This window comes from Daucus carota, chromosome 3 (assembly GCF_001625215.2).
Source record: "Daucus carota subsp. sativus chromosome 3, DH1 v3.0, whole genome shotgun sequence".
NCBI classification, from domain to species: domain Eukaryota; kingdom Viridiplantae; phylum Streptophyta; class Magnoliopsida; order Apiales; family Apiaceae; genus Daucus; species Daucus carota.
Window position 1 is genome coordinate 51716159 of NC_030383.2, and position 130997 is coordinate 51847155.

Sequence of the window (130997 nt, forward strand, 5' to 3'; positions counted from 1 at the left end):
ACAATTCTCTGACATGAGCTACAAAAATAAATCTAGATCTTTTTTAAAAACAGTTTCATAGCAGGAGGTGCATACAAAATACATCCATTGTTCTTTTTCTTGTCCAGCCTTTATGGTTATCTTCTTGACCACCTCATCCTTAGTCACAGAGTAATAAAATGTGCCATATATGTCTAAAACCTAATTACTTCTTGAATAAAAACCTAATTTATGTTTTAAATATTATTCGCAATCCAACTACAAGATAGACAGTGAAAGGTGGTTGAATACAATATATAAATTTTCAAAATATTTCTAATTTAAAATCTGAAAATAAAAACAGAGAATTAATAGAAAAATCTCTTCTAAAATCAGGTAGGATTGTTTTCAACCTAGGAGGTTTTTATGAATCGAAGAACTTCTATGTTGTTGAACATAACTGCAAACAACTGAAAGAATAAGATTTAGCCTCACAATTGCTAACAAATTCTCTTCTAAAAAAATACACATAATAAAAGTGATCTAATTCAGTTATATATCCTAAATTGATAATTCTTCTATACAAAGCATGTTCTATGTTACTAAATTTAGTAAGGACAACTACCATGTGCATTCCTTTGAGTTCTTCATCTTTCGAAATATTTGACTTGCGACTAATTACATTCTTGAACCTTCCAGATTTGCAAGAGTAGAAATAAAAAGCTTCGAGTTCTTCAAAATATTTCTAAGTCAAAAATTTGTCTTGGCTTTCAAGTTGTTCTATACACTTTTCTGATCAACCCATGTGATTCTTCTCAAATTTAACCGTGTTGTTGTCAACCGCTAAGCTTTAAAACAGCCGTTGATGAGTCATTTGAGTAGCCGATGATAGCTTATTCACAAATTCGCAGTTGATAGCTCAACTTTCACTAGTCGTTGATTTATCTTGATAGTAGTTGATGGATCATTGTTCTTCATCGATTGATAGCTTGAATTTATCCTTTGATATTCACTTCATTGAAGTAATTTACATGACTTCGAATATTTATAGTTTGTTATCCAAATTTCATATCTATTAATTGAACAGAAGCTGCATTCGTTGATCAATTATTCTATCAATTGTTAACATAAAAAGTACTAAACTTGTTACAAGATCCTCATCTGTTGATGAGTTACCTGATTAATAATTACTACATATATTATGTTATTCGTTGATTAATAACATTTACTTATACAAAATTATATTAAGTGTTTAACTAATAATCAAGAAACATCATATTCCTACTGTTATATTCTTTATATTTTACATCGATTAACCAATCATCTAATCATATTAAAAATAATTAAAAAATTAGATGTTCAAATTTATTTTATGTTATCACTAATATTAATCCATGTCAAGTCACATGTGATTTGTAATTTGGACGGACCTACAAGACTACAACAATTGCTAAAAAAATTTACAACACAAAGGTTATCTTCTCAAGAGCACAATGATTCCACATCAAAGAGAGAATATAGCATTAAGGTAAAATGTATCTAGGTTGCTTTTTTTTTTTTTTGAAACCAAACAAATTGCATTCAACTTAAACAATCAAAAGAGAGAGCCTCCAACAAACACGTAGGAGGAGACGTGAAAACAATATTGGAATTAGCTAAACACGAGATTCTAGCAATAACATGAGCTACCCTGTTAGCATCTTTCCGAATGAAACGAACAGAAACCGATGACAAGCTCTGGAGTTCCTGTTTACACTCTTCTACCACCTCACCCACCTCCAGTAGGTTCATCTTGTCTTCCAAGATAGCTTTGACACTAAGTAACGAGTCTGATTCCACCAACACCTGTGTACTACTGAATTGTCCTTCCTTAATCCATGACAGAGCCTCCCTAATCCCTACCATCTCAGCCTCAAAAACAGTCTCAACCATGGGAAAACACGCAACCTTACAAGCAACAAACGAGCCCAAATGGTCCCTCATTATCATTCATACAGAAAAGGTCTGAGCATTCGGAAAAACAGAGGCGTCTACGTTGACTTTATAGGCTCCTGGTTCTGGAATTTGCCATTTACTCTCAGTCATCTGCACTTCTAATCTACGCTGAGGGGGACTGAACACATGTTTTTTCTTGGCTTCCAACCATTCTGAGTACATCTTAAAGCTGCTATCCATCGCATAAGCAGGGGTAACAACTTTTCCCTCCCACACTTTCTTATTACGCCAAAACCACACCCCCCACAGAATAATACAAATCTTTGTTACTTCCTCCGCAGGTGCAGAGCTGATCTTCTCTAAGAGCCAATCATGAGCATTCTCGACTTCACTCCAATCATACCATAAGCCCACATGACGCCAACATTCAACAGCAAATTGACAATCAAAGAACAGATTGCTTTTAAAACCTAACATTTAGTTTGACTAGTTACATTCTAGGAAAGTTTACAGCCAATCGCATATGAGAATAGATGTTGTCACTTGAGTGTCTAAGCAATATCTCACACACTTGTAAGTGATCCATTAGTTCATACATTTATAATATCTTAAAAAAAATGCAGTTTAAAATTTATTTTTAATTAGTTATAGCATCTGAAACTATGAAAATTTAATTTTGATAAAATACTAATTCTTGATTGTTCTTTTATTTTCAATAAACTGCTATAGCATAAATCTTGTCGATTGTTGTTCTAACATAAGATTCAAGAGAAATAAGAGTCTCAATCAAAAGGTCGACCAACTAAGTTCAAAAAGAGAAGTCCCTCCATGATTGGTGGAAGTGAAGCTAAAAGAGATTATAGAATCGAAATGGTATAAAGATCCAAGATTAGATGCTTCAGCTACAATGAGCATGGGAACTTCGCAATCGAGTGTCATAAGCCAAAACATATGAGAAAATGTGAAGGTGTCTATGCATGATAGTGAACTGAAAGCCAAATATGATGCATTGTTGAAAAAGTAACATGGAAGAATATATGTTGCTAAAGTTATGTGTTTGGATGACTTTGACGATGAGGAAGACCAAAAGTATGTAAATTATCCTCCCATGTTCAATAACCACTCAGGAATAAGCAACCATTCTTAGATACCATCTCTCACTATAATTGAGATGCCATATTCTCAATATAAAAGAACTATTGAAGAGTAAAGTTCAAAAGTGTTTAATCTACATACCAACTTATTAGCTACAGTTGAGGAAACTGCTAAATTATTTAAGATCAATTCTAAACTATCTACAAAATTAATGCTTTATATTTACTTCGTCTCATGATACTTTAAAAAACAAACTGTGAAAAATTATTTTATCACCATATTACAGAATATTTTGAAAAAGAGTAATATTTTATTTTATTCCAATTTGATGAGTTTCCAAAATATATATTTAGCTATTTTCCAGGTCATTGGATATTGATAATCTTATTATTCGTCAACCTATGTGAATAACAAAATTATGTGCAACTTATGTAAAGTTAAATCAATTTTGCAAATAATTTCATTATATATGTCTGTATATATTTTTTAATTAAATTCATTCGAGTAATATTTTAGATTTTTGTTAAAATTACTATCTTAGTAGTCAAATCAAAACCCAAAACGTGTACAATACAAGTCTGTTATGGATCAAAAATCGAGGGGTGATTTAGGGCGCTTGGGGCGCCCAGATCGCGGCTGGGGCGCGGCTCGGGCGCACTTTGGGCGCTCTTAGGGCTACCTCGGGCGTTAGGTCTTATTAGCACCCACGTTCATGGTGGAGCACACCCAGGTCGATTTAGGGTGCCTTGGGCGCCCAGGTCGACCATGGTGAGATCCTCGAGCGCTCCTCGGGCGTTCTTTGCGCTCCTGGGGCGCTTATATGGCGCTCTTGGGCGTTGGGTGTTTTTAACACCCAAGTTGATGGTGGAGCTCACCCAGGTCGATTTAGGGCGTTTTGGGTGCCCAGGCCGACCACGGTGAGATCCCCGAGCGTTCCTCGGGGGTTCTTGGTGCTCCTAGAGCGCTCCCAGTGCGCTCCTCAGGCGCTCTCGGGCGTTGGATTTTTTTTTTAACACCCAAGTTGATGGTGGAGCTCACCTAGGTCGATTTAGGGCGTTTTGGGTGCCCAGGTCGACCATGGTGAGATCCTCGAGCGTTCCTCGGACGTTCTTGGCGTTCTTGGCGCTACTGGGGCGCTCATCGGGCGCTCTCGGGCGTTTTGAGTTAAACATAGGTTAAACATGGATTATGCAACCATTAAGTGTAATCATGCTTGATTATGACTTGTTAATGGTCTGAGATAAAGATTAGGCCTTAATCAAGGTTTTAGGGACCTTTTCTTGGCCAATACCTTGATTAGGGTTTTATTGAGTTTTATACATATATTATACATGTAAATATGAATAAATATTGTATTTTCATTTATTTTTAGGTTCTAGGAAAATCTAGATCCTTCTAAAACCTTCTAGATTATGGGCTTTATTTCTTGGGCTTGGGTTAGTTGACCTGTAGTAGCAGGTCACTTGGCCTGTTGACCTGTTAGATGACCTGTTGGCCATCCTATAAATAAGTGAGCATTCTCATTTCCCATTTCTCACTTCTCACTCTACAAGTTTACAAAATCTCTCTAGAATTCTCTCAAGCCTAGAGCTTTCACCACCAAGGTTTTTTCGAGCTTAAATGGCTGATTAGGAAGCATCACGCTTGGCCAAGATCTCCAAGGCCAAGGGCACCTCCTCCAAGTCCAAGAGAGGTACTCCTATAATTATAAACTCTTCATGTTCATCTTTACTTGATTTGATCAATGTTATGCGGGATGAATACCCCTCCCCAGCTGAGCTAGGTTCTTATAGCTATGCTGCCAATTGATCTCCTTCATTGGCCAAGGTCTATCATAGATTGCTTAACTTTCCCAAGGCTTATATCCTGGTCCGGGCCGAACCCAGGGATAGGACCTGTCATTGGGATCCTCAGCACTTGTTTATATACTAGCTGGACTTAGGTTTCCCATTCATCCCTTCGCCCTAAGCTCTTAGCTGATGTGGGACTCAATCCTTGCCAATTGACGCCCAATGCGTGGCGCATAATTCATTGCTTCATGGTTCAGTGCCTTTCTAAAGGCCTTTCCATGTCTGTCCCATTGTTTCGTAAAATTTTCCAATTCAAGAACTACCCGACGGGTTCTACGGGTTGGGTTCTTATTAGTCATCGGCCTGACCAGCCTCATATTTTCAACAATCCCTCCATTCCGGGTAACAACCCTCGTTGGAAGAAAGAATTCATCAAGCTACACTGGGAAGGGGGAGGTTGGGGAACTCTATTCAGATCCAAGTTTTGTAAGGTCGTTGATAGGAGTGTCGACTCCATCCACCTGTCGGATGTCGAGAAGGCAGAGTATGCTGAATTGGTCAAAGACAATGGCCAATACAAATGCTAGGAGATCCTTGATGAGTTCAATCTTAGAAAGCTCAGTTTTTCAAGGGTTAGTGATGAAGGTATAAACCTTTTTACACCTAGGACTTTTTCGGGTCTACCCCATTATTCATGACTTAACTTATTTCTTGTTTCCCTTTTGCAGCTGCCACATAAATCAATGAGCAGAATGCGCCCCTTCAAGAGGAGACGGGGCAGATGAAGCGGCATAGGTTGGCTAAGGACTCTCGGGTCCCTCGGGAGTTGCCCACCTTCCTTCAACCCCATTCGGCGGAGGGCGGATCATCTGGTCAGCCTCGGGCTTCCAAGTCTCAAGCCTTTAAACCGGATTGGGGTTTTCGAAGGACTGATACGGTGCTGGAATCGACTATTCATGCCTCTGATTGGTCCCTTCACTCTATTACCCCTGCCGACTACCATGATGTGGTGCTACAGTCGGAAATCGAGGGGATTGATGGCCTTGGCTCTCAAGCCCTTGCTAGTGTGAGTATCTTTACTTATTGTTTAGGTTTTTCGAGTCTTTCTTAATTCGTTTGTCTACTTGTCTCAGGCCAATACTCAATTCTAGGCTGCCCTCCATCAGGCTAAAGCTTGGAACAAACAAGCTGAGAGCAACAAGAAGGCTAAGGAATCCTTGGAAATAGGCATGGAGGCCCTTCGAATTAAGGATATGGAAAAGGACGAGATCGTGGCTAAGACTCAATCGGAGATGGTGGAAGCTCGAAGCGAGCTAGTCGAGGCTCGAAAGGGTTTGGAGGCCATCATTGACAACTATATGGACTCTGATAAGTTCAAGAAGCTGATGGAGAAGCACAATGAGATCACCTTTCCAGAGGATTATAGTATCGGGTATAATGATGCTGTTAAGAGCATTCATGAGGATCATTCGGACATGTTCGACCCTAGCGTGGAGTATATCTGTCCCATGAAAATTGTTCTTGACTCTCCAAGTGTTGTTGAAGAGGAAGTCGAACCTTTGGATGTTTTTGAAAAGAATTCGGATGAGGAGTCAGAGTCTACAGATAGTTCAGATGTTGAATCTGAGTCCGAGGTGTAGGATTTATTAACGACCATACGTGGTCTACTTATTTAGACTTATCTAGCCTTAACTTGTAGTATTGGACTTATTTAGCCTTAACTCGTAGTATCGGACTTATCAAGCCTTAGCTTGTAATTTTAACTCAATCAATGTTAATCGTAACTTATTTGCGTTTAAAATCATGTTTCGGGTTGATCCATTCATGATAGGCAAACAAAAACTCAAGGCAAACATTAAGAACATGAGATATGGAGCAATCCTCAAAAAATTTTATTGAAACTATAGAAGAAGAGATAAACAACTGAAATCAACTAAGTTGTAAACTAACTGGCAGTGGTCTATCAGACCTTATTCAACGGTCATCTACTTACTAAGATAATCAAATATAATAAATCTTCAAGTTGGTGGCATACCAACTCCTTGGAAACTCAACTCCATCCAGGGTCTGAAGCTTGTACGAGCCGCGACCAATGACATCTTTCACCTGATATGGACCTTCCCAGTTTGGGGCCATCTTTCCCTTGGGACCTACTCCTGAGGCCTCGGATTTCCTAAGGACTAAATCTCCTTCTCTAAAGAATCGCTCTTTGACTCGGAGATTATAGTAATAGGAAGCTCGTTTTTGGCTCTTAAGGATCCTGGCGTTAGCCTCATCTCGGACCTCATCGATCATGTCGAGTGCGAGGCTTTACCAGCAACTACAGATTTTAATGCCTTCTCCTCTTCTTCTTCCTTTTCAGCTACAAGAGCCACAATTTTCTCCTTTTTAGAATTCTTTTCTAGTTCTTCATCTTGCTGTATTTCAAGCTCAAAGGTTTTAAGAATACCATAAAGTTTGTCAAGTGAGTATTCATTAAAATTTTGAGCCTGTCTTAAAGCAAAAGTTATGGGCTTCCAATCTCTGGGCAAAGCTCTTAAAAATTTGAGATTTGAGTCCTTGACCATATAGATTCTCCCATACAGCTTTAATCCATTTAACAGTTTTTGAAATCTGTTAAATAGATCATTTAGAGATTCTTCAGATTTTGAGTGGAAGCTTTCATACGGTTGAACAAACAGCTGCATTTTGTTTTCCCTAACTTGATCAGTGCCTTCACACAGAGTCTGAATGGTGTCCCATACTTCTTTTGCAGTAGGACAGTTGATAACACTGTCAAACATGTCATCATCAATACCATTAAACAAAATGTTCATTGCCTTGTTGTCCTTGTGCACCTCTTTCTCATCTTCTTCAGTAAACTCAGAGGGATTTTTAGGCACTTCAACATCTTCAGCTTCACTTTCATCAAGTCTCAGGGCAGTGTTGATTTTGACTGGAACATGTGGTCCTTTCTCAATACAGTTGATATAGCTAGGATCTAAGGAAAGAAGATGCATCCTCATTTTCACTTTGCAGTGAAAGTAGTGTTCTTTGACCAGCATTGGAATCTTGACTCCGTCATCTCTTCTTCCCATTGTTGATTGTCTTTAGGATCTTGAACTTCTTGTATGTTAGAAGACCAGCTCTGATACTAATTGTTATTCAGACAATGCAAACAATAAGTTAGATCGTAGAAGGGGGGTTGAATACAATCTACAAAAATTTAAACAAACTTTTGCGTAATAGATCATATTCAAACTACAAGAGAATATTAAAACTAAAACAGAAATTTAAAGAACAAGGATCTTAAAAATTTCAGGTGGATTGTTTGATCCACCTGAGAGATTTTTATATTAAGAACCTTTCAAGTAAAAATACTTGGCTGCTTACAAAAGAATGAAGAACAGAAGCTTACATTTTCTTGCTCACTACGTCTAATGCTTTGCTCTTCAGCTCTTGGTGTTTGGATACATTGAAATGTAAATTACAAAGTGAATATATACTACTACAAACAAAACTAGCCTGTAAAAGTATTTTCCTACTCAATTTCTAGCTATTACAAATATAGAATTTCTTGGACTTGATACAGCATTTGGCAGCTTGAAATTCTTGTTGCTTTGCCAGAAATGGTAGGCTTCGAGGTTCTCAATATTTGACTAAACTGCTTTTGGTTTAGCTTCCAAAACTGGTGCAACATCTGTCAGATCAACCCATATGCTCTTTGTCTTTTACTTGACCTGTAGCTATTAATTGCTAACTGTCAATTGCTAATATTATCGATTGATAATATCCTTGAACTATCAATCGATATGCATTCTGAATTAGCGTTTGATAGCCTTCCTGGAATTATCGATTGATGGTGTTAATGTAGCGATTGATAAGCTCTCTCAATTAGCCGTTGATACTCCATGACTAGCGATCGATCTTCACTTCACTTGGATAGATTACATGACTTCACATTTTTACAATTATGTCACCCTATCTATACATCCATTGATAGATCAACTGCTAATCTAAAAGTATTCATAATAATACATCAATTGCTAAGATGCTCCAGCTTTGTTACAGTACCTCATCATCCGTTGATGGGTTAATCTGATCAACTGATACTGCCTTAGCATGCTATCAATTGATCAGCTACATGCAACTTTATTCCATGTAAGAATAAAGTACTTTGTATCATCAAGCATCACATATTCCTAACACCGATCTGTCAAAAAAATTTGTATATGTCGGCTACTTACATGCTGAAATTGATTATATCGGAGAAGGCTGGCATTAACACAGAGTATATGTATGGTAGCTTTAGGATATAGCAAGTTGGTTTCGGGTCCTAGTTAAAATTAGCGGTTATGATTGGTTGTTCGTATACGTTTCGAAAAATCGAATATATGTGTGTATATATATTATATGTATGTATTTATGTACATATCTTATCATTATAATAGATTATCAGATTGTCTCTTCAAAATGAATGCCTATTTGAGTTATACAAGTAAGGGATGTATTTGAAAGCAAAATTTATTCAACAATTGTAGTTCAGATGATAAAAGTTATAATTTGATCCGTTAAATATAAGTGCGTGTTCGTTTAATTTAAATTATATTTGCAGATGATGTGCCATATTTTATTATTGAATTATTCCATTTGAAAATAGTTAAGTTAAGCCAAGGTTTCGAGACGAATCGATTAATATTTGAGCATAACTTTATGTGACAATGAAATAGGAGACGTGTATGTCAAAGCTCATATACGAAGTAACTTGAAGAACCAACTTAGCAAGGAGAAAAAACGAGCGGATGAGAGAGTTAAAATAGCCAGAAGTCTGGGCTACACTCGTACCACTAGACGTATGCTAAAGCCACATTACTTTGGCGAAGGTGCATGGGAGAGCATCACTAAGCACTGGGATAGTGAAAAATTTGAAAAATCTTCGAAAAATGGGAAGGAAAATCGCCAAAAGTTGGACATGAAACATATAAGTGGAGCCACTCCTTTTTCTGTGAGACGAGCGGTATATCTTCATTTTTATCTTAATTTCTGCCTTTTATCCTATTTAGAATCTAACCATCTGCTGTATTGTGTTAGGGCTAGTATATGTATTTAATCTAGAAACATTTATTCAGAAAATTTAAGAAATGAATATTAGCATACAAAGTGTTCGTATTAAAGAATACTTTTTCTGTCCTATATATGCTGTTGAGAATTTAGAAAGCAGCATTTTTGCATCATGGCGATGCTGCTGTTGAGAATTTAGAAAGCAGTGGGTTTGCACCATGGTGATGCTGACCACAAACTTAACAAATTAATTCTTAAATGAGTATACGATAAAGCTTGTAGTGTTTCTGCTAATGTTGGACATGGTCTACCAAGTTGTTTGTTCCTGTTTTATGTCTTCTTTACTACTTATCCCTTTTTGTATCCTATGAAACAAACATAATTAAGGAATAGGCAAGTAACTTCTTGTATGCACCTCGAAAGAAATGTCCTCATCGTTCCATTTTTGTTTCTAATTAGTTTCTTATTCTCATTTTACGACTGTTTATATGTTTTACATTGGCTTGTGGAATTATTTATTGTTAGTATTTTGTGTTTGCATGGTGATAAATCGTTCCTTACACATCCATAAAAGTCTTCTTATCTACTATTGTCATGAGATTTCTATGGCTATGATAAACCAGTCACGTCCAAATTCAGTCAAATTATCCACAAATTCTTTTTGCCAAGTAGTCAAACTATCTGCAATTGCTATCTTGCAATTGTTATTATTATGATCACTTGCGGGATTCTTGCTTTCACTTTCTCTAGTGTTATTATGTCAGAGTAAATTTACTGCTTCTATTCAGCAATATAATATAATTAGGTCTAAGTCAGTTTGCAAGATTTAAACACAAGTTATGGCATGAATGTAAACAGAGATGAACTGTGTTATTTCACACTTCAATAACCTGTGTTCTAACAAGACTGTCTCTTGTAAACTGTAAACATAGTTTTGAAACATTTAATGTGACTAAGGTATGCTATTAACATTCTTTCTTTATCTTATATGAGTTGGATTCGAAATTGGAGACTTCTATCACTAATCTTGAATTCTTCAAGTATGTCTACAACATTGATGAGCCAACAGTGAAAAATATAATGGTATGTTGTAAATTCTTTGTTTTAGATCATTGTGAATTTGCAATAATTTAGGCACTTTATAACTGGATTATTTGTTACATATTATATAATGCAGCAATCTTCGGAGGATGTGAGCAACTCTCAACCATCTCCAGAGGCACCTCTCTCTCCAGCTAGTAAGAGGAAGCGAGAATTGCATCTCCTAATGCAAGAAAGAAAGCGAAAGAAAAATACAGTTGTGTTGTATCCTCGACAAACTGTATCAGGAGTATTAGGAAAGGATGAAGCAGCTCGGTTGAATGCTTCTCAGCCTATTCACTCTTCTACAACAAATATTTCAGAGGCTGCATACTCGATCATTGGTAAGGTTTTAGCCGAGGTGACATCAATGGCATGGATCCAGTTCCACGCTCCTGACTTAATGAGATGTTGGAAAATTAGCTAATGCGGCTTTTCCTGACCGGACTAATCCTATACAATAATCTTCATGGGATCAATATATGAGGATTGCGCATGAAGTCATTCGCCAGGTGCTGGAGAACTTTAAAAAAGTTATAGTGCAGGTAATAACTAAAAAGCTCTTCTATTCATTTAATTCAAAATTTATTGCAATCACTACTCTTCGCTTTTTGTTCCTTTTTGACCTGTTTTTGACTCTTTGTCATGTTCTGCTGGTTTTGACTCTTTGTTTTGCTCTATTTAGCTGATTTGTTCCTGATATCATTCCTTATAATCGTTTGTGATGGTCATAGACATAAGAACCCTACAAAATGAGTTAACAGTAGTCCATTTACTGAGTTAAAAAAATTATTTTTTAGGTGTACTAAAAATTTGGAAAGAAAAATATAACTTATAATATGAGATATAAGAAATAAGTTGATGTGATGATCAAAGTCATGCACCACTCTGAATTATCAGTGAGGATAAACATTTCATTTACCCATTTTTTGGATCTGAGCCCCCTTTTGATGTCTTATTTTTATCTGTTTTCGTGGAATTAATTCAAAGAAAAAAGAACCAGATGAAGGTGGTCTTTTTAGATCAAACCATGATGCGGACAATAAAAGCATTTTTCTTCTGGGGATAAAATTTGGTCTCTGATGATTCTTTTATCTTTTTTTTACCCGTATTTGCAACATTTACGATTTTTTATTGGGCAAAAACAGGGCACTGGATGTTATAAGAACACCCAATGATTTTTATTTAAATTTTACGCAACTTATTTTTATTCTGAGTTTATTTATTGTGTTCATGTTTTATCGTATGACCATGTTTGGCTTTAGTCACTTTACTTGAATGTAAACAGTGGTGTATTTTTTAAGTGTACTAGAAATTTGGAAATGGCAGATTATTGCATCTGTATACTTGTGTGTTTGTTAATTAGTTAATATGTGGTCTTGTTTGTGCACAAGTCAGTTGGTAATGGAATTGGACGTATATAGGAGTACATTTTTATAGAAAAGAATTATTCACCATTTATTCTGATCATGGTTCCTGACTATATGTTTGGTTTGCGCAGAATAACAATTCTAATATTCCGATGTATGAAACTGATTTCTTAGTGGCCGGGGATTTTGAGGCCGATGACGATGACAGGACTTTAAGTCACTGCCCCCTTTATCTTTAGTTAAATAGTTTATTATGATATAGTCTTTGGCAGCATGTGTAAGCTACTAGCATAATATTTTAGTACATGGTATGGTGTTGTAATTGGAACAAAGATCAGAACTTTATTAGATTATGTATTATCGTGAATTTTTAATGGATTTATGAAAGCTTCTAATTATGTTAATTCATTTGTATTTTGTTCACACCCCTCCCCTAGTAATTAGATGGTTGATTATTTGAATGGTTGAAAGGTCTATTGAGTTGTGCAATAAATAGGGGGTAGCAATATGATAGGTCCATTATTTTGCACATTTTCTCTCATGAGCCACCAACTTAGTCTAACTTAGTCTTTACCCTAGTTTTTACCTAGTTGTTAGTAGCCGCCTTTATCATTTTCTACATCTAGCATAGCTTTCTCTTTCAAATTGTAATCTCTCAAATATTTTAAACACTTTCTAGTTAATATGATTTCAAGTTTAGTTTCTTCATCTCCTACATCTTTACCTTGTTAAAATTTAAGGCTATGCCAACCTTCTTTCCAACAAGTGGATAAAGTGGCATTTATGCCAACCACTTGTGGGTTGAATAACCTTTTTTTTGTGTTTTGAGTTTACATTTTTAGTATTTAGATTGAGTCCCTTTAAATTCTTAATATTATTAGTGGATTCAATGATTTTGCATTTTTGATTTAGATTTTGGTTTGTTGTTTTGTGTTGAAGATTGATGGGGTTTTGTTTAAGATATGTTAAATAGGTTAGATTTAAAATTTTGTTTGATTTGGAGTTGGTTTGGTTTGATTTGGTGTTTTTCTTGTTCTTGATTTTGGTATTTTTAGGGACTTTTTAGTGTAAACTTTAGTTTATGATTTTGAATTGAGCTTAGTGGGTTTATGTTGGAAATATTATGTCTAGGCTAGGTTTGAAATTTGGTGTAGTTTAGAGTTGATATGGTTTAATCTGAGTCTTGTTTTGGTCAAAAATGGGTAGTTTAAGGGTTATTTAGTGTATAATTTGATGTTGAATGTGGTTTACAGGTTAGTGGGTTTTGATTTATTATAGTTGGAATAGCTAGATTTTCCGGTGAAATTAATTTTCCGGCGAGATCTAAGCTTTTCCAGGCACCTCCATGTATTCCGGCGAGTTAATTTTACATGTAGGCTCTATTTTGAATTCCTGGCGTGATCTGTTCTGTAATTTCTTTTGTCGCGCGCGTACACCACCTGATATGTTTTCATCTGCCTCTGCCCGCGCACGCTTTTCGTTATTTTTTTTTTAATTATTATCTTTTCGTTTAGTTCACTTGTTATTTAATAATTATTTAATAATTCGGTTAATGTAATTAGATTTTAGATGATAATAATTTATGTTTAATTGTTAATTAGATAAATCAAAACAATCTCGAAACTAATTTGTCTAATTCGCCTAAATTAGAAATTGAGGAATTTGTGAAAATAATTTTAGTCCTTGTGGTTCGAATCAAAATATATTAAAACGGGATCGTGCACTTGCGATTAATTTCAAATCAAATATTTTGGAATCAAAATTAATTTTCGCGCCTTAATTTTTAATTTTTCGGATTAGTTTTTTTTTTTATATTCTCTCACCTTTTTTGGTTGAATTTTAGGAAATTGAGAGAATATGAGCTAGCTTGGAATAAGTGGAGAATATTCTTGGAGTATTGGAAGCTTGCTTGGGTAACTTGTATCTCTCTCCTATTTCATTTTTTTTATTTAGAAAATCACAAAAAATATGAAAAATTGAAAAACACAAACAAATTGAAAAATTAATATCCAAAAATATTAGTTAGAACTACATAATTGTTGCATCATGCATTTTAATCACTTAGGGCACATCATCTAGATTTTAATTTTTGTTTTTAAATTTTCGTACCTTTAATTGTGGTGATCGTTGGAGGACCCTAAGGTGCGTTAATTTCTTCCTTTTTTTAGAGTAAAACACGTAGTTTAGAGCATCCATAAATGTTTATCGCTTTAAATATATCGTTGTGTGGTGCATCATTTTAAATAAATCTTAAGGGCAAAACCACTCATAAGATAAGGGGAGGGATTGCATCCCCCTATCCTTGGCCCACAACAGCTTAATTCTTCATTTGCATTTCCCTAGCCTTTAATAAAATTGAATTAGACGTCAGCCCCTAGGATTTCGCGCTCAATTAGGAAGGTACCTAAAGAACGAGATAATCTTTAATTATTCCGACTCTTCGGTGTCTAAGGCTAGCGAAAGCTTACCTGGCCGATTAAGGTTTGGTGTCTAAGCGCGAAGATTGGCCTCTTGGCAATGCCTGCTCTAAACTGGCCAAACCAGTCTGAATAATTTTTGATTTATCGAGTTTTTGGTGGTCCTTACGGTTAGGAGCAAGGTCTAGTTCATTTTATTAGGGAACCATAGAACTAGGTTTTTCTTTCTCTTTTACACCCTTTCTTTTGTGTGTTATAATTTTTCGCACTTATTTGCTACATGTTTATCGTTTATGCGAACTACTTGGGTTATGAACGAATCATCTAGACTAGTAATACCTATAATCGAGATTCCTTCTCCTTCGTCATCCTCATCGGATTCCGAAACCCTAGAAGTTGAAGAACCGATAGTTAGCATGGCCGTGTCTCTTAAAGACCGTTGTTACCCGTCCCGTTCTGCTCAACCTTCGTGCATCACCCTTCCTCCCGTTAATGGTTAAGGAACACCACATTAGCATGTTGCCTAAGTTTTTAGAGAGTGAAGGTGAGGATCCCTACCTTTTTATCCAAGAATGTGAGGAGGTTTATGGTTTACAAAAACTCCAACAATTGATTGAAGACTCCATTAGGCTTAGACTAATCAACTTTGCTTTAAAAGAAAATGCAAAAAAATGGTTGTATAGTCTTCCTGTCAATTCTATTTCCACTTGGGAGAGATTTGTGGTAATGTTTCTTAAAAAGTATTTTCCAAACCATAAGACTACTCGAATTACAAATGAAATAAACCAATTTCGTCAAAAGAAAAATGAGTCTTTTTGGAAATTCTTTGATTGTTTCAAAAATCTTCTATCACAATGCCCCCACCATGGAATAGAAAAATGGAGACTTTGAAAAATTGTTTACGAGGCCTTAGATAGTCAAACAACCGCTTTGTTAGAGTCTATGTGCCAAGGCAAATTCATGGATAAAGATGAGGACCAAGGGTGGGAATTTTTCGAGGACTTAGCCTAAAAAACAATGTTGTGGGAGTCAACTAGGGAGCCTAAAAAGTCAATTGAGTCATCTAGCTCTAGGGGTTTGCACTCGATAGGAAATAATGTGGCAACCGATGCCAAATTAGCTACCCTAACTAGGAGACTTGAAGCTTTAGAAACTAGTAAACCTCCCACACAAATGTCGACGTACCCTAATGACAATTTCCAAAATCCCGCAACTCAACCCTTGCACAATTTTGAGCAAGTAAATGATATGTTCCAAAATACTAGGAATGATCCGTTTGCACCCACGTACAATCTGGGTTGGAGAAATCACCTAAATTTTTCTTAGACCCAAGGTCAAAATTTTCAATCTCCACAACCCTCTGTCAAAATCAAGCAATGCTAACTCAAAACACAACAACTTTTCAAAACTCTCCACCAAATTATCAACAAAGGCCCAACCCAAGCTCTTACCAAAATCAAAGTTCGAATTCATTTCATAACCAAATTCAAACTCCTTTGAATCCTCTCGGTTTTAATGATTCGGATAAACGCCTTAATTCCTTCGAAAAGAGTTTGGAAGCCTTAGCGAGATCTCAAACTAATTTGACTCAAGCCCAACAAACTTTCATGCAAACCATAACTCAAGATAGGCAAGTTTCAAATTCAAATTCTCAAGCCATCTCGAAGTTAGAGTTTCAATTAAGTCAATTAGCCACCATCATTAGTGAAAAGGAGAAGAACAAGTTGCCAAGTCAACCCGAGGTCAATCCTAGGTTTCCTCTCAATCAAAGACCTCCCGAGAATGTTCATGCGATCATCTCTCTAAGGTCGGGAAATCAAGTAGATAACAAAGTTGGCGAGCACGTGAATGAAAATGCGGAGTCGATTCCTAAACCGAATCCTTCTTTGTCTAGCACTAATCATGACAAACCCGAATGTTCCAGAGTCCGTGAGTCTATGAGTGAACCTAGTCCTGGGCCTATTTCTCAAAAGCCCAACGAAGAAGTCTACAAGCCAAGGGTTCCTTACCCACAAAGACTCATTCGTCCTAAACAATCGGCCCAAATGGAACAAATTCTAGAAGTTTTTAAACAATTCAAGATAAACATTCCTCTTTTAGATGCCATTCAACAAGTTCCTTCTTATGCCAAGTGTCTAAAAGATTTATATACCCATAAGAAAACCACTCATGTTCCTAAGAAAGCCTTTTTGACCTCACAAGTTAGCTCGATTCTCTCAAATCAAATTCCCGTGAAATATAAGGACCCCCGGTTGTCCTACAATTTCTTGTGTCATAGGCAATACTTTTGTGGATAAGGCTTTACTTGATTTAGGAGCGAGTGTGAATTTTCTTCCTTTCTCGGTCTACCAAGCCCTAGGTTTAGGGGATCTCAAGACCACCAATATGACCCTTCAACTTGCCGATCGTTCTATTAAAATGCCAAAGGGAATTTTTGAGGACGTGTTGATAAAAATCTGTGATTTTATCTTTCCCGTTGACTTTGTTGTTCTCGAGACTCAACCTGTATCGAGACCTAAGAACCAAATTCCTATCATTTTAGGACGATCTTTTCTTGCTACATCCAATGCCCTAATTAATTATAGGAATGGTTCGATGAAACTCACCTTTGGAAACATGACCATTGATTTAAACATTTTCAACGTAGGAAAAGAACCTAATGAGCTTTACGAGCAACCTATAGGGGTCAATGTGGTCAACAAGTTTGTCACATGGTCTAGTTTTGAGGATAGTGAGATTGAGTCTCTTCTTAATAAGGATTTCAAAGTCAAATATGAGAATAATAGAGAATATCATGAGTCTTTGACGAAGTTGACCTCGGAGGAGTTGTTAGGAGAATTGAACGACATTTGTTCAAAATGGGAAACTCCATCCGAGATTGTTAGTGTGAGCCCTAGGCCTGATTTTGAGAGTCATGTAGGTGAACCACCGACATTTGACTCATTGTTCCATCATTCGCATGGTGCCTTAGGAAAAGATGACAACGTTTCATACGTCATTCCTAGTGATTCATACCATGACCAAAATTTCATTGTCTCTAATTTGCTTAAACAAAATAAAGAAGCATTAAGCTGGTTTATGGAGAACATAAGTGATACTTGTCATATAGGGGTAAACAATGGTGACGTCTTAGAGAAAGTCTTTGTGCCTAAAAATTTTCGCACACATTTTGACTCTTTCTCGAAGCTTCCTCCCATTTTTCCTTCCGGAATTGGTTGATTTGGTTCCTTCTTAGAACCTTCCCTCGTGAGATTCAGGTATGGGGAAGGAAATGTGTGCGTGCGTGGGTCGTGTATGTGTTTCAGTAGTTAACAAAAATCCCCTTCATCTCCTATTCAGGTATTTTTCCTCTTTACTCTCTTATTTCAATTCTCTCTTTTGCATACATTGAGGATAATGCATGATTTAGGTATGGGGAGGGCTTTAGTGTAATTCTTAAAAAATGAAAAATCCTAAAAAAATGAAAAATTAGAAAAATCCAAAAATAGAGATGTTTTAGCTAAGTTGTCTTTCCCTCACTTGAACTTTAGGAGTAGTTGGTGTTAGCATGTTTTAACAAAAGTATATATATGTAGTGTCTTTTAGATAATTTGAACATAGTTGAGTAAGGTTGTCTTTTTGAAGCTTGTGTCGACCGATTTGTACTCGTAATTCCAAGATGGCACACACGTTTGCACAAGACCTTTGATGGAGAGATTGTCTAGTGATGTTATTCGATACCTGAGAGAGAACCCACATGTTGAAATAATGTCGAATCGAACCTTTGCGAATAAAAAAAAGAAAAAAAAGAGCAAAAAAAAGAAAGATAGAATTAAAATAAAAGGAATAACTACTTTAATACCCATTGTTCTTTATTAGATAAAATCTTTAGATAAATGGGCAAAAGTAGATTGACTAGTCTCATTTTGTGACCTTTGTCACTCGAGCAATTAAGTCCGTAGGGGGATTTCAAAATCTAGTGCCCTAAGACCATCTGGTTTGGGAGTTACTGACCTAAAGCTCGGTACAAGGGTAACATAGAATGCTTAAGAAAACGGACAAAATAAAGTCAATGCAAAAAAAGAAAGAAAAAAGAAGAGGAAGAATAAGAGTTTGTGAAGTTTGGCTAGATATTTGTTTCGATAGAGATTGGGTCAGTTCAATATTGGTTGAAAAAGAGAAAATGTTCTTAGGCGATTAGGATCCACCAAAGGCCTTAAATTCATTACACTCCTTGGATTTCTAGTAAATTTTTGTGTCGATTCAAGTAGATTAGAGACAATTGTATCTTGATTATTAGTAGAAGAGTCTTTAACTCGTATTTTCTTTAAAAAAAGCTTTTTGTTAACACCAACGAAACTAGGTTAAAGTCGAGTAGGACGATTGCTAGAATGTCTCACGGATTTTATGGGTATATCTTCTGTAAACCCTTAGGAGACAAAACTCCTCTTGTAGAGATCGTCTACGAGTTTAACGGGTTGGTGAACCTAAAATCACCCGTCACGCCTACGAAAAGGAGCCTAGGAATTGCATCTAGTTTTCTTAGTTTATTTTCTTTTCTTTTGATTTTTACTCGAGGACGAGCAAAAGATAGGTATGAGGATGTTTGATAGGTCCATTATTTTGCACATTTTAACTACCTCTTTATTGCTTGTTTTCGTATTTTTATTAGTTAATTGTTTTGTTTTCAGGAATTTTTAGAGAAATCGAGAATTCAAGAGAAAAGGGAATAAAAAGGTGCAAGAAGGGAAAAAGAGGAAGAAAAAGAAAAGAAAAAGGTAAAAGAAGAAAGAAGGAAAAGAAAATCAAGACACAAAGACCCTTCTACCCCTAAAACCCTAATCTAAGCCTATATAAACATCCTTTTCTCTCATTAGCCACCAACTTAGTCTGACTTAGTCTTTACACTAGTTTTTACCCAGTTGTTAGTAGCCTCTTTTGTCATATTCAACATCTAGCATAGCTTTCTATTTCAAATTGTAATCTCTCAAATATTTTAAACACTTTCTAGTTAATATGATTTCAAGTTTAGTTTCTTCATCTCCTACATCTTTACCTTGTTGAAATTTAAGGCTATGACCAACCTTCTTTCCAACAAGTGGATAAAGTGGCATTTATGCCAACCACTTGTGGGTTGAAGAGCCTTTATTTTGTGTTTTGAGTTTACATTTTTAGTATTTAGATTGAGCCCCTTTTAATTCTTAATATTATTAGTGGGTTCAATGATTTAGTATTTTTGATTTAGATTTTGGTTTGTTTTGTGTTGAAGATTGATGGGGTTTTGTTTAAGATATGTTAAATAGGTTAGATTTGAAATTTTGTTTGATTTAGAGTTGGTTTGGTTTGATTTGGTGTTGTTCATGTTTTTGGTTTTGGTATCTTTAGGGGCTTTTTAGTTTAAATTTTAGTTTATGATTTTGAATTGAGCTTAGTGGGTTTATGTTGGAAATATTATGTTTAGGCTAGATTTTAAATTTGGTGTAGTTTAGAGTTGATATGGTTTAATTTGAGTCTTGTTTTGGTCACAAACGGGTAGTTTAAGGGCTATTTAGTGTATAATTTGGTGTTGAATTTGGTTTAGAGGTTAGTGGATTTTGATTTATTATAGTTGGAATAGCTAAATTTTCTGGTGAAATTATTTTTCCGACGAAATCTAAGCTTTTCCGGGCACCTCCATGAATTCCGGCGAGTTAGTTTTACAATTAGGCTCTATTTTGAATTCCTGGCGTGATCTGTTCTGTAATTTCTTTTGTCGCGCGCGTACACCACCTGATATGTTTTCATCTGCCTCTGCCCGCGCACGCTTTTCGTTATTTTTTTAAATTATTATCTTTTCGTTTAGTTAACTAGTTATTTAATAATTCCGTTAATGTAATTAGATTTTAGATGATAATAATTTAAGTTTAATTGTTAATTGGATAAATGAAAACAATCTCGAAACTAATTTGTCTAATTCCCCTAAATTAGAAATTGAGGAATTTATGAAAATAATTTTAGTCCTTGTGGTTCGAATCAAAATATATTAAAACGGGATCGTGCACTTGCGATTAATTTCAAATTAAATATTTTGGCATATCACAACAAAAAGATTCTGATTTTTTTTGAAAAATAGCCGTATAAAAGCGACCAAAGAGAATTATGGTCGCTTTTATAATTTCAACAACATTGGTGGCTTTTATTTTATAAGGGCGGGAAATACAAATTTTGGCCAAAAAATTGAAGTGGCATAAAGGAATTTAATTTTCAACAAAAGGGACCGTAAAAGAGATGGCTTTTATATAAAAGCGACCGGAATCAGTAAAAGCGACGCTCTTCAAAGCAACCAACTCTTTGCGGTCGCTTTTAATTAAAAGCGACCACATACGGTCGCTTTTAGATAAAAGCTACCAAATTTTCACTGTCGCTTTTAAGCCATTTTCTGAATGCATTTATGACTTTATTGTATATATAATGACCCCTTCATGCCATTAGTCAGACACACAAAAACTCATTCAGGCCAAACAATATCTTCACCCAAAACTCAAACATGTAGCATTCATCCTTCTCCTCCTCGACCTAATTCACCTCCACCATGAGACACACACATCCCATTTCCCCCACTTCCATTGAAAAAACTAGCCCCAATTCCTCATCATCCCCCACGATTAATGCAGCGCCCATAAATTATGAACACCCGATTATGACAGTCGAAAATAGCCGTTTTTCTTGTAGTGACATTACAAGTAAAACGACTATTTTCGACTGTCATAATCGGGTGTTCATAATTTATGGGCGCTGCATTAATCATGGGAGATGATGAGGAATTTAGGCTAGTTTTATCAATGGAAGTGGGGGGGGGGGGGGGGGGGGGGGGGATGGGATGTCTGTCTTTCATGGTGGAGGTGAATTAGGTCGAGGAGGGGAAGGATGAATGCTACATTTTTGAGTTTTGGGTGAAGATATTGTTTGGCCTGAATGAGTTTTTGTGTGTCTGACTAATGGCATGAAGGGGTCATTATATATACAATAAAGTCATAAATGCATTCACTACAAGAAAATGGGCTAAAAGCGACTGTCAAAATTTGGTAGCTTTTATCTAAAAGTGACCGTATGTGGTCGCTTTTAATTAAAAGCTACCGCAAAGAGTTGGTAGCTTTGAAGAGGGTCGCTTTTACTGATTTCGGTCGCTTTTAGATAAAAGCTACCAAATTTTCACGGTCGCTTTTAGCCCATTTTCTTGTAGTGAATGCATTTATGACTTTATTGTATATATAATGACCCCTTCATGCCATTAGTCAGACACACAAAAACTCATTCAGGCCAAACAATATCTTCACCCAAAACTCAAAAATGTAGCATTCATCCTTCTCCTCCTCGACCTAATTCACCTCCACCATGAAAGACACACATCCCATTTCCCCCACTTCCATTGATAAAACTAGCCCCAATTCCTCATCATCTCCCACGATTAATGCAGCACCCATAAATTATGAACACCCGATTAACGGCTATTTTCGACTGTCATATTTATGGGCGCTGCATTAATCATGGAAGATGATGAGGAATTGGGGCTAGTTTTATCAATGGAAGTGGAGGAAATGGGATGTGTGTCTTTCATGAAGTAGGTGAATTAGGTCGAGGAGTAGAAGGATGAATGCTACATTCTTGAGTTTTGGGTGAAGATATTGTTTGGCCTGAATGAGTTTTTGTGTGTCTGACTAATGGCATGAAGGGGTCATTATATATACAATAAAGTCATAAATGCATTCACTACAAGAAAATGGGCTAAAAGCGACTGTCAAAATTTGGTGGATTTTATCTAAAAGCGACCGTATGTGGTCGGTTTTAATTAAAAGCGACCGCAAAGAGTTGGTAGCTTTGAAGAGGGTCGCTTTTACTGATTTCGGTCGCTTTTAGATAAAAGCTACCAAATTTTCACGGTCGCTTTTAGCCCATTTTCTTGTAGTGAATGCATTTATGACTTTATTGTATATATAATGACCCCTTCATGCCATTAGTCAGACACACAAAAACTCATTCAGGCCAAACAATATCTTCACCCAAAACTCAAAAATGTAGCATTCATCCTTCTCCTCCTCGACCTAATTCACCTCCACCATGAAAGACACACATCCCATTTCCCCCATTCCCATTGATAAAACTAGCCCCAATTCCTCATCATCTCCCACGATTAATGCAGCACCCATAAATTATGAACACCCGATTAACGGCTATTTTCGACTGTCATATTTATGGGCGCTGCATTAATCATGGGAGATGATGAGGAATTGGGGCTAGTTTTATCAATGGAAGTGGAGGAAATGGGATGTGTGTCTTTCATGGAGGAGGTGAATTAGGTCGAGGAGTAGAAGGATGAATGCTACATATTTGAGTTTTGGGTGAAGATATTGTTTGGCCTGAATGAGTTTTTGTGTGTCTGACTAATGGCATGAAGGGGTCATTATATATACAATTAAGTCATAATTAAATGCATTAGGCGAGATATCATAAAAAGAATCTCAAACCGTTACTATTATGGCAATGAATGAGGGATAATATTGTATTTTATATAATAAAACGTCTATGTACATAAACTTTGACTATTACTTTTGAAATTATATATAAACAATTCTATACATATCAAATATATAATCGAATCTATTAAATTAATCCTAGAAATTATCAAATCAACCATTCAAATCATCGGTTGAGATATCTTATTATTCATTTTGAAACATCCTACATATAATATCTTAAATATATCAAAAGATATCTATTGAATGCGCCAAATTTTAGTTTGTTTTTGATAATTTTTGTCCACTGTGTATTCATTATTTCTCATCAGTAGTTTACTAAACTTTAAAAGCTATGTCCCACGGTGAAAAATCCTTAGCTAAAAGCTTCGTTGTCATACCAAATATAAGAATTATAGCCAACGCCTTAAAAAAGATACTTCAACCATACCCACCCTTATCTATACTATCTATACTATACTATAATAAGTCAACATGAGTATAATTTGTAATCCAAGTTTTTAGTTATATTTTTTGGTTTGGTACTCTCCCTCTCAAACTACAAGTCTTGAACATGTGGATGTCTATTACTCTTACATATTACTCTTACATTGTTAAATAGTTTTAAATACTAAAAACACTGATGGCAATAATTATCATATAATATCTTATAAAAAAATTATAATGATGTTAGAAATAAAATTAATTATAAATATCCAATTTTGAATATCTTTTTTTAACAAAACCCTCCTATAACTTTTTTTCCAACTCTAAAGTGTTCTATTTCAGTACAAACACTAATCATAACAAAAATAATATTTATAAATAGATAATAAATTGTAAAAGCTAAATTTTTGTGAGAACGTATAATCTGTTGGTTGATATAATTTAATTAAAGTAGAACTCATTAATACTAAAAAATTAAGGGAAATTAGCTAGCATACATACGTCTTTTTAAAGTAATAATTGCAAAACTACTGTCTCCATCATTTTATTGCAAGTTTACGGTTTTCTTAAAAAAATAATTAGAAACTTGCAAATATACGTTAACAGCCCAGCAACTCAGTTTCTCTCTCTAACATCTCAGTCTCTCTTTCCTTCCCGCATCTCCCTTATTCTTTATCTCTTTCTCTCTCTCGCTTCCTCCCTCTATTTATTTCTCTCCCCTGACTCTGTGCTTCCTCATTGCTCTGGTCTTTCTCTCTCTCCCTCCCTCTAATCAAATTTTTAGCCGAAGAGATGAATTGTTGATTAGGGTTTCAAAATTTGGAAAAATCAAAAGTTGAATCAGACTCGATTAAAGGTATATATAGGTGTATGTATATGATTTTGTGTATATGTTTGTATGTGTGATTGCGTTGTTAGCTGATTAAGAGTATTAATTGTTAGTTGTCGTGGTTGTTGAGTTTGATTTTGTAGTTGCTTTTGTGGTTGCTTTTCTAATATTATTATTGGCCCCGCAGGGGCACTTTCTGCAACTTATTATGCAACTTAACGTAATTTTAATAATTTTTTCAAAGTTACATTCTTAGTTGCAAATATGGTTGCTCGTAGTTGCAGAATTGGTTGCATATGCAAAATCGTATTTTTGCAAAAATAAATTCGACAATTCGTATTTTCGTAATTTTCTTTAAAACAAGATAGTATTTTTCGCACAAATCATTCGTGACATGGGTATTTATGAGAAAACCCCAAAAATTAATAAAATGATGATAAAATTAAATAATAAATTAAGAATTATATACCCGTCCGTACTTCGCACGGGTTAAAGGCTAATCTATAATTATAGTCAAACTTGTCAATATTTGTCGATCCATTACAGGCCGGCAGGAAATCTGAGAAAATATTACAGATAACTTATTATCATATTAAAGTGACAGATTCTATTTATAACCCTCTAAAATATTGATAAATACTATTTTTAAATTATAGCCAGCCAATAACGTCGAAGCAAAATGTCTTATAGCTTAGAACAAATTTTACATAATATCGTACATATTCAATTTAGCTAACCATTATAGCCAACCCATTGAAGATGTTTTAAATGAATTTTTATAAAACAATTATTAGTATTTTAATCACATGAATTACTTAAAGCTATGGAAAAATTATTCTAAAAAATAATATTAAATATTTTTCAATTTTTCATCTAAAAAAATGTTATAGTCAATATTCAGAAGATTTCTACATTTGTCACATGGTTTGTCTAGTGTGTACTCATTGCCACATGCTAATTGCCACATGCTAACGCTCGGTTTTAATACAGAAGTTTATCCACATGTGTCTGCATATTAGTTCTTTTTGTTTGCTCAACTGAATACCAGACAGATCTACAATACATTTCTTAAGCAAATAGAGACGGGCAAAATCTAACAGAGGTCAAAGTTAATCAATTTATTGTATTAATATAGTTTACACAGATGTGATTGCGGCCTTATTGTCTCACAAAGACTTATACACAAACCCTAGCTAATCGGCCATATAGCTGAAGCCTGAATGCAATAATATACACATGAGTTGAGGCCATATTTAGTTCTATAAATGGCTAGCCAACACAAACCTAAATTAGCCTATTTCCAGTTTTTGCGAGAAAATGAGAAAACTGGTTAAGTATGGTATGTAGATTCTCCTGCGAAGGAAATTCTTTTAACGAAACGGCCTTTTATTCTAGGCCTTTTCTCTGCATTTAGTTTTCGGACTTCATATCTGATCTTCTTTGAGAACAATCTTGTTCTTCTCTTCTCTCTGTACCTTGATACTCTTGCTTCTCTCCCACCATCACTCCCTCCCATGACTCCCTCCACGGAGCCTCCATATGCAACTTGACCCGAAGACGTGTCTCGGAACATATCAAGCCAGCAGTCATTAGGGTTGATCTCAGGCCGGATCCCGGAAGTCCATGGACAACCATGATTGTCCCAGGCAACAATGACTCCTTCATAGTTGAGCCTCAAAAGTAGTTGCTTCTTCTCACCGATTTCTTTCCCTTCCTCGGTTATCATCTCAGGCTCGTCCACCAGCTTCGTCTCCTCTAATTCGTCCTCATAGCTGAAGTTCCAGTCCAGGGTTTCTTTTGACATGTCCAACTCAGGATCGAAATGACAAGCTATGATGGCAGCTTGCACTTCTTCATCTTCAACTTTCACTCTGTTTTCTTGATAACAGTCCCCGTATTCGCTCTCTTCTTTACAATCTATGAACCCGAGTCCTTCTATTCCACAGGACTCCTCGTTGAATCCGGTGCCAAGTAATGTCTCAACATCAACCGCAAACTCAGCAAGCTCCATCTCAGATGGAAGAAGAACTGGAAGATTATTCAAGTCACAGACTTCATGACTTTCTCTCTCGGGAATGAAATTATCATCTCCATAATCCGCCATCATATTGTCAGATTCGTTTGATGCATTACAGAACTCAGCAGCAAAAGGATCAAAGACTGGAACACGATAAAGAAGCTGCGCCTCAGTCTCCTCGAACATATAATCCTCATTCCCCATCTCGGGGACTAGCGGAGAAGTACTTGTGTTACTCACTTTCTCCTTTTGCGTGCGCTTGGGGTGTCTTGGTGTCCGCGCCTTACGAGTAAAGCCGGACTGCCAAGCTGGAGCAGGATCAAGTACTTCTGGCGCTTTCATCTCGGATAAGGGCTTAGATGAAGCAGTTCCGAGTCTGACCCTTTCGTGCCTGCTAGCCAACTGGTTGGCAGAGTGCACCATCGAATCACAGCCTTGACAAAGAAAAGCATCATCTGCAGCACAATACCATCGTGCCCTTTTACGCACACAGCTATCGCAAGCTCTAGCCGTCTTGCCTCCGATAGCGTTTGCAATCTTTCGGTCAGCGTCCATCGAAGGAATATTGTTACAAGTATCAGTAGTCATAGTAAATATGAAATTGAAGAAAATTCAGAACCAAACTGTGAACAAGTCATAGAAAAGTGAGAGGGGAAAGTGGGTGCATATGAGAACCTAAAAGTAAGGGAGTCGTATATTTATGCACCCAACAAGTACAAATAGTTGAAGTTGCGACAAAGTATGGGGTCCATACACAAATCCTTTTACTCTTTCACCACCTTACCATACTGAGCGAGAATAGAAGACTTGAGCTCTGCACAGTGAGTGAGTAAGTTCTTTTGTATAGTCAGTATGGCCCAGGAGGCCTTATCTAAATGCTCATTGGTTAATCTTCTCAACTTGATCCATAAACATGCAATTTTATTGGCCAAGAGTCTAAACCATGGATTTCTTTGTAGGTCCAAGAAATTGTGGGCATGTACGCATGGGGCCATGAATGGGCCAGTGATCACTGTCTCTGTCGAAACTTAAGGAATTCATACTTGGTTGTTTGCGCAAGGAAGGCAATAATTTCTGCTTAAAGCTCAGCAGGTCCCTGTTGTTTGGCCCCATGCTGTTGCTTTCCGTCATTCTCTTTCATTTTCTCCGCGCTCTCTCTGTGTTGTGTGTCGTTATCAAGGTGAAATTCGAATTTTCAGGGTTTAAACTACTGAGTTATTCTTGTGGTTGCTGGAGATTGTCTTGAAAATTTTGCACCACTTGATGCATCTGTGGATGTGAGTGATGACAAAGATGGCCTCAGACTCAGCAATGAGGTTAATTTCTCACAAGACAAAGGGATGCTGAGCTAGATTAACTACTATATTATTCACTATCTCCCATTTACATGGCATGCTTATCGAAAATAAGATTCAAGATATCGTATCCATACATATCAACTCTATTGTATTGTTAATTTTAGCGTGGTCTGTTCTCTTGCATGCAACTTACTATGAGCAAGATCTTAAAGCAGTGAACACTGTTCTGGAGTGCAGTTGAGCCGAGCCGAGTTTGAAGTCCGAATTTTTTGAGTCAAGTTCGAGCCGATTTAAAAAAACTACTATGGCTTTCAATTGACTACACAGCTCGACTCATGTTCGAGTCAAGTATGAAAAAGCTCAACTCAAATTATGACCTAGCTAGTTGGCCAATTGCGAGAAAAGTAGTGTTAGGTGCACATAATTGTGTACAAAAAATTGTACATAATGGATAATGGCCAACAAAGTGTTGGTGCGATGATTGAGCTCTTGTACCCCTTTACGGGAGGTCAATAGTTCGACTCTCGGGATTAGAAAAAAAAAATTGTACATAATGATGTGGAAATTGATGTGAAATATTTTAATCGAGGGTGTTGATGTAAATACAGGAGACTCATTTCAATTAAAGTCCACCACATGTCATTTTGTTCAAAGGAGACTCATTTCAATTAAAATCCACCACATGTCATTTTGTTCACATTTTTGTACACAGCATAATTCAACATTTGAAATTGACGAGGCAGTTACTGTTAGGGCTGTTTAACGAACCGAGCTGTTCGCGAACAAGCTCGAGCTCGGCTCGTTAAGAGCTCGTTCGGCTCGGCTCGTTAAGTTAACGAGCTCGAGCTCGAACACAAAAAATTGTTCGTTAAGAAAACGAGCTCGAGCCGAGCTTTTAGTATGTTCGGCTCGAGCTCGGCTCGTTAAAGCTCGAAAAAAAGCAATATTTTCATAATAATTTCGTAATATATATATGTTATTAAACGCCAAATTCAACATATAATATATCAAATCGATCATGAGAATATCAACTATAATATGGTACCATCAAAACATGCTAAAAATTTTATTTGGCTTGCTATTTTAAGAGTAAAGTAGCGGTTTGGCCTTATTTTTCTCTGGCTCGGCTCGGCTCGACTCGACTCGGCTCGTATATGTTCGTGAACAAGCTCGTATTCGGCTCGTTAGTTATCGAGCTCGAGCTCGAACACACTTTTTTGTTCGATAAGAAGGCTCGGCTCGGCTCGGCTCGATAGGAAAAAATTTAAAGCTCGGCTCGACTCGGTCAAAACTCGGCTCGGCTCGGTTCGTGAACAGCCCTAGTTACTGTGCATGATTGATGATAAGTATATACAGTAACGAAGTTTGTCATACATGGCTTCCAAGTAGGGCTGTTCACGAACCGAGCCGAGCCAAGTTTTGACCGAACCGTGCCGAAGTTTAATTTTTTTTCTAGACAAGGCAAGCTGAGCCGAGCTTTTTAATCGAACAAAAATTATGTTCAAGCTTGAGCTCGTTAACTAACGAGCTGAACACGAGCTTGTTGGCGAACAGATACAAGCCGAGCCGAGTCGAGCCAGAAAAAAAATAAGGACAAACTGCTAGTTGATTCTTAAAATAGCTAACCAAATAATTTATTTATTTTTTTTGAAACTTTGGTTATTTCACCAGAATGTATATATGTTAACATCCATACGGTTAGATCGGTAGAAAATATTTTATAAAATATCGAAACACTAAATTAGGATTAAACACTAGTTAACGGTATTAGTCAAACTTCTATTTAACTGTTAAAATAGTAAACCAAATGAATGATTATTTCCCGAAATATCGGTGACATCACTAAAATCAATCAATCTATATATATATATATATATATATATATATATATATATATATATATATATATATATATATATATTATATGTTGAATTCTGAATTCAATAACATATATAAATTATTAAAAAAAACCTGAAAATATTACATGTTTTCCAGTTTTAACGAGCCGAACGAGCTCGAGCCGAACATACTAAAAGCTTGGCTCGAGCTCGTTTACTTAACGAACAATTTTTTGTGTTCGAGCTCGAGTTCGTTAACTTAACGAGCCAAACTGAACAAGCTCTTAACGAGCCAATCTCGAGTTTGTGCGCAAATAGCTCGGTTTGTTAAACAGCCCGACTTCCAAGAACATGAATAAACCAGCACTGGAATGATGGTCTGATAGTTTGAGTTAATAGCAGAACCCACTTGTCAGAATTGCATAGGGACTAGGGAGAGCTTGTTATTGGACGGCGTAAGCCTGTTACGTTATCCATTTGTCTGTTTTAGAGTCGGATTTCACAAGGAGACAAAATATATTTTTTCCCGGTGAAACTTGATGGACATCACTTGACATATATATATAAAAATTGCTTATAAAATAAGCTTATCGACTTAATTAATATGGAAAAGAAGTGTCATTTAAGAGGGTTCAGAACCGATGTGAAATGTGAGATCTAATCCTAACCACTCATTTAAAAATTCCATTTACATCCTGTTAGAAAATTAGTGTATAAAATATATTAATATTTAGTATATTAAAATATATAAACAAGAATAAAATAAAACAAAGTGATAAACAAAAATAAAATAAAACAGAACAATATATTTACTCTAAATGCAAATATGTTATAACCTTAATTACATTAAATTGATATGTAAAACAAAATTATAAGTAAACATAAGTATTAAACATATATACACACATAATATATCATGCAAATTATGTATTACAACAGAAAGAAAGAACATGTTTATGAAGTATGTCGTAGAAAATCCGATCCCATTTTTGCAAACTGTGTCCTTAAAAGCAACTATGCCTTCTCACCGGTGCTGCAGGGAAATATGGCAGTGGCTTCCCAGGATTGAGCGGATTGACGTTCTGAAAATTATAAGCACTACAAATTCTTAGACACCAACGAACTAAAAACTAAGAGATTTGTATGTATTGTGACTATTGCTTGTGTTTTCTGTATGTGTTTTCAACATGTCTTCAAGATGTGTCTAATATTTGTGGCCGTCAGATATATATATATACTACGAAAAAAAACTTGACACCCTTTCATATTCCAACAGACACCACTTTTCTATAGTCACAACCATTCAAGTTTATATTCACTTAAATTATAAGAATAATACTACTATTATTCTAACACATCCATCACCACTCATTAATTTTAGAGTTATTGACACTTTGCACCCCTTATGTTTAGGCGCTTTTTCGATTTGGTCTCAAACAATTTTTTTTGGCAGTATGCACCCTAAAGTTTGAAAAGCGTTGCGCTTTGCACACCTTTGACCACTCTCCGTTTATTAATTGATCGTTAAAGTTAACAGATGTGGGATTTTCACTTTGCACCCCACAATTTTAATTTTTTTTTCATGAGTATTTTTGAAGCTCAAGCCCAAGGCTTTGATTCTTCACCTGGACTGTGCTATTACAGACACTATCATCACCTAAATATCAGAAACCGCCAGTCCAGATGAAGAATCAAAGTCTTGGAAAACATAAACAAGTGTTAATTACAAAATATCGTTCTTGTCCTGTTCGAATCACTCTGTGTACTATTGATCTGCAGATTAAATACATAAAAATGGAAATTAGAAGCCATAGAAAATTATGTTACACAAATGTAAATCTTGGGAATAGAAGACAAAGGTGTTCAATGTTCATCATCTCCAAGAGGTAATACCGATACAGGCAATTAGTCCACCTCTCCATCATGTCCCCAATGTTAACTACAAAGGCCCTGCATAAACATTTACAGCCAGGGTGGGGTTCTAATTATACATTTTTACTGGTACGTACAAAATATAAATCAATAATATGTAATGACTAATGATAGATTGGGTCATTGGTTATATAATGCAAGGAAATAAACTTGTACATTATGTAAAAACAAAAATACCCCAACCCCCTTAAAAATTATGCACCCTTTGCATAAATCCAAATGACCTTTTCGCAACTGGCCCATACAAGTTCTAACTCAGATAAATTTTACTTGTGTATTAAACTTTTGATTTTCTTGCCTATTTTTGTCAATGTCTCGTCTTTTAAACCATAAAAATAATAATTTTTTAGAAGAGAAAAAAATGACTGATGTTCTCCAAATTACAAGAGTTTTGTGATTATGGACTTACCCGCTGATATGATGTACATCTTCCCAGACCTGTGGCTTCTTAGTTTTTTCCCTGCATACCTGTGAACTTCGAATGCTAAACCATATAGCAAAGATATGAATAAGGATAATAAAGCTTAGCAAAGTCCAGGAACCCCACCAGTCACTATAAGAGTCATCATTCTATAATCTGAATGAGCTAATGAACCTAAAACCTTCTCGTCAAAAACACCCCGTTCACCTGAAAATGAAAAGCTCAATAAACATTTTTTCTGAAGCATCCTCTTGATCTCATGTTCCAGCAAGCAAAATAATACAACAGAGCATAAGCTCATTCACGTGGGCACTCATGTTTTCTATGTAAGAGACCTCCCTATATGCCTAAAATTTTAGATAAATAAAGAGAAACAACAAAACCAGAAACATTTGAACAAAAGCCTTGGGCTTGAGCTTCAAAAATACTCATGAAAAAAAATATTTCAAAACACTCATGAAAAAAGTTTAAAATTGTGGGGTGCAAAGTGAAAACCCCACATGCGTTAACTTTAACGGTCAATTAAACGGAGAGTGGTCAAAGGGGTGCAGAGCGAAGCGCTTTTCAAACTTTAGGGTGCATACTGCCAAAAAAATTGTTTGAGACCAAATCGAAAAAGCGCATAAACATAAGTGGTGCAAAGTGTCAATCACTCTTAATTTTATTCACATCCTCATTACCTATCTTCATCTTCTTCATATTCCGGCCATCACCATTGTCCATAGAAAATCACCAGAAGCAAACTACCGAACCACCACGCTCACCACACTGCCAACCATCACCTAAAAATCACCATATCACTACTAGAAAAACAGGATTAGACATCACATATTAGACATCGGTTAGTATAACCACCGATGTCAAAACCCTCTTTTACATTGTATTTATAGAAACCGATGTCTATTAAAAATCTAGATATCACCTAAGACAAAAACCGATGTCTAAAACATTTTTTTTAAAAATTAAATGCGCTTCCCCGTTGCTTTTCCCCCCTTAGCCAATTTTTTGACAAACAAATATTCCCCACCCCAGAATATTCTCCCGTGTGCTGTCCAAAAAACATCAACACATTTCCAAACATACACATAAAAATAAAAGAAAACGACATAAAACTAAATAAATTAACAAAACTAAAATCACTTTTTGTCGAAAACATTCTCCCCGTTCTTCCCCCTTTCACGAGCAAGACAATCTCTAGCTTTCAATTCGTCCAATTCGAGTTACATTTGTGCGGGAAAAGGTTGCTTTGTCCTATTTAATTATATTTGTTCGGTTAAACACTAATTTGTTTCTATATTTCGCTTTTTCAACAGATCTCGGAGTCGAGTTCGAGTTTGGAGGTGTGGGTTTGGTGTGTGCTCTTGTTTGTGGGCTACTAGTCTGTGGTTTCTCAGAGCGAGTCTCTCTTCAAATTTTGAGGTTGAAGCTACTAGTCTGTGGTCTGGTAATTTCTTTTCTCTATTTGAGTTCGGGTTTGCATGTGATTGGAGTATATATGTATATATGTATTCGAGTTTGTGATTTATAGGTGTATGGTTGTGTAAGAGCAAGTCCAATGGTGATGCTAAAATGTGTATAGCTATTGCTATAATTTGAAACCAAAAAGTGGTTTTTGGAGTTAAAATAGAATTCATAGTCCAATGGGTAGTTTCAAAATAGAACCAATTAGATGTATATTTAACTAACCTTCAACCACCCTCCTATAAATACACATAACATCTAAATATAGCATCCAATCGGAGTTGCATTTTTTTCTTGGGTGCTATATTATATATAGCAATAGCAACATCTATACTTGGTTCTATATTTAGCACAAAGTATAGCATATTGTTATTTTGCATCTAAATATAGCATCCTATTGGAGTTGCATTTTTTCCATGGGTGCAATATTATGACCATAGCACCCACTTTAGCTCCCCCATTGGACTTGCTCTAATATGCTTAAAAATGTGTGTGTGTTCGGCTTGTGTTTATAAATTATAAAAAATGTATGTTTTCGAGTTTGTTTATGTTGTATGTTCACTAATTGAGTTTATATGAATTTTGGATTAGTATTTGTTAATGTTTATAAATTTTGAAAATGTATGTATTTTGGCTTGCTCTCCTCTGTTTTTATCTTTCCATTCTCTCATAAACATTAGTGAAATGATTGGATTGGTATTGGCATTTGCTAATGTTTTTGCTTTCTCTATTTTATATGCAATGACTACTAAGAAATAGTTAGTACATAAATGTTAGAGTAATTGCATTTAAAAATCTAAAAGAAACAGCCTATATAGATAGTTAAAAATTAAGTAGTGTGCAAAAATATTACCATGTTATTTGAAAATTAATTTGATAATTAGGTAGTTTTGGGATAACATGGACAAGTCATGGATTGCGAAAGATAGGGATTCACTAGAATATGAAACAAGGGTCGAGCAGTTTTTGATATTTGTCGAGGAAAACTCTTGTGACCCAAAAAAAAATTCTTTGTCCTTGTGCACGATGTGTCAACTTCAAAAAATATCCAATAAAGATTATCAGGGGTCATTTGTACGAAAATCGATTTAGTTTAGGGTATGTTTATTGAATTTGGCACATGGAAGAGTCTAGGACTAGGTCGGTAGTTGATAGTAATTGTCGAGGTCCTACCCCTGCCCCCGTTGCCCCAACTTCAGAAATAATTAATGCTTGTGATGCTGCATATATAATTCAAGGGACTATGATAATGAATCATGCGAGTTTAGGAGGTTCTTAGTTGATGCTGAACAACCTTTATTCGATGGTAGCGAATGTAACAAGCTAGAGTCGATGCTGAAGTTACATAATTGAAAATCTAGGTTTGGAATCAGTGATAGTGCTTTTACAGATTTGCTTTCCTTTATTGGATCAATCCTTCCCAAAGATAATGTTCTGCCACGTAATGCATACGTAGCAAAGAAAACCTTGTCTGGTTTAGGCCTAGAGTACGAAAAAATTCACTCTTGTCCAAACAACTACATACTATATCGGGGTGTATATTTAATTTTTTTGAGTGACCCAAGTGCCATGTATTTCGGTGGAAGGTAGGAAAACATGCTAAAAAAAGGTCAATATTCCGGCAAAAGTCATGTGATATTTTCCGATTATTCCTAAATTCAGACGGATGTTTGCATCTCCGACCACCTCCGAACCAATGACTTGGCACGCAAAGCATCGAATACAAGACGAAAAGATGCGGCATCCAGTTGACTCGCCTTCATGGAGAAAATATTGATTATAAGTGGCCAGAGCACTTGGCAAGGAAGCAAAAAACATTCGCTTGGCTTTGTCGGTAGATGGGATAAATCCGTATAATAATGGACTAACAAACAGATATAATTGTTGGCCGGTAGTTTTAGTAATATATAATCTTCCTTCCTGGTTAGCCATGAAGAGTAATTTTATGATGTTAACAATACTAGTTTCCAGTCCGCATGAGCCTGGTAATAACATCGACGTGTATTTATAGTCGTTAATTGATGATTTAAAGAAGTTTTGGGAAGATGACGAACCAAATGTGTATGATGCACATAGTAAATCATATTTTACATTGAGAGCAATTTTATTATGGATAATAAACAACTTTCCGGCCTATGGAAACTTGTCTGGTTGCGTTGATAAAGGTTATATGTGTTGTCCAATATGCGGGGATGATACCGTTGGTAAATATTTGAGCCATAGTAGGAAGATGTGTTTTCTAGGTCATCGACGTTATTTGCCTCAAAATCATCTTTATAGGAGGCAGAGGGCAGCATTTAATGGAGAACAGGAGTTGGGACAGGCACATCAACCTCTTTCTGGAGAAGAGGTCTTATCGCAGCAAGAACAAATTAAATTTGAATTTGGTAAGGAAGTAAGAAATTCAAAGAAGATGTACAGTCCATGGAAGGAAAAATTGATTTTTTTTAGATAGAATATTGGAAGTTTCACCATGTTCGTCACTGTCTTGATGTCATGCACGTCGAGAAGAACGTGTGTGATTGTCTGATTGGCACAAAACTGAATATGAAATTTAATTCTAAAAATAAGAAGGCTTATCGTCTTGACATGGTTGATATGGGGGTTAGGGCTGATTTAGCTCCCTAATTCGGAGTTAAAAAGACCTACTTGCCCCCTTCGGTTTTTAATTTGTCAAAGGCTGAAAAAAGGTAGTTTTTTCATCATTAATGCATATGAAGCTTCCCTATAGACATGTGTCGAACATAAAAAATTACGTTTTCATAGATGAATTGAAGATGTTTGCGATGAAGTCCCATAACTGTCACATCCTAATCCAACAATTACTTCATGTTGCAATCCGTTTGGTGCTTCCCAAAATTGTCAGGGTCACAATAATAAGACTATGTTTCTTTTTCAACGCTTTGTGCAGAAAAATTATAGACGTATCGAAACTAGATAAGTTACAAGTAGATGTCATAGTGACCTTGTGTGAGCTGAAAAAGATCTTTCCTGCATCTTTTTTTGATGTAATGATACATCTTATTGTCCACTAGAAACGAGAATTACGGTTATGTGGGCCGATGTTTTATAGGTGGATATATGCTTTTGAATGTTTTAATAAGGTATTGAAGAGTTACGTAGGAAACCGTTATTATCTCGAAGGTTGTATAGCAGAAAGCTACCTCGGAGAAGAGTCGGTAGAATTCCACCAAGAGTTTGTTAACCAAAGTTGCACCGCTGTCGGTTTTCGCAAAGATGTAGGAAAGCTATATGTCAAGGGTTATATGAAATATTTTTAATATAACATATTACTATACTCCCTCCGTCCCATTTAATTGTATACGTTTTTTTCCAATGCTCGACACGCTTTTTAAGGCTCTTATAGAACATAATTCTACAACTTATTTTTAAATTTTTTGTTGTATAAAAATACAAATGTTATACTTTTATAAAGAAAAAGAAAATCTTAAAAGTAACTTACAAAATTATACTTTATTGATGCATTAAAATTCGTGCCGCTCCCCAGTCCCCTAATGTATACTATTGGCTGGGACTAGGGCTGGCAATTTTGGACCCGACCCGATAACCCGACACGAATTCGACCCGCAGAATACGAATTAAGGTCAGGGTATTTCGGGTTCGGGTCGATTTCGGGTTGACCCTAAATTGACCCGAAAAAATCGGGTCATTTTCGGGTCGGGTTCGGGTAACCCGAAATCCACCCGCATATATATTTTATATTACTCCCTCTGTCCCTCTCATTTCTTTACAGTTACTATTTTAGGATGTCCCTCTCATTTCTTTACATTACCATAAATAGTAAGTTTTTTCAATCATTACACCCACTATCTTCCCTCACTATCTCATATTTAACAATAAAAACTACTATTACACCCACTACCTTCCTCCACTAACTCAAATCTATTATTAAATATTGATGGGTCCCACCATTTTACCCACTTTTCATCTAACTTTACTCATTTTTCATACATTGTCTTGGTCTCCGTGTCCCCCTCCAATGTAAACAATTGAGGGGGACGGAGGGAGTATATATTATATATTTAAATGTTTATACATTTATACTTAAAATATGAAAACCCTAAAGTATCACACTTCACACATTCACATTCGTTCTTTTCACTTTCCACGCCCCAACTTCGAACCTCGGCCGCCTCCACAGTCTCCACCTCGAACCCTAAATCTCCGCTCGCCCACACTTATAAATATATATATGTGAAAAATATATGAAATATTGGACAAATATATATACTACTAGTTAATTATAATTATTTTTTAATAAATAATATATACATATATATATATATATATATGTATATATTACTTGTCTGTATTCGTATTAAAAATTGTCAGATACACAAATGAATAATATCATTATTATTATTATTTCAAATACAAATAATATCTCATTTACTTGAAATACAAATACAAATATTTTTAAACCGATATAGAATTTTCCGAATTTTTTGACATTCCTGATTCTCAAGACAATTTCAGCCAAAGTCTTGTGGAACTCTCGATATATATGTTTTACTAATACGTTTGCCCGCTTGTCATGGACATATTTTTATTTTTTTCTAAATCAAGGATGCAAATAATAATCATAAATTTTCTATGTAATATATATTTTGTGTTTTTTAAATTAATTATTTCTTCCATCCTCCATTTATTTACTGTCTTTTTTCACTACTTGCCACATATTTTGAAATGAGGAATTGATTAATATTTAATACGTAAATAAGTACATGAAAGAAATCATGTTAATTTTTTTTATATAGAATTTTATACTATACAATAAATTTTTAAATGTAAAGTATTAACAGAGAAAGCTTAAAAAAAGCTTAGAATTATTTTGATTGGTTTTATTATACACTATTTGTAAAATATAATTAAATACTTGATATTTAATAATAATATATTTTAATAATCTTGATATTTGAAGATAATTTAAAATTTTCACATTCTCCGACCTACTCGTTTTAGTATTTTAAATATAGTTTGATTTATACCGTGTCAAACTCAAAAGACTACATAATTTCGAAACTTGAAGTTGGAATTGATTTATAAGAAAATAATTGTTTAATTAATAATTATAGTAGAATATAGTTCTAAAAAATATCAGAAGAGGTCATTATCTGACTACAATGGTCAAATGTATAACACACAACCTACACAGTATTAAACGAAATTAAGTTGAAAAAATACATAGGATGGAAATTCAAGATCTAGAAATTCTCTGACACACATCTTACCAAACACCCAATGAGACAAAATCAATAGGCATACATCATCAATCTTAGTAACCATAAATCTGAAAACACATAGTTACCCATGACAACTACATCATATATGAATACAACAACCATGACAAAAATGAGTAGGATCGTCACTAACGACGGTGGTTGTAAAATTAAGAGATTAACCTGATGATTTCATATATATATATATATATATATATATATATATATAGAGAGAGAGAGAGAGAAGGGGGTAAACATTGAGGAGGAGAAAACATAACAACAATGAATTAAAGAGATGACAATCACTGAATTCATATAAGCTATGGTAATCTCTTCTTTCTCGATGCTTCAGACGCGACATAGGCCTTAAAACTGTGATGGATACACCTAATTTCAAATTAAAGAAGTTGCAAAGGTGTAGAAATGTATGTAGAAAAGATAAGGGAGAGAAAGAAAGTGTGAAAGCGTGGTCAGGTTAGGAACACGTGGATTGCAGTAATACACGAAGTCATACCGTATACAGAGAGAAGTCAAGTGTTAGTATAAATAAAATTGTAAAAATGTTAAAGAGATATGAAGTCATACCGTATACATAGAGAAGTGAAGTGGTAGTATAAATAAAATAGTAGAAATGTTAGAGGGATAATATGTACTCTTTGTAGCGAAATAGGCAACATGACTTATAATATAAAGATATATATAGCAAGAGTGTTTTTGTTACGAAGGGTCATGCATTCTTTTGACGCTATATTGGGGCAGTTTGACTGGCCTTAAAAGAAGTGACTTATTGCTGAAAGTAAAGAAGTGGATTAGAAGTGAGAAGTTGATTTGGATTTATGAGTTATTAGAAATGTTTGGATATCGTGACTTGTAAGTTTTTTAGGTGTTTGGATAACTTAACTTATAAGTTGGTATAGCTTCATAGTTTTGTAATATAATTATTTGATATTTACGAAATAAATTGAGAAAACTTGATGAAAATATTAGATTAGAGTAATATTTATATTATATAAAAAAATGGTTTTCAGTTTGCTTTGTCTCACATTTAAGTGATCTATAAGTGTGTTAAAAAATTTATATAAATATTAATATATGATATTAATATATTTGATTATTTCATAAAATTGAAGACAAAAACTTAAAAAAAAATCCTTATATTAAATCATCTCATATTTTGATGGCGAAAACATGAAGTAGACAGCAAGAATAAATGATAAACAAAAGCAGCAAGTACCGAAGAGGAGGAAGTAGGGGCGAGCAGGAAAAACCGAAACCGCAAAAAAACCCTAAAAAAACCGAAAAACCACACCGAAAAAAACCAAACCGCAAATAAAACCGAAAATAACCGAGATAAAAAACCGAAATTAGTGGTGCGGTTTTATTTTCGGTTTTATGCTAAAACCGCACCGAAATTAACCGAACCGAAATATATATATATATATATATATATATATATATAATAGTAATAAAGCACCTTAGTCATTTTTAAACTTCACATCTAATTTTATATGGAGGTTCTTCTTCCATACTTGCATACTTGCTGAGTCACTTAAATAACCGGGCACCCAAATATTTGGAGAAGCGCTTGATCGAAAACTAGGCTATTGTGATTTGCCACAAAACAAAAATATTTCTGTTGTTAATCTGCTGATCAAATTTTATTATGAAACCTATTTTACTTTTTTTATTTATGTACTTTTTGAAAAAAATTTATTTGAGTTTCATGATTAGTTGATTTTGGTAATTTTTATTGACTTGACATCATCTAATTTCTTGTCAAAATATGTATGTTTTAGTTTTTATTGTGTATTAAGGTTTTTTAGATGAAAGTATGTAATGTTTCCTATATCCTCATATAGAAATAATAGTAAATAGTAACCGAACATATTGTACATGTTTATGAAAATTTTATATTTTTTTTAAAAAATCATTATGCACAAGAGTAGCAAATAATAGTGGAAAAACCGAAAAAAAACCAAAACCGACTAATGGTTAACCGCAACCGAAAAACCGTTTTAGTTGGTGCGGTTACAGTTAATGATGATTAACCGAACCGAACCGCATTCATTGGTTTGGTAACGATTAATGTCCGAAACCGCACCATGCACACCCCTAGGAGGAAGTGATAGGCTGATGGCTGAAAGAAGTTTAAGCGAAGGAAGTTTAAGGAGAGTCCAAGGAAAACCCTGTTTCGTAACTTCTTTTATGGACTTCTTTACTTTTTTTTTAACGCTTCACATCACTTGCCAAAACAAAAGGATGGAAAAGAAGAGGAAGTGGGCTTCTGGGCTTTTAAGCTCAGAAGTTGCACTCCGAAACACCCGCATTGTTTCAAACTAACCTCATATGAAAAAAGTTTGTTTATCTATAGAACACAATTACAAAATTTTGATATCGAAATAGCTCTTTGTTTGCAAAGCAAAATAGCAAACTGTGTGATGTGTGATCAAACCCCTCACTGAAGATGAATTTATTTTGGTATGCCCTCGAGTCGGGGGTACAGAGAACCTTGCCCCTATTAAAGCTCTTGGAACCTTAACCATCGACTGTTAAAGTTCTTTACACCTTAACCATCTAAACTTTGAGAAGAATAGGACTTCCAAGTAAGAACTGTTCGACACTCTAAACATAAAAAACACACTATGAATTCATTGCATCATGATACCTCAAGGTCGAGCCGAGCCGAGTCGAACACTGCCAAGCTCGGCTCGAGCTCTATTGAAAAGTTCAGGGCTCTTGCTAGGATGAGCATGAGGAACGGATTTATGTCAATTAAACAACAGGCAGATGATGTACCTTTTGTCGACAGAAGTTCTGGTCTGTTTCTCTTCAAGCAAGTTCTGGAAAAGAGAATAAATCTGGGAATGGACTTGGAATAGTTTGGAGGGAAATCGGGGAATCAGAACAAAGCAATGAATCTTCCAAGGTGAGATAAAAGAGGACCAAACAAAACCAAATATAGAGAAAGAGGTGCCAACAGAATAAGTTATCTTGATGAATCTCAATAATTTTGTAACGTCACAATTGTGGATATCCTTTTTACCTTTCTAACATCTTTATGAGTTCTTCATGATAATAAAAGGATTATGAAACAGACTTATCTGCACTCAATAATGGAAGAATCAGTTATACATGATGAGCAAAACAGAGCACAGATAGAAAAGACACAAACAGAGCACAAATAGAAAAAACACAAACAGAGCACAAATAGAAAAAACGCAAATAGATAAAAAGATGTCTCAACCGTTAACAAATGAACTATACAGAACTGGCCTCTGCAAAAGAACATGACTGGGTAATCTACAACCAGTCTACCACAGATATTATTCACTAAGGTATTGCAGGAATATTTATTCATATCTATAAATTAAACTAATTAAGAAAACAACTGGTAATGACAACACAACTGAATATGACGCCAATTCAACATTCAATATATTTCACAAAAATTATTTACACAAAACAACCAGATTAAATGACAATACAAAAATAGTATGTCTTCTTGATTATGTAAGTACTCATCATATGAGATCATCTAGCTGATTTCCCTTCCCTACTACTGTCACATGACGAGAGGCATAAAACTACAAAGAAAACTCCTGCAACTCTCTTGGCTTCCTTACAGATGCGACATGCTAATGCTTTTAACGACTCTATGGCTACAATGCCAAAAATGCCTTTAAATTAACAGGTTGATGCTCCAAATATTACTTATAAGTTACCATTTAGCCAATCAAATTCTTCTTTGCCCAACTCAGGGTCGAGCGGCAATTCCAGCTTCTGATCATCTGGATAATAAACAGGCTCCTCTGTTTGAATAAATTTGTCACCCAAAATGTGCACATGATCCAGCATATTTTCCCCAAAACTGCACTTTAAGTTGTCAGATATCGGTAATGAAGCAAATGGAATATCAAATATCTCTTTCACCGTAGGTTCTCTGAAGCCATCACGAGAATCCATATCGCAGCTGTGATCAGGAAATGGTGATAATACTGGATCTACCTCAAATTCATTGATGGGCAACTCATCTCTCAGAACAAGTTTTCTCATCAGACGCATTGATTCTTTAGTCGATTCTTGAACTCTATCAACTATCTGCAGTGATGTACCAGCAGTTTCTTTAACAACATCACCAGAAATATTAGCAGTTTGCAATGGATTCGACACATCAAGAACTGAGGAGGGTGATGGAAGAGAATATAATCCGGTAGTATCTTCTGAAGCACATGCGCTAGCAGCACTCAAATTGTTTTTATTCAACATAATCCTCTTCTCGAGCTCAACCTTTTTCGCCCTATAAACTTCATACGCTTCCTCTTCTGTTGGAAAAGTACCAAGCCATAATCTTTTCTTCTGAATAGGATCCCGAATTTCTGCAGCATATGTTCCCCATTTTCTTCTCCGAACTCCTGTAAACCTTTTTTCGTTTGTTGTCTTATTCTCGTCATCCTCAACCTTACAATCCTTTCCCCGAACCTTAGCTGATGATCGACATTTCTCACTTGAATCATACATCGGAATATAAACTTCCCTCACAACACGTTTCACCCTCTTCCCAAATTCATTAACACTATCACAACCACCACCAGCAATATCATCATCATCATCATCATCATCATCATCATCGCTACTAGAATCAGTGGCATCAGGATCATTGTAAAAAATCCGAACTCTTCTCATCACTACCTTACCATCGTCCTTACATTCCTTCTTCTTTCTCAACATCTTTTCCTTCTCAATTATCTTATTTAAACCCAAGACCTTCCTCCGAGGCCCCGCCATTTCCCACCTCAGAAACTCAAAGAACACAATATCACCAAAATCAAAAACCAAAACTTAAAGATTCTTAGTCAAGAATCATACAGAATCCTAAAACATTAACCAAAAACGTTTTATAGAAAAGAACCCAAAGTAATCCACTCCGAAACAACCCCTGCATAAAAAACAAAAACCCCATAAAACAAAATACAAAAAAAACCCCAGATCACAAAGAATTACAAACATGTATATGATCACATAAAAAAAACCCATTAAAATCAAAACACAAAATCAAGACTCGTACAGTACAAAACCCCATATATGATCAAAAACCCTAGAAAATTAAAAACCAAAAAACACCCAGATGGAAAAATCATCACACAATAAACAGAGCTTCGTATAAACAAAAAGATAAAGAAAAGGGGGAAAGAAGGTACCTTTTTGACAAAAGAATGAACCAAACAGAATGAGTTTGTGGTATGATTGTGTGAGAATAGCGACAGAGCTTGTTGGAAGACATGCAATCTTTGGAAAAGAAATATAGAGGGATGCAGAGATGGAAACTCAAACAAACTGCAAAACCCACAAGGAAACAACAAAACCCAATCAAAATCAATTTGGTAATCAAAATCAACAATTACAAGACTTACTTTAATGGGTTTTGTGTTTGAATCTTGGTAAGCGTTTAATTGCTTATTTCACTCTCCACTTTTGTCTCACTTGACTGCTTAGTACTATAAGTACATATCACACGGACTTTGTTCTTCACCTTTCACTAAAACTGTTCGATGCCGTTTTGTTGGCTACTTATATTAAAAGACTCCTCGCGTGCACTCTCTGGTCCTACTACGTTCCTATACTTGGGCACCAAGTATTTACTTAAATACTACTTGGACCGGTATTCGCCAACAATGAAACAAATCATATTCAAACCAAATTACACTTGATTTTGTTTTTATTTTTAGAATGTGTAACTATGTATTAATCAACTATATATTACTAATATTTAATAGTTATATTATTTTGGTTGAAAACTTTTTCATAATTATATTTAATAGTATGTATTATATAATTAAATAAATATATCTAAACTTTATATTTTTACTTTCAAAAAATAAGTCGCGTATTTCCCTAAAAATATGTAAAAAAAAATTGTCTAATTAATAAAAAATAAATACTGATTCTCGTCATTACAAAATTAAAAAATTGTATAATTTTTATTTTTCTTTACCAAAAAAGGGAAGCAATTTCATTAATCAGCGTAAAATACTGTAAAAACAAACCTCCAAATTGTAAAAATAAACTACTAATTAAAACCCACCAATCAGATTGAGTGGGCCTGCAAAAGAACCGCAGCAGATGAACAGCTTCACTCGGCCTCCCATCACCTGCTGACCTACCCCTTCCATGAGCATTGTCGCTGCCCGTACCCAGTCCCATGTCGAGCATCCACAACTCCAACCTAGTCCTCTGAAGAGAACCCATCTCAACGAGGTAACGAACCAAGGCATTCTGAGATATTTCCACAGGGCGAACCACAAGAGAGAGATTGGGATCGCTCTTCCTCTGGTTGAGCTGCTGGATGACATTCTCGTGGTTAGGTTCGTAGTACCACATCCATTCATCCTATTCCTTAATGGCTGCATGGTTATCAGGTTCCAACTCCACCTTGTCCTCATTCTCCACAAAAGTCATCTTGAGCCCCACCAAAAGAGCTCAGAGCTCATTGGCCCTCTCAGTTAAGTTCCTTATTGTTCCAGAGACCATGACGATGATGGTGACTTCGTGGTCTCTGACCATAATCCCTATGTCCGAGTCATTGCCGTTAGGGTAGGGTTCTGATAGAGTGAGTGCATGGACATTCACCTTAACATAACCCTTGGCAGGAAAGACCTAATACTTCTGCATGATGCTTAGAGAGAATAGAAGACGAGAAGTTTTGTGTAGAAGAGAGTTTATGAGAAAATATGCATGAATAAATAGTGAATAGCTGAGTTATATAGACTGAATGCATGGCGTTTGAGTTGCCCTAGAGTAATGATATAGTTGAACTGCCCAAGGCTATAGCCTCTCCTAACCACACTCCCCGCTACCCAAATTTAAGAGTCCCGATACAATCTTACACATTCTTTCACACGCCACCCCTGCAGCATTGCTAATTTGGCTGAAAAACAATGTGATTTTCCGAGTCATCAAAGGCTTTTAACTCTCATCAGGCTTAAAACCACAACTTAAAATCAGGCCCATATCAATTTTAACACTAGGCCTGGAACATTTTATTTCTCAGCCCACCATCTTTTGCCAAGCGATCTGCTCCAGTTAAGTACTCCCCAAAAATGAACTGGACCTTAAATTTCTTGTCTTTTACTAGCTCCTCCCAATCAGAATTGAACTCCAGCATCTCTTCCTCACTATATCCATCGCTGCCTTTAATGAATATTTCCTCTAACAATTTAGAGTCTGTGCATATAGTATAAATTCGACTCAGCTGAGAATTTTCTTTGATTTTTAAGAAAAGAAATAAAAGAGCTTCCATCTTAGCCTCCAGTGGGCTTCTAGCATGACCTTGTCCAAAGAAGATAAAAAGCAAGTTGCCTTTTAAGTCTGTTATACATCCTCCAATTCCACAACTTATACTTCCATCAGATTTCAATTTCCAAGCTCCATCTGAAAAGCCTATAAAAGTGGAGTTGCACCAAATATAATCCATTCTCTTGTAGTTTTTATTGAAAAGAAGGAAAGCTCCTCTTGGATTAACTTTCCATAACATTCCAACCCAATATAATTTTTGTTTACTGCTGACATCCACTTGAAAGCTCTGACTTTAACTAGCCATATCAGTTGATCCTCCTCCCACTTTGTGTTCCCATATATTTTCTCGTTTCTTGCCAACCAAATAGTCCAAAGCAAATTTATGAATGAAGTTGACCAAGTTACTCTGAGTTCAGATCCTTTTCATACTTGAGGGAATTCTTTCATTTAACAATTTTTTCAAAGGAAGAATGTTATGAAAATATTTCCATAGAAATATTGAGATTTTTGGAGGCACCTTAAAGCTCCAGATTTTCCTCCATTGATTAATGCTAGAAGCATCTAACCCCATTATAATATTATACCCTTGCTTTGAAGTGTAGGCTAGAGGATTAGCAGACCACTTAATGGCATCCCTCCTTTCTCCCAATGAGACCTGTTTTATAATAGAGAATATCTCGGCCAACTGTTCTTGCTCCCAATCCCTCAATGATCTCTACCAAATACAGGCCCCAAGATTTTTCCAGCTGCTAATTAAAAACCTCCTCTACTGTGTGGTTTGGGAACTGAGATAGCCTAAACATCCTAGGGAATAAGACTGCAAGAGGCTTCTCTAAACACCAAGTATCCTCCCAGAAATAAACCAGTTTATCATATCCAACTTGTCATGTAAATACCCGAAATAAGAGCTCCACCATAATTCCTGCTGTACAAAACATGTAGCTCTCATGAAAAAAGAGATATCACTCGTGTTTGCACAAGCTTTTAAACCTAGGTGAGGAAGGAGATTATACTTTTCTCTGATCACCTTCCACCACCAACAGTTTCTATCCTTATACCATCTCCACCACCACTTAAATATACTCACATATTTTCATAAATATATGAAATACTTATAAGAACCAGTGTTTATTTTCAAAAAATTGAAATATTACACACACTCTAAATATTTGATTCAGACAAATATCAAATAAATACAAAAACTTAAAATAAGTTTTAATTTGGTGCAATAAATTTAGCCAAATTAGCCAATTATTAAAATACATTTAATTAATTTAAAATATAATTTCAATAAAAACAATTATATAATAATTGATAAAATTTAAATAAATAGATCGCATTAAACCCATAAAATTTATGAACACGATGTTTTAACTACTCATTGGAATCACACAGAGGTTGGCATTAAAAATTGAATTGTTGCACAAATTACCTTTTACATCTCTGATTTTTTTATATGGTTTAACATATAATTTTTTAATTTAAAATATTTTTGATACACTTTTTGTAGATAATATATAATATTCTGAATTATTCATTTGAATTTAAGTATAATAACTTAATAATTTTGTTATGCATGTAATTTTATAATAAAATAAAATAAATTTAATCCCTTCTATATAAATAATATATAACTGATACAAAAGAAATTCTTATTTCTTAACAACATATCATATTCAGATTAAAGTATAAAAATATACACAATTGATATATTTGATACAGGATCCACTTATTTATACAGATATTGAATGATTATATAAATTATAAATTACTTAATTTTTTTAAAATATCATGAAATTTTGAATGTAATAATAAAAATTAGATATTAGCCCAAAATATAGTTAAATTTTAAACGGGTAAACATAAATTAAAAATTTTAATATATTAAAAATTATTAATTTATAATATTTTTATGAGTATTTATCACATATACCACATTTCATAAAGTTATTGCAATTATACGATACTTACTATTATTATTCATAATAAAATGTTAATACACTTAAAATTATAATTTAATTCAAGTTTTAAATGAGATTCTATACGCGATTCTAAAGTGTTCTTATTTGTTTTTCTTTTAAGGGTGTTCTTCTTTGAGCAATTCTCTATATGGGTTTCTTTTTTGAACAATGCCCGGTATATATATACAAAGGTGTGCATTCGGTTAACCGAAACATTTTCCGGTTAATCAAGATCGAAATTCATTAAAAAATTTTACCGAATCCGAACTGAATTAAATTCGATTTTATAACCGAACTGAAATTTAAATTTCGGTTATTTCCGAACTGAATTAAATTTGATTTTATAACCGAACTAAATAATTTTGGTATTTTTAATTTTAATTATTTTTTAATTTTTTATAAAATGTAAAGTGATAAATTTTAATAAAAAATAGAAATTAAATTTTTTATGATTTACCGATTTTTTGCCGACTTTTGACCAATTTTATCGATTTTGACATATTTTCACCAATTTATTTTAGAAACGATTTTTTATCCGATTAACAATTAATCAAGAGGTTTTCCGTACAAACAACGATTAATCCTAATTAATCGTCGACTTTTAGAATATTGGAAAAGAGAGTTTAATAATTGCAACCTGTTTAAGATAATTTTTGGATTTAAGAAGGCTCAATAGCTTTCACTACTATGATCTTAGCGGGAGGAAAAGTTGGAAAAATCACTATTTTAAGTCAAATGGGTTTCAATGTCTATCTTCCGGAAAAATGGTCCCAACGGTCACCTCAAAACACGACTTGAAATTGTTTTTTTATTTTTGTGAGGAAAAGACAAACTTAAATTGTGTATTGAGCTCAAAACACGAATTGGAGTTGCATTTTCAGTTGAAAACACGATTTGAAGTTGCGTTTTCAACAAAAAACACATTTAAGTTGCGTTTTTGTTAACAAAATATGAAGTTGCATTTTTAAGTGACAATCGGAGTCATTTTTTTAAAAAATGATGATAAAAACCCTTTGCTGCTAAATAGTGCCACTGGGCCAACATCCGCGGAACAGTTTAAACTAATTATAATATAGTTACCCACACGTAGTAATCTTCTACTCGTAAATTTGTTCCTGAGCTTTAAACAGAAGTTACAAAGAACATGATACAACATTCACGAACAACTATGTATAATTAGAAACAGAAACAAAGAGAAACATATATGACATGATATATAATTTTGAGAATAACTCTTCTCAGATTTTGAGATATAGTTCAATTTATTGTGTGACATGGCCGGCCTGTAGTTCTGGTAGAAATTATAGCAGTTTAATTATCGTCACAAGAAAGATTAAAGCACCTCTCCATGCAATTTAGTGTCTCCATTTCTGCCAATCAAGTAACAAACAAAAACAAATAAATTGCAGATAGTTTCATGAACTTGTACATAATGTGGCAATTGAGTCTAACCTGTTTCGGTACTGGCACACTCTCGGGCTGCACATTCGAAATTGCAAGACTTCAACTCTGCTAGTGAAGCCATAGGTAATGAAACAGGGGAGGTTGGGGGTGTTGCTGGTGGTTGAGGCGGCATCGGTGGTTTAGGTGGCATTGGAGGCATCGGAGAGGGTGAGGGTGAGGGCGACGGAGAGGGTGCTATGCAAGAAGTTAGACACTTGGTGAAACACTGTAAGGTTGGATTTTGCAGACAACCAGAAGCACATTTCATGAAGCATGTAATGTCGAAATTCAAATATTGATCTTTTGCGTGGCTAGGAGACACTAAGATGACCATTACAGCCATCATGATCATTATAAAGCTAGTAATATTGATCCCCCTCATCTTTGCCGAATGTAAGTTAATATGTATAACTTCAATCTGGTACTGACTATAAAGCTTGTGTGTCTTATATAGGACTATGAAGCATGAATTGCGTACTTGTTGGTTATATGAAGTATGATTTCGTATTAGATACTAACTTGACTCATGGGTTAGTTATGGGTGTAATTGGCAAATCCGTGTTAAACCTCTCCCTCATCGAAACAGAATGCAGAAATTATGATTACACGAAATTCGTATGAACTATATGCCTGTTGGTTAACAAATTCTGGACTCTAGCTTATTTCTAGCTATCTGCATTTTTATCGGAATCCCTTTGTGATATATCTTGACAATAACATTTCAGATTGTGATAGTGGAGCTTTGGGCAGGTCATATGTCTTTGCTGTTTTAGAAATAAGATGAGAAGAGAAGAATTTAATTGACTGATTAATTAGGATTAATATTCACTAATCATTTTTGCATTGTTTATGTTCATAGTCATACTAATTGTTCTTCATTAGTGCTTTTAATTTTGCCACTCCCTTGATCATAGTTTTAGGATATGAATCTTTTACCAGGTGCTGCGATTTTGGTAGTTTATGTTGTGTTTAGTTGGAGTGCATGAAAACGGAGGGAATGGAATGAAATTTGAACTATATTAGTTGAATGTTTAGTAATTTCATTAATTTCACCATTGCATTCCTGTTACCCTTAACTATAACTCAAACACTCTACTCTGTGAAAGAATGTTCCATTGTTGGTATACATATTTTCTATCCAAATCTCATCATACAAAATTTACATCGACTCAATTTTTATCAAGTCCTTCCTTCTATCCGTTATTAGTGAGGCACTATGGTGCCTGAGCCGGGGGATTAGTGAGGTCTGGCTCATATAAGTAACTTGATATGTATTATTCATGTGTAAAGGGACATATAACTCAAACTAAAAAAGAAAATTGTTGCCGTATTGTTCTTCACATGTTAGCCAGTTTATAAAGAGGTATACAAGGACTACTTGCTGGAACAATTTATTTCAGATGCATATAAAACTAACAGTAATCCTGAAAGTAATTTCAGCATAAAACTATGATGTAATTTAGGAATGTTCTTCGTCAATTGTTGTTCTCTTTGTCAAACCTTCGAAGTTCTCTGAGGAATTAGATTCAGTTGGAGGTCCAACTACTCCAGATTAGGCGCCTCTTCAGTAAGGTTGAATTCGAAGACACCAGTATTAGACTCATCAGGTTCTTCCGGTAATCTTGTGATTCAATAAATCCCTTGTACTTGAGATTTATTGTGCCTTTGTTGTATGTAGCTACTTCAGTAACACTCGAAATCAAGTTTAAAGAAAAAGAAAACATAGAAAATTATAAAGGTGAATTGTCCGAGTCATCAAAACTTAGCAAGTAGGAGCCAAGGGGGTCATGTCCAACTTTGATATACATATATGAGAACTCGAGAGCATACATTGTGCTAAGACATTTGGAATTGTGTTCTTCCAGACGGGACATCATTGGCTTTCTTTGACAGAAATGAATACTGAAGTTCTAGGATTAATGTCCAGTAGAACAAGTCCTGATAATCAATCTTGATACTGCAATGGAGCCAGAATAATATGAACTAGTAAAATAAATCTTTTTGCAGTCCTATACTGCAAGTTGAAGATCTTTAAGCACATAATTCCCATTCCTAAATACACATGCAACCTATATTCTGAGTGCCACACCAGAAGATGGCTTGAAGCGGGCAGCAACTGCATTTTGATAAGGTTCTGGTCAAAAAGATGGATGCTTGTGATCCACGCTCGACCCAAAAAAATGAACTTCTGGTGAGGAGGAATGTTAATATATGATATGATTCTTGATAGGGTATATATTTATATATATTTTAGATGATAATTATTCTTATATTAGCTATATTTTGCATTTAATTGGACATATATTAATTAGATTTTAATATTTTATTGCAGGGAGCAAGTAATTCTAAATTGGAAATGATTTGGAGCAAATTAGAAGAAAATTCGAATTTGTTGACTAATTGCATAAGGAATATTGTTTGGCCATATCTTGAGTTCTAGAAGTCGGATTTGGGTGAGTAATTTACTATATCATTCTAGATGGGTCCAGATGTCAAAAGCCTGCTGAAACAGCCTAGGAACAGATAAAAAAGTCAACTATGAATTTTGATTTCGGAAACCTATTCAGTTTCAGATTTTCCTTGTATAATCCTAGGAGAATAAAAAAACACTTTTGTATTAGGTTTTAGGAGAGAATTTTACATACGTGCTATTGAGGAGAGCCACGGAGAAGAAGAGAAAGGATCGGCACTTTCTACCGTATTCTATTCTTTTTATGATTCTTACGTGTTTTACTATGATTATGATTGGCTAAACCTCTATTGTTGGAAGGCTGTTTTGAAACCCTAAATCTTATGAAAGTTATGCAATATTTTTGATTCTTGAAAGTATGTTTTGATTGTACTTATATACGCGTCAATGCTTGTTAAGATACTTGAATTAACTAGGGTATGTGGTCATCTTTGCAAAGTCAATTAATCTTTCTATGCGGTCATGAGATTAATTGTGTTAGTGTGTAATTCGTTTTAATCTTTTTATGCGGTCATGGGGGAACTTGTTTCTATGCGGCCATAGCAAGCTTTCTGTAAGTAATTTTCAGAACATACCAATGAAATTTAGAGTTGTTTCATGGGTTTAGTGGTGGATTTTCATACTTTCCGCCATGTTTCTCTACTTGTTTACAAATAAAATTGCTTAGTTTAATTCTTAATTAATCATTAGTTTATTAAAACCCCCAATTATTATCTTTTAACAAAATATAAATTAAGTAAGCCCTTGATTCTTGGCTTACTTTCACTACATTATATACTGCACAAAAAAGTTTAAATTGGTTCACATCAATTCTTATAAGTTCTCATCTTCATTATCTTCATGTTCTAGGAAAATTGATTACTTAATAAAATCATCTTCATGAGAATCGATTACTTAACCAAAGTGGACCGGAACCGTACAAGATTGAAAATTATTGTAAAACTGATTCGCCTTCTACGGTAGATAATAACATAATTCTTCGTAAACATACAAAACATATACTCTCCACTCCATACAAAACATTCTATGCCAAAGTAAAATACAAGAGTGACCTCTACACTTGCAGAAAAATATCTAGCAGTCGAGTCCTCACAAGTCCATGCAAATCATTTTAGTCCCATTTCTGAACCATATTATGTTCCTCTGTAACTACTAACAACTATCCGGCGAAAAAGAAACCAAAGAGTTGGCAATATCATAGCTAACCCGAATCCCCTGCTGCTGAATATTCCCAATTATCGACAACGATCTCGGCGTCGCCGCAAACGCAAAACAATACTTACCCTTCCCGTCAACCGGCACCAAATAATTACTCGTTTTTAACCACAACGTCTTTCCTCCCGTAAACACAAACGACACCGTCGGGACTTCAACTTTCTTCAGCTTCCCCAAATCATAACACGTGTCGAATATATCAAACCCGCTCGAACTCGGCAACTGACTCGCCGCTTTCGCAAACGAGTCACGAACCGAGTCATAAACCTGAGTCGTGAGCCGAGTCACCGCGGTCCCCGAGTCGAGTATGATTCCACCGCGCCCCAACCTATCTATCTCGAAACAACCCTTCGGTATCGCCACTTCCTCGTCTCCCACGATGATTCCCGTCATTCCGATATAAAAATACGTCGGTAATTTATGATTCTTCAGCAACGGAGCTGTCACCGAGTCACTGGGGGACGCCGAGTTGAACTCGAGTGTCGACGAGTCAACCGAGTCACGGTTGACTAAACAATAGGATATGGTTTTCGCGTTTATCTGTGACGGTAGCGACAATGCGGCGCCGCCGAGTCCGATCAGCCCGGCGGCGCCGGAGAATAAACCGTGGTTCTCGTGACCGCACCCTATAGCGACATTGGGAACGGTGCCGGAACGGCCGAACGTCACCGTTTCGGTGGCTAAATTGCCAACTGTTGTTGAGCCGTCGCCGTAATCAACCTGGTAGAGACACGTGGCAGTTAAGAGTGTGCATGACGGTAGGTCCAGTGAGTTGCATTGCGGCGAGTTGCATGAAACAGTTTCGTAAGTTGATGAGTCAATTGGATTGAATATCGGGTCGGATTGTTGGTAACAGTTTGTGCATGGCTCACACTGGATCCAGATGACGTCACTGCCGGTATCGATGACCATGTAGTATTCTTTTGCCGGGGTTCCGATACCGATGCGTGTGAAGTACTCGCCGCTTCCTTGCCGGGTTCCGGCGGTGACGGGGGTTTGAAGATTTTTCTGAGCTGTGAGCGAGTTGGACGAGTTGACTCGGCCCGAGTCATGGTTGAGTTCGGAGGTGAGCGAGTTGACTCGGACCGAGTCATGAGCGAGTCGGGAGAGGGTGAGCTGGGTATAGTTTTTGTGGGTGGGTTTGTAGAGGGAGAGATGTGAGTGGAGGGGGAGGATGAGATGTGATAGGTTGGTTTGGAGAGAGTGAGTTGAATCGGACCGAGTTATTAACGAGTCAGGAAGTGAGTTTTGTGAGTTGGAGAAGAGGGTTTGGGTTTGATGAAGTGAAGATGACACATCAAAAGTGGTAGTTTTAATTGAGAAAATGGAGGGAGTGTTGAGGAGCAAAATGATATACACGGAAAAAATGAAGGCCATTTTTCTGGTTTATTTGTTTGAATATTGTTGCGTTTTTATAGGATTAATTATCAGGTAAGTTACTTTCGGAAATTTTTGATCTAATTTGAATCATTAAAATCATAAAAAATATCAAATGAATATTTCTAGTATCTTTTCGAGAAGTAAATTTTATTTTTCATTGAGTTCAATGAAAAATAAAATTTATTTTTGAAAAAATATTAGAAATATCTATTTGATATTTTTTTTTATGATTTTAGTTAGTCAACTGAGATTAAAATTTTTCGAATTATCCATTTGATATTTTCTAATGTAAAATGTGATGTAATTGATAATTAACCCGCTTATATATGGAGAGGGAAAGATTGTCAAATGATTGTCAAACGAATTCTATTCTATTTTGATACACCAGTATGTACACCAACAACAAGGAAAAAAAATAATAAATATTTAGAGTAAAGTTCTGTGGAGACCGCTATTTCATCAGAGACTTCGAAGACCACGTATGTTCTGCAATCAAAACACTATAAAATACATTATTTTGTAAAATATGTTCTACAAATATCATGTATTCATTAAAATTGTTGAAGATCATCTATGTTTAATAAGTTGATAATGTATGTTCTGCAAATTGAACAAATGTTCTGCAAACTAAACATATTTCATAGAACAAAACATTTTGTAATGTTCCACATGTAAAACTTATATGATATTCAAGATTTTAAGTGAAATAATGATTTCGTAGAACATGATTTGCAAAACTATACGTTTTGCAATGTTTTTATGAAATATTTTAACTGCAGAACATAGATGGTCTCCGGGTCTCCAAAAAAAAATGTGGAATTTATATTTAATAATTTGATATAGTGAAAACTTTTTTCTTTCCCTTTGAGGAATTTGTGTGTTTAACGAGTCAAATAATTCCAACTATCATAGGACCCATTTGTTCGGTATACGTAAACCAAGATCTTTACGATCACATTCAACACTACGGCTCTTAAAAGTGTTACATTTTATAAATTTTTTAGTAATTTACCAATGAATACATAATCTACCTTCATTTTCGGCTAGATGCCTAATTTTATTTTAATCATAATTTGTTATAAGAATAGTGCTAGTCATCCATATTTTTTTCTGGAATACATAACACTTGTTTTGATTCGTGAACGCATACACGGGTAGGGGTGGCAATATCAGACACGACCCGAAACCCGACACGAACCCGACCCAACCCGAAACCCGATTTACTGAGATGGAAACCCGAAAGTGACCCGAAAATCACCCGACAGACCCGAAATGGACCCGAAATGACCCGAAACTAGAATTTCATTTGTAATAACTTCAATTTTTGGTTTTATTCAATTTTAAGTGATTTTAGGTTGACCCGAAATCGACCTGATTGCTGACACGAACACGACCCGTTACCCGAAATTGCCACCCCTATACACGGGTGAGCAAAAGCCCAATTCAAAATCCCCGTAGAAGACAGGATAATCCACTTCAAAATTATACCCCATTTATGTCGATCTTATCAAATTCTTTACATTTCAAGATATACTAGGTATAGTAAATTTTTATAATATAAAAATCATATACCTCCACCACTTTTCTCTATTATACTTATTTTATATATTAAATATTAATCAGTCTCATCACTATACCCATTTTTCTTACTTTTTCAGTCTTATTTTATATATTTTCTTCATCTTCGTACCACATTCAAATATAAATATTTGGGTGGTAGGGAAAGTATATTTTAAATATGGAATTCTAGAAAATTTGTTTTCAAGATAAATCGGGTTAGAAAAAATTTAGGTATTAAGATTCTCATTTTTATCTTGATATATGATTATTTTTTTTTGTTATAGAAGAAAAGAAGAATTTGACAGAGTGATATTATTTCAGACCGGTGTGTGAATGTGTAATTCTATTTAATTATAAAAAAAATAATGAAAAGAGAAAAAGATACGAAAAACTATCAATAATAACTTGTGCGAGGCACGGGTAATAGAATGAATTATTATATGACCAAACTACACATTTACGAAACTGCTAAATAGATTATACAAATGATTTACAAATAAATTATATAATAGATATGAAATTGATATAGATAAAAAGATATTTATGTAAGTGGTTAATGAGTTTCAATATTTATATATCCTTAATTGCTCACAATACTTCGCAAAAGACTATTTATGTCCTTCCTAAAATTTCTGAAACCATACAAACAAGGATATTTATGTACTTTCGACACCATCCCGATTAATCTAACTATGCATATTATTCAACTTTATTCTAGTTATATCTTTTATTGCAACATGTGTATATTCATTTTCAATTGGTTAACATGATCGTCAGTTATTTGTCAGCTCTTATGATTTAATCGTGTAATTTGAATCTATCGTTCTTCAAATGCTTAAGATTAGTTTTTCCATCATTAATATCCGTCTGGGAAAACATCTCGTTGTCTATTTTCTTCTGTTTAAGAATAACCTGTAAGTTGTTACAGAAAAAGATATCGTTGAATGTTTTTGAGACGAATGAAACTGGTTTGTAAAAATTAACTTTCTTGAACTTTAGTCTATCAACATGGATGTCTTTGTCTTTTTTATAAAGTTTTGAGCAAGTCGTGATGTCCTACGAAGTCCGTTTTTACTTCTTCGAACAGAAATTGTAAGTTTTTTTTTAACATCATTACATCTCTATTTTGTATTTGTATCTTGTATGCATACTGTGTAGGGATGGGTATCGGGTCACTATGGGACCGGGTAGTGCTATCTCTGCTTTTGATCCGCGAATCTAATACCAATCCCTGAAACCGTCCCCATTCCTCTACGGGAATTCTTTTGCTCCTCAATCCATGTCCCAAACAAGGAATGGGGATCTCCGCGAGATTCATGGAATCTCGCGGAGATTAATCATAATATATAATATTACTCTATTTTTATATAATATTTTAAGTAACATTTTAAATTTATGCCTTAGTAGTAAGAAGTTTGTTGTATGTTATGATATCTTCGAGACCTGATATAGCTTTTGTAGTTGGGATTGTCAGTCTTTATCTAACAAATGATCACGTTATGAAGTATTGAAAAGCGGTTAAGTGGATTAATTATGTGATATTTTAGAGGTACTTCCAAACTGGGTCTTACATTTGAGAATGGTAAACTAGTGCTTATTGAATATATAGATTCTGACTTGACAGGAGATAACGATACATTGTAATCCACTTCTGGATATTTGACGACTTTTTGGGGGGAGCAATCTTATGACAATCTAGATTACAAAATGGTGTTTCACTTTCTACGGGAGAGGCAAAGTATATAGCAACAACTGAAGCTTGTATGGAGTTGTTGTTAAAGCGGTTGATGCAAGAGCTTGGCTTCCCACAACAACGCTGTGTGATTTTTTATGATAATTAAGAAGCTATTAATATAGTTGATCTTTCAATATTTCTTGCAAGGTATCATTGGATTAGAGTCGCTCTTGAGGAAGGGTTGTTTGAGGTGAAAAACGTACACACCAATGATAATGATTCTAATATGTTGATGAGGACTTTAGATAAAGGGAAGCTAAAGGTATGTTGTTCAATCTCCGGAATGGCGAACTCTTTTTTATAGTTAGAAAGTAGGAAATTTGTTGGATTTTGATTTCTTTCCATGAGATTAGAAGGCCAATTGGATTACCCTTATCTTGGCTTACAAGGAGATAAAAAAATAAAGAAAAACCTTTATACAAATAATAGGAGGATATATGTTAAAATAAGTAGAGTGAAAATAGACACAAGAGAGATATCGTGTGAAAATTCGTAGAAAAATATCCGGCTGCACTAGCTATCTTTTGCAATTCCCGAGGTTCCAACGGTCAGATCGTCCTGATTTTGGACGGCGTCTTCCTAACACTGATATTAGATCTTGAACGGTGGAGATTAGATTGGAGGTCCAGAAAGTCAGTTATTAAGGGGCTACTGGGCAGAAGTTTTTGGCACCACAGTGAAGATAAATCTACCCGAGTTTTTCTTAGTGTTGTCTTATTTGCTTGCATACTTTTTAACGAATTATTCCACAAGTGTGAAGGTGAGAAGAGTGTAAAGGTGATTGTATTTCTCTAAAGAAGAACTTCATGTATTACACATATAATTTATCATAATGAATTGTGTGGGTGGACTACGATTATGTGGTTTACTCCTTACGTTGAGGAGGTTTTCACGTATAACTTTTTTGGTGTCTTGTTTATTGTTATCGTTGTTTTATATATTTATTTCATCAAAGGTTCACATAAATATGGATAAGTATTATCTAACGAAATTTACTTCTTCCCGTGATATTACTTATTCTCAATGCAAAACAATCATATCCGAGGTTATAAATGTCAAATTGATGCGTTATCTCCCTCAAGATTATTGATAACTAAATTCTGTGAGAAATGAAAATAACATATAATCTCGTTGTATATAAGAGCAGGTGCAGCGCGGGCCTAACTCCGCTGACCCGCTTTTCATTTGATTGTGAATTAGTTAGCCAGGCCCGGGAAGGTGGGCTGACCAACTCTGCTCCTTTTATATTAATTTTTAATTTTATATGTTTTGGTTATCAGTTCACCTACTTGAATTTGCTTGAATGTAATGTTAATATTGATGTTATAAAAAGCAGTCTGAAATCGTAACGTTTGTAAATATAACGTTTAATTTTTTTACACTATAAATAGAATGATTTGCATTTTTTTTTACACACTCATCTTCTTGAAAAAATCAAGAGAGCACAAAAATGAATCCCCGTCAATATTCACATTCAAATCCAAAAAATTGCAGTGGCATTGCATAAATTACAAAAAGCTGATAAAGACTGGTGAGGACTTGTCTCACTATAAATCGGAAAAAAAATGCAGGACACAAAAAGTCATCGAATCTTGAAAAAGTGAGGAAGAAACTAATGAAATATCACATAAATGTATGGTGTGGATGTGTCTGGGACTATGTATTGCAGTACACTATCATTGAAAAATGCAATGAAATATTTGGGAATCTCAGGGACCAAAGCTAGGAAGCACCTGAGAGCAACATCTGGTGGGGGGTCTCTGAGGTGAATTATTATTAGAAGCACACTCGTATTGACAAAGAATGTGAATTCAGTGTGCGTGACACAGAAATACACTCCTATTACACAAAGCTAAATCTTGGAAAAGAAGTACATGATGTGTTGGAGGGAGGGGACATCCACGTAAAATACAAAAAACCAAATCTTGAAAAATTCAGAACAAAAGCATTTAAAATTCATATTATTAGGAGTCTACAATACTGACAAAGAAAATGAATCTTGTGTGTGCCTGTGTGGGAGGAAGGGAGTCCTTGAAATTTTGCAGATTCAGGCGGGTATGACACTAGAAAGAACCACAGAGAAGCATATAGGGGTGGTGGTGTAAAAGTCCACGATTTCTTCTTGTACAGTTCTTGTTTCTCTGCTACGAAACTAATACTAAGGAGCCTTTATACTTTGTGCTATCAAATCTGTTAAGTGACCAATTTTCCTAAAACCTCAAGGTGTTAGGAGGAGGGCTTACCAGGATCATATTCTAACAAAATCATATTTTAGACACACCAAGAAGTTCAGAAATCATATTACGCATCAAAATACACAACAAATATAGCAATCTGAGTAATATGTAAGATATAATTTGTATATCACATAGCTGCAACACTTAATTGATATTAACATAATGAACAAGAAATAGACTCTGTGGTTTAGCATGGTAAATTCACCAACTATCTGGTTTAACAGGCCATATCTGTGCTTTTCTCATTCATATATTTTTTCTTTCTAACCATAGCAAATAAGGTTCAAACAGTTGTGCTCCTATATACATATATATAACCATGATCCTAGCTTCTTAATTTTACATATAGATTATAACTAGCCACAGAATGCTGAAATGCAATTAACAGCCTCCACTTGCAGGTTCAATTGAGCTCTGAAGACCATTACCTCTAAGCTGCATGCAATGATCTTCAGCATCTACTTGATCACAGATGATTACAACTGCCAAGCCATTGTGATGTGCCTCCTGCATAACATTGACAGCAATGTCCACTGTCATTCCAGGGATAACCTTCATCAGCACTTGCACAACATACTCCCTCTTGTTGTAGTTGTCATTATGCAGCATCACCCGATATGGTGGAGCCATTTTCTTTGATTTCCTGATTACGATGAATATCATATTTGTTATATATGCAGCAAGAAAACGACACCCCACATCAGATTAGTCACACACCAATATATAAAACCAGCATAGTGATCTTAGTTACTGACAAACTCGTATCATAAATGAACTTTGATTTTAATACACAGAATGACATGTTCAATGAGGTGGATATGGAACCTTTATCAGCTTTTCTAACTCATGTTCTTACGCCATTTATTGATAATGAGTGGTCAAGGAAACCCCAACAGATGGGCATTGCCGTAATTGCCTTTTGTTTTATAGAAGGAAATGACTCAAGCCTTGCTGATGATAGAACTGGCTTGAAAAAAGTAACTGATTTATGTTGCTAATTATATTAGTAATTTACTTAAACTAGATGAACATATGTTAACATATTTTTCCTAGTCAAAGAGCAAGTATCTGACAAGCACACGACTGCTGCCCATAGGCCAGCAGACGAATTCATAGGTACCCAGTCAGTCATCAATGGCAAAATGCGCAATTGAATTGCTTTCACAGTTGTTTTGGTATTAGCTTGAAGAATGCTTTATGCCAGGGACTTACCTCGGAAGTAGACACTAAAATTACACGGTTTTCCGGAAAGACGGAAATTGTCATCAATTGTCAAGTATGCCCTTAATTATTTCACTACAAGTTCAAGCACTTTGAGTTGCATGTGAAAAGTCAAAGGACCGAGAAAAACGGATAAGAGGAAAAAATTATTATTAAGATATATATAAACTAATATCTGTAAATATTTATTTATTTATTAATTACTAATTTTTCTTTTTACCTAAAATCAAATAATATACAAATATTTAGGACCCTTAATTCTGATGCACAGTGCTACAGGACTCCTTGCACATCCACAGGGTTCTGCACAGGACGGCCTGTGCATTTAGGCAATAATGCTCCTCCAGAAGAATACACTCGAAGCAATATACAATTTGGTGATTGTTCCTAAAGGAAAATTATGATTACCACTACTGTAATTACTTAATCAAGACATGGTTGGCAACCCTAACAAGTCACATCTTTATCAGACTCTCCAAACCCTCAGAAGTCACCTACCTTGTAGTACCCACCAAAGTAACTCAAAGAAGTGTAATATGCTCAGTCCTCTTATCAACCAAGACAGAAATATGTCAAACTGAGGACCTCATCGAAGCCAGCCACAATCCTTCATAAACCGCATCTGAAGACCTCCAATTCTTTACCCACTCTCAGTGTGAGTCCTATATATGGTTATGCACATTTATAACTAATCTTAAAAATCTATTAGGCCTGCTTGTTACTCTATTTTTCTGTAATTTTTTACTAACCTTCAACATCAAAAGAAAGAATTTCTTTCTAAAGAAACCCCACACAAGTAATTTGATTCTGAAATAATGTTTAGTGAAGAAGAGTTTAATGTGATACCTTACGTCAAACTCTGATTCACGGCCTGGGGTCGTCTTCTCAATGACTGGCTTGTCCATTACCCCACCCCCTTTCCCAACTCCTGTTGCTGACATTGCCATAAAATTGCTCCGATTCGCGCATTTCTTGTAAAGATATTTATCCCCTGAGGTATACGTAAGAATATGATAATTATAACTTACTCTTGCAAGGAAAAAGAGAAACTGAATGGTAAACAGATACCATTAAAAAAATGTCACATTTATTAAAATGTAGCCTATCATCTAATAAATTAATTAGAACAATCATATAATCAAATCAAGTCATGCATTGTGTTAAAATAAAATAATTATCAAAGTAAAAAAAAGATAATCAACTACAGAAACCTGTACAGGGGTTTATCATCTTTTCATATATGAATTTGTGGAACATTAACAGACTTGCATAAAAGGAATCCTTTTAGTGTAATGCATACAAGTAAGACTATCAGCATGTTCATATACACTATAGACTATGAAGTGACGTGTCCATAATTTGTTCTTTTCCTTTCGTTACAGCACGAAACAGAAATATTTACACTGCTTTTGGCCAGGCCAGCAGTCAAAAGATTAAATCTCTCTGTAAAAAATCCGGTATACTGCACAAACTATATAATTTATTAAAATAATATATTATTGTTGTTAATGAAAATATTATAAGAAAAAAACCAGATACAGAATATTATCAAGTATTTCTTGGCTTCAAAGACCTCATTAGATAAGATCCTACATAATCAGATCTTCTCTCCCCATACTACCGTCCCACCTCTCTCTCTCATGCCATATCTTTTTTCTGATTTCTCATCTGATAATATTTCATCTTCATCAAACTTCTTTAGCTTCACTTAAGATTCTATGCAATTATTGAGCGACTGAAAGATTTCTAAGGATGAAAATTGAGTTCTTCTCATTGCTTATTAATGTAAATTACATTGGATGCTTCTAATACATTCATCATATTTTCTTCATAATGCTTGTGAATTAAAGAATTAAAATTAAATAAGACTCACCAGTCACCATCTTATATTTTCGATATATTGTCAAGTTGCGTATTTGGTGGTATTTAGTACTGAATTCAACTTCATTATCTTTTAGAGCAAGTCCAATGCTAGATGCAATATAACTATAACCACTGCTATAATTTAGCATCACAAAGTGTTTTTTGGCACTGTTTAAAAGCAAAAAAACCTTCGTCACAATGCTTGAAACCTTCAACAACTAAAAGAAAGCAAGCATTTTGCGCTTCAGCTGACTAAACAAAGTATTTCTAATAATCACTTTTTGGAATACGAGTTGATAATGTCCATTCTCTTTGTCACTTGGTTTTTCCAAGAACAATCATCACTGTTCTAATCCTGTCTTTGACAAAATTCGAACCCTCGGCCTCTGTTAAGAGAAGCGAGGGAGCTACTAAATTCAGTGACCAACTAGATAATTAACCCTTAAATAATCCTAGTATTATATACAGTAATGAATCAGACATACTAAGGCAATCCATAAAGTCAGTTGTTGAAATACATATAAAAAGGGCTTGAAGCTTGATGCTTAATGCATGTTAACATAAACAGCACATGTGAGTAAAAACATACATAGATATAGATACAGAGAATGAGATAAAGGAAAACCTGATTTGTTCTGAAAGATTTGATGAGGGGAAATAGCAACTCTACCACAAATGGCAGTTTCCATGGCCACCATTTCCTCTATCTCTCTCCAACTAATCTGTTTTTCTTCCTGGGTTTTGTAATTGTGAAATTTTATGGGCTTTTGTAAAAATCAAATCTTTATCAAGAATGCAAATATTTCACACCAGTGGCTTAGGTTTTATCATGTAACAAGAAAATTGACATTCTAGGCTATAATTCAACAAATGGGTCCCTCCCACAAAATTTTAATTGAGTCACTCTTCACTCTTGCCAGTATTTGTGGTTCTGATGGTAGGGATTTTCTGTATATAGACAACATATATTTCCACTTATATCAGTATCACTTGTTTTATTTCTGCAACGTGGACTCTTTTGATATCAGTTGTTTGCCTGCATTTTGATGAAAAATCTCAAGTATTTTCCTTGAAAAAAATCTAGTTCCATTGAATAGATTTCTTTATTCCCCCAATTTTTTTTTCTTCAAATTATGTGGCAAATAAATAACTAATTTTAATTATGTAGTTAATGTACATAAGGATCTGGTTATAATTAGCGTGAGTGAAGTCAATCATACATTACTAATTAAATTTGAGAAAAAAAAATTGAGAACAATTTTTAAGATATCTAGCATTTTCCTTTCTTTATTCCTACTATTATTAAGAAAGGCTGGTATTTAAATTTCTGTCACATGTACTTTCGAACATTTTACTCGAAGCAAGGTTATATGTTTAAATCTGGAGAAAGTAGAGAGTTTGTTTAAATTACAGTCTGTGAATAATAGGTTTTGAACTTTTTGTTTGTTTACAGGGACTTGTAAATTAACAACATGCTGGTTACTCTTTCTTTGCACTCTTGGATGGCCTGCTCCACAAACTCAGCCTCATGGCTCAGCCATGGGTTCCTCATCTCCACCAGCAACAAGTCATTGTCCAGGTTATTCAAGCCAACCACCACCACTTTCTGCTGCTTCAATAATTCCACACCATCTTCATCTCTTAGTAAAAAAGCAGTGTCATCCGAGCCTGAGATTTGTCGCAGTTGGGTAGAAGCTGATGATGCTCATCTAGTCCTTCCACTTTTATCACAAGGTAATTCTAATTTCAATGCTTTTAATTAATAGTACAGACTATATGGCATAATTCACTTCAAATTGTTTGTTCCTAGTCCTTGGTAGCCTAAACTCAATACATTTGTACGCGCACTCATATCCTAGCATGCTCCCTCTTTTGTAGTTGTAATATATATTAATTTCTCTCTGCATAGCAAAAAAGAGGCAAATTTAGAAGCACAACAAGCTGCTGTAAGCCTATCGAATATAAAATACCCATATGAGTAATAACTGATAAGGGATCAAGGGTTCAACTTCAGTTGATGTGGTAATTTTCTTGCAATGAACTAATATTTAGTTCTATCAAAACCAGGTTATCTAGTAAAATTTAAGAAAGGGTGAAAATGGATTTCACATACATACATTATGAATATAATAAGTTTTAGCTTGCTTATTCTGATTTAACAAAAGAAAGAAAAGACTTGCTCATTCTGGAGTTTGTTTATATTGGAATTGTGTTGATCATAAGTACCTGAATGGTTATTTAAATTTGCATTCTGCAGCAAGATTTAAGGTGGTGTCATATAACATATTGGGGGACAAAAATGCTTCAAAACACAAAGATCTATACCTGAATGTGCCCTCCTCTTACATGAATTGGGGTCGGCGCAACAAACTTATACAAGATGAACTCACAGGGTGGGATCCTGATATAATATGTTTGCAAGTAAGTTTCTCTAAATAAATCAACTAACAAACTTTCTTTCCTCATAATAGTTTGCTAAGAAAAAGTAGATTGCACTTGCAATTCTGTCTTCACTAGTAATCTGTTTGAGTGAATATTTATCACAAGTAAAGAGGTGGGGTGATTCTGTTGCTTGTGCAGGAGGTGGACAAGTATTACGATCTTTCATTTAGTTTGGAGAAAGCAGGATATCTCGGTTCTTATAAGGTACTGTTCTTCTCCTGACCTTCATTAACATTTGAAAATTTGAATATGCTTTTTCATAGTATGATTACAGTTGTTGATTTGTAACAGCGGCGGACTGGTGATATGGTGGATGGTTGTGCAATGTTTTGGAAGTCGGACAAGTAAGAGTTCATTTCAGTGCATTATTAATCATTACAACATTATATGCATAGTCTTTTCTCAGCTGATTCAGTTTCACAATTATCATTTCAGGTTCCGGTTAATAGATAAGGAAAACATTGAATTCAAGCAATTTGGTCTTCGTGATAATGTTGCTCAACTATCTGTGTTTGAGGTACATCATTTACTCCCCGAAGTTAGGAATAGCTCTTCACAATATATGCTTATTCCTCTGTTTCTAAGTATTTGTTGAACTCTTTGGTATTTATGCACCTTACTTGATTTGACGCAGCAAGATGTGTAGAGATGAATCATTACGTATTGTAGTCGGGAACATTCATGTACTTTTTAGACCAAGTCGCGGTGAAATTAAAATAGGCCAAGTAAGTCTCTCACGTTTTCCTTGATTTCTTGCTCCATCCGGTTATATAAAATTTACAAATCGTCACTTGTATAGCTCATGCATAAATTGCTCAAATTTTCAGATTCGTTTATTGTCCTCAAAAGCTCATGATCTCTCCAAAAAATGGGGCAACATACCTGTGGTGCTTGCAGGTGATTATAACAGCACTCCCCAGGTGTTCCATCTATATCTGTATCAGTGTAATCTGTATTTCAATTCTTTGTCAGTATCATTTCTGTTATAATGTGTGTTTTTTTTCAACTTCTTTGCAGAGTGAAATTTACGAGTTCATATCTTCATCAGAGGTATGAAAAAGCTCTCCAACTCTGATAGATTAAATTAGAAATGAATAGCATCTTTGAAATATAATCTGTGTCCGTCCTTGCAGCTAAATGTGATGCTGCATGACCGCAGAGACTTGTCAGGTCAGAAACGTTGTCATCCAAATGATCTTCTCAGTGCTAAAAGAGAAAAAAGTTATCAGATAAATTTGATTGATAGGTACTGATAGCACCAAAATCTTGTCATAACTTTTCTTGGATCCTCTCTTTCCATAAGACATACTGAACATGAAGATCTGAATTTGTTTCCTGTAGATTCAAATATTACAGATCTTCAAAGGCTTGTTGGACAAACGAAGAGCTAAAAGTTGCCACCGGAACGACTGATACTCATGTAGCTGTTCACCCCTTAAAGCTCAGTAGCTCATATTCTACTGTACAGGTATTATATTTCATTGTTATCAAGAGATTCTATTTCTCAAGTCTGCTCATTGCTCATATAATGTGTATTGTGCTTTCCTTGGCAAGGGATCTATGGCAACAAGGGACTCTATAGGCGAACCTTTAGCAACGTCATACCACTCAAAATTTCTTGGCACAGTCGACTATCTATGGTAAAATGTTCACAAGTTCATCTTTATAGTAGAGTCATGTTCCAGAGAGAACCATTAGAGAGAGAACCATAGAACCCTTACCTTATTATGAAGGGTTCTGCAGCAGAACTTCACATGCAAAAAAATGTCAAAATCTATGTATTAATTTTAAAATTATTTTTGAACACACACAATGATGAAAAAACATGAAAAAAAACATGTATTTAGATTTAGATCCTAAAAATCTATTTAAAATTTATGGTCTTGCAGCAGAACCTTAGTGGTTCTATGGTTCTATTTTAAGGAGTGGTTCTCTTTTGAGCGCGATCCCTTTATAGTAATGCTATAGACCCTAAATATTTTGATATTTCTTTATGCAGGCACACTAGTGATCTCAAACCGACTCGGGTTATGGACACTGTTCCGATTGATATATTGCAGAAGACTCGAGGTCTTCCATCCAAAGTAAGAACATTCTGTTGCAATTTCAAGTTCAAACCAGATTGTTTTAAACCAATAATATTTAGTAACCTGATTATCGCTTTGCATATAAATACAATAAATTTTCTGCTGAACTTGTGAATTATACTCTCAAGTTCTTTTCTACTTGGACATGGTTTCCACTGTAGATTATTATTCCATCAGTGAAATTCATGTCCCAAATACTAGCAATTGAAAATAATTAAGTAACTTCTTTTGTTGTGAATGCAGAACTTGGGCAGCGATCATCTGGCTTTGATCTCTGAGTTTGCTTTCCTAAGGACACCAGAAAGCATCAGTAGGAATTTATCACTGGAAAAATAATCATCTTTTGTATGTTTAGTCAATAATCTCCAGTAAATTACTGCAAGGAATGCAAGTTTAAACTGCGGATTTCATTCAATATTGATTTACCATATCACTGCAAATTTAAACACCATGAAGATTGTAGCATCACCGATTTGAAGCAACAGAAAGCAGTTTTGAATACCTACGAGGTTTAGCTACAATTTCTTACCTCTTTCTTTTCTTTGACCTTAAAGCTTTCTGCCCTGGTCTGGGCGCCACCAGTAGTAAGCGAGAAATTACATAAGCCAAAATTTCGTCGCTGTGAGCTTTTGTGAAGTCCAAATGACCATACTCAAACTCCTGGAATGATACATTCACGCCAGCATTTTTCATCCTCGTATAGTGTTTTTTGATCATTGATGACCGGATCACCTGGTCCTTCCGACCAGCAACAAGATCAACAGGAATGTCAATCAACTCATAATATTCTGCCAAGTCTAAAGGTTCTGAAGAACCGTATACCTCCATATTGGCAGCAGCACTACCATAATCAAACATTTGAAACTTTTTCGAATGCAGAGTCTGTGCTAGATGAAGAGCCACGTTAAATGAAACTCCTGGCATGTCATACATATTATAGTGTGGCAAGCTGAGGATCCCTACCCAATTTGAGCTATCTCCCCCTGCAACAAAACTCATTAGGGTTTGAACAAGTCCTCCAACTGCAGGGTAGTTATGCAGGTCACGCGCAAATTTGTTTAGCAGCATTCGCAGGAACCAGGAGGGTATATATAAACCAGGAACCAGGGGCTCAAGAACAGGAGCCGACCAACGAAATATATTCCCCAAAATTTTGAAAGTAAGAATAGAATCATCATGGAAGCCAGCAGGTGATAATAAGATCAGTCTTGAGAGCCGATGAGGCTTTTCCTCTATCCTGCGTACTACAGCATACATCAATCCAGCAGCCCCCCCTAAACTGTGGCAAATCGCGCACATCTTATACGGTTGATCACCACTAGTTTGTTCTTCCTCTGCTTTGAGTTCACAATATTTCAGCTCAGTTGTTTTTACTTCATGAATCTTTTCTATCATTGCAGGTATATCCTCCACCCCATATTCATTCATAGAATAGCGCCAGTATCTGCAGTGATCGTTCCACCCAAATTTAGCTGATGCAATTTCAGCGACTGCCTTTAGAGCAGATGAACAAAGCAATTAAGGTTTAAAGCTTTAAGCTCCATAATGTTTCAGAAGAGAACTTACTTTCGTGAAGAGATATACTTGTTAATATGTTCTCTTGAAACCAAGCCACGCAAATTACCAAGGAAAACATCATATCCTGGAAGGGGAGAAGAACCAAAGCAAATAGTTTATATAGTTCCAACTTTCGTGTAATATGAACAAACAGACTATTTGAGGTATATGTTTTTATGTTATACTTCATACTTTATGAGAAAGCATTACAAACCTTGATCAAAAGCTGCAAATGCTGGAGAGCCAACGACACCATTGGAAATCCAGCTAGCGAAAAATATTTAAAACAGCAATATTAATAACTCCATTAAAGATGCAAACAAATATTTTACACAACAAAAGATCAACATGACTGAAAACTATCAATACCAAAGTCTTAATTTATGAATTGAGCCTCATAATTTTGTTAAAGATCGGCATGTTTATAAATGAATTGAACCTGATTCGAGCTTCTGAGTTGAGTGAGTAGCCACTTATGAGCGTCTCAATTAGTCATAGGTAAAAACTTTAACCATTTACAGAAAAGAACTCACCCTATAGAAGAATCAAATAATCCATGTTGTGGATAGACAACCTTCTGAGAATCACGCCTTCAAATCAAAAGAGCAAGCACATAATGTTAAAACCACAGAACCATAGATATCTGAGCAAATCCCTAGAATGGCATGATTTACAAGGAAAAAATAACCTTGTAAATACCTAGGAATTCTTTCCAGAAGGAGGACATATCCATCAGAAGTGACTACAGAAATAGCTTCATATGGATACCTAAACATATTGAAGAAGGAAAACGTTAAAAGTTATAACAATGCCCAAAAATGTCAAGTATATAAAAGTATAATGAACTATATTGTATTGTGGTCTTCATGTATTACGTTTCAGGCTCACAGATGTCGTAATTCCCATAAGCTTGAGTTCATAAATCAATCTTGAAAGCAAAATTATATAGATAGACAGTTTGTACAAATGTGATAAAGTAAAATAAATAAGTGACCACCTCTTATTGTCATGGCTCCCAAATCAAGAAGAACCTGTAGGTGAAGACTACGCTCTACAGATTCTGATTGGTAGAGACTGTTGAAAATGAGAGCAATCTCACTATCCCTGAAGTCAAACTGTTATCCACGATCCAGTGTTCATAGCAATAAACGTCTACTTCAGACAACCGCACAGGTTTAACATTTCTTTCCTCTATAGCCGGTTAACCCTTATCCCTACTCTTATTCCTAAAGTAGCTCTCTTGTTGTGACTTGAGTGTAACGAGGCCAAAAACAACAAAACGCTTTTCTGCATAAACACATTTCACTGCTTCAGAACTGCCATTTCTTTACATTTTACTAGAAAGCTGTTTGGAGGTCTGAAGTATGCATTCATAAGTATGAACACGGGAACCCTTGATGGGGACTTTGACTTCAACGATATATAGATAAATCTGGTTTTGGTGCATGTAGTCTTCACCTATCACCTGCAGTTCTTGATTTCAGAGCCACTATCAGACTGTCAATTAAGAAAATAGGGCACGAGGAATCTGTTAAGCTGATCAATGTAATATTTTAGGAAATGAAGATTTTATTAAAAAAAATATATATGAGGACTCTAGTCTAGGTTCCTTATAAATAAGGAAAGAGAGGAGTATCCTGACATCTTAAAAAATCACTAGGATATTGAGCAACAGTTTTATCTAAGAAGCTCATTTACCTAATCTATTGCTAATGATATCAGTTTCATTGTGTGTTTATTCTTATGTTCTCTGAGCAATTGTTTAAGTGTTCTGGATATTGAAACTTTCTAATATATTGCATCTGATCTAATATTTAAAACTGTTTCAGACTGATAAAACCTTAAAATTTCAAAAATTATGCCTGCAGCTGACTAGTTTAAAAAAAAGGTTCACATTTGAAGTTCTTACCCAAGCTCCGTGATGACCTCTCGACATGTTCGACCATCTGTATTCAGGGAATAGAGAGGAACCACAGTCCTTTCTTTAAGGGCTGGATCTGTATCAGCAAGAGTAGCAGTCTGGACCAAAACTTCCGAAGCATCATCAGGAATATGCTTAATACTACTGGAAGAGAACCAGCTAATTAACATCTCTGAAGTCTCCAATGGTGACAGAAAATAACATGCTGCCTTGTGTATGAAGTCAAATACAACTTCTATAAAAATTTCAGTTAACAAATGAACATCCTGGTTTGCATAGTTCCACGTGAGTAACAAAGCATCAGGGATATGTTAAGAGTAACAAGAAAAACTAGCATCTGAAAAATATAATTCAAACCTCAATAACTCCGCGTCTCCTATCAATGGCATGCTGAACACTATGGTCTTTCAGCATTTTCGTCTTACTCTCTGAATACAAATGCTGCAGATTTCCTAAGGTAGTGTTCGCAATATAGAAGTACGTAAGTATTCCTGCCAAAAACTTAGCAGGAAATAGTATCCATGCCAGGATGTATCTAAAGCAGAGCGCCAACTTCGCTTGGCACATATCATGCTTGCTAAAGCTGAGTTCACTTGACGCTTGAGAACTTTCAGATCGTGGAGTTAAAGGAGTGGCACCATCATCAGAATAGTCTTCTCCAGATGAATTATCTACACTTGAGCCCATATCAGAGTCGACTGACAACTCGTGAATGAATTGGTTGAAAGATGAAACACCACTACAATAAGCACAAGAAAATTGTAAACTTGAGCAAGCAGCATTTGTTTCATAATCAGGGGAAAAGTAAACCCTGACATAAAAGAAAGTTGAGCAAAAGGTCTTACTTGTTCATCCAATGAGGAAGACTGGGTCCATAAAACGTCGGTCTGAGTTTCCAGTAATGCATTCCTTCAAGAACAGAAGTCTGAGTTTCCAGTAATGTTGACACAAAATTGAATTAATATAGTCACGGATTCAGGGATAGTTGTCGCAAAACATACAGATCATCTAACAAAGAATATAATTCTCTACTCTATACTATTATGATTTATGACCAAGTACCAGAGGGTGCAATGAAAATCAGTAGGAAACTTAATTAAACATGACTCTTTGGTTCGTTAAGATTTTGTTCGAGTTTGGTAAGAGTTCGTCCGAGTTCGGTTCATTTACAGCTCTAAATTAGATAGTAAAGAACATGATATCATTAAAAAGAAAACGAAGAAGAAGAAGAAGGAAAGAGTGACAGACTCTTTGGTGAGGGCGAGGAGAGTGTCAACAGCTCTTTGCATCCTTGGGAGGTTGTAGCTTAACAATATCTGCAATGCTGTTTCTTCTTACTCAACACTTATTGTGAAGGAACATCATCCTGCCGTGCCTTGTCCTCATACCAGCTCCTCCATGACGACTCGGAATTCACTGTGACCAAATTTTGTGGGGCCCTGCATGCACGTTTATTTTCTACTATGCTTACGTGATGAGACGACTATTGCGCATCGATAAAAACAAATAAGAATAACATATTTGTACATGTACATACATTTACGATTTTACTTCTTTATGAGAATAGGAACATATCTGTCCGGGATTTCGATTATTTTCAATTTTAAGCTGAAAAATGTGATTTTTATAATAAGTCGGCTTAGAAATTGAAATAAATAAAATGAAGTTAGTTTGAGATACTTATTTCAGTGAATTATTTTTTTAGGATAAAAAATATTGATAAATCAAAATTTACTCATAATTCACTTTTATTTTTTATTATTATATTTTCAATAACCTATAAATCATTTATAAGTCAAAATTATCCAAACAAATATTTTAAATTATATATTAAATGATAAAACACAATTTTAAACTCATGTAAACGGACTCTAGATTAGGTATTTGAATTTAGGCGATATATGATGTTTAATATATCATATACATTATGCATTCAAGTATGATCGTCCCAACCGGTCCACAAACAACAAAGGTGTAACAAATTTAATTTGACTTGTACCTGGAGGCGGCAGCAGAGCACATCGGAGCCATCCGCCCAAGCCCCTCTCAACTCTTTCCATACATATATTATTACATTGGACGCAAGGGGTGAGCGTGGTTTGGTTCGGGACGGTTTTAAAGTAAAATCAAAACATCAAATTTTTTATTTTTAAATATAAAAGTCAAAACTGCAACTGAATCGTCAGATCGGTTTCGGTTTCAAAAATCTCAGTTCTGTTTTAGTCGGTTCGGTTCGATTATAAAATCGCATGAAATGAGAAACAGAGTTACGTATTAAAATATTTAAAAATTATTTTGCAACATTAAAAGTTATCTCCTTGTATTTCACGGTATAAGATCGATGAAAGAGTCCAAAGCTGCGAGTCTAGAACTATGATAGTATGTTTCATAATACTCTTTTGGATGAAATCTAATCAGGTATGTAAAAAGAATCAAACCTAATTAAAGTATCATCCGATTTATACCAAATTATAATCTAAATTATATATATAATTTAGTTACGGTTTACGATATATTAATATTCAGAGTGTCCTTGTACCTTATTGGATTATCCAGATGCCGAGAAATGTGATATGGTCTCTTTGAGTGATCTCTATATTGACTTCGCTATAGAGATTTAATATTTCCCTTCTCTATTCTTGATAGCTGGATGGAGTGTGTTGATACATTTGAGTTTCAGGTGGATTTCTTTATGGGGGATGTCGAGGTTGCTCATCTTCATCATCAGTAGTCAAACTAATAACTTCTTTTGATGTTTCACCAACTTGTTTTTCTTTTTTAGGACTGAGATAATCTGAGTCGTCCTGAAATCTCAAATCTCCATATACCTCCTCATACTATTTTCTCATAAGATCATAGTAATCAAGAATTGGTTTCATTGTCTTAGTGGAGACAGTATGATCGTCCTGCAGAATATCAATTAATATTTCGGGCTCGAAGAAGTAAATTGATCGAGTATCAGCATCTCTGTGATTCTCGAAATTCTTATCAAAGACAGTTTGGCACACACGACCACTGACCGAAAGATGAAATAACCTGTATGATTCAGCATTTCCATCGTCATCATAATCAATCACTACGTCATATATGGGCTTCAGCAACACTTATTTTAGTGTTTCAAGCAAAAGTGTAGCCTTATATGATCTTGAATGCATTGACTTTCATCTACAGTTACACTTTTTTTTTTGTGTTACAAGTGAGATTAATAAATGTTATCATAGACATAGTCAGGTATCTATGGTAACTACAATCTCGGTGTAGCCATTAAAAGTCTCTTCATCCCAACAAAACTGTTTTCCTCAGCCATTTGAAGTGGAAGCTTTGGTGAGAAGATTTCTTGTACGGAATTTAGCTGGATTTTTAGTTCTTGACCACATTCGGGATGTCCATCTTGCTGCCTTTTTCTCAAGGAATTTCTCTAATCCTTTCCTTCTATTTATCTCAGCAATCCTGACAGTAGCTAAGACAATGTGTTCAATTTCCTTTAGAATAGCTTCATTACAGACAACAGTTTCTATATCCATATGAGCTTCTTAATCGACAACAGTGTCGGTCTCCATATGAACAACTTCATTTATTTCGTTCGGTTCGATTCGTGAACAACCTTAATTATCCGTGATATTTGACCGGAAAGGAAGTAGGATTTATTATGTATTTTGTTTAAATTAATATTGGTAGACTATAGGTGGTCTAGATAACTAATTAAGAAAAATTACTATTGTTTTAAATTTATTTAATAAAATTATATATATAGACACACGCACATTATTTAAACCATCTATATGTAAATTTACATATTAATAAAAATATTTTTTATGGGTAAAACCCCTATTTATGAATAAACCAACGGTGCAAACAAAAATAAATAAATTAATTAATGGAGCTATCGAGGGATGTAATTGGAGTGTGGAGCCACCACGGATATCGTTTCATACTACAGAGTCGTGATAGTCTTGGATTGTGTGTGATCTCGACGGCCATGCATCGGATAAGACCCCACAGCCTTAAACTAGTGATGAAGCGATCATGTATCAAGTAGTTTCAATGATACCAGCTGCTCTGTCATTTTGCAGCTAAACACTTGGCTTGAACCATTGACAAGTCTCAACAAATAGCAATGTCTCCCACCAATCTTTTGGCACTCTTCGGAGCCACCTGGCTCCTGATCCAACTATGCCGCATCATCTTCTCCAAGACCCAGAGCGGAAGCCACAAGGCTCCACCTGGTCCCCCAGGACTACCGCTCATCGGTCACCTCCCCATGTTAGGAAACCAGCCGCACCGCAGCCTCCACAAGCTGTCGCAAAAATACGGGCCCATAATGTCCCTGCGCCTCGGCTCTCAGCCAACTATAGTCGTCTCATCTCCAGCTTCAGCCGAGCTCTTCCTCAAGACCCACGACACCGTGTTCGCCAGCCGTCCCAGATCTCAAGCTGCAGAGTATATGTGGTACGGGACTAAAGGCATGATTTTTTCAGAGTATGGCCCGTACTGGCGGAGCATCAGGAAGTTTTGTACATTGGAGCTTCTTAGCGCTTCCAAGATTGAATCCATGGCGGGGCTCAGGAGGGACGAACTGGGCTTGCTTGTGGAATCACTTAGAAGAGCTGCAGGGGCGCGTGAGGTGGTGGATGTGAGCGAGAAGGTGACCCGGCTGATAGAAGACATGACTTGTAGAATGTTGTTTGGGAAGTGCAGAGATGAGAGGTTTGATTTGAGGGAGACGATACATGACATGGGAAAGTTGGTTGGTGCTTTTAATATTGCAGATTATTACCCATTTTTAGGGGCACTTGATCTCCAGGTACAAACTTGATTATTTGTTGCTCCTTCCGTCACTTGATTTCTATACACTTTCATTTTCTGGATATCCGACCCCATTCGAGACATATCAAAACTTTCTCAAACTAGTAACTTTTTAGTTTTTACAATATAAAAATTCCAACCATTAACTATTTTCATCCACCTTTTCAAATCTAGCAATTATTAGCAACTAACTTCCGACATAATCCTACGTACCTTACATTCTTGGCGTTGATGATATGTTAATTTAAGAAGTTTTAATGGGTAAAGTTATTGTATATGTAGGGGTTCATTATACTAACGGTAAATTTGGGTGCTCTGACATTTTCCAATGTGTTGTAATAACGAATTGTTAGGGAAATCTTTAACTAACAGAGTACATTAATTTTTGTCATCAGGGATTAACCAGGCAGCTCAAACAAACTCACAGGGCAATAGACAAGATTTTGGAAATTATCATCGATGACCATGAAAAAGAGGCTGATAATGGTATTAAGAAGCTTGACAGGGATTTTCTGGATGTTATCCTGTCTTTAAAAACCAATCCTAAAACTACACATGAGCAATTAGCGCAGAACATTGATCGATCAAGTATTAAAGCAATTGTGCTGGACATGATTTTCGGAGCCATAGATACGTCTCATATTGCAATTGAATGGATTATGTCTGAACTTCTACGACATCCGAGGGTGATGAAACTAGTTCAAGAAGAGATAAGAAATGTTGTAGGAGATTGTGAAGTTGTGGAAGAATCTTGTTTGTCTGAACTCCCCTACCTAGACATGGTCGTCAAAGAAAGCCTGAGATTGCATCCAGTGGGACCGCTGTTAGTTCCCCATGCGTCCATGGAGGACATTGTTATAGAAGGCTATGGTATACAAAAAAAATCTCGTGTGATCATCAATAACTGGGGTATGGGACATGATCCTAGAATCTGGTCCGAAAATTGTGAAAAATTCCTTCCGGAGAGATTTATAGATGGTAAAGTAGATATTCGCGGAAATAATTTCCAACTTATACCATTTGGATCTGGCAGAAGAGGTTGTCCAGGTATGCATTTGGGCCTGGTGACCACGAAGCTGGTGGTATCTCAGTTAGTACACAGCTTCGACTGGGAGCTACCTTTCGGCATGTCAGCTGATGAGTTAGATATGAATGAAATATTCGGAGCCACAATGCCGAGAGCAAAACATCTTCTTGCTGTACCAAGTGCTCGATTTGGGTAGGCTTCAACACAAATGTCATTTTGTTGTAAGCTGTATAGTATCAGTATTACACTTGAATTATATGTGTTCTTCATTAACTGCAGAGTAAATTACATGGCGACCAATACTAGTTTCGTACTGCAAATTACATTGCCCCCTTTACTACTTTGGTGACCTGATAGACCGGGATTTCAAATTCAGAATATGGTGGAAAGTCATAAAAAAAATATTTGGAAAACGGTTAAGAGCCACATTTTGAAGAAAAAAACTACTCTTTTTTGTAGATATCTAAAAATTGATCGGAAATGGTTGAAATTAGCCTTCCGAACTTTCAACAAAGCTTTCTGAACACTACTAATTAAAGGAGACGTCTAAAATCTTTGATTATCTACTTGTCTCCCTGTCTAAAAGTTAATAAACAATCTAGCATGACTCAAGTTTTTCATCTTCTTCAACATATTTGCCATCTTTACTATTACTTCACACGTCAATCCAACAACATATTGAATTCTAAAATTTTTAAAATTTATCAAATTGCAGCTAACTAATTAACATACTGAATATACCATCGTAACAAACTTTTTCAATGAGCTATAATCCAACCATTTTAACTATATTTTGCCGACCACACTCGCAGGATTAGACTCAGACCTAATAGACCACCAAACTGGTAGTGAGTTTTGAAGCAGAACTTTAAACTCTGGTCGAGGGTTACCTGCCGGTAGGTCACCTGATTAACTTGGTCGATATGTCTGTCTGTCTTAAGCTAATTGCCAATTAGCAGTGTGTCGGCATTCCTACTCAAGGCCTATCATTCATTTATTCTCAAGAACATAATTTATAAACATGCACTGTAATCCTAAAGTAATCCTAAAGTAATGAACTACAAGAATGATCAAAATATGAATTCAGGAGAACATAAATTTTTTATAATTCAAATAAATATATTAATACTTGAGGAATTGCAATCCCATAAAGCAAACATGACCCTCATGTTTTGTGTTTCCTAACAGATTTAATTGATTTGTCAGTGGTTGTACTTAATTACTCTACATGGTTTTGGTTATGTGCGCCTTAGCTCTGACAAGGAAATTTAGTGGCAGATTGTTAGATCTTTCTGGTCACTGCTCGACCTGAAGTCTGGCTCAGGCACTGCTATATATAAACAGGACACCCTTTCTTTTACAAGCAACACCTCGGACTCTTTACAATGTTGTTCATCGATTTTTCCATTCTTCTGCTACTCTTCGGAGCTTGTTTCTGGTTCTTCAACCTCTGTCCTGCCATCTTAACCATGACCCGAAACACCTCCAGGAAGCGACCACCTGGTCCCCCTGGTTTACCACTTATCGGTCATCTCCATATGTTAGGAAAACTCCCCCACCGTACATTCCACAAGCTATCCCAAGTATACGGTCCAATAATGTCCCTAAAACTTGGCTCTGTGTCCACAATTGTCGTCTCTTCTCCAGCTGCTGCAGAGCTCTTTTTAAAGACCCATGATGCCATTTTTGCAAGCCGTCCCAGATTGCAGGCCAGCGACTACTTATGGTACGGCACTAAAGGGATGGCGTTTAGTGCAAGTGGCGATTACTGGAGGAGCGTGAGAAAGTTCTGCACGTTGGAGCTTCTAAGTTCCTCCAAGGTCAACTCCATGGCGGGGCTTAGAAGGGAAGCACTGGTGGTGCTGGTTGAGTTCCTGGAAGAAGCTGCAGCTGCAAGTGAGGTTGTGGATGTTAGTGAGAAGGTTGCACATCTGACAGAAGACGTTACTTTTCGAATGTTGTTAGGGAGGGGCAGAGACGAAAAATTTGAATTGAGCGAGGTGATACAAGAATTGGCTGAGATCGTGGGAGCCTTTAATATTGCAGATTATGTACCGTTTTTAAGGGCACTTGATCTCCAGGTATTAAGAGTTAAAATTATGTTATCTATTCTAAGATATTCTCGATGTGAGCCAGAATTGAACTAGGACCTGAGCCAACAAAGAATAAACCCTTAATCACTTGAACTATCCAATCGTGCTCATCTAGTTAATTTGTCACAAAAATGATTTCTGCTCTAATATGTGAATTTGAAATTCCTGTTTCATTAAATTTGAGAAACTCTGTACAAAAATAGTAACTATAATACTTCTGTGGTCAGGGATTAACTCGACGGCTGAGAGTTACAAGCAAGGCAGCAGACAAGATTTTGGAAACCATTATTGATGATCATGAACAAGACGCTGATAAAAGCGACAGAAAGCTTGACAGGGATTTTGTTGATGTCATTCTATCTTTAAGAAACGATTCGACAGGTCCTCATGGGAAATTAGCGCAGACCATTGACAGATCAAGTATCAAAGCAATCATATTGGATATGATATTTGGAGCCATTGACACCTCCCAAACTGCAATCGAATGGGCTATGTCAGAACTCATACGACATCAGAGGGTGATGAAACTAGTTCAACAAGAAATTAGAAATGTCACAGGAGATAGTGAATTTGTGGAAGAATCACATTTGTCTCAACTAGATTACCTAGACATGGTTGTCAAGGAAAGCATGAGACTCCATCCAGTAGGCCCCTTACTAATTCCTCGCGAGTCGTTGGAGGACATAGTGATAGATGGCTATTACATAGAGAAGAAATCGCGCATTATTGTGAATACTTGGAGCATAGGACGAGATCCTAGAATTTGGTCGGATAATGTGGAAGAATTTGTTCCCGAGAGATTTGTAGGCAGTGATATTGGTCTGCAGGGAAAGAGTCCTCAACTTATGCCATTTGGGTCAGGACGAAGGGGGTGTCCAGCCATGTACTTGGGGCAGATAAACATTAAATTGGTGGTGGCACAGTTGGTGCAGAGCTTCAACTGGGAGCTCCCTTTTGGCATGTCACCTGATGAATTAGATATGCAAGAAAGTTTTGGTTTGACAATGCCAAGAGCAAAGCATCTTCTTGCCATACCCAGTCTTCGCATGGATATACCGCGTTCTTAAGGACATGACAATGTTTATCGTATTCACTGTTCAATTATTTTGTCACAGCTGCTTTGTTTAAGCTTCACTGTCTACATATATTCGCATACCTTACTTTATACTCCTCCCGACGCATTGAATTATACTCCCTCCGTCCCTCCCATTTCTTATCGAATGGGTTGGGCACGGAGGTTAAGAAATATGAATAAAGTAGTGGAAAAGAGAAAGAAAAGTGGGTGAAGTGGTGGGACCTATTAATTTTTAATATATAAAAAGAAGATAGTGGAATAAAAGTAGTGTGAAAAGGAAACAAAAGGAGAGAAGTGGTGGGACCCATTGACTATTTTTGGTAAGTTTTGAAATGTAAAGAATTGAATGGGACACCCCCAAAAGGAAAGTGTAAAGAAATGGAAGGGACGGAGGGAGTATAAGATTTTTTCATTGCTCGACTGGTATTATATATATAAAGTATAATTTTGTAATTTATTTTATGATTTAAATTCACGGAAACTATATTCCTACTTTACAGAAGAAGTATTAAAGTCTGTATTGTTGATTCTTTACCTGTGTGTGTTTGTCCGGGTTTAAAGTTCGGCTTTTAAACTATTTTTGACTTTAAGTTTGTTTGGATAATAGGTCAGAAGCCGGCTTAAAATTAGAAATAAACCAGAAACTGACTTAACGTCAGAAGTTTGTTTGAAATATTTTTTTCATAAATCACTTCTATTTTTAATTTTATATTTTTAATAACTCATAAATTATTGATAAATCAAAATTATTAAAAAAAATATTTTTAAACCCTAAGTCTATCACATAAATCACGTTAATATCAAAATCGTATGTTGTCAAAAATATCTTTATGTCAAAAACTAGGCTCAATGCCTTTACGCGGAAAAATACCGGGGGACAATTGTTCGTCATGCACCCGTCCCTTCTTAAATTTTACCTATTAACCAGGTACATTATTTGTAAGTGTTATAAATTTTGTAATGTATTATTAAACTGCACAGCAATAAAAAAGAAATTAACTTGCAAACTATATAAAGAGAATAAAAGACGTAGAGAGAAACTAGTTTGTGTATATTCCAAAATGTTGTTCATTTCAATAGAATCTGCTATTTATAGAGGTTGGGTGATGAGCCTTCCTAAAAAAGCTTTATAATACTTTTAAGTTAAATATTACAAATCTTCTCAAGTAAGTATTTTAAGTCTTCCTTGATAAGCTATGTGAGTCTTCCTTAGGAAGTTTCGTTAGACTTCCTTGATAAGGTTTACGAGTCTTCTTGTTTAAATTTTTGACAATCACTTAATATTATTTTGTAACCCTCCCCTTTTATTATCAAATGCGAGTTATCATTTGACTATCTCGTTAAAACCTTGTAGGGAAAAATTCAATGGGATAAAAACATTGACGAAAAAAAAAAGGAGTACAACCTCCCGCTGAATAAAATATTTCAATATTTGACATCGTGTTTAAGCAATGATTTCGGTTTTGAATTCCAATATTATTTTGCGGCTTTCAAATGTTGATTTAGGCAGTGACTTTGTAAGTAAATATGCAAGATTATCGCATGAGCGGACTTGTTTTACATCAATATCATCATTTTCTTGAAGTTCGTGAGTGTAGAAGAATTTTGACAATATGTGCTTTGTTCGATCCCCTTTAATATATTATTCCTTCAGTTGTTTAATGCAAGCTAAATAAAACCAAGCTTTGTTTCACCAAACCAAGCTTTATAATCTCACTTAGCCAAGCTCTCTACCACTTATTTCCGACCTCCCGAAGGGCTGCCCAAATTCGTTCGTGGGCCTAAATTGTATCGAACCTCCGACGAATTTTTCGGACGAACTTTTCCGATTGTTTTCGTAAGTGGTTACTTTCTTAGCTTCATATCCGTGTCTTAACCGACCGATTTTGTTCCGATATAAGAGCTCATACTTAAATATATCTCTTCATCTTGAAAGCTCTTTATATACAATTAATCTCTTCGAACAATATATTCGAAAGATAATATACTCGATCTAAATATTCAAGTGGTACGAACAAAGATTCATACTCCAAAATATACGGAATTTTGTGTTGATAATGTACACACCAAAATATCTTGATCTTACTCATCATAACCTTAACTTTATTATCTCGGAGGAAAAGATATTACAAACAAGCTCTCTTTTAAATATTATAGCACTCGAGTTGGCCACGCGTTATTATCGGGTATATTTTCGCACTACCCTTACTTGCTCTTTAACTCATATTTGTGCTCCCATTCCCTTTACCCTCGTACCTTTCTTGTTTGGTTAAACACCCATGTTTCAGCACTTTGCTTGGTGGGGTTACCGATTAAACGAGATACGTGATTATATGTTTATTTTTCCAAACGTGTGTGTTGGGTGTGATTTACTTCCGCACGATATTAATAATTATATTGCTTGTTGTGCTAACGCGGTTACTTTGGCCTAATATTGTAGAACTCGTACGTGCTATTATTAAAGACTCTGAAGAACTCTCTCTCTTGATCTAAACAATATTTATTAGTCTCACAAAGACTACATTAAATGAGGAGATATATTGTAACGAAGTTGTATACTGAAACACTCCGTATCTTTTTATACTTCGTCTAAAGACAAGTATATTAGTCCATATATATAGCCAAAAGAGTTTAAAAAGTTTTTATTTTATCTACAAACTCCAAGACACTTGAATATTATTTATTAGGAGGATTTTGTACGATAAACGTATTCTTCGATTATAAAGACAAATCTATCGAGAAAGAATACTCTCAAGATCTTAAGCTTGTGAAAGGCTTAAAGGACTCTTGATCTTTAATATTCTACGACCAAGAATATTATTGTTAAACTCGGCCTAGTAAATTTAGTCCAAAATTCTTTTTATAAAACAAGGATATTTCGTAGACATTGTTTTTTGAGTTTTGCAGTGAGGTGATCTTCGTTCTATGACCCAAGTCCTAGACGTACTAGCGGGGAGTTGGTCGTTTTCGCACCATGAGGAAGAGGAAAGACCCAAGAACTAAGACCTAAGATCCAAGAACGGCAAAAGTTTAGAAGCTCAAAGACTACACCTGAAGATACAACGATTTTGAGGAGGTGACGAGGAGTTACACTCCAAGACGAGTCTTGTAATTTACATTTATAGTGAGGAGGTAGCGGGGAGTTACGCTCCAAGATATATATTTGTAAAGGTTTCTCCGCCTGCTGTAAGGAGTGTTTTTTCTTATAGTAAAAATCTCGAGTCCTGGGAGAAGTTCGAGAACTGGACTAAAGGTGAGTGGACTCCAAACTTTTTAAATTGGCGCTAAAATTTTTAGCTTAATGAACCTCTCTATCGGGACCTAACAAAGCGAAAATGCATGAAGTTGGTACTTGGATTTGTATATTGTATATACGTTACTTTCAAAATATTGTTTAACAGTCTTTTTATGAGAACAAACAATTGTAATTTACTATTTGTCCGTATAATTGGTGTAGATGCCGTATGATTTTTTATAATTAAATTTACATCTTTGTTTTAAAAAAAAAACTTGTAATTATGAGCAAGCAATTTATTTATAGATAATATGGAAAACGAAATTAGTGACGGAGAATTCAGAAGATGAAAATATTATTTTAGAAAATCACAGCCAACCATACGAGACTTTGCTTGATACTTTGATTTGACAAGTATTCCATTAGGAAGTACACACGCATGAACATCTAGATATCCCGCCACCATGGTCACCACTTAGAAAATATTTATGGCATTTCATACAACCATTCGTCAAGCTAACTGAATTTTGTAGATTTAGCTTGAGTGCTTGACTTAAAACTCGCTCAGGGCCCCCAAACTGACAGAGGTTTCTTGCACGATCTTTTCAGTGAGAAAATGACACTAAATTTAAGTGTAATAAACGTTGAGATAAAACCTTTAGTTAACAAGATCTATGAATTATGAAAAATATGTTAAAAGTTATTAATTTTAATATAATATTTTTCTTGACTAAAAATTCACTGGGTATCGATATGTTAATTAAATATAACCGAATTAAATTTGAAACAATGATATACTATTTTTTCAATATTATCATTTATAATTAGTATATCTCGAGCTTATTAAAATTGGATAAAATAGAACATAAATAAATAAAATTTACTGTAGATAAAAATATAATGGATGTTATAATCACCTCCATCGATTTAAAGGTTTAAAATTTTTAAGATATTTGTATCATTTAACTAATTATTTTAATAAAAATCGTTGAAGATGCTCTAACTAATTTTATGAAGAATCGAGGATGTTTTTACTTTTAACTAATCTTATCGGGGAATAAATTTTTTGTGCTAAGAGAATCAGGCTATTTTGGTAGGATATTATTGTATATGAGATTAGTCAACACAATCCGAGACGCAATACATGTTCTAGAAATTTTATTTAACTATTATTGCAGGCAATTATTTGAACGAAATTGGTTTAATAATATATAGGATGAAGAAAGAAACAATAGTACGAAACCTTTTATGTCCAAGGGACAGTGTTGTAAAAAGCGGGAATCAGACTTAATCGATGAAGTAACGTAGGGCTGTAATTCGAGCCGAGCCGGGCGAGTTTCGAGCCGAGCCTAATTCGAGCCAACTTTAATCGAGTCGAGCCGAGCCGGCTCGGTTAACTAATCGAGCCTAAATCTTTGCCCGAACTCGACTCGGTTAATTTCACGAGTCGAGTCGAGCCGGCTCGTTTAGCTAAACGAGCCGAGCGAGCCAGCTCGTATAATTTTACACTTAATCGAGCCCAAACCTCTACCCGAACTCGGCTCGTTTAATTTCACGAGTCGAGTCGAGCCGGCTCGTTTAATTAAACGAGCCGAAACCTTTACCCGAACTCGGCTCGTTTAACGAGTCGAGTCGAGCCGAGCCCACTTAAACGAGTTTGAGCCGGGCGAGCTCGCGAGCGGCCCGACTCGAATTACAGCTCTAAAGTAACGGAACAAGAATTAATTAAAAATTAATTAAATTGATCGGAATTAATCGGATATTTAATCAGTTCGGCGAATCACGGAACAGGAGACTTTTTGAACCGACATAACAGATTAACAGAGTATATATGAGGCCATATGGGTAGAGTGGATACCATTCTAGTAGAGCTGCCAGTCGTCCACTCTAAAAAGGAAAAAATAATGTCACCTGCAGATTTTGTTATTTTTGGGGTACTTGTCGGAGCCCTATGGCAGTTTATTCATCTGTACCGAGCCCTGTTTTCCAACAAGACGCAGCACAAGCCACCACCAGGTCCCCCTGGTTTACCCTTGATCGGTCACTTCCACATGTTAGGAAAACTCCCCCACCGCACCCTCTACAAGCTGTCCCAAAAATATGGCCCCATAATGTCGATTCGCCTTGGTTCGGTCCCAACCGTTATCGTATCATCCCCTGCTGCAGCCGAGCTCTTCTTCAAGACCCATGACAGCGTCTTCGCTAGCCGTCCCGCGTCTCAGGTGGCAGATTACTTGTTTTATGGAACCAAAGGCATTGGGTTTACCAAGTATGGCGCGTACTGGCGTAACGCGAGGAAGTTTTGCACGGTGGAGCTTCTTAATGCGGAGAAGGTTAAGTCCATGGCGGGGATGAGAAGGGAGGATATGATGCTGCTTGTGGAGTCCCTGAAACAAGCTGCGGCTGCGAGTGAGGTGGTTGATATTAGCGACAAGGCGTGTCATCTGATTGAGGCGATGACATGTAGAATGTTGTTTGGAAAAAGCAGAGATGAGAAGTTCGACTTGAGTGCCATAGTGCATCATATGGCAGAGGATTTGGGAGCGTTCAATATTTCGGATTATATCCCATTTTTACGCCCACTTAATCTACAGGTAATCATATAATTAACTGTTAAACTTATTTCTTAGTAAGTACATGTTGATTCCTTGATGTTGAAAACAGTCCATCTAAAATTTTAAGATTGTTAGAGTAAGACTCCAGATGGATCCTATGTTATAGATCTCTCCCTTACTCGAATCCCATTTTTGGGTTGAAGAGTGGATCACGGGCGCCCATTATGAGAACTAGTTCATCTAAAACCTTAAGGTTATTAGAATAAAGTCCCGAATGGATCTTAATTATGCTATATTTTAAGACTTGATTAACTAGCTAGTAAAACTTCCTTGAATATTTAATAAATTGATGAGCTTTTTCTCAGGGATTGACAAGACGGTTTAAAGTTACTAGCGAAGCTGTAGACAAAATACTAGAAACTATAATCGATGATCATGAGAAAGATGCAGCTAATGGCTACAAGAATAATGACAGGGATTTTGTTGATGTAATTCTCGCTTCAAAAATGGATCCTGTGGGTACTCATGAGCAATTAGCCCGAAACATTGATCGATCACATATTAAAGCAATCGTGCTGGACTTGATTTTCGGAGCAATAGATGCATCCCCTACTGCAATTGAATGGACCATGTCAGAACTGATCAGACATCCGAGGGTGATGAAACTCCTACAAGAAGAGATTAAAAATATCACAGAGGATTGTGAATTTGTGGAAGAGTCGCATCTGTCAAAACTAGAATACCTAGATATGGTAGTCAAGGAAAGCATGAGGTTGCATCCGGTGACACCAATAATAGCTCCTCATGAGTCGATGGAGGACATTGTGATCGACGGATATCACATACCCAAGAAATCACGAATCATTGTCAACAGTTGGGCGCTAGGACGAGATCCAAGATTTTGGTCTGAAAATGTCGAAGAATTTGTTCCGGAGAGATTTGAAGGTAGTAACATAGATCTTCTGGGACAAAGTTTTCATATTCTACCGTTTAGTTCTGGCAGAAGAGGTTGTCCTGGAAAACACTGGGGGCTGCTAACTATAAAATTGGTGGTAGCTCAGTTGGTACGCAGCTTCGACTGGGAACTACCTTTGGGCATGTCACCTGATGAGTTGCCTATGGATGAAGTTTTTGGTCTGTGTGTACCAAGAGCAAGTCATCTCCTTGCCATACCAAGAATCCACTTACCATAAATTTAACATGAAGATTTGCCTGTGTCTTTAGGGCATCTCGGACTGCTAATCTTTGGATGTAAATATTGTCAGATCATGAACATAGCTAAAATGTTATTTTCTCTCTTACTTTAGTCACTCTTTTTACCAAATTTTATTCAAATAGTTAGCATTCGAATTACCAATGTTTAAAAAATTATAGTTATAAATAGATACTAATATCAACTGCAATGGGATGAATACATGCATTGAGAATTTGAGACGATAGAAACGCTGTCATGTACTTTACCCTTTCCTCATTTTATCTTTCAATATAATATAATAAATATATTTATTAGAAGAGAAAATTTTATAATATGGACCTACTAACGAATTTGTACTCCATAAATATGTCCCTTCCTGCTGGAGGAGAATGGACTGTTTTGATGAAAGGACAAATGATGCTTACTTGCATCCAGTGAGCTTACAAAAAAGGGGTCGAACATAATATATCAACTTGGTCATCGAATTTAAAACGGTCTTAAATTGTAATATAAAACTGTTACACGTATCTCTAAATATAAATTCGTACCTCTAGATATAAGTTCAAAGAGTAAAAAAATAATTATAGAGATTTATCCATTATTCTTGAATGTTATCACAACTAAACATAAGGTTGTGAATTCTATTATTTATGATAACATATTTAGATTTTAATAAATTTATTTATTTTTATTTTTTATTAAAACAAAAAAATAATTATATGATAAAAAGCAAATATAAATTAACTTGACAAAAATTAAATATATTATTATGAATACTAGAAGTAAAAACCTTGTACTTAGTTGCGGTAACATTAAAAAATAATGTGTAAACCTCCGTAAATAACTCGTATTTAGAGAGATAACTGAATTAAATGATTTGAGTTTGATGTCGAGTTTATTTTGATGACTCAATTTTTTTTTAAACAATACTTTGATGATTCTGTTGATTATTAATTCAAATCAAATAGATTCAAAATGTATTTAACTAATTTTTAAAATAACTACTACTCCCTCCGTCCTGGTCAATAGTATACATTGAGCGACGGGGATGCAGCACGGATTTTAATTCTTCAATAAAATATATTTTTGGCAACTTTTTTTTTTAAAAAAAATTCTTATAATAATAAAAGAAATCTTAAAAATAAATTATACAATCATGTTTTTTGTTGTTGGAGGGCGGCATTCCGCTCACTCAAAATATAACTTAGGACCGGAAAGCATCCCAAAGCAGTCTATTCGAAAAGCGGCGCGAGAATCAGTTATTCAGCACAGCACCAAAATGGAGGATTCTGGCGCCATTTTATGTCACATCTCTCTTCTTAAAGATATGCTTGATCAGGTAATTAACCTCAATTCCATCACTTTACACACACCTTTAAGTAAATTTACGGATTATTTTGGTGAAATTGATGCGCAGGTAAATGAAGAAATCGAAGCCAGTTATCAGATTACTCGAGAAATTGAATCGGAGATTGTAAAGTGTTGTGAGATTGAGACGGAGTATGCTGTCAAGGAATCAGAGTTAACGAGGAATTTGTATCACTTGCATTTCGAAATTCACGGATTAATGGCTGTCACTTGTAATCTCATTTTTCGACTCTTTTAAATCAGTTTTGTTTATTGTGACCAAATTTCATACTTCCTTCTTTTATCAGTGTGCTATTGGCATTAATTTTACGATTATCTATAGTTTATGTTAAATGATGCATTTCATATAATTATTAAATTGTTCTGTTGTGGTAAAGTTTTCGTGGCTTTTAGTGTATGTTTTGGTTTGTTTGTGTGTGTTTTTAATTTGCACAAGTTCATTTATAGGTAGAATGTACTATGTGAGTGAAGTTAAGTTCTTGCTATTGGAGATTGTATGGTGTACTGCTCTTTTCAATTTTATTTCTGTTGATTGTTTTGTAGCTGATTCGATGGCTTCGATTAAACGGTTAGAGGCAGAGCTCTCTTGTCTAAGGATCAAACGAGATGAAATCTGTAATGGAATGGACAACAAGCGGTAAGTACTCAAGTATATATGGACGCTTGCTGCTTGAATATGCCTTGTAAATCATTCGAAATGTGTTCTTGGTTATATCATATTACCTGCAACTTCAATATAACATTAAAATCTAACGGTATAATACTTTATTTGGCTTGCTTCTAAGATTTACCTTGGTGAGGATAGGCCATTTACTTACTATTTTCTCCTGGACTTTAGGTTGGCATAATGGCTTATATCTAAGATTCACGTTCACAAGATTCATTATAGCTCTAGTACCTCCTGATGTGTTACATAAGATTAATGCTTGGAAATAGGAATGTATTGAGGACTTGACTTTGTTGTCGATTTATAGACATGTAATCTTACTAATATATTTGTTTAGTTAATTTTCCACGATCTTGCTTTTAATCCTCACACGATATGTCAGTAGATCTCCCTCGTGCTTTTCTACAGTGCCTATGTGTGCGATCGTAATCTAGTGTAATTACTTTTCAAAGTTAATTTGAAAAGACTTCTTTTTCTATATATATGAAGACCAAAAAGTGGCCGCAAAATATTGTTGTGATAAAGGAGGGCATATCTTATTTCTCTCTTCTCGTATAAGTGCTTGTGCACAGACTGCAGACTCTTACAACGTATTATGCAAATTTGTTTAATCTCCAAAGATTTCCAGTTTGGTAGGTTAATTCACCAGAAACCTTAAGATGATTTGCTTGTATTCTGAATTATATATGTATATTCTTGTCATTCCTACCCTCTAAGAGAATTCCAGATTCTGCAAGGGCGATACAGATCGGGAGGGGGGGGCGGGGGGGATGGACCCACTGACTTTCTTTTTTTTTTCGAGGTGGACTCATTAACACTTCAATCCAATATATTTCAGTAGAAAAACTGGCTGAACTCAACCAAATTTATCGGTATGGTACTTTGTTGGTTTTTCAGCTCCTAATCCCTGACATTTGCCAGTTTTCCCCTTTCAATTTTTTGCGTGAGCTTCTCAAGATACTTGCTTGCATTTGATAATGGGTTTTCTATATTTGTTTTGATTTATCTTAATGATAGCTGACATGATGTGGTCATCGTGTTAGTAGTTTTCCTGATATTTTATACATGGAATTACTCATGCTATACCTGATTTTTGGATAATAATAAATAACCTATACAGTCTTATTACTCGCTACATAAATTGTAATCTAATAACAATTATTTATATTGTCATGACAGCGAAGAGTTTATTTCATCTTGCCTAAAATTTCAGAAAGACATTGACAAGGGAGAAAATTGTGAAATGAGGACTCTTTTGTCTGAAAAAGTAAATCTTGAAAATGAAATAGAACTGTTAACTACGAAGAACAGTTCACTGCAAAATTCTGTGTCAGCATTTGTGGAGGAACTACTAGAAGATCTTCGTAATACCAACTCTGGTAATGAATTACTTTATTTAGATTTTGATATCCTATTAGTAGCTACTATTATAATAAATTATGTCTATTATCAGTGTTAGTTAGCCAAAACTTCTGCAGGTGGTAGTAGTACTTAAACATATTTTTAGACCCGTATAAATGTTTAAAATATTTGATAGTTTCTCAACCATTATAACCCTGTTTTGATCAAATATGGTGGTGTTTGGCATTGTTTTCTGTTATCTTATTTTAGATATGTGTTTTCAGAAACAAAAGTAAAAAACTGTTTTTCGGTAGTTTCAATAATTAATAGGTGTTTTTTAGTTCTTTAAAAATAACTTTTTAGAAACAAGCAACATCGTTTTGTCTGATATGATACAGTTATTCTGATGCAAAGTAGTTGATGGTTCTAACAGTGAGGAGGAAGGTCAAAGAACTATATCGACAGAGTTTTATATTTAGAAAACACTTTTATATATCTTGAAAACAGATTTTTCATGGTTTCTGTTCTTAAAGTGTTTTCTCTTTTTTGTTTTATGAAAAATTTGTTCAGAAAAATGGACCAAACACAACATAAAACAGTGTTAAATATGTAGCCAAACAGCCTCTATGTAATCTTCTGCTGGTCAGTTCTATTGTTTTCACGGCATCTGGCATACATAAATAGAGCACATAATGCTTTTTAGAATTATTTAAGCTTTTTGTTATTCGGACCATCTTGACTGGTAAAACATGAATGCCGTACACAGTCCAGCATAGAATTAAGAAAGTGTATAAAATATATACTAACCTATGAGCTTTGATGTAATTCTATTTCCGTAACAATGGAGTAACATTCTTTTTGATATTGTTAACTGTCATTGATGCTACATGAAATTGCTATATAAATTAAGGTCTCACATGTTTCCCAGGTTGAACTAATTGGGCTTTCTTGATATAATTTTATCCAGCTGCACCGATAACATTTTGATATCTATTTAACTTCACATGCATTTCATGTTAAATGTAGCTTTGCATTTTGAGATACAGAGTGGGAATCTAGAGAATGAGAAATTGCTCAAGGACATCGATGAACTGAAGGCCACACTTCTCTCAGTTATTTCAATGTGATTGCCCCACTATTAATCATTTAAGGAGTTGGTCCTTTTACTGGATATCTTTCCTGATATGATATTGTAGTTTAGATGATACAAGACGAATGGATTACGAAGCCATTATCCCTAACATTTTTGTGAATTATTACATTAAATTGAAGTGTACCCAAAGTCTGGAAGTACTGAAATTTATTTTCACAATTAGATGCTCTGTTTTTTCTTAGTTAGAAAAATAGATGCTATGTTTATCTTCACCAGAATATATTTTCAACAGATTTTAGTTCTAGAAGGCTTTATGGAGGCACTATTGTTAGAATATGAAGATTTAAGGGATTTTTTTTAAAAAAAAGGGTATACTACATATAGGGATGGCCTTGGTTATCAACCTTCTGATAGTCTTTTTTTTCCCATGTAAATAGTTTATTCTTTGTCAACTTATGACTTCGCATTCTTAGACTCTGTTCTATGAGCAGGTGGCACATGTATGTTTTGGTTTAGTTTTTGGTGTCCCTACAATATTGCACGATTTTTGGGATTTTTACTTGATTTTTTTTTTTGCCAGAAGGATTTTTACTTGATTAATTGTAATATGATTGTAGTCATTTATAGTTTTATTACTGGGAAGAGTTTAATTCATCCTTTTCAGATAGACATACACAAAAAAAAATAAAAAATTGAAATGAACACCGCTGTCTAGAAAAGTAAAACTTGAAAAAGAAATAAAACTGTTAAATGCAAAGAACAGTTTACAGCCTAATTCTATGTTACTTGAAGCTCTTCATATACCAAGTAGGGTATATTCTGCTATTTAATATACAATACTTCTTCTTTAATTATGCTATGCTGTTCCTAGCTGGACTTCTATGTTACTTGAATATCTTCACTATACCAACTAGGGTATCACAATTTCTATTTTTTGATTAAGCTATTTTGTTAGTAACTTTTCGATTCATGAGAATTTCTTTTCAATTAGCAGTATTAGTTGATGGCTAAATTTAAGGCATTTGTACCTAGCTCCATACTTCTTTTATGTATGAGTAGTTTCTACAGCCATTCTGATTGTGTTATGAATATATAACACATTTTCCTTCTATCTTGCAATTTTAGATATGGTTTATAATATTGGCACTAATTATATAAGCCTTTTGTTATGTAAGCCCTCTTGATCGACAAAACATGCATCCCATACTCAGTACATCTGCAAATTAGAAAAGCAAACATAATTAATGTAAAATTTGCACATAAAGGTCATTTAAATGTCTCAGGTTGAGCTAGTCGTATAATTTTCCTGAGCTCCATTAAGCAATATTTTGATATCCGTAAAGCCTCTCATATGCTGATATACATATCATGTTGAATGCAGCTTTGCATTTTGAGATACAGAGTGGGAATGTGGAATATGAGAAACTGCTCAGGGACATAGATGAACAAAAGGCCACACTGCTCTCAGTTATTTCTATGTGATTGCTGCTCTGGTATTTTTTTTTTTTTCCGAGTTGGTAGTTCTGCAAGAAATTTCTTACAGTGGCTTTAATTTTATTGTGTACATGTTTCGACAAGATGTATGGACCACGAAGGCTGTCATTGTTTAAAATCCAAAACAATCATACCCCAATGTTAACGTGAGCTAACCTCAGCATGATAAGGTCTCATTTACCGCTATAAAAAAAACCAACCATTTACTTCTTGTAGGGAAAGGGATATTTACCTTCAAAATTTGAAGTGGTTGCAGTTCCCAGAAAGGAGAGTCGAGTCTCATGGCTTGAGAATCATACACTGACCCAGGTTGTCTTCCATGTCAGTAACAGTACCGTGTCTCTCCCGCAATGATCACATGTTTTTGCAGGCAGTTGTGTACCAATAGCTATTTATTTTGTGCATAATGCAATCAAAAGCACACCCAGTATGGGACTATTGTTCCAAGATATGTTTCATTATTTCTTTGTATACCCACAGTTCTGGGTGCCCTACATACACACACTTCATGTGACATGTTGGCCTAATTGCCAAGTTATTGTAGTTACTGTAAGTTAAGCACCCAGTCACATGATCAGCGATTCTAAAATGCTAGCTTTCACTATCACTTGATTTACCATTATGCAACGATGGGTCGATCTGTCACTTCATGCGACTGCTATACTCAGTCTCTCTTAACAGTTTGAAGGAATCACATCAGCTGACAGTACACGTAGACACGGACCAAACAGCAGACCAACAAAACATTTGGCTTAGGACTGCCAGTTGTGACTTCCCAATGATTATTTGTTTGTGATGTAATATCAAAATACTAAAGCGTATCTAATATTTGCTCGTTTCCCTCTGATTTTATACGTATTTATGCTTCATCGTAAGATGCTTATATATGTAAAGATTGTTATGTTCAACTTTAGTTAACTCCAGGTTTAGATCTAAAGCATGCATCTCATCAGCATTAAGAATTCTAGCACAGGAAGGTGGGATCTGAACTGCAACAAGAATGAGGACAACACACCTTATCTACCCTACATACTCTTAAGGGCTACAATAATTGCACCAAGTTTATATAAATCTAGCAAACCCAATGATCAAAGAGCTGCGTTGGAAGAAGAAAGTGGTCCGGAGAAGACAGGCGTACATCGCAATCATGAAGATAAGAAATATTACAAGAAGCAGCATCAGAGATAGTAAACAAAAGTTTGAATACAAAGGCTTTGGAGGGTATATAAAAGAACAGAGAGGAAGGCTCTACATTGTAAGAAGATGTATTGTGATGCTTCTTTGTTGGGAAGATTAATGCTTTTCCCTGTATTTCTCAAACATGTATATACACTGCTACAGCTAGCAGCAATTTTTCTTGACATTGTTAACTCAGCAAGGTGTTTGTGTTTGATTGCCTGTGTTTTCTTAGATATTTATTTTTAAGGACTTGCGGAAGCATTGTTGTCTTTTATTTTTTTAGTTCTCCCGTAAAATCTTAAATCAGGCTGTCATTTGGATGGATATTTCGATGTTGGTATGATGCTATGTAAAACAACCATGCCAAATCTTTACTTACAAAACTAGTTGAAATAGTGAAATTTAAATTCATAGAGAACGTCTAAAAAAAATTATTTTTAGATCTTCTGTAGATATATATGTTGAAGCTCCAAAAAATGCAGTAAAACAACCGAGTAAATTGCACTACGGTGGCTTGTACTATTTTAAATTTGCATGTTGGGAATCGTATTTTAAAAGTCGACATTTGCATGGCTGAACAAATATTTTTTTTTGCAACAAAGGGGCTTTCTTTATATCATTTCTCTCCAAAAAAGAGCGCTAAACCTCTCTCTCGAAACCCTAACATCTCACCATCTCAGGAAAAACACAAATTGTGAAGATGAGTTAGTTTAGGAGGCTAAAGGAAGATCATACTATCGACAGTTCACGAGAAAGTCCTGAATACACTGGTATGCATCCTTGTTTCCAGCCTCAATTTTATATTGATTGTGGTGGACTACTGTATTATATTGTCTTATTATTATACAGAGTAACATGTCCATTGTTTGTTTTGTCTTGGGTTTCCTTTCCGTGTTAGTAATCTGCTTAAAAAATTAGGGTTTTACTGATTTCAAGATACGGAATATGTAGATGGTCTTTTTCTCCAAATTAGTGCAACACTAAGTCCATTTAAATAGTTAAATATGTTTCAATTTGTGAAACTGATGACATCTTATATTAAGCCTCTGAACCATTATATGTGATTAATGTGCAAAAAATGAAGATTTTACAATTAAATTACACCATGGTGGTCACTTCGTCGATAATCCCAAGTCTTGCGTAGGTGGTGATGTTGACTATTTTGATTTCTGTAATTTTGATCAAATTAGTTTAATTGAGATTACAGCTATGTTGAAAGAAATTAACATGTGTTGGGGCATGCACAATTTTGATATAAGTTACCAAAAACAACAATGGATAAGGGTTTATTTAAACTTGACTCTGATGACGAACTTATGTGCACACTCATGCCTGCCGAAAGATATGTTGATGTCTATGTCGTAAATTCACCACCTTTTGCAGTAGTACCCCCAAGACAGCAGCCAACCCCACCTAGACAGCAATCACAGGATGAGTATGACTTTGATAATAACCAGTTTCTCTTCAGCACCAAATGTGAAGAAGAAACAAAGAGGGATGTTAGAGAGTTAGAGAGTTTATACGAGTCCTCTGATGAGGATGATGAGGATTATGAATTAAGAGAGGATTTGAATAGCACTGACGATATATTTGAATGTGACAGTTCTAACAAAGATTATTCAGATGCTGACCTCATTTTTGAGAAGAGTGTGGATGAAACCGTTGATGATGAGAAGGAAAAGAATTCTACTCCTAGTGATTCTACCGTGTATGCAGATTCTAATGAAGAAAGGATAGTTGCAAACTCTACTGATGAAGAAGTAGACAGTTATGATGTTTTTAATGAAAAAACTGACATGATTAAGTCTACATTCAAGGTGGGTATCTGTTTCAGAGATTCCACTCTGTTCAGACAGGTTGTTAAGAAGCATGCCATAATTGAGAGGAGACCAATAACAAATTTTAGGAATTTTGGGAGAAAGGTTAAATATGTTTGTGAAACACCTTGTATGTGGAAGATCTATGCTAGTCCTATGCAGGGGACAATCATTTACCAAATTAAGACTCTGAACAAGAAGCATACTTGCACCCCTACTTTCAAGCAGAAGCAGATCAACTCCAAGTGGATTGCAGATTACTATGAGACAGAGCTAAAAATGAACCCAACATGGCCTGTCAATGCATTTCATAAGAAGATTTTGAATGATCTAAAATGTGAGGCTAGCAAGCATGCAGTGCATAGGACAAAAAGAAGAGTTATAATGAAGATCAGTGGTACACATGAAGAACGGTACACCATGGTTTGAAAATATGCACATGAGCTGAAAAAGGTGCTTCCAAATAGGACAATCAAGGTGTTGTCTAAAGATCCAGAACCAAATATAGATGGGGGATGGTTTTTGAGATTTTATGTGTGTTTGGGGCCTATCAAAAAGGCATTTGTGGAGAATTGCAGGAAAATTATGGGGTTGGATGGTTGCCACCTCAAGAGTCCTTATGGGGGCAACTTTTAGCAACTGTTGGTGTGGATGCCAATGATGGCATGTATCCAGTGGCATGGGCCATAGTTGAAACATAAAATACAAATGCTTGAAACTGGTATTCGGAGTACATATGTCGAGATGTGCAAATCAGCAATGACAAGGAATGGACTTCTATTTCAAATAGGCAGAAGGTACCTTTTTTAGAGTACTATGCTTTAATTTGTACTGCAAGGACTTGTTTTTTATGTTTTTACATGACTTGTTGTTTATGTAGGGGTTGATAAATGCATTAGAAACTGTGGTTCCAAATGCTGAGCACAGATTCCGTGTAATGCATTTATTTCGAAACATGGGGAATGAGTTTAAAGGTGGTGCACAAAAAGACTTGTTGTGGAAAGCTGCAAAGGCAAGCACCAATTTGGAATTTAAACTCAACATGGACAAGATGAAGGAAGTGTCAAGCAAATGCTATGACTGGCTAATGCAAAAACCAAGAGGACAGTGGTCCAGGTTTGCTTTTAGGACAACACCTTGCAGTGATATGTTTGTAAACAATCATTGTGAGGTGTTTAATAGCAGTATAAGAAAGTTTAGGGATCTTCCAATCATTACAATGCTGAGAGAGATTCATAAGGCAGATGAAGAGAATTCAGGTGAGAAGGGACAAGATGAGGCAGAAGGAGTTGGTCATTTGTCCTAGTGCTCAAAAAAAATTGAACGAGTGAGAACATAAATAGTTGGTCATTTTTATGTCATCTATTATGCATATTTTTTTGGCATTTTATGGCATCTTTTTGACATTTTTATGGCATTTTTATGTTTTTTATGCACACAGGCTCTCCATTTTGCTGCAACTTGTGTTGTCACTTGGTCAGGGGGGAGTACATACAGTGTGACATGTTCTGAAGGAGGACATGAGTTGGTGGTCAATTTGGAGATACCTCAAGTCTTAGAGAAAGAGCAGAATTAGGTTTTGATAATTATTTGTAGTCATTGATAGTAGTCATCTATATCTTTTAAATATAAGTTCCGGATCCTTTATGCAATTTTTTGATCTTCGTTAAATCCTCAAGTATGGGCTTTCTCAAAGTCGGGCCTTAACTTTTGACAGCCCATGAACCTCAATAGCAGAAAGTTCAGCTAAATTTTTATGGAGCCCAATTAATTAATTACTCTCATTACCAAGCCTAAATAAGTGAGCTTTGTTCCCTTTGGGCCTTTCTTGCCTTTGAATTTTTAGGACCATATTTCGACACACGCACACGCGCGCGCGCCCACACACACACACACACACACACACACACACACACATATATATATATATATATATATATATATATATATATTGGATGGTTTTTCATATACTACTAACAACAATATATGTTATATTTTTAGAGATGATGTATTTCATATATATGCTATCAAAATAATTATTTGTATCTATGTATCTTGATCAACGAATTAACATGGGTGATACACAACCACACGAACACGATCATGTGTGTGTATATATTATATATTATATTCAAATATGTAATGCTATTTAAATTTAATATATAAATAAAAGAGTAAACTTTTACTTCAAATTTATTTTCATATTTTCTTAACTATATCAACAAATTAATATTTTTTTTTTGTCGATTTTAGAGGATGATGTAATATTATTTTAATTCCATTTTAAACGACATAGAATTAAAATTTAGTTATGATACTGATAAATGTACTTCACAATTGAAAACTAAAATAAGCCCAAATATTTAATGTCTCATGTTTTTACTATAATAATTAAAACAAGTAATGTGTCACACTATATTCTTTATTAGCAACATATAGTTGAGGACAATGGAGTCATGTCAAATTTTGTTTTAGAGACATATAGAAACCTCATGCTGTCATAAGGCGGAATAGTTGGTTGAATATAGATATGTTCAGCATCATACTTGATGAGGTCAGGGTTTATCGGAATTTGGGACTTGAAACCATCGCATGATAGTGTTACATTTTCTTGAGTACAATGATATGGATTGTGAACTTCAACAATCCAATCTCCTGATCCTGGTCGATTTTCAAACTGGTAAACTGAAACGTCACAAATTGCATACAGTGTACATTGAAAACAGCTTCTGCTACTTGCACTCATAATTGAAGATCAAGTAAGTGCAAGATGCATAATAGATACTTATAAGATATCCACAATATAAACTTGACATTTTATTATTTGAATTATTATGGAAGTTGTAATTTTTCTAAGGCAATATAATTGAAATATTGTATGGTGTTTTAGGATGGATACCTTGAATAAAAAGGATAAACATGAGAAGAATGGAAAAAAGGAAATTAAATACTTTTTCCATGAAGTTTTTTGGGTTGTTAAATGTTAAGTATGAATTTTGATGATATGAGAAGATGAACGTTCATTTTATAGACAAGTCAATGCAACAATTTTGTTTCATGTCGTGCATTGGGTCCCACAATTAATTTTTTAATTTAGAGGTCTCGTTAAAAAATAAGCACACAGGGGAATTTTCAAAAAATATATGTTCGAAATTTGCTTGATTGGTAGGAAAAATTCAACCAACTTCATAGGTGAATAAATACAATAATTTATTGCATGTGAGAGTATAAAGTCGAGCAATAAATATATTTGAAAGGGGTCCACTCCAAAATGTATCGATATAAAACTAGGTTTCTCATTTAAAAAAAACATATATTGGAGATGGACTTGGTTGTGAAGAAGCCGGTTCTTTGACCTTTTTACTTGAATTATCAAATTCTTAGTCTTCAATCTCAGTAATAATAATACTTGACAACATATATTATCCAATAATTATGATTATGTGCACGTAGCATAATATCTTGTATTTTTTTCGAACGTAGACAAACATTAGAATATAGAAGTATTGAATGGGTGATTCATGTCACTTCTTTTCATTATAAATAGTTCTAGAGCAATAAAAAAATTGTATAAAAGAGGTCTTACACTTTTATGAATTCTATATATATCTTGAGTTAAGTAAAATGCAATTGATATGTCTGTCTTGTTATTACTTAAAGTTGTTTCTACATGAATTTTAACTTTTGAGAAAATGTAGTCTTAATCTCTTTATGAAACTTTTACTTTAAAATTATTTTCATATTTCCTTAACTATATCAACAAATTAATATTTTTTGTCTATTTTAGAGGATGACAAAATATTATTTTAGTACCATTTTAAATGACATAGAAATTAAATTGAGTTAAGATACTGATAAATGTACTTCACAATTGAAAACCAAAATAAGCCACAATATTTAATGTCTCATATTTATACGATAATAATTAAAACAAGTAATTTGTCGCATTGTATTCTTTATTTAGCAACATATAGTTGAGGACAATGGACTCATATCAAACTTTTTTTGAGATTCATATGCAAACCTCATGGTGCCATAAGGGGGAATAGTTGGTTGAACATAGATATGCTCAGCATCATACTTGATGAGGAGAGGGTCTATCGGAATTCCGGGCTTAAAACCATGGCATGATAGTGTTACATTTTCTTGAGTACAACGGTATGGATTGTGAACTTCAACAATCTAGTCTTCAGATCCTGGTCGATTTTCAAACTGGTGAATTGAAACGTGACAAATTGCATATGGTGTACATTGAAAACAACTTTTGCTACCTGCATGCATAATTAAAGATCAAGTAAATGCAAGATACATAATAGATACTTATAAGATATGCACAATATAAGCTTTACATTTTATTATTGAATTATTATATATGAAAGTTGTAATCTTTCTAAGGCAATTGAAATATGTTGTAGGATGGATACCTCGAATAAAGAGGATAAACATGAGAAGAATAGAAAAGCAGAACTTGAATACTTTTTCCATGCAGTTTTTTGGTTGTTGAATATTAAGTATGAATTTTGATAATTTGAGACGACAAATGTTCATTTTATAGACAAATGAATGCAACAATTTTATTTCATGTGGTGCATTGGCTCCAACCATTAATGTTTTAATTTGATCGTCCTATTAAAAAACGGATTTTCTAGTGTGACCCCATGGGTACACACCAACAACCACTTTTTAGTTAGGTGTTGATTTCTATTGACTCATATTCCATTAATAATGATGGCCCCCTTACATGCACAAAAATTCTCACAAATCAAAATCTTCCACCTGACGAAAAACTAGTTGTTAGTGTGTGCCCATCGGCACACACTAGAAAGATCCTTAAAAAAAATAAGCATACAAGGGTATTTTCAAAAAAAAATTATTTTGAAAATATGCTAGATTGGTAGAAAAATCAATTAACTTTATAGGTGAATAAACACAATAATTTATTGCATGTGAGAGTATAAAGTCAAACAATAAATATATACGAACACTACTAGAAATTTTGCATTAGACATCGCCTAAAAACCGATGTCCCGGTTTTTTTTAGGCGATGTCTTTGTCGGTGATGTCTATTGTACCCATATTAGACATCGGCTAAAAGGCGATGTCTTCAACACAATAGACATCATTGTTTAATAAAAAAACTGATGTCTAAAATATCATAGACATCAAGATTTAACAAAAAACTGATGTCTAAATCATAAAAAGACATCATTGTTTCACAAATTAGTGATGTTAAAAATACCATATGACAACACCTAATATTATATAATCTATGTCAATAAACTAATTTCACATCGTTTTTTTTCAAGAGGGTGATGTTGAAAAGACTTTTAGACATTTGTTAGTTTCTTATCAGGTGATGTTAAAAGTATATCCATAACATTGCAATGACCAAAACACACATCGAGAAGAACAAAAATACTAAAAATTTTCATTGACAAGATATCCAGTATAAACAACAAACATTGAGAATAATATTACAAAGGGAAGGTCCAATATATTTACCTACCACATATATAGTTGTAACCATAGTAGTAAATAAATCCTATATCTATAATATTTCTGCAAAAACGAGTTACATGGAAAGCTACGACACCAGCTACTAAAGAGATGAACACAATGTTCCCAGTTCCTGATGCGTTTAGTAATGGATGTGCAAGCTGACAGAGATGATAGGAGGCCTCAAAGTTTGTTCCCATTATGCTGGAGAAATCTTCTTCAGTGGACTCCATTCTCTCTTTGACCACAATTGTTGCAGAATTATTCACCTAAAATGGGTAATTGGTCGCATATACCAAGATAAGATATTACTACCTGAACAGAGGAAAATATAAGATGGACTAAAAAAGCATATAACTTGCCTGAATTCACAAAAAAAAACTTGGACTGATCCTAAGCTATATAGTCAGCTTGATACTTGGCATGTCGGCTCCCCTTTTACCTACCTAATTTAAAGCAAAGTACATAAGACCACAACTTTACAAATTAGGATAATTAATCAATTTGACAAGCACGAAAAGTAACATACCAAGACCATTGACCTTTCAGGAAAAAAATACAAACCACAACCTCTGTGCATGTGTGTGGGTGTAGGAAAAATACCTTATTACTAGTTGATTCAGGATTCTGATAATCTAATAAGTAAAACAAAAAGTAAATACAACGCAATTATAAAGCTCCGAATGCAGATAAGTTAAACTGTATTGGTTAAACATCACTACAAATCAAAAATGTAATATAATTTAAAGCTAGTTTAAAGCTAAATATAAATACTAACTTGAGATACTATGATTTACATGTACACCCTGAAATTAATATAGTAAAATCCCTGAAAAGCATAACTATGATTTAGAACTTTTACAACACGCGTACATACCAAGAAACATATAAACATGGATCTATTTGAAAAACCCCAAGAAACATATAAACACAAGGTGAACAGAAGCATACTTAATATCAGATTTATTTAAAGAACATAACAAACCTTTTAGAGCGTGACAAGAATGAGTTTTCAGAGATCCTGATTTCGAACTATGCTCTAATATATCCCTATCATAGTCTCTTTTCAACACAAACAACATAAATAAAATAAGAAACTGACAACCAAACATATCAGGGCATTAGACTACCTATCATCACGCTAGATTCTGGAACCATTCTCATCCCGAAATTTGAACCCCCAAATTGGAACCCTAAAATCGAAACCCCAAATTCAAATCTATAAAAAGCTAAAGTACACCAAGAGACATTCATAGAGAGACTGAGTAGAATACCTAATTGATATTTCAACCTTTGTACACCGAGAGAGCAGATTTAATCTTGGGTGCTTCTCTAGAGAGAGAGTAGATTCAACCTCGATTAGCTTCGTTGAAGAGAGACTGAGCTTTGTAGAGATGATACTGAGCGTCATAGAGACCAAGGTTAGCTAAGAGTTGTAGAGAGGCCGAGAGCTGTAGAGTGTAGAGAGGAGTTAGCTAGGGTTCTTAAAGTTGAGAGGGGCGAGAGAGATGAGGCGAGAGTGTCTTTAATTAGTTTGTTGTTATTATCTTTTTTGTTTGTGTGTTTTTTGATTGTTGCTGGAAAGATTTGGGGGTGGGAAATAATTCTAAAGCGGGGGTTATCTCGTATATGGTGGTGGAAACAATTGGTGAATGCGTGGAAAAATAGTGGGCGCGCATATTTTTAAAAAAAATTGTACTTAAGATATCGTTTCGTCTTGTAGAGCGATGTCTAACACCACAAAGACATCGTAATTATAAAAGGCGATGTCATAACATTTTTTTACATCGATCGTATCAGGGAACGATGTTAAAAGTGTGATGTCTATTCCAGTTTTTCTAGTAGTGGAAGGGGGTCCACTCCAAAATGTATCGATATAAAACTAGCTAGGTTCCCAATTATTTTTTTTTAAAAAACCCATATATGGGAGATGGACTTGGTTGTTAAGAAGCCCAGCAACTTCTTTGTCCTTTTCACTTTAATTACCAAATTCTTAGTCTTTAATCTCAGTAGTAATAATACTTGACAACGTATTATGCAATAATTCTGATTTTGTACACAATATAATATCTTATATTTTTTTCGAATGAAAACAAACATTAAAATATAGCAGTATTAAATGGGTGATTCATGTCACTTCTTTTCATTATCAATGTTTCTAAAGCAATAAAAAATTGTATAGAAGAGGTCTTACACGTTATATGGAGTATATATCTTGACTTAAGTAAAATGTAACTAATTAGTCGGTCTTGTTTTTACTTAAATTTGTTTCTACATGAATTTTAACTTTTAACAAAATGCAATCTTAATCTCTTTATATATATATAGGCTCATGATCAAATAGAAACCACTATTAAAATAAAAAATAGAAACCAATACAAGTTAGTTATATTTTCTGTACAATTTAGTGATATTCTCTTTAGGATTTAGTGATCTGTGTTGCAGGAATTAGTGAAAACTTGCAGAAACTGCCCAGAATCTCCAGATATGTTCCAGAAACTGCTCAAAATCTCCAGGTCTGTTCACGTTTTCGATTCAGATGGTGGTGACGGTGGAGGTGAAGGTGGAGATGGAGGAAGGATAATTGTAGCGGAGGTCTAGGCGGCTTGAAGTAGGGGGTTGGAGCGTTGCCGGAATAGTGGCGGCTCCGCCGCGTTTCGAAGTTGAGCCGAGGTGGAGAAAGAAGTATGAACGAGGCTGAAGGTAGTTGAAGCAGCGACCAAGATGGGGCTGGTGAAGATAGAGGTGGAGATTGTGTTGTTGGAGAAATAATGGAGGTGGAGAAGGAGATGGTGGTTATGGAGGGGGCGGGCGGCATAGAGGTGGTGGTGGTTATGGAGGAGGCGACGACGGAGGTGGTGGCGGTGGCGGATGTGGAGGTGGGGTTGGTGAAGATGGAGGTGGAGATGGGGTTGTTTAAGAATTTAGTGGTATTTGCTTTAGAGTTTAGTGATATTCCAGCTTGGTTTTTAGTTACTAGAATAAGGAGGTTTCTACTGGACTAAGACTATATATATATATATATATATATAGGCTCATGATCAAATAGAAACCACTCTTAAAATAAAAACTAGGAACCAGTTTCCCTACCACTATTTATAACTACGGGTATCACTAATTTATACTGCATTAATCACTATTTTTATACAGTATGTAAACATCGATTTTTATTATCAAAATTGAGATAATCTACTTATCTAAATTATTGATAATCGATTATAGATGATTAATTTCATCCGTAGGAAGGTTCTTGGTGGTAGAAAACCGCAAGAGAAGTTGTATGATGATAGTAAGTAGTCGTTAGTTTTGTAAGTTATGATGGAAAGTGTATGTGACTATTGGTGATGATAGACAATGGTGACAAGTCATAGAAACGTTTGGTAATGGTGATAAGAGGTCCATTATTACGATTTGGGTGAAGATGATGGTCATATACGTTGCATATATGTGTGTGTATATATATTTATATTCGCGAGATATGCTATATACTCCCTCCGTCCCCCCTCAATTGTTTACATTGGAGGGGGACACGGAGACCAAGACAATGTATAAAAAATGAGTAAAGTTAGATGAAAAGTAGGTAAAGTGGTGGGACCTATCAATATTTAATAATAGATTTGAGATAGTGGAGGAAAGTAGTGGGTGTAATAGTAGTTTTTATTGTTAAATATGAGATAGTAGGGACGATAGTGGGTGTAATGATAAGAAAAATTTACTATTTATAATAACGTAAAGAAATGAGAGGGACGTCCCAAAATAGTAACTGTAAAGAAATGAGAGGGACAGAGGGAGTATAAATTAGTGATATGTTATGTACAAATTAGTGATTTCTGTAGTTAAAAATAGTGATAAAAAACTGTCCAGAAACTAATTTTTAGTTTATAGGCTAATTTGGTTTCTATTGAAGTAACACTATATATATATATATATATATATATATATATATATATATATATATATAGAGAGAGAGAGAGAGAGAGAGAGAGAGAGAGAGAGTCATGCTCCAGTGAGAACCACTGTTATTGTGAGATATGATATCCAATTCTAACCATTCAATTTATACCTTACATCAATTTATCACCACACATTAATTTTTAATATTTAAAAATTTTATCACCATCATCATTCTAATTCCACCACTTGCCACTTCCCACCACCGCCGACCATCATTTCAGGTCACCACCACCTCCGGCGACCACCGGAAAATTAAAAATCACCACTGAAAAACTGAAAATCACTACCAGAAAACGAAAATCACCACACCCAGCCACTATTCATGCTCACCAGATCCGGCTACCAACTCCATTCATCAACTTCGACCACCAACATCATAATAAAAATCACCAGATTTAATCTAAATCACTACAATAATCACAAGCACCATCATCTATAGACCACCGCCACCATCTACAACCCCCCAAATCTGAAAAATCACCACTGTAAAAAAAAAAAATCACCGCTGAAAAACTGAAAATCACCACCAGAAAATGAAAATCACTATACACAGCGACTACTCATGCTCACTAGATCCGGCAACTAGCTCCATTTATCAACGACGACCACCAACATCATAATAAAAATCACCAGATTTAAGTAAAAATCACTACAATAATCACAACCACCACCATCTACAAACCCCCAAATCTGAAAAATCACTAATTGCAAATTAAAATCGCTGAAAATGAACAAGAGAGAGATGGAAGAGATAGAACAGATCTGTATGTATATTGATGTGTGCGTGCGTGTCTTGTGGTGTTCGAACATGGAGGCGTATCGAAGCCTCCACCATGGTGATGCGTGCGGAGGAAAGGCTGGGTCTGGTGTGAATCAGGCAGTGGAAAATCGCCGGAATCGTTGGAATCATCAGAAATAATGGTTTCCGCGTAGTGGTGCAGCGATGTCGGCGACCACCGCGATGCCGGTGCGCCTGTCGTGCTGCTGCAATGTGTTAGGTCCAAAGTATCGTAGAAGGGGGGGTTGAATACGATACTCACTACAATTTAAAATTCTTTCGAATCTTGCGGATAAAAAAATTGCAGTCCTTTAATGGGTTTCGTGTTCCGGATATTTATTGGGTCGATTTCTGAGGATATGAAAATATTAAACCAACACACAATATTTTCCAAGGTATATCTGTATATTGATAAATACCTCGAAGGGTGCTATAAATCCAAACCCGAAGGTTGGCTACAATGGCTACTACTACGTACACTCACAAACCCTAGCTTCTAAATATATATATATTACAAAACTAAGCTATGATTTATTTGTGTGTAGTAGTGTGCAAGGCACAAAGCCATTCCACCATAAAGGTGGTGGAGAGTGTTACAAATGATAACAAAATCCATGGGTATTTATAGACTTTTTCATAAACTAACCATGGTTAACGAGTTCGTCCTGGACGACTTGAGTTCGTCCTGGACGGATTCAGATATCCAAAATAAATCTAACTCCTATGAACACAAGAGATTGGCGCCACTTTCATATACATATATGTATAAATATATGTATAGCTAAGTTGCGCTCTATATATACTTATATGTATATTCCTTATATGTATATTCCAGTGACTTCACTTGTGAGAGTCAAACTTGGCGCCCACCAGGTCAAAGTTTGCGCTAGTAACTCCCCCTGTAGCAAGACTTGAACAATTTTCAGAATACACAACCTTGCGCTACAGAGAGGATGACATGGAGTCGCAACATTTGACTTGGTCAAATGTTGCGCTCCAAGTGGAGTTGCTCAACTGTTGTACTCTCAGCTTAACTTAGAAATATTTGAAGTTTCTTGAACTTGCGCCGTGCTCTACAGTGTGCACTGTTATCTCTCCTGAAGTTGTGCTTCTCCAGTAAAGTCATGGACTTAGAAATATTCTAGGCAAGGAAGAACTTGCGCAGGAGTATACACCAGGAAGAAGAGAGAAGTTCTCATGAAACCCTAGTTGCACATGCAAACCCTAGAGTGCCCTTGACACTTGACATCATCACATGCATGCATAATATATATAATATAATATATTATGTTGTTATTATATTAATAAATAAAAGTATATATAAATATATATACACATATATATTTTATTTATATGAACATATAATAATATATGTACATATATTTAAATATATTCTCATATATTTAAATATATATAATATATAATTATATGTAAATGCAAATGTAAATATATATATAAATATATATATAGAGAGATATATATAGTTATTTATAAATATAAATATAAACATAAATATATATAAAGAAAAGTATATATAAATATATACATATATATGATATTTATATAAACATATAGTAACATATATATACACATATATTTAAATATATTCTCATATATTTAAATATATATAATATACATATAACTATGTGTAAATATAAATATAAATATATATATAAAGATATATATAATCTCTCTAAATATACATATATTTATGCACATAATATAATATATATATACACTTAATTATATAATTGCTTATGTAAAATATAAATACATATATTATATACATATATATTTATTTAAATATATATACATATAAATATACATATACATATGTTGAAAAACATATATACATATATATTATATATATTATATTTAATTAAATATACATCTATACATATATATAAATATATTTGTACATATACAAATACATAAGTGCACACATATAAAAGATAGGTCACTTCCCCATATGGATTTCTGTGCAGAGGCTAGGCACTTGACTTGGCTTGGCTTTGGAACAAATGACTTGTTATGACTGGATCAATTCTTCGATTGATAAATACTTTGCAAACTCCGTACGTGCTGACGCTTAGTGCACTGGTCTGGTTCACAAGCGACTAACACTGAAGTAACACATTGTACCTTCTTTGTCAGCAAACATTGATCAGTCGGTTCCGGGTTAGTTTATGCTTCAGTTGTTGATTATAAATAACCAACCAAGATATATAGAAATATCTTGCTTCAGGGGTTGCACTGAAATCTTTCGAGTACTTGGACAACATCTTCATTGCTTCCACAATCTTGAATACTTCAATCTTTATTCTTCACTGAGGCATGAACATATTAATGAACTTCTTCCAGTGAACTTATTCCTTCAAGACTGTAGATGGCTTCTTCAACCTTTGTCTTCGTATCTTCCGATTCCGGTGCAGGCGTAGTGTTATTTACTTGTCCTGTTCTATTGTTGAGTTATCATCCCTATGTAACAGATAGGGTTGTCTTTACATTTAGACTTACAATCTCCCCCTATTTGTTTGTTAATCATAACAAGCAAATCCTCTGGAGGATAACTCAACTAACACTAGAAAAAGTAAAGTCCTGGACTAGTAAATAATGCTACAAAGTTTCTGGATCATATAATACATTTCCAGATTTCATGAATAGAAATAACAAATGTGCATATCACTTTTATTTCTCTGGTTCTTGCTTACCTGCCAGATAATCCTCATAGTCTGTCTTGAAGAGAATTCAAAACATTCCATTATGCAAAGAACAATCAGCAGCTTCATTGAATTCTTCAGTGGTAATGAATGAGTTCATGTCTACCACATACTGAAGAATAAATGTATCACCTTATACTTCTCCTCCCACTACCTTGATCAGGTTCCCCTTAGTGATAAGTAGTTGTCTCCCCTTAGATGAAAGATCAATCCTCCTCCTTAGTTGAAAGAAGAATCTCCCCCTCAGTAGTACACAGCTAAAGAGTAGTTTAATCCCCCTTAGTTGTAGACAACTAAAGAAAGCTAACTTACTTTTTCTTCCCCCTTTCATAAATTCTCCCCCTAAATATATTCTCCCCCTTAGTTGTGGAATCCTCCAAGGATATGTGGTATCAAATAGGTCAAGGAATGTGTACAATACTTCCTGTACCAAAAGATAATCTCCCCATAGAGAACTAAACAACGCTAAAGCTTGGGTCGAAGAAAGAGTTCAGAAGAAGGGTTTACTTTGATTGGGTTGGTCCCTATGCTGAAAGAATAGGTTCCAAACGGAAAAGTAATGAATAAGAACTGACATTCCAGTAACAACATCTACTCTGTCTTTAGGTATAAATTTGGTAATTAGTAGGAGTCTCACTAAAATGTTCTGCAGGTGTATCACTCAACACTCAATTTTCTCTCGGTTTTAGGGTAAGGGTGTCACTCACAAGTTCTGTAAGTGTATCCCTCCACACAAATACTGAGCTTCCAAAATGCTGAGTACCTGCAAGAAAATCACCTTAGCCACCCTTAAAGGGGGTCACCGGTGGTGCAATGGGAGTTCGTAATTCCCAGTCCCTGTAGACTCATCAGATAAATCCGAATCATGGTCCACAAGTTGCCAACCACTAAGTGGCTTATCCAATTAAGGATCCAGAGTTGTTTGCTCTGGGAGGTTAGACAAAGGCTTAATTATGGCAAAGGCCTAAGTCCTCCTCAATGTCTGTGAAGACACTTGATTCAAGAGAATCATCAACCATAGGTTCACAACGTGAAATGGAATGAACCGTAGTTGCTTCCGTCAATTCTTTCAACAACTTGTGAGCTTTCAATACCAATTCTTATTATATGTACCTCACAAGTGTTTCACTCTTCTCAATTTCCTATGTGTTTGCACTCACTCATGCTCACATATTTATTATTCTATCATCTCACTGGTTCTTCTCATAATCTCACCAAGTGTTTTAACTCTCAGTGTTTGGCTCACAGTGTTTCTCTCAGCACTCAAAGTATGATCTTCTGTACCTGCATGAGAAAACCACCATAGCCCCTTCAAGAGAGGTCACTGGCGGTGCAATGGGGTTTCGTAAATCCCCGATCCTCAACTGACTCATCAACAAATTGACTCATAGTCAGAGAGTTGCCGATCTCCTATAAATAGGAAATCCATTCCAATTGGATCCAGATCTGTTCTTATCTGGGGAGGGAGACGAGAATCCTGAAGATTTGGCAATTGAGATCCTCGTTTCCTCCTTACACCTGTAAAGGCATCAACCATCTTATCTACCGTAAAATGGTAAATGAAGAAGTTGCTTCTGGAACAAAACCTTTAACCTCACTGTGCACTCTCTTGTATTGTGTCCGTAAGATTTTTTTGTTTAGGCTCTTCATCAGAGTGATTACTGATGATGTGCTTGACTCAATACAAGATGCTCTGGCTGACGAGCGAATTTCAATGGACTCATCCTGTTGAGAGAATGATTCCAGAGACTGTTTTATTGCCTTTTCAGCTCTATATTCTTTTGAGAGAATACAGATGAGCAACAGTTACCTCAAGTTCAAAAACACCTTTTTCTCCTTGAGAGGTAGAGCTGTGGGTACACTATCCCTCACATCCTTATTTGCTGCAACAAGTACAGTTTCTCCCTCATTGACCTCTAGTCTAATAAGTTCCTTATTACTCCAGGGGGAAAGTTGGGATGTGTTCTGAATTTGGTTTTATAGTCTGGGATAAAGATTGTTGGTTTTCAACCTTATAACTATTTAGGAAAGCCGAAAGGCTGATTAAGTTCCGAAGAACAGAAAGAGATATAAATGCATTTTTGAAAATCTATGATTTTGAATGAAAGCAATTGCATTTAATCTTTTGAGAAAAATGAATCAGTTGTGACTGTAAAATGATTTACATAAAGAATGACAATCACAACCGATGAAAGAAATAAAGTTTTCCTTTAAAAAACTAGTTTGAGTACGAGAGTCTCAATCTATGCATAAAAAGTTTAGATGAACTTGTCTTTGAAAAAGACACAGACTCCTGTTTCTCACTACAATTTAAAAAGGAAACAAGAAAATTTATGCGCTACAGTGTATAAAGCACTCGCCACACTAATTAGTGAAAATGCCTCATACTAGCACATCGTCAAAACAGACGCTGCAAGTGACAAAGATCACCAAGTACACAAATACAAGATAATCAATGTCTCGTCCTATGACGCTACATGTATAGATGCAAAATATTCTAAGAAATATTTATGAAATAGAGTAGTGGATACCAATTGTTGAAATCAATTGATAAGAAAATTTCTTTGAAGAAACTCACCACTCCAGAACATAAATATGAGACAAAATAAAGATTTTGTTGTCTCCCTTGTACTCAGAATATTAAACACCTAATATATATTTGCACTAGTGGTTTTAAGAAATATGCAACAATATTTCACCAGTGCCAATACATCACAATCAATTCACAAATAAAACATCAATAAAGCATCAAGAAAAGATACCAATCAAATATTTCAAAGATGAATTAATCATGCTTCTATTATTCTATCAAAGTCAATCATGAAACAAATAAGCATATAATTGTCATGGATCACAATCTAACTAAGATAAAATAATAATTACCTACGCAATATCATATAATTATCAGATCAGCATATAACAACTAAAATTATGACAATCATACAAAGATATTCGCAAGCCCGAGGAAAAGTTGAAGAAAAATTCACAAGTCCTATACATGTAAGCATTGGGTACAAGTAAACTCACACAACTCCTCGCAGAACATATTAACAATTAATATTAGTGATCTACATATAAGCATGCAAAATATCACTAACACTAAAAGTATCACAACTATATGCAGTTAGACATGAAATAAGATATCAATTAATAAATCATCAAATATCCAACACAAATAGTTATGCTTCAAATATATACACTAATATAAATGGATTCAGCCTAGAGAGAATCTAAGTAACTCCACAAATACTAGTATATCATGACTAAATTCTAACTAGATTCTAACCACATACCAATTACTGATACAAGTTACAAGTCTAGAAACAAATAAGTCATGCTTCAGATTTTATACCTATAAAAATGAATTCAACCTAGAAAATAATCCTAAGTATGTTCACAAATACAGATATATCACAACTTGATTATGACAAAGTTCTCTACTAGATACCAATTGTTAAATAGGTATAGATCAAGAAAGATAACATAATTAAGTCATGCTTCATGTCATCTCTAATCATTTAAATCATGAACAAATAAGTCACTTAATTGTCATGCACCATAATTTAAATAATTTGAAATAACAAACACTCATGCTAAAATATATAATCACCATCTAAGCATGCAAAACAATAAACATGGCAATCACATATAATAGCAAAAAGCACGAGGTACTGGATTTTGAATAAATTCACAAGTCCTATGTATAGACAATTTAATACTCATGAATTCATTCAAGAAATACGATAGACATGCTCATGAAAGAAGTAATACCTTATGAAAAATATAGTATGTGATCCACTTGCAGTTAAGTAAAGTGATAAGTTGAATACCTCTGAGACTTGACATTTCAGTTGATGTACCTCTCTTGTACTGACCAAGTCCAGTGGTTGTTGGCATAAGTCTTGACATGTATAGAATCTTCCAAAATGCGCATATTCAAAAGATCCTTGACTTCCTTTTATTGCCATCATTCTTTAGGCTAACTAGTAGACCATTAAGAATTGCAACTTTCCAACAAACTCATCATATCACTAATCTGCATTCACTTTGCAATTATCTTGCACAAGTGACGTTAGTCCACATATAATATAATCATGGTATATATCACAGCACAAATAGTTGTATTATGTGTGCCTTGTATCATGAGAGGTAATAATTTGGATACCAAATATGACTCTAGCAAACGGATATTTAAAATAATATGCTAGTCAGAAGTCATACCATGTCCGTGACGATCATCAGGTCCTGGAGAGTAACTCACAGAGAGCTGGTGAAGAAATAGGTATACAAATTCCGTTGGATTTGCAACTGCAAAGTCCTTGAAATGTTGCATGAAGCTTCATCATCTAGCTCACTGTAATATCCTGAACCCGAGTCTCGTCAATGGTGCTTTAGTTCAATCATGAAGGTCATTGAGTCCCCTAAGATGTAGAGTCCCGAACTTGAAGATTCTATTTCCAACATCTCCATAACCTTCTCTTTTGAAGTAACTCTAAGCAACCAAATTGGCTTGTCCCTCATAACAGAGCCAAAAACATCCAGTTGGAATCTAAATACCCGACAAGTACTAAGTATTGAATTGTCATTAGGTCAAGTATTAGAATCCGCACAGTCTGTTTTTTAAATTGATTGAGATCATCTTGCTGTGCAATCACTCAATCTGGATCCCTTTAAGAGCTTCTGAATCTTCCTCTAGTTTCACTTCAGATTGAAACCAAAAGAAACAACATCCTTTCACAATAGCTCTCCCAGTCTTCACTTCACCGTTAGGAACATTTAAGAACTAGAACCCGAGAATGATATTGACTTCAAACCCTTTGTCTAAGCAGATACGTTCTTGATATGTCCTGTTCATATTCAATGTGGTGTTGAGTTTGACTAGTGAATCCACCAAATGCTCCCCCTAAGCTGTTGCTGGGATTTCTTTAATAATCCTTATCCTTGCAAAGAGATTCTGCTTGGATCTGAATCATTATTAAACCAATAATATCACCTTTAACAGCTTGGAGCAAAGTGTCGTTCAACGTCCCATCCAGACTTACAATCACCTTCTGTTGATCAATCATAATCACCCTGTAGACTGTAGACTCCATTGAGTAGCCGAGGAAAATATTCTTTGATTTTCAAATGCAAGACTTTCAAAGAGGCATTTTCCTCCAAACACATACCAAGAGTTAGTGTTTGCTTCTGATTGGCCACTAGAAAGAATGGTGTCTTTCTGGATTTATCAATGATCAGGGTTCATCTTGATCAACCTTCATTTGTGACATCTTGTCCTTCGAACACATATGAACAACACAAAAGAATCTAGAGTAGCCAATGATCATCGCAAAAAGAAATCTGGATTTGTTTGCAGACATGACATTAGCTGCTCCGTAGAAATCTATACGTATCATCTGAAGCGGCTCAGTAATGTTGATCATATCTTTGCTTCTGTGTGATGCTCCTTCGACTTCCCTATTTTGACATAACTCATATCCTACATCCAATTTGAATTCCAGATGAGGTAGTCCTCTCACCAATGCTCTTCTTGCAAATAGAAAGAGCTCCTTGTTTTGACATACAAGTTTGAGAGCTTCAAGTGCCATAGCTAATACTCATCTGATGAAGCTTCACTATCGAAACAGCTCACTCCATCTTCAATTGTAGTTCCATATTAGCTACGAGCAGATTCACATCTTTCCTGATTTGAGATAAAGCACTATTCCATGAACTGACATAATGTCCTTTGTCAGAGAACCGTCTGATACTAGGAATGTGTGCTTTGACTCTTCCAAGAAAGATATGCTTCCATGATGACATTCCAGGAAAACAGGCATGTCCCGTAAGAGAATCTTTGTTGTCATCGTTCAAAGATTATTGACGGAACTGCTCACATGATCACATTTGCTAACAGGGTACTTTTTGTGAATCATATGCTTTCAGCTACTCAGCAAACAGAGTGCACCAAAAATCATATGGATCATATGTAACCTGCAATCACAAATGGAAAGAGTTCTATGGTCCCCAATCATAACTGGGTCCGGATGGATTAGAGATTTTTCTTTAACAGTGGTAACAACAGAAACAACCTTAACATGCTAATTCTTATCTAGACATTGCCCTAATGTGATTCTCAAACATGCTTTTCTAAAATCAATACAAGTACAAAGACATGCATTCATGACATGAAAATAAGCAGACATGATGTTGAGTGCACATGGCAAACAGTCAAAGATAAGACAAGAGCAAGACAGGCAGTTATGCAATTCAGAAGATTCAGTACTCTCTACTTAAACCAATTAACACAAGTGTAACAGGTAGCAAGTAGAATTACAGATATTCAATAATCTTCTAAGAGCATAAGGATCATGGACAGATAATCACATCATCAATTCATATTAATCCCAATCTGTTGTTATATGGCATTATGTTATCTCTATTACCTAAGTCAGTTTTATATCTAACATGAAGTTCTAAAAGTTCTACTGACACAAGGTAGACATTCCATCATAGAACAAATATATTCCTTAACAAACAATTCAGATTAGATAAGCAAATCTAATTGTACTAGGGAATCTGAAAGTAAGTGTTTTAACAAAGTTATACATGCTAGGATCATAACCCCTAAAACTAAGAGTTGTGTTCCAAAGGAAAGCTTCTAATCTCACTATTGCAAATAATCAAATCCTAAATATTCATACACATGTTAAGAATCTGCTAAAGACACATGCATAAGATTATCATCAATCCTAGTAACTAGAAAAGTGATCTAGCAAACTAGTTCAACATTATCTATGGTGATGCTATCATGCTTGTGCTTGTGTATTAAACAATTCTACTCAGAGATTTATAACATGCTTTGAATATAAAGAAATAAGTATTGCAAAGTTAGAAAGAATTCATGCCTGAGATGTGCAAAGTGAATCATCTTCAGAGAATGCTTGGATAGCCAGATAACCATAATCATCCTTCTCATCAGCAATTGATCCATCTCACACCTTTCCTAAAATAGCATAAGAACTTGTTGTGATGTTTCTTTCAAAACATCCACTTGAATTTCAGACAAGCCCTATCATCCTTGTTTGTCGAGGCTTCAATATATATAGCAACCTACCTTTGCTAAAGATACCAAACAATATTGTGTGTACTGACCAACTCAGTTTTCAAACAACCTGTCGAACTGAACCTCGAAGAGTCTCCACTTGAAACCAATGGATTCCATCTGAATCTGACATGACTAAACCTCTCAGACAGTGTTATGCTAATCCTTGAAGTTCTGTCCTCACATTCTTCAAAAGTGTTAACTTTCGTCGACTTGAGCTTCCTCAAATTCAGCAGTTACAAACTCTTCTGTTCAATCCTAAGGTTTTGACATAAATGCACGAAACTGATTTGGTGCGGTAGTAACTCGATAATTATATCCTTAACCTCCACAGTTCTCTGTCTTTGATTCAGTTGATTCTGGATGGATTTAGCATTGATACAATTCACTGTGTAATTGTATATACCTGAATCACTGAGTTAGATTGAAATCCCTTGAAGATTCTTCTGCAAAAACTTCTCTTTTCCTACTACTAGTGGTGCCATTCAAAGTTGACATTCCGAGCCCTGGAAAGATGCTTCATTGTAGATGTAGCAAATTCCCATCCTGATCTGGTGATCTGATAATCAAGTCGGAGTAATTACTCAGATCAAGGCCTGAAGTACCTTCTTCAAAATCCACTTTTAGTAGTACCAAATTAGTCCTTAATAGAATCTTCTTCGAATCACAATGAGCTTTGTCGAATATTAGAAAACTGCTTCTAATAATCCTTTGAGAAATCAATTGGATTGGGTCATCAATGTACTTCCATTACCGGTTCTGAGAATCTGGTATTTGAAAGCCTGGTGTTTTTCTTGTAATCTGTCAGCCTGATCTGTCTCAACTAAATGTCAATCTGATTTGTCTTGGAGTAGAATTATTAAAAAGGTTACGGGACACTTGATTATTTAAACTAAGTTTAAATTATAAAGAAAATAAATTTAAAAATAAGTTTTAAAATATGAAAGAAAATAAAGTATAAAATAAACTTAGTTAAATCTATAAAGTAAATTTAATTATATTTAAAAAATAAATTCAAATAAATTCATAATAAACTGAATAAGTTTAGAACAAATTTATTTCAAATTCATTTAGTAAATATATTAAAATTTATTAGATAAATTTAATTTTTGAAAATATTCAAGTGTCTCGTCTGCAATTAAATTACTACTTCCAGAACAAATCAAATTGAACCCTTGAACTTGAACTTATATCCATAATCAATAAAATCCTCTTAAATTTATATTTTATATTTTAACTTAAATTTAAATCATAAACTAAAAAAATTAAATAATAAATTTATAAAATTTATGATAAACTTAATAAAGTCTAAGAGTAAACTTTACAAGTCTGAAATAAATTTAAGCAAATTTATTAAATAAATTTAGTAAAGTTTATAAAGTAAATTTAATTAAGTTTATAAGATAAATTTAATTAATTCATAATAAACTCAATTAATAAGTTTAAAATAAATTAAATCAAATTTATGAAATAAACTTATTAAATTTAAAGTATAAATTTATAAGTCCCGGTCCAAAGTTCAGTATCCGACAGATAATCCTTGTTTAGGCCTACGGACAAATTCAGCAACACAAACCGGAAGAACATTTCCCCTAATCAAATATCAAAAAGCTAGGTTCTTGATTTTCCGTACGATAAGGATCCTGATTTGTATATCAATCAACCTCGCTCTGATACCAATTGTTAGGTCCAAAGTATCGTAGAAGGGGGGGTTGAATACGATACTCACTACAATTTAAAATTCTTTCGAATCTTGCGGATAAAAAAATTGCAGTCCTTTAATGGGTTTCGTGTTCCGGATATTTATTGGGTCGATTTCTGAGGATATGAAAATATTAAACCAACACACAATATTTTCCAAGGTATATCTGTATATTGATAAATACCTCGAAGGGTGCTATAAATCCAAACCCGAAGGTTGGCTACAATGGCTACTACTACGTACACTCACAAACCCTAGCTTCTAAATATATATATATTACAAAACTAAGCTATGATTTATTTGTGTGTAGTAGTGTGCAAGGCACAAAGCCATTCCACCATAAAGGTGGTGGAGAGTGTTACAAATGATAACAAAATCCATGGGTATTTATAGACTTTTTCATAAACTAACCATGGTTAACGAGTTCGTCCTGGACGACTTGAGTTCGTCCTGGACGGATTCAGATATCCAAAATAAATCTAACTCCTATGAACACAAGAGATTGGCGCCACTTTCATATACATATATGTATAAATATATGTATAGCTAAGTTGCGCTCTATATATACTTATATGTATATTCCTTATATGTATATTCCAGTGACTTCACTTGTGAGAGTCAAACTTGGCGCCCACCAGGTCAAAGTTTGCGCTAGTAACTCCCCCTGTAGCAAGACTTGAACAATTTTCAGAATACACAACCTTGCGCTACAGAGAGGATGACATGGAGTCGCAACATTTGACTTGGTCAAATGTTGCGCTCCAAGTGGAGTTGCTCAACTGTTGTACTCTCAGCTTAACTTAGAAATATTTGAAGTTTCTTGAACTTGCGCCGTGCTCTACAGTGTGCACTGTTATCTCTCCTGAAGTTGTGCTTCTCCAGTAAAGTCATGGACTTAGAAATATTCTAGGCAAGGAAGAACTTGCGCAGGAGTATACACCAGGAAGAAGAGAGAAGTTCTCATGAAACCCTAGTTGCACATGCAAACCCTAGAGTGCCCTTGACACTTGACATCATCACATGCATGCATAATATATATAATATAATATATTATGTTGTTATTATATTAATAAATAAAAGTATATATAAATATATATACACATATATATTTTATTTATATGAACATATAATAATATATGTACATATATTTAAATATATTCTCATATATTTAAATATATATAATATATAATTATATGTAAATGCAAATGTAAATATATATATAAATATATATATAGAGAGATATATATAGTTATTTATAAATATAAATATAAACATAAATATATATAAAGAAAAGTATATATAAATATATACATATATATGATATTTATATAAACATATAGTAACATATATATACACATATATTTAAATATATTCTCATATATTTAAATATATATAATATACATATAACTATGTGTAAATATAAATATAAATATATATATAAAGATATATATAATCTCTCTAAATATACATATATTTATGCACATAATATAATATATATATACACTTAATTATATAATTGCTTATGTAAAATATAAATACATATATTATATACATATATATTTATTTAAATATATATACATATAAATATACATATACATATGTTGAAAAACATATATACATATATATTATATATATTATATTTAATTAAATATACATCTATACATATATATAAATATATTTGTACATATACAAATACATAAGTGCACACATATAAAAGATAGGTCACTTCCCCATATGGATTTCTGTGCAGAGGCTAGGCACTTGACTTGGCTTGGCTTTGGAACAAATGACTTGTTATGACTGGATCAATTCTTCGATTGATAAATACTTTGCAAACTCCGTACGTGCTGACGCTTAGTGCACTGGTCTGGTTCACAAGCGACTAACACTGAAGTAACACATTGTACCTTCTTTGTCAGCAAACATTGATCAGTCGGTTCCGGGTTAGTTTATGCTTCAGTTGTTGATTATAAATAACCAACCAAGATATATAGAAATATCTTGCTTCAGGGGTTGCACTGAAATCTTTCGAGTACTTGGACAACATCTTCATTGCTTCCACAATCTTGAATACTTCAATCTTTATTCTTCACTGAGGCATGAACATATTAATGAACTTCTTCCAGTGAACTTATTCCTTCAAGACTGTAGATGGCTTCTTCAACCTTTGTCTTCGTATCTTCCGATTCCGGTGCAGGCGTAGTGTTATTTACTTGTCCTGTTCTATTGTTGAGTTATCATCCCTATGTAACAGATAGGGTTGTCTTTACATTTAGACTTACACAATGCGAGAGAACTGAAGAGAGAGAGAGAGAGAGAGAGAGAGAGAGAGAGAGAGAGAGATCTGCCGATATGATGTTCTGTGGCAGTGGTTGGCGTGATGGTGGTGTGCTGATGTGCGACGGTGGTTGCGGGTGGGGGTGGGGTGCGGTGGCGGTGGGGGTGGTTGGTGGGGAATGGGTAGAGATGAAGTATAAGTTTAGAATATAAAATGTGGGGTTGTGATTTAATTTAGGGATAAAATTGTGTGGCTGAGATTAGATCTCATATCTCACATTAGTTGGGTTCTCATTTGAGCACAAGCCTATATATATATACTAGCTTATAATCCGTGCAATGCACGGGCGGTTAACATATTTGTTATTTTATTATATATATTTTAAAGTTACCTAATTTTATTGTAAAAATAAAATTATGATAGAATAACATGGTTTAATAAATTTTTTACTTAATAGTTGGATAAATTCTTCATAGTTAAGTCCGTCAAATGGCTAATTGAAAATTAGGTCGAACATATATATTTTAATGAGAATGTTAAAATATTTTCTTTTACATGTTATAATTTAAGGTGGCCTATAAACTCAGATATAAACTAACCAATCAACCTTTGATATTTAGTTAATAATAATTAATAATATGGTATAAAACATACGCATGAACCAAATACCTCCCCATCATACTAACCTAAATTTGATGTTTTGGTTTAATTGATAATAAAAAATATACTATAACATGTTATAAATTTAAGAGCTCCGTGGGTCGAATACCAAACGATTCACCAAACTCAACTAACTGACCAACCAAGTGAATTTTTATTTTTGGCTTTAATAGTGTAATAATATATAATATATGACAGATTTGTAATATTTCTTTTAATATGAGATCATTAGAGTATTTAAAAATAATGTTATTAATGTATTTTGGTTGAATAATATCACATGTTATTTATTAATAATTATATTTAATGATATTATATTTTTATATATATGGCGCCCGTGTTGATTGTAAAAACTCGGTTTTTTTAGTTAGAAAATCTAAAAAAGATAAAGCGTTTTAATTAAAAAGACAATTACTATGTTGCTCGATATTATTTTAGAAGATTGATTTTTTTTTATCTAAAAAATATATAAAAGATAATTTATTTTAGTTAAAAAAAATAATTGGTTATATATATAGATAGGCCCGTACTTCGGCCCAAGTACCGACCGCCCGACCAATATAATAATACTCCCTCTATTTTTTATTATCTGACTTTTAGACTTTTGGCACACATCTTTACGTATAAATATGTCGCCCATGTCCGTATTAATTGTAAAAGATTAATTTTTTAGTTGGAAAATTTATAAAAAGATAATATATTTTAGTTAAAAAAGTAATTACCATGTTTCTCAATGTTATTTTAGAAGATTGAGTTTTTTAGTCAAAAATATAAAAAAGTAATATATTTCAATTAAAAGGATTATCTGGTTATATGGATAGGCCCGTACTATGGCCCAAATTAAAAAGAATAATTGGTTATATAGATAGACCCAGAATAATTGGTTATATAGATAGGCCCGTATTTTGACCCAAGTACTGACCTATCAAACTTTTAATGTTTCAGTTTTAAAAGGATTATTATTAATTGGTTATATAGATAGGCCCGTACTTTGACCCAAATTAAAAAGAATAATTATTTATATAAATAGGCCCAGAATAATTGGTTATATAGATAGGCCCGTATTTTGGCCCAAGTACCGACCTACCGACCAAACTTTTAATGTTTCGGCTTTAATAGTATAGTATAGATATAGAAAAGTTCTATGGAGACTGCATTTTGCGGAGGATGGAGAGACTTAATCACAGTCATCCAATCTTTAGACATCCAAGGGCTCATGTTATTTGTAGATATTTGTCCTGCACATTCGTTTTCTCTTCCTATCATGTCCTGCACTTCTAAATTATCGGTATACAACAAACAATACTTCTAAATCCTGCATAACATAAAATAATAATTTCATAATAATGGTGTTCAATCACCGAAATCCTAACAAATAAAAATGATAATTGCATACAAAACAAAGATGTAGTTGGACATTGCTATGATTGGCACTGAACTCATCGTTATTGTCCTGCAACGAATTGAATTTGTTGCAAGACAAGATAACACTTAGATATATCACAAATACGCGGGAAAAATTATTAACATTACAAATGCAGGACAAGAATACTGTAAATTATAAAGATAGTTTTGAACTAAAACTAAAACAAGAAATGCATGACAAGAATATTAATAATACATTACTAAAAATGCAGGACAATAATAGTGTAAATTTTTAATATTACATTACTAGAAATGCAGGACAAGAAATGCAGGACAAAGAATATTTAATCATGTCCATTAATTGCCATATTATTTTAACGGTAGATCTTGTAGTCTCTAAGGACTCCCAAGATTTTGGTCTCCATTGAGCTCAACTCTATTTTCAAATTGTACTTTTGACACTAGAGATGTTCCTGTTAAAATTATAAATGTGATTTATTATATTTAAATAATAAAATTATTATTATATATAATATAAATACAATATAGTTCTAAAAATAAAAGTTATTTTATAAATAACAGTATAACTCTTTAATCAATTATGCAGATGAATTATGAATCAATTAGATACATGGATTGAAAAGATATAATTTGAAATAAGAAAATCAATTAGATTAAAATTCAAGATTATTTTAAATAAATAAATAATTCATTTAAAATATGATTTAAATTGAAGCCCCGTGCCTTGCACGGGCTTTTATGCTAGTTAAAGATTATAGGTCAACCTCTCACTCATCTTATATTTCTTTTTAAATCTCGATTTTGTGGGTAGTTATTCAATAAAATATTATTATCATGCTCCACTAATTCTCCCTCATCATCCGGTAATTCTCTTTCATATTCAGTTCTTTCCTTATTTTCTATTAATTCTCCTTTGTTCCTATTTCACATTCTTCAACTATTTCTAAATATCACTTGCACATTTCGTCAAAAAAAATTTCATTTGCACATGTTAATCTATTTTATATTAGTTAATAAACGTTAATTACATTTATAATTAATCATGATGTTAATTAAAATTAACCTACATTATTCATAAATTTTTAAATTATATTTTTCTAAAATTTAATTAAAATATAATTATAGGACTAATCTAGTTTTAGTTAATTTCAAAGTTAAAAAAAAAAAAAACTTTTAGGATAATTTTATAACTTTCAATATGTTAAGTTGACAATAAATAATGACAGGAAATAATTCAAAATCGAGTTACATAATTAAGAAATGCAAAGTGCATATCATAAATATATTTTCTTCACAAAATAAAGGGGGCAATCATCAATATCAATATACTTATATAAAGGAGAAGCGAGCGGCGTGTAGCTGACGCCTCTCAGATAGCTATGTTCTATATTTCTAATTTTATGGAATTTTTGGATGAAAAATAATAAAAAAAATTGTTTCGGATTAATTGATATGGTATATATCTTGGTATAAATTAATTTAATTCTGTTTCAGATTATTTATGAAATATAGTAATTTGCAATTTTTTTTAATCTGATTCTGTTTTAGATTATTTAATTATGAAAAAGAGTAGCACCCAAGTCTCACTACACTTGTAAATACCCCTATAGGTTGTAGGGTTTTGGATAATCTAAACACAGCCTACTCTCTCTCTCAATACCAAAACCCTACTCGATGGTGGTGCCGTTCTTATGCAACGATATCGTAACCTGTTTTATCTTAGTAAGCTATCTTTCTACACATACGGTGAGGGGGCGAATACGCTTTATAAACAATTTTTCTTTGCCTATTGATCTTCACCATCTAATACAATAATGAGTTACACTATGATAGATGTTTTGAATGACGGCAGAGATGATAAATTGACAAGAGTAAGCGTTTGTCGGATGTGAGAGGAGACTGGTACCTCATAAATTTAAATTGATGTTTTTGCGAACAACCAATCTAAAAAAATTGGAGGAAAGAGTCACTAATATACACCTGCATGGATTGGAATTCAACGTCCCGACATGATTAATATTGTTCTACACATACGGTGAGGGGGCGAATACGCTTTATAAACGATTTTTCTTTGGCTATTGATCTTCACCATCTAATACAATAATAAGTTACACTATGATAGATGTTTTGAATGACGATGGAGATGATTGATTGACAAGAGTAAGAGTTTGTCGGATGTGAGAGTAGACTACTATTTCATAAATTTAAATTGATGTTTTTGCGAACAACCAATCCAAAGAAATTGGAGTAAGGAGCCACTATTATACACCTGCATGTATTGGAATTCATACGTCCCGACATGATTAATGTTCGTATAACTAGAACATAATATCTATCCCTATTAAAACCGGGGATGGTTTCGGAGTTGCATCTCAATATCTTTTTGACTTTTACGCAGTTATGTTTTTGCAAGTTTACTGTCTGTTTTATTGGTCAATCAATGTATATAGTTAGATGTCTATCAATCAGTTCTGTTAAAAAACATGATTACTTTTTAAAAAAAAAACACAACTAAAAATAAGATTCGTCATGTTTTAAATCGTTAATTATATGTAGAAATTTATTTTCATTTTTTCACTCATGAATTATAATCCAATTTTGTAATTTTATATATTAATATTGGTATTGCATCGAGATGTTAATGATATAAAATTTATTTTATTCTATAAATATTAATTTTGAATCATTAATATAATTTTAACAGAGTATCACGCGTTTATTTTATCACAGCCGTTGATCGCCATTCCCTTCCTTCCTCGCCAGAAGAAAAGAGGGGTTTTATTAGGGTTTAAGACAAAATGAAAATGGCTTATTCACTCTCAAGAACCCTCTGTCGTTCAGTTTTATCGAATCCCACTAAATCATTCATCCCCGTTTCTTCCTCATCATCTTATTGCACTCATGAGTTTAATTCTAACGAAAATACAGCAGCCGCTTCTGCTCAAGTGGAGGGAGATGACGTGTCTCAACGACCCGTTTATGTTGATAGGCCTCTCGAAAATGGGTTGGATTATGGCATTTATAAGGTTACCATCTTCACTTCCATGTCACATTTCTGTTAAAATGTATTTTTATTATTTTTTATACTACACTAGTATGTTAAAATGGGTTTTGAATTGTAATTTCCATGTGGCACCAGGCGATTCTTGTGGGGCAAGTGGGTCAGAATCCAGTTCAAAAGAAACTGAGGAGTGGGAGGACTGTCACACTGCTGTCGATAGGAACTGGAGGAATTCGGAATAATCGGAGGCCTCTAGAGAATGAAGAGCCTAAAGATTATGCGAATCGGTGTGCTGTTCAGTGGCATCGCGTTTCAATCTATCGAGAGAAGTTGGGAGAGGTTGCCATTAAGCATGTCACTCCCGGGTCGGTATTTTATTATGTTACTTTTGTAATTCAACTGTTATCTCTTGGAGCTCTTAACTTGTTGCTTCTAGTTGTCGTTTTTAATTTACATGTTAAAAAGCATATGGTTCGCTTTAGAGCAGCCTAATCCTGCAGAATGCGAGGAAAAATTGGCAAGTAATTGCTCATGTATATATCCCATAGGGTTGACTACATATCCCCCAGCCCTATGATGAAGCAGAGAACATGTAATGGAGCCAGTACTTTGCTTATAACTTAAAGTTTTCTCACTAATCTAGATAATCTTGCTGCTCCTAAATTTGTATAAAGCTCAAAACTTGTTCCTGAGATAGGACTCTGACTAATTATTAATATTTTATCAATATATTATGTTTCCTTGTGCTTGGAAATATATTTGCACAGAAAGCAATTGTTTCTTCACTTTTACTAATGCCATCACATTCATGTATCTCCTCTGTTTTTTAAAATAGTAGTTCTATTTTGGCACTTAGTGTTAGGAACTAGGGTTCCAGACTTGAGAGATGAAACTAACACTGGCAAAAAATTCTGAGAGATGAGATGATTGTAGATTAGAACTAGAGATTAGTATAGATCAGATGGGCTTTTAGCCAGTGACCTGAATCAGTTTTATGCAAAACTTAGCTTCTCTAGTTTCAAAATTTCAACCCTTATCTTTCGTTCTTTGTGTCTTGACACTAAAAAGAATGATGGTTAATTTTCAAATATGCTGTGTGAATTAGGAGAAGTGATGTCAGTTGATTGCTTATCTATTTAGTGCAAATTCCTGTGATGGTAATTGCTAACACTATTTTTCAAAATTTCTGCAATAGTTCACTATAATTGATATTTTGCTACTTTCTAGGTCAATCTTGTATTTAGAGGGGAATTTGGAGACCAAAGTATTTTCTGACCCGGTTACTGGTCTTGTTCGTCGCATCAGAGAGGTTGCCATTCGTCAAACAGGTATGGTTTTTCTCCAATCTTCCATTGATTTTTTAATTCCTTACTCCCTGCCTCCCAAAACTTATAGACAACTCAATATATTAATTTGTAATGCATGCGCACACATGTCTCCGCTGTGGACAATAGAAACCGATAGGCTATGTTTACCTATGACTCTGCCTCAATAGAGAATCAAGCTTTGCTCGGTAGACAAACAAATACTTCAACAGTACTTGTTTGTATTTCTCTAGTACATACCCTCTGGGTCAGGGAAATTATTATATGGATGCAATATATATAAGCAACTGATCAAATAGAAACTAGAAATAAAATAAAAACTACCTTATTAATTATTATTTATTTTAAAAAATAAGAACTACACACGTTCCTTCACTGAACCCCTGTGCTGCCCACCTTCATGACAACTTTTAAAGCACTTCCACCTCAAGGGCTTAACCACTATTCAACACTCTTTTTTTTATTCTACAATTGTGCCTCCACTTTTTATACATTATCCAACTGAATCAATCCAAATTACTCATCCCCTTATAAACCCCTCTCTCATCGTCATCGTCGTCAAATATTAATATATCCAAATTACTGTACTTCTAAAATTACCACATGCAATATCACAGTACCTTTTTTGTTAAACTTTGTGGCAATCCATTAATTAAAAAACCCAACTTTTACAAAGTCAATATTACTATATTCATGTTAAAACCCTAATTAACTGATACAATCAAACAATCAGTAAATTACAAGCAAATAATATACCATACATTTGCACAAACAACATTACAACAACTCTAATCATTTACAAACCCTAATAGTTACTTACAAGTATAAGCAGGAGCTTCATTAGGTGCGTAAGCGTCACGATCTTCACGTGGTCGACGAACCCAACTCATTCCTCCGCTTACTGTAGATCTCACTGCTTGATTAAGAAAGGGAATCCTTGCTCTTGATGAAGAAGGAAAAGCAACTGCTGTCTGATTACTAAAAGCCCGTGAAACACTAGTGTTGTAAATTCATGTCTAACCCTTATATTTGGGGAGACAACTAATGGCGTGAGAGAAAATTAATGGATTGCCACAAAGTCTAACAAAAAAGGAACTATGATATTGCATGTCATGGTTTTAGAAGTGGAGTATTGCAAGTGGTGTCTCGCTTGAAGTGTAGGTACATAAAATGTACTTTACTCTCTCTCTCTCTCTCTCTCTCTATATATATATATATATAGGCACTTGCTCAAATGAGAACTTTCTTAAAATGAGAACCGTGAGAACTTTTCTAATTTATCAATATCTCATTCATTTGAAGGGCCCCGCTAGGGGCACCTTCACAAAAAATGTATATAATTAAGGTCTCCACCTAGCTAGCCGAAAAAAAAAATAAAAAAAAAATCACTGATGACGTGGCAGTGGACTTTTTTTTTTGAATTTTTTTTTTTGACTAGTTAGGGAGAGACTAGTTTTATATACACTTTTTATATTGGGTACCCACTAGTTTGATGTTTAGATTAGTCAAAATATGATAAATTAAGGAAGTTCTCACGGTTCTCATTTTAAGAAGTTCTCACTGGAGTAACCCTCTCTCTCTCTATATATATATATATATATATATATATTTAGGCTTTTGATTAAATAGAAACTTAATATAAAGTAGAAACTAAAAACTAATCATAATCATTAATTATTTTCTATCGTATTAAATTAGAACCACACAAAAAATATCTCATTTTAATCTCTCACTCCCTCTCTTTTCCTTGTTATTCAACCCACCCTCATTGTCAGACTTCCCTTCACCACTCTATGTTCATCTTCTTCATCCTATCCTACAAGATACGTTCATCTTCTATTATTCTTTGGTGAATTCATTCATCTTCTGTAATGAGATTTGTTGTCCTTATTGTCTATTGAATTATGCACCACCACCTCCTTTGATCACTCAAAACCACCTCTTTGTAAACACTGATGGTCACCCCCTGTTCTCCCATCACCAGTGTCTGTGATCACTAATCACCCACAAAGCACAAATTCTAAATATTGAATTATTGATTTTGTCAGATACACTGGTGATTTTTGTAATACAAATCACTAATTTTTGTTGTATGAATTAGTAAATTTTGTATTAAGAATTAGTGATTGAAGTTTAAATCTGATAAACTTAAGAATGTAATTGAATTTATAAAATAAAAATAAATAGACGTCAAAGCGGGAGAAAAGAAAGATGCTATTGAATTCATGGAAATGATGAAGAAGATGAGAAAATTTGGCAGTAGGTGATGGTGTTAGACGAAGGTAAATCAGAGATAGTTGCATTTGAGATGGTGGCTTTGATAGAAGATGGAGGCAGAATTCGGAGATAGCTGTAAATAGTTGTTAGAGGTGAGATAATGGTCGGTGATGATGTAGAGTATGTACGACATGTATAATCTGTGTATAAATATTTGGGCTCTTCTAACTTTTGTGATGAGCTGATCAATTTTAACTTAAGTAGCTCATATTAGTTACTAGTTTTCATTTTAAACTGGTTTCTAGCAAGTAGGATATAATATATGTGTCTGTGTGTGTGTTTTATAGACCCACTTAAATAGCAAATCCCTCATTCGGAGCTGACTAATATAATTTATTGCAGGTAGGCTTGTGTTCCTAGGACAAGGAAACAACTCTCAAAAATCCCTTCCGGGTGAAGTGAAAGGAGTTGGTTATTTCTGAAAGCGGGATTAGAACTTCCATAACGTTTTTTTTTTAAAAAGAAAAATGCAATTTCTGTAATTATTATCAGACAATACATTGCCCTTCATTGTTTGATTCTCACAGTTGATATTCGACTTTGGTTGTTTGGTTGTTACTGCAAACGTAATATCTGTTGGATATTATTCTGTCGTGATAGTTTTCTGCTTGATAGTAGGATCATTTGGAAAATAGTTTTCTGCTTGATAGTAGGATCATTTGGAATGTATCTCATCATTTCATGATTTTTTAACCTTGGATGGTTATATTTTCAGTTGATATATTTAATTTGTTTCAGTTATGTTTATCACTGGAGATCTCCATAAACTTGATCCTCAAGACTCTTAGGAAACTAAAGTTCATGGACTCGTAATAAATTACTGTCATGAAATCGAAATCGAATGGGTTTGAAATTAAGGCACCATAACAGTAACTTCAAATATTGGAATGAGCCATTTTAGAGAGTGGTAAAATTATGCTGATGAACATTTAGCAAAAACAAATTATGCTGATGAAGTTTATAAACTAGGTAGGCCTTTGTCATTAAACACAAGGAATAAGAGCATCTGATGGGACTTTTAAGTGGCCAATATTATTATGTTGTGTTAATTGTTTTAATCATAATTGGAGTTTTACAAGTCTGTTCTGGGCCTATAAACAGTCATTGGAAACCTTGGGCCCATAAATAGTCATTGGAAACCTTGCGAGAAGACCTTCAATTCAAGTAAGGTTTCAGAATTTATTGAAATTCCAATCAGCCCAGAAAATGGCCAAAAGTAGACCGACTGAATTTTTTGTTTGACTCCTATCCTATTTAGAAAACTCCTTTATATTATTAGTATTATATTCAAAATATAGTATAGATTAAAAAACTAGTTCAATTATTGTTGCATGGCCGGCCAGGAGTTGCATCGAAGAAGTTGCACACACAAGAGAGAATAGACACGGGGAGAGACACATAGGCAAGTTACACGTAAGAGAGCAATAAGGAAGAAAACAACCGGAAGAAGATAAAATATAGAGTTTTCCTTCTCTTTTTTTACCTGTCTTAATTGTAACATGGATTTGATGTTTTCATACTCGTGTGTAGTATTTACTATTTAGCAGTGTGATGTTGAACTAATTTCCTATATAAGCTTTTAGTGGATTCTTTTGATTATATTTAAGTTGAATCTTCATTTCTCTATTTTTGTGGTCATATTAATTGATGTGTATTGCTTCTCAAGGATTGATCATCTTTGATATTGAACTAGTAACTTAGGAGGATTTGGGAGAGAAATCTTAAGTTTAGACTTAATCAATATAGCCTAATATCAAAATTTTGTATTAATTTGTGGTTGGGACAGGAATTGTACCTAAACATCTTGGGTAATCGATTAAGGCGATGCGTATTGCTATTTGTGAGTAAAATTTTAATTCTACATAAACTCATAAATAAGGGTCATTTGAGATTTAGAAGGTACCTATGAATACTTGTTAGCCTTAGATTAGTAATTAGACCATAAGAATTGATGTATGAAGAGATACTTATTGATATTAAAAGATGAAATTATAGGCCTATCTTGTTAATATTGCGATCGTATTTGTGTTAATTAAATTTGTAGCGTTATTTTCTTATGTTATCATAGTCAATGAAATTTTTCAACTTGAATTAAAAGAACAATAATTTGTGGTACTTAACAGTTTAGAGTTAGTCTCTATGAAACGAAATAAAATACTACTTGTTGATACGTGCACTTGCGTAAAGATTGCAAAATCGCTAACATCTTCCCAACAAAGGGAAAGTTTTGAGGACTCCGATGATATTTGTTGTACTGCATGATATATTGCAGAAAGCCTTCTACAATCCCGTATCAAACGGTGGGAAAGTTGTGTCTGTCCGGGCACTAGTCAGAATATTTTGCAATCTTTCTTAATAAAATTCGAT

General features: G+C 34.7%; 13 protein-coding genes and 2 non-coding genes across 21 annotated transcripts; 8 read left to right on the plus strand and 7 right to left on the minus strand.

The window, feature by feature from the left end:
- Positions 1-1947: 1947 nt before the first annotated feature.
- Positions 1948-2370, minus strand: LOC135151571 (uncharacterized). Its single transcript, XM_064090115.1, has one exon. It carries the CDS (start codon positions 2368-2370, stop codon positions 1948-1950), a length of 423 nt encoding a protein of 140 aa, XP_063946185.1.
- Positions 2371-11755: 9385 nt separating this feature from the next.
- LOC135151835 (small nucleolar RNA Z221/R21b) lies at positions 11756-11841 on the plus strand. Its single transcript, XR_010290746.1, has one exon. It is a non-coding gene; the product is annotated as a small nucleolar RNA Z221/R21b (small nucleolar RNA).
- Positions 11842-25526: 13685 nt separating this feature from the next.
- On the minus strand, positions 25527-27146 carry LOC108210639 (zinc finger protein CONSTANS-LIKE 16). Its single transcript, XM_017382011.2, has one exon. The coding sequence runs from the start codon at positions 27035-27037 to the stop codon at positions 25763-25765; it is 1275 nt and encodes a 424-aa protein (XP_017237500.1). The 5' UTR covers positions 27038-27146; the 3' UTR covers positions 25527-25762.
- Positions 27147-42046: 14900 nt separating this feature from the next.
- On the minus strand, positions 42047-44187 carry LOC108211195 (ethylene-responsive transcription factor ERF118). 2 transcript variants are annotated; one of them, XM_017382724.2, is made up of 3 exons: positions 44051-44184; positions 43838-43973; positions 42047-43575 (listed from the first exon to the last, which is right to left on the minus strand). In XM_017382724.2, exon 3 carries the CDS (start codon positions 43422-43424, stop codon positions 42351-42353), a length of 1074 nt encoding a protein of 357 aa, XP_017238213.1. In that variant the 5' UTR covers positions 43425-43575; positions 43838-43973; positions 44051-44184; the 3' UTR covers positions 42047-42350. The 2 variants fall into 2 exon arrangements, with proteins under 2 accessions (XP_017238213.1, XP_063945388.1); XM_064089318.1 differs by having other exon boundaries at positions 43838-44187.
- A 4793-nt stretch (positions 44188-48980) lies between these two features.
- LOC108213652 (uncharacterized) lies at positions 48981-49759 on the minus strand. The gene is made up of 2 exons (XR_010290626.1): positions 49346-49759; positions 48981-49263 (listed from the first exon to the last, which is right to left on the minus strand). It is a non-coding gene; the product is annotated as an uncharacterized LOC108213652 (transcript).
- Positions 49760-52734: 2975 nt separating this feature from the next.
- On the minus strand, positions 52735-54398 carry LOC108211289 (protein ASPARTIC PROTEASE IN GUARD CELL 1). Its single transcript, XM_017382848.2, has one exon. The coding sequence runs from the start codon at positions 54396-54398 to the stop codon at positions 52959-52961; it is 1440 nt and encodes a 479-aa protein (XP_017238337.1). The 3' UTR covers positions 52735-52958.
- Positions 54399-60065: 5667 nt separating this feature from the next.
- Positions 60066-63919, minus strand: LOC108211451 (ATP-dependent Clp protease adapter protein CLPS1, chloroplastic). Its single transcript, XM_017383056.2, has 3 exons — positions 63643-63919; positions 62001-62145; positions 60066-60576 (listed from the first exon to the last, which is right to left on the minus strand). Exons 1-3 carry the CDS (start codon positions 63713-63715, stop codon positions 60315-60317), a joined length of 480 nt encoding a protein of 159 aa, XP_017238545.1. The 5' UTR covers positions 63716-63919; the 3' UTR covers positions 60066-60314.
- A 484-nt stretch (positions 63920-64403) lies between these two features.
- On the plus strand, positions 64404-68051 carry LOC108211565 (carbon catabolite repressor protein 4 homolog 3). Of its 2 annotated transcripts, XM_017383198.2 has the most exons (13): positions 64406-64751; positions 65275-65438; positions 65598-65663; positions 65751-65803; positions 65895-65976; positions 66098-66184; positions 66287-66379; positions 66477-66509; positions 66593-66705; positions 66801-66927; positions 67014-67099; positions 67459-67543; positions 67790-68051. In XM_017383198.2, exons 1-13 carry the CDS (start codon positions 64490-64492, stop codon positions 67880-67882), a joined length of 1344 nt encoding a protein of 447 aa, XP_017238687.1. In that variant the 5' UTR covers positions 64406-64489; the 3' UTR covers positions 67883-68051. The 2 variants fall into 2 exon arrangements, with proteins under 2 accessions (XP_063945390.1, XP_017238687.1); XM_064089320.1 differs by lacking the exon at positions 67790-68051 and having other exon boundaries at positions 64404-64751; positions 67014-67120; positions 67409-67543.
- A 20-nt stretch (positions 68052-68071) lies between these two features.
- Positions 68072-72174, minus strand: LOC108212660 (uncharacterized). Its single transcript, XM_017384381.2, has 8 exons — positions 71870-72174; positions 71382-71763; positions 71013-71290; positions 69803-69871; positions 69637-69693; positions 69318-69370; positions 69113-69188; positions 68072-68990 (listed from the first exon to the last, which is right to left on the minus strand). The coding sequence occupies exons 1-8, from the start codon at positions 71929-71931 to the stop codon at positions 68072-68074; spliced, it is 1896 nt and encodes a 631-aa protein (XP_017239870.2). The 5' UTR covers positions 71932-72174.
- A 2867-nt stretch (positions 72175-75041) lies between these two features.
- On the plus strand, positions 75042-77130 carry LOC108211131 (cytochrome P450 CYP736A12). Its single transcript, XM_017382649.2, has 2 exons — positions 75042-75828; positions 76226-77130. The coding sequence occupies exons 1-2, from the start codon at positions 75142-75144 to the stop codon at positions 77051-77053; spliced, it is 1515 nt and encodes a 504-aa protein (XP_017238138.1). The 5' UTR covers positions 75042-75141; the 3' UTR covers positions 77054-77130.
- Positions 77131-77376: 246 nt separating this feature from the next.
- LOC108213615 (cytochrome P450 CYP736A12) lies at positions 77377-80271 on the plus strand. The gene is made up of 2 exons (XM_017385423.2): positions 77377-78938; positions 79178-80271. Exons 1-2 carry the CDS (start codon positions 78243-78245, stop codon positions 80015-80017), a joined length of 1536 nt encoding a protein of 511 aa, XP_017240912.2. The 5' UTR covers positions 77377-78242; the 3' UTR covers positions 80018-80271.
- A 4815-nt stretch (positions 80272-85086) lies between these two features.
- LOC108211832 (cytochrome P450 CYP736A12) lies at positions 85087-87116 on the plus strand. Its single transcript, XM_017383529.2, has 2 exons — positions 85087-85854; positions 86181-87116. The coding sequence occupies exons 1-2, from the start codon at positions 85102-85104 to the stop codon at positions 87006-87008; spliced, it is 1581 nt and encodes a 526-aa protein (XP_017239018.2). The 5' UTR covers positions 85087-85101; the 3' UTR covers positions 87009-87116.
- Positions 87117-88188: 1072 nt separating this feature from the next.
- LOC108213455 (uncharacterized) lies at positions 88189-93308 on the plus strand. 5 transcript variants are annotated; one of them, XR_010290010.1, is made up of 7 exons: positions 88189-88349; positions 88428-88590; positions 88922-89015; positions 90225-90424; positions 91413-91509; positions 92861-92972; positions 93190-93308. XR_010290010.1 is itself a non-coding variant. In XM_064089322.1 (6 exons), exons 1-5 carry the CDS (start codon positions 88290-88292, stop codon positions 92959-92961), a joined length of 618 nt encoding a protein of 205 aa, XP_063945392.1. In that variant the 5' UTR covers positions 88189-88289; the 3' UTR covers positions 92962-92972; positions 93190-93308. The 5 variants fall into 5 exon arrangements, 3 of the variants coding, with proteins under 3 accessions (XP_063945392.1, XP_063945391.1, XP_063945393.1); XR_010290011.1 differs by lacking the exon at positions 93190-93308 and having other exon boundaries at positions 91433-91509; positions 92861-92971; XM_064089322.1 differs by lacking the exon at positions 91413-91509.
- Positions 93309-94057: 749 nt separating this feature from the next.
- Positions 94058-94467, plus strand: LOC135151305 (small polypeptide DEVIL 4-like). The gene has a single exon (XM_064089324.1). The coding sequence runs from the start codon at positions 94058-94060 to the stop codon at positions 94268-94270; it is 213 nt and encodes a 70-aa protein (XP_063945394.1). The 3' UTR covers positions 94271-94467.
- A 30283-nt stretch (positions 94468-124750) lies between these two features.
- LOC108211510 (single-stranded DNA-binding protein, mitochondrial) lies at positions 124751-129367 on the plus strand. The gene is made up of 4 exons (XM_017383131.2): positions 124751-125053; positions 125167-125393; positions 126256-126356; positions 128973-129367. Exons 1-4 carry the CDS (start codon positions 124826-124828, stop codon positions 129050-129052), a joined length of 636 nt encoding a protein of 211 aa, XP_017238620.1. The 5' UTR covers positions 124751-124825; the 3' UTR covers positions 129053-129367.
- The last annotated feature ends 1630 nt before the right edge of the window (positions 129368-130997 follow it).

Coding starts and splice junctions, on each gene's coding strand:
- LOC135151571 (XM_064090115.1), bottom strand. CDS start 2,370: ATGTTAGGTTTTAAAAGCAATCTGTTCTTTGATTGTCAATTTGCTGTT.
- LOC108210639 (XM_017382011.2), bottom strand. CDS start 27,037: ATGACTACTGATACTTGTAACAATATTCCTTCGATGGACGCTGACCGA.
- LOC108211195 (XM_064089318.1), bottom strand. CDS start 43,424: ATGGCGGGGCCTCGGAGGAAGGTCTTGGGTTTAAATAAGATAATTGAG.
- LOC108211289 (XM_017382848.2), bottom strand. CDS start 54,398: ATGGCCTTCATTTTTTCCGTGTATATCATTTTGCTCCTCAACACTCCC.
- LOC108211451 (XM_017383056.2), bottom strand. CDS start 63,715: ATGGTGGCCATGGAAACTGCCATTTGTGGTAGAGTTGCTATTTCCCCT. Junction 62,146..63,642: donor AATCTTTCAGAACAAATCAG/GTTTTCCTTTAT, acceptor CGTATACCTCAG/GGGATAAATATCTTTACAAG. Junction 60,577..62,000: donor GAATCAGAGTTTGACGTAAG/GTATCACATTAA, acceptor CATCGTAATCAG/GAAATCAAAGAAAATGGCTC.
- LOC108211565 (XM_017383198.2), top strand. CDS start 64,490: ATGCTGGTTACTCTTTCTTTGCACTCTTGGATGGCCTGCTCCACAAAC. Junction 66,185..66,286: donor GTGAAATTAAAATAGGCCAA/GTAAGTCTCTCA, acceptor TCAAATTTTCAG/ATTCGTTTATTGTCCTCAAA. Junction 67,100..67,458: donor GGCACAGTCGACTATCTATG/GTAAAATGTTCA, acceptor TTCTTTATGCAG/GCACACTAGTGATCTCAAAC.
- LOC108212660 (XM_017384381.2), bottom strand. CDS start 71,931: ATGCATTACTGGAAACTCAGACCGACGTTTTATGGACCCAGTCTTCCT. Junction 69,872..71,012: donor GAGGTCATCACGGAGCTTGG/GTAAGAACTTCA, acceptor CAATATGTTTAG/GTATCCATATGAAGCTATTT. Junction 68,991..69,112: donor AAGTATATCTCTTCACGAAA/GTAAGTTCTCTT, acceptor CGATCACTGCAG/ATACTGGCGCTATTCTATGA.
- LOC108211131 (XM_017382649.2), top strand. CDS start 75,142: ATGTCTCCCACCAATCTTTTGGCACTCTTCGGAGCCACCTGGCTCCTG. Junction 75,829..76,225: donor TAGGGGCACTTGATCTCCAG/GTACAAACTTGA, acceptor TTTTGTCATCAG/GGATTAACCAGGCAGCTCAA.
- LOC108213615 (XM_017385423.2), top strand. CDS start 78,243: ATGTTGTTCATCGATTTTTCCATTCTTCTGCTACTCTTCGGAGCTTGT. Junction 78,939..79,177: donor TAAGGGCACTTGATCTCCAG/GTATTAAGAGTT, acceptor TTCTGTGGTCAG/GGATTAACTCGACGGCTGAG.
- LOC108211832 (XM_017383529.2), top strand. CDS start 85,102: ATGGGTAGAGTGGATACCATTCTAGTAGAGCTGCCAGTCGTCCACTCT. Junction 85,855..86,180: donor TACGCCCACTTAATCTACAG/GTAATCATATAA, acceptor GCTTTTTCTCAG/GGATTGACAAGACGGTTTAA.
- LOC108213455 (XM_064089321.1), top strand. CDS start 88,290: ATGGAGGATTCTGGCGCCATTTTATGTCACATCTCTCTTCTTAAAGAT. Junction 88,350..88,427: donor TTAAAGATATGCTTGATCAG/GTAATTAACCTC, acceptor ATTGATGCGCAG/GTAAATGAAGAAATCGAAGC. Junction 88,591..88,921: donor CGGATTAATGGCTGTCACTT/GTAATCTCATTT, acceptor ATTGTTTTGTAG/CTGATTCGATGGCTTCGATT.
- LOC135151305 (XM_064089324.1), top strand. CDS start 94,058: ATGATCAAAGAGCTGCGTTGGAAGAAGAAAGTGGTCCGGAGAAGACAG.
- LOC108211510 (XM_017383131.2), top strand. CDS start 124,826: ATGAAAATGGCTTATTCACTCTCAAGAACCCTCTGTCGTTCAGTTTTA. Junction 125,054..125,166: donor TGGATTATGGCATTTATAAG/GTTACCATCTTC, acceptor ATGTGGCACCAG/GCGATTCTTGTGGGGCAAGT. Junction 126,357..128,972: donor GGTTGCCATTCGTCAAACAG/GTATGGTTTTTC, acceptor AATTTATTGCAG/GTAGGCTTGTGTTCCTAGGA.